The sequence below is a fragment of the Punica granatum genome, chromosome 7 (assembly GCF_007655135.1).
Source record: "Punica granatum isolate Tunisia-2019 chromosome 7, ASM765513v2, whole genome shotgun sequence".
In the NCBI taxonomy this organism is placed as follows: domain Eukaryota; kingdom Viridiplantae; phylum Streptophyta; class Magnoliopsida; order Myrtales; family Lythraceae; genus Punica; species Punica granatum.
Genome location: NC_045133.1, coordinates 28,296,050 through 28,407,498, shown reverse-complemented (window position 1 = coordinate 28,407,498; position 111,449 = coordinate 28,296,050). Strand labels below are relative to the sequence as shown.

The window sequence follows — 111,449 nt, the reverse complement described above, 5'->3', positions numbered from 1 at the left end:
TTTCAAAAATTCGAGATAATTCATATACATCTATAAAATTTTTTAAAAATTTAAAACTTTATTTTTAAAAGAAAAACTAAAAAATCCAAGAAAATTTCATTCAACAATCCAAGCGGTCTAAGACCATCTAATCAGGCCCACCACAATTCGTTTTATATTATATTATAATATATATATATATATATATATATGCATAAACATACATTTGTGACTTTCAGTATAACTAATAAGAAAATTTACGCCCTCGCTTGAACTACGTAGAACAAATTCATTAATTAATTCGGTGGTTATCTGCGCCAAATTGGGAGCACAACCTAGTGAATCTGAATATGTCGAAATATAAAACTACTTGAGCATATCTATTTAGAAGGAAAATCTTGCCCGACGTTCTTTTTTTTTTCTTTTTTTTCTTTTTTTTGGATGAATGATTCTCTTGTTTTTTCCTTTTGGTGTCCTTATTCTTAGTTCTCCTCCTAATGGACTTAATCGCCATTTGTCATGAGATATCTTGGAAGCCTTTACTCTCTGTCTTTGTATTCTTTAATTTGAAATTTTGGCTTCAGCCACTAGTTCACAGAAAAAAAAATACTTGAGCATTTTTTTTATTGAAATAAAATTGGGCAGTTATATGTAAGCGGTGTTGTTCATAGGAACTTTTCTTTATATATATATTATAAATTTATCGTTTCGGTGAACTTCTAAATTTATCATTACAATTGCATATTCACATCTTTACATATATATAATTGATTTCTTGAAATATTATTTGAGGTTATCCTTGATAATTCACAGGAGGAGTGCCTCTCTTTTTATTATAGTATTAGACAGCTATTTGAGATGGTATTAAACTATAATCATATGATGTTTACATTGGTGAACTAACGGTCTTAGTATTGTTTTAGTGAACAGGTGCATGATAAACAAAAACATTCACGTAAGTATTAATATATTCAGGCTAACAAGTAACAACTTGGGTTTGAAATGACCCAACATAATTGGCCTATAACTCTTGACTTGTTCAATAGTGTCCACTACTGTACATTTCGATGCTGAGTGTTTGTATAGTCGAGCCACACAATTTTGTACATTAGTTGATCATATCAAACCAATATATGTTGGAAACATTGAAAAGAAAATTAGTTCATTCATATTAATACGGAGAACGAGAAACAACAAACAACCGGGTTAAAACACACAACAAGCGTTCACAATCAAAAGTCATGAGAAATGAAAACACGACGTGATATATGATGATGATGTCCTTTGGGACGGCTTGAAGAGGAGCTTCAAAGGGAATCTTCAACTTCAAAGAGACAATTTGCATTTTACTGTAATTCATTCTTGTCACACTTTTTTTTCCTTTATAAGAAGGCCAAAGGCATGCGTAGGAGGCTTCGTCCCATTGGATCATAGTCGACTGCAGTAGAATTTCCAGTCAACTAAATAAAAATTCTAACTGATCTCAAACTGTTGTTCCTGCATCATCTTGCAGTTGACCGTAAGTATAAAATCTGCTTTCATTTGTAATGTCATACAAAAATGGATCATTCAACAACCACGAACTTTCAGCCAACAAAATTGTGAGACCCAACATTTTAATTTCGAATAGAACACATATACATGTACTTACATGCTTATATAGATTTATATGTATGTCATACACGTTGCTGGAGGAATTTAAAAAAAAAAAAAGAGTGAAGGCATGGGCTCCACGTGGCCTACAATTTACCCCCATTTGCCACCGCCTTCCATTTCATCTAATTTGTTCTTTCTTTATTTATTTTTTCTCATTCTCTGCTCAACTTTGGAGCTGTGGTAAACCGAAGAGAAACAGAGCAAAAGAGAGACAGAGACAGAGACAGAGAGTTCGAGAGCTCATGATGGAGCTCCCGGATGAGGGGGACAGAAAAGAACAAGACTTGATGAAGGGGGTGAATAGAATCGAGCTCAGAAGTGGTAAATAGAGTTGAAACAGTGGTGCCGACTGCAGAGGTGAAATTATGCAGAAACGGATAAATGAACGGGTGCTTCGGGAGTCGATCGGGAGGTAAGTTGTTTCCTGTTTTCTATGAAACTTCAGAGGGTGATTCCGAGTGGTATAAACTTCGTCTTGATACATTTAGCTCATCAACACATGTTGATTTGGCTGCCCATCCGACAACTCTTTGTTGATCCGTTTTTGGTGAGATTGTTTCTGTTATCCATCAATTGTCTTGGTGAAAAATCTTTCGGTTATCTAAGAATAATTGCTGAGTTCAGTGAAGTCTAGGATTTTCCTATTCGTTCAGATTGAATATGGTTGTATTAAGATGAAGTTGCTCAAGCTTATAGCGATTAATGGAGGATTTAGTTCGTGTGTTGATTTTATGTTTAATTATCCTATCTTGATGTGTTGATTTGGATGAAAGATAAATGTATCTATAGGTTTGGCTTTGTTTAATTTGTCTTGAGGAAGGAATTTGGATTAGATTTCTTGTATGTTTGATTCATTCTTTCAGAATTTATATTGACTGGGAGCTCATTATGTATCGAGCAAATTTTGGGTCCACAAGCTATTTGCATAGTTTCTTTTAATGTGAAAAGTGTGTTTTCCTTTTCTTTTAAGGTTACTAGAGGTTTAAGATGGTCTTGTCTTACAAATTTTTGTGAATTAGGATTTTGTTTAATTGTGATGGGATATACATGTTAAGTTGGACATTGAGAAATGTGTTAAGTTTATAAGGATTTACTTGTTTGATTGCTTGAGTAATTTGTGAGTTTAATGTTGCGTTTGGTTTCAATGTAGGATTTTAAAATCATATTTTGATTTTGAAAAAGAGTGGTATAAATGGTTATGTATGGGGCCCACCCTTTAACTTTGTATGAATTATTTTGTTTTGTTGTAGGTAGAATTAAGTTAAAATGTGATTTTAAAATCACACTTTGAAACGAAACAAGAGCTAGTTAAAGGCTTATTTGAGGAATAAGACAAATCGATATTGATTGGTTTTTAATGTTGATGGAAATTAAAGATGAAATTTTCTTAATTATTTATTTGTGATATATGGTTGTCTTCTTTTGCTTTTATACGGTTTTGGTGCTCGTATGTATTTGGTCTTTTATGAATCTCTCATTTTACCTTGAAATTAACATGAGCAATCAGGTTTGTGTAAATGATAATTATGGAGATTGTTTTAAGTAGTTTTTGACATAGATGAGAAATGAACATAATGAATATGATATATATATATGTATATATATATAAATTCGGACTTATTGGAAATAATAGGCTCTAAGTAAGATTGTGGGAGGTATCGGAAGTTCCTGTGACGGTGCTATATTTTTATTAATAGGGATCGTGGAGACTGAATCTTTGCACTCTGAAGGGTTGACTGAATTTACTATCTCTGGGAGGGTTTTCGGTGAGTACTTTATTTCATTGTGAAATGATATAATATATAGATAGATAGATATATATATATATATATATGTATATATACATATATATTACATTAAGTGGATGGTAATGATGGTGTGATTAATAGGATTGATTATAATAAGAGGATTTGAGGGACATTTTATGTTTGTGTTGTTATCTGTTTGAGGTTATGTGATTATTGTGATCATTGCAAGAGTTTTAGCTGGTAATAATTGTGTGGAGCGTATAAATTGATTTATGCGGATATAGGATAAGTGATGGATTCTGATGTCATTATATGAGACATGAATTGTCTAGATGTTATTATTAAAGGAAATATTGTGAGAATTTGGGAATAAAAAATTAGTATGGGTATATGCTATCAGATGGTATGTTGCAGTTGATTGTGCTTGTGATTGTTGTTTGACTATAGCCATGGGACCGCTGGACTCGACGGATTATAAAATGGGCTAGATCAGCCGCTAGACCCAGCGGAATATAAATATGGGCCAGATCGATCACTGGACCCGGCGGAATATAAATATGGGTCAGATCGGCTACTAGACCTGCCGAAATATAAATAGAGGCCCGATCGGCCGCTGGACCCGGCGAAATATAAATAAGGGTCAGATCGACCGCTGGACTCAAAGGAATATAAATAGGGGCTCGATCAGCCGTTGGACCTGGCAGAATATAAATAGGGGCTCGATCGGCCGCTGGACCCGGCGAAATATAAATATGGGCAAGATCGGTTGCTGGACCCAACGGAATAGAAAAAGGTATCGGCTGCTCGACCTGACAGAATATAAATTGAGGTAAACTCTTACAGCCAGAGGTTAATAGGCGACCCTCGCTTATGAGACATGGATATTAGGAGTTGATGATGATTATGAATGAGATGTGCGGGGTCACGGTACCGTCATAACTCTGTTGCAATGAAATGTAATCCTATGGCTATATTGATTGATTGTATTGTATATTGTTTGTCTGGTATAATTGTTGAAAATGTAATGATTGTTGAGATTGTTGTAAATGTGATGATTTTGAGATTGTTTAAAGTTGTTTTGTGAAAGTCGTATTGTTTGCTGAAGTTTGACTTAGTCAGTATGTGAGTGTTAGGTGGCGGTGAGTTGATAATTAATTCTAATATTATTATATGGTTATATAGATAATTGATTGTTTACGAATGAATTTAGTAATTATTGTATATATTGTATAATATGTCGTGTTGGTGAATTAAATGACGGACTTGGATATGCTAGTATTATTTTTGTTTATTTAAAAATATATTTTTAGTTAAAAATAGTTCATTTCATTTTTGAATTTTGTGTTCACTGAGATGCAGCTCAAATCCTGCATATATTTTTCTAGATAAGCTTCTAGCTACGCGGGAGAATCATTTTTGATATCGGGGATCAGCTCGGAGAACTAGGTAGGGACCGTAGTTATTTGATAGGTATTCTTTTTGTATAGAATGTAATTGAAAATGTTACGATTTGAAATTTTTGTCTAGTTGGTTTAGTGATGTAGCTCTGCTGGAATTATATTTATATAAATATTTATGTGAGAGCTTATTGGATTAGTTATATGTTTTTGAGAGTTAAGGAAAGCATGTTTTATATGAATAGTTATGGGATAAGAGATATCGAGAAAATATAGAAAAAAAATTTATTAAAATTTCAGGTCGTGACAAAAATGAACTCGAAATCCAAGGACATGAGAACCCCACCCGAGAATGGAAAACTACTCAGCTATATGATACGCAAGAAATTCCATGGCCGTGGACATTTTCGAAAGTGATAGCATTCACTTTCCTTCTTGCAGTGACTAGCACCTCCATCACCACATCCCACAATACGATACGCAAGAAATTCATTCACTTTCGAGAGAAGAGAAGCGTAGCTCGTGTTGTTGCTGTCGAAGCTTTGACAGACGGGGCGAGGAGAGCTTGATACCGAAATAGAGCAAGGAAGGAGGCAAAACTGCCACTTGAAGGTTGTTGCGACTGCCAAGGTATTCAGGCAGAGGACCAATAAGACTATTCCCATAAACATTCAGCACTTGTAAAGACACCAAATTTTCGAGTGAACTCGAAAGCTTCCCGGAAAATGCATTAGCCGAGAGATCCAAAGCTTCAATTTGACCGATAGACTCCGGAATCTCCCTTGAAAGAGAATTCTTGTGTAAATCAAGATTACGACATAGTGTAAAGCTGCAGCAGCGATCCAGGGGGGCAACCCGAGAAAGAGTCCTCGCTCAAATCGATTGACCGGAAGAGCAAACAGCTCCCAATCTCACCAGGAATAGATCTGGACATTCGATTCCCCTTCAAATTGAGGGCTTCAGATTCTTCATGCCGTTAATACTTTTACGGAATCTCTCCGTTTGATTTTACAATCACATTTTTAAAATTTTAATTTTAACTTTTAACTCTACTTACTATACAATAAAAATCAACAACACAATTATTATTATTATTTTTTTGTTCCTTCAATTTTTTAACTATTCAATTTAATTTTTAATATTAAATTCTTTCAACAATCAATTACGATTTACAATCATTATTTTTTTCAACTATTTATTACTTTTTTATATTTTTTTCTCATAATTCAACATTATAATCCAATTAAAATCAAAATGTAACTATACTTAAATTTAAAACTAAACACGCTATTACCTTCCAAAGAGTTCCCCGACAAATCGAGCATCCCATCCTAAGGAGGAAAAAAATATATAAAAAAATAATAATAAAACTGAGGCTTTCGGTGCAAAACTGAGGACCAATAATACTTTTTCGGAATCTCACCGCAAAGGAGGAGGCAAAACTGAAGCTTTCGTGGTGTCGTCGTGTGAAGCTCGCCTGAGCTGTAAGCCTGGTCGAAGAAGAGGGAGGCGGGCGGGCATCGATCACGTGTGCGGAGGAAGAACAACAGGTTGTCGTGTGAAGCGTCCGATCTTTTTCTTTTTTAACTCTTGTAAGATTTAACGGTGAAAATGAGTGACGGCTGGATGATGTTAAGACACTAGACTGAAGAATTTCCCCCCTCGACCCGACAAATCAAGCCCCTTGAAGCTTCCGTCGTCGATTCCCATAAACAAATGTAAATGTTGGTTCGTGTAATCTCCGCAGCCCCCAATGCTCCGAGCTGTTGGACTATTCAGCAGATCCTCCTTGGAAGCTCCGACCCTCTTCTCTTCCCTCCCTCATCAGATCCATTTGCCGAACCCCCGGCTGGCACTGGCGCTGGCGGTGCCCCCTCAGATCAGAACAACAATATTTGCAGGGTTCATGATCGGGAAGAGGACAATAATGGCTGCTACTTCCACCACTGCGTCGCCAAAGCTGCTATTCCGCCAGCTCTTTGAGAAGGATTCCTCCACCTACACTTATCTCCTCGCCGATGTTTCTCACCCCGATAAGCCCGCTCTCGTCAGTCCTCTCCTCTCCTCCACCTATTTATCTTTCCGGTTTCTGTAACCTGATGAAGACATCATAGCTTATTCTTTAGCTGGATCATTCATGAATTCAAAAAATCTGTCAGTGTCTCGGTAATTAGCAGTTTGCGATTGGGGGTGGACAATGGGGCCTGGTTATGGCTGTTACTACAGTAATACTCAGTTGAAACTTGAATCTCGACGGCGTACTTGGCGGGCAACAGAGGTTGCTTGTCTATTGATGTTATAGTTGGTTTCCAAAATTTATTTATGCAGTTTGTCTTGATAAGTTTTGCGAGGACAAGTTTGTCGGATCTTGTCTATTTTTGCAATCATCTTAGTGGGACCGTGGGTGGACGTTGAGATGTTCGTCTTTTCTTTGCAGTTGATTGACCCGGTGGACAAGACAGTGGAAAGGGATCTCAGTTTGATCAGGGATCTGGGGTTGAAACTCGTTTATGCTATGAACACTCACGTACATGCCGATCACGTAACTGGAACTGGCCTCATTAAGGTCTGTTCATTTAATTCCACATCCTCTGCACCTCGTACGCGTCACAACACTAATATTAGCAATTGGTCCTGCTTGATTATACATTTGAAAATGAATCTTTATTAGCACGTGCACTATATCCCAGACAAAGATGCCAGAGGTGAAATCCGTCGTCTCCAAAGCCAGCGGAGCTAGAGCTGACATTCTGATTGAACCCGGTGATAAAATCTCCATCGCTTCTCTCTTTCTTGAGGTATATATGTTAATTGTTTATAGAGGTCATTTAGTGCAGTAGCAGCAGCAGCAGCATTATTATTTTGATTACATTCTTTCTTGATTTTGCAGCTATCTCAGAGATACTTTGCTTGAGTTTTTCATTCTTTTTGTTTTTTATCCCCCTTCCTTTCTTGAGAAACAACCTCAAAAGACGTATTGCTCGATTAATTATTCTGTTCTGTACACGCATTTCTGAGCATGCCTTGCAATACTCATGCAAAATCAATTGGTGCAAAGATTTTTGGTTGTCTTGTTAGCTTTCTCAAGGAATGGTTACTAGACTAGAGAATACTATATGTGGTCTATATATGAATCCACCATTCATTTCTTCACTCCGGATCTTCGATGATATGACCCACAAAAGCTGCAGGTTCGTGCTACTCCTGGTCATACGTCCGGCTGTGTGACGTATGTAACTGGAGATGGTCCTTCTCAACCTCAACCAAGGATGGCATTCACAGGTGACGCTCTACTAATACGCGGATGTGGGAGAACAGATTTCCAGGTACAGATTCTAAGTTCCACTACTATTGTTGCTCCACCCATAATGTTACCTTTGCCTGTCCCTGAAATTCCTCATCTTTCTTGTTGTATAAGTTGCAAATAGTGTGCTGTAGTTAAAATGAAGATGTTTCACCTTTTAGTTCCTGATGAAAGCATTGCTTCATAGAAGCTCCTGTAGTAATCCATCTTCTCTTCACTTGCTGAAACGAGTCTTACGATATTTGTAATGAAAACGAGTGATTTTACAAGGACGTGCTTCCTAGAAGCTCCTTGTCTCTAGTTCTCTTCCCAAAGGCTGCTCTGTGATTTTCCTGCTCCAGATGCAATGAACTTTAATATAAAAATTCTTGCAGAGCGGGAGCCCACAACAACTCTACAAGTCAGTGCATTCACAGGCAAGGATTTATGGTTGTATTTATGTTGTCAATTTCAATGAGTTAGGGATAATCTCGTTCTTGTACTAAATGTGGGAAAGTATTTCCGAATTGATCCAGATATTCACTCTGCCAAAGCCCACGCTGCTCTATCCTGCTCATGATTACAAGGGTTTCACTGTGAGAAATACTTTTGGATTCCTCCTGATATCTTGCTTTGCCTACTTATCCTGATTTTGGTGAAAATTCAGGTGACTACTGTGGGGGAGGAAATTCAATACAATCCTCGCCTGACAAAGGACGAGGTAATTTCGTTGGTTATGCCACCAATTACTCTGTTAAATCAAAACTCCAGTTCAATTTGCATCCAAAGGCAAAGGTTTTACTTTTCAAGAAATGTTATCAAAGGGAAACCACTTATCCAGTCCTATGAAATCTATTGTTTCAGCATGTGTAATTATCTCACAGTGACATATTTTATACATACAATCTCGGTTCTTTTTCATTTAAAAAGAACTTTGTCATTTGTTCCTTCTGCCAATCGTGTTTACTTTGAGATGGTCTTGCTGCAGGAGACGTTCAAGCACATCATGGAGAGTATGTCCTTATACATCTTTGTTTTGCTCCTTGAAGCTTGATTACGGCAACTTATAATTGGTTGGTTTTACTCTCTGATGCAGATCTTAACCTCTCATACCCGAAGATGATGGACATAGCTGTGCCTGCAAATATGGTTTGTGGGCTCCAAGATCTGCCTTCAAAAGCCTCCTCATAATTTTTGCCCATCGATAGTGTTGTGTTGTATTGCAATGTCACATAAATAGGAAATAAAAGGGAAATTTGCGGGATAGAGACAATGATGAGACGACAAACATGATACAAAAGTGTGTAATGATATGGTACCATACGACCATACGAGTGAGCGCTGAGAGTAGGGACTCTCAATCCCAAACAGTATCGACTGCTGTGCAATGAAGATAGATGTGCTGTTGAACTTCGTATAAGTGCTGGTACTTTGCATGTTCATCAGTATTTTTGCTGAAGTTTGAGGAAGTTGCTGTTTCGAGTCTGCTCCGCAGGCTGCAGCAAGGATTGATTGGATCGGGACATTATAAATAATGGTGGGGGCAATGGTATTTTGCCTGTGTGGTGTTATTCATGTTAGTGGAGACATATCAAGAAACAACTATCAATCATACGATTCCCCTCGAGATGTATTTGGTCGGGAAAGGGATCCGTGCTTGCTTACAGTTGCCAGAATTGTTCAGTGGAGATATGAGAGTAGTACTACAACGGAGGAGGAGGAGGAGGAGGAGGAGGTAAAAGAATGGGGAATTTAAGATAAGGCTGGGGAAACTGCCCAGTGCCCGAAATTTCCCAAACAAAAAATGAAAATAACGAAAATGAAATGTTGTGCTCTCTCTGCTCGACTGCAGTTGCACGGCTACACACCTTCACGCAGCTTCATTTCCTGCCTTCGCCCCTAAGAAAATAAATAACAGAGGACCAAAGAAGACGCGGTCTGGTCGATTGACTTTCACCGTCTTCTTCTTCTTCTTCTTCTTCTTCTTCTTCTTCATCACCTCCGCCTCGCCAATCTCTCTCTCTCTCCCCCTGAAAGATCCAACCTTTGGATCCAGTCTGCTGGGAGCAGATCGTCAGAAAACAAAATTTTAAAAAAAGATGAGCAAAAAAGAAGAAGAAGAAGAGACGAGCAGAGGGGTCTCCAGCAACACCCAGTGGCAGTATCCCCCCCAACCCCAATACGGTACCTTTCAGGGCGTCGCCAACTACCCTCCCCCTCATCCGCCCCCGCCCCCGCCCCCGCCCCCGCCTGTTATTGGATTCCCCCAGCCTATTCCTCCACCGGGCGTCAATCCCTCCGCCCCTCCTCCTCCTCTTACCCCCGGTTACTTCCCTGACGGCTATCAGACTGTTCCAGGTTCGTGCAGTCTTTGCTTTGCTTTGTACCCATTTACTGATTTTCTCGACGATCTTAATTTATTATTCTTTTATTAGTTTGAGGTGGCTAGGGTTTGGAGAATTTGTGCTTTGAAGACGTTCGGCAAGATGGCTGTACTAATAATTGCAAAGCTCCATTCTTTATTTGCTTGTCCACTGCTGATCTGATAGATAGTTTGGTCAATCAAAGATCTTTGAGCACTTATATCCATCTAAATACTTTGAGACTCTTAAGCTAAATCTTTGTTTCACTTTGATAAAAATGATTGCTCAGCTCCTCAAATCCTTACACATTTCCAGCTCTACTGTCTGAGAAAGAAAGAAAGAAAGAAAGAAAGAAACCAATAGGTTCGTGAATGAATATGACAATAGGTTCTGCCAAGGAGGAGAACTAGTTAAAACTTTTCCGCAGATTGGTGGAATGAGGAATCGTGGGCATTGTGAGTAATTGAACTTGTATTAGTAACTTTTGTTCTCTATCATTGCTTTCCCAGGTTATGCTATTGCTGAAGGAAGGCCCGTTAGAGAACCGCGCCTCCCTTGCTGTGGAATTGGTGTTGGCTGGTTCCTGTGAGTTCTCTACTTCTTTCCTTTAGATATTCTTATAACGCATTTAGAAGTTATTATAATCACTTTTCCGTTTATATCTAAATTGAATAGATATCTCTCACATTCACAACAGTTTTTGTGGCTTGTGTTTTCTGACTTCTTTGATGTGTCGACTTGTTGAAGGTTTATCGTTGGCTTCTTTCTGGGCGCCATCCCCTGGTACATTGGGTTATTGATTCTACTTTGTGGCAGAATAGATTACCGCGAGAAACCCGGATATATTGCTTGTACAGTTGCTGTGAGTGAATCTGTTCATTTTTCTTTGCCCATTATTATTTTCCCCTGAAAGGAACAAATGGACCTGCCCTTTTGCATAAATTGGTCCCAAAACTGAAAATGCCTGCTCTGTCATGCTTTTAGGCCATCCTTGCCACCGTTGCCATTCTTCTTGGAGTGACGAAAGGGGATGATGATTGGTATGATTGGTAACTTTGCAATGAAGGGCGACTTCCTTTTGGTCCGACTGTAGAGCCAAAAGCATGCACATGCCCTAGTAGTTACTCCTGAATATGTTCAAATGAGTGTGAAAACAAGTGCAGGCTCCTCATATCTTCAAACATGTACTTTCTTTTCTCTGATTGCTGCGAACAAGAAAATCTATCTAGCTACTGTACTTAAAATTGCTGTAAAGATATTTATCTAAAAAATAAATAAATAAATTGATGTATAGATGTTTGTTTCTGTCGAATCGTGCGGCTTTATAGCTTGATGACTGAAGTCAAGATGTACATGCAGTTGTTATTGGCCCAATCCAGCAGTTGTTGAAGTATTTCGGTCAATAAAGAGCAAAGCTTACGGATCGGGAAAGAAAAAAAGAAGATGTACATGTATTTGATTTCTCCGTAGATTTTTTATTGTGATGAGATGTTCCCTGCTCCAACTTTACTGCTATCCAGACCCAGAAAACTATGCGAGAGCTCAAATAAGTCCCAGAAAATAATGATTACCTGCTGTTTCTCTCGTTAGTGATTTTCTAGTGATTTAATTGATGGACCTCACTGGTATGGACGTAAAAATCATCTCCTAACTTGACAAGAGCTGATAGCCATAAGTGCACGTTTCTATAATGCTATTCCTCGTCAAACCTGACAAGTGATTGGATTGGCTGCGGCTGAGGCCGAAGAAAGCTTGAGAAATGCCTCGTGGAGCAAGGTCTGATAGGCAATTCATAGACACTCTTGTTTGGGGAAATGTCCCAAAAGACGAAGCAAGCTCTCTCAGCTTCCATCACTCTTTCTGATGATATTATTTCTCAAGCTAGCTTTTCCTGTCTATCATTCAGTCAAAAACTATATTATATATGGTGATGTTAGGAAGCGGACTCAGTTTCTTGAAAGAATTCGTACATGGAAACAAAGGAAGAGGTACATCCGAAAACTGTGAGACCCTTTTGTTTCTTCTCCAGTATCAATCATTATTGCAGTCTGATGCTACGTTGTAAAATATTTCTAGGAAACTGCGCCTAGTCAATCAATGGCTAATTTTCCTCATTAAGTACGCCTGCAGTATGATTTCACATTGTCTATTTTCTATTCAGCTCATTCATGAAGTGGTCAGCCCTTTTCTTTTTTCTTTTTGGGGTAGAACCTTGAAGTAATTTTTTTTTTTTAAAGTAAGAAACGTTGTGATTTGGTCAGTATAAATGTATTGAGAGAAGGCTCCATCCTCCATGAAAATATCTAGGGGCGTTTGATTTTCAGAGTTAAACTAAGTTTGATTTTGATTGTGGAAAAAGATAAATGAGATGGTATTATAAATTTGATTTGTAAAACGTGTGTTTTTGTTGTATAGTGAGTAGAGTTAAAATCAAAATCATGATTTTAAAATCACATTATGAAACCAAACGGGCCCTAAGTTTCATCATGTACTGAACAATAAAGGAAGAAAAGTAAAAGGATGCCTTTAATCTAATCTGCTAACGGGGGTTGCTTGCAGGCAGGAATCTGTCACCTCAAAAAGTCAACTAATTTGCCGAGAGTGGCGCTAGCAGAAAACTCCCTTATAATTACATTATTATTATGACAGAAGTGGAACTCACAGTATGAGAAACATGATTTCAGGAGCTTCACGGCTGCAGATTCAAGCCCCAGTTGCTTCTTATCTCATGGAACTATCAGTTCAATCATTTGCAGTGGCTGTGATCTGTGTCCTAACAGTCACATTGACGTGGATGGTGTTGAATTGGTTGTGGCTTAGGCCAAAGAAGCTCGAGAAATGCCTGAGACAGCAAGGCCTAACGGGCAACTCATACAGGTTCTTATTCGGTGATACGAAGGAGATCTCTCGATCGATGAAACAAGCTCTCTCTGCTCCCATCACTCTCTCCGATGACATTTGCCCAACATCCATCACCGCCTATCATTCTGTCAAGAAACATGGTACGACCTGGTCTGTGAATCTCCATTAGCGCAGCTTGTTTTTTAGTCCTTAATTCTGATTCCCATTGATGTTATTTCTATTCTGCAGGTAAAGATTCTTTTGTTTGGATTGGTCCCAGGCCTAGAGTGACCATCATGAAGCCGGAGCAGTTAAGGGTCATCTTCAACAATCTGGAAGATTTCCAGAAGGAAGATCTTGTTCCACTTGTGAAGCTGTTGGCGAATGGTTTAGCGAGCCACAACGGGCAGAAATGGGCCAAACATCGAAAACTAGTCAACCCAGCATTTCACCTTGAGTGCTTGAAGGTCGTCAGTCATCTTCCCTGCAATTCAATTTTCATTCTTGTAGAAGCTTTTGATCTATACAACACCTGGGCATTTTTGAAATATGACGGCAACAAAGTCATAAAATAAAAGATGCAGGTACTACCAGATGATTCGACTTCCTTTTGCATCACACTTACCTAGGACTGTTTCTTCTTATTCTTACGGGGAGTGTCTCAGAACATGGTGCCTCTATTTTACGCGAGCTGCAGTGAGATGATAAACGAGTGGGAAAATATGGTCTCTGGAGAAGGATCCCCTGAATTTGATGTATGGTCTTATCTTGAGAATTTGACGGGTGATGTGATTTCAAGAACAGCATTTGGTAGCAGCTACAAGGAAGGGAGAAAAATATTCCAGCTCCAGAAAGAACAATGCAGCCTCGCCACAGAAGCTATGCGATCATTTTACATACCAGGATGGAGGTATTTTTCCATATCCCAATTTCCATCCATCAATATCCGGGAACTCACTGATATATGATCGGATCCGATAAAAGTTCAATTAGCTGTTGATTTTCAGGTTGCTACCGACTAAACTGAACAGGAGGATGAAGAAAATCGACATGGAAATGCGGTCCCTAATCAAAGGGATGATTAGCAAAAGAGAAGAGGCAATGAAAACCGGAGAGAGTATGAACAAGGACTTGTTAAGCTTACTTGTAGGCTCCAATATGAAAGAACTTACAGAAAACTGGGGCCACAACAACGTTGGGATGAGCACTACTGATGTAATTGAGGAGTGCAAACTGTTCTACTTAGCCGGGAAGGAGACAACGACATCTCTTGTTGTGTGGGCACTGATTTTTCTGAGCACACACCAACAATGGCAAGCCAGAGCAAGAGGAGAAGTGCAAGAAATCTTCGGGAACAAGAAACCCGACTTTGAAGGAATATCTCTCCTTAAAATTGTGAGTTATTGTTGTGAAAATACTATAAACACGAAACTGTTCCTGGTTGTTTGAACTTCACGCTGACATGTACCATTTTGATTTGTCAAAGCTTTCGATGATCTTGTACGAGGTTCTTCGATTGTACCCTCCGCAAGTTACTTTGGTCCGAACAGTTCAAAAGAAGACCGAGATTGGAGGGTTATCACTGCCTCCGGGGGTGCTGCTCTACCTACCCACAATCCTTATCCACCGAGACCAAGAATTGTGGGGCGATGATGCCGAGGAATTCAAACCGGAGAGATTTTCTGAAGGAATCTCCAAGGCTACAAAGGGACGAGTGTCGTATTTCCCATTCGGGTGGGGCCCTCGCCTCTGCGTAGGGGAAAAATTTGCGCTGCTGGAAGCGAAAATGGCTCTTGTTCTGATTCTGCAGCATTTCGAGTTTGAGCTGTCTCCGTTGTATATCCATGCTCCGGTCACTGTTATATCTCTTCAACCAGAGCATGGCGCGCATGTTGTTTTCCGTAAGGTGACAAACTGCTGTAGCAACTGAGTATTAATTAACTAGATACCATTGCAAAGGGGATGTACTATTCGGTGTGTTCTGTATCGTGCGAACTGCTTGGTCTTTTATGATAGCCATTTCAATATCTTCTATGTATGCAAAAAAAGATGAGCAGGCCGTGTTAAAGATCCTGGATCTCACGTAGAAAAAGTAGTTCAACTTAAACTGTTAGGTTGGATATGGGTTCAATCAGTTTCAGGCCAAATGGAACTTTGATAGGCCATTTTGCCTTGGATTGTGCATTGATTTTTCAAGGGACCAAACTTAGTTGAGACAAGAAGTTCGGTTTTAGGATCACGAGTTTAATAGGTCTGGTGGTTATTGGGAGGCATATTCCATGGCCTTGTGAATATAAAGAGATTGTCTCAGAGGACGAGGAGGCCCCAACATTGGTCGGGACTAATACCACAGTAGAGACCTTCCTGTAGAGATGATTGGGCCTGCCATTGCCGTACAAGAGAAAGCTTTGGATGGATGGAGTAAATATTGAGTGAGTATTACTCATTTAATTGAATATGTAGCACCCAATTAAAATGTCTGAAAGTGAAAAGTTGACCTCACAATGGATCCACAAATTCTCACTTATGAGTTTTTGATTGATTCTTACTCATTTAAAATGAATAAGTAATACTAATTGGATATTTAATCGGGTAAATGGCACACTTTTACTCAAAGCCTCTCTTTTTCTCGTGCACCAGTAAGAAACAAAAAAAACTAATCCTTATCCATATCCTCAATCAAATACCGCTATCTGTAAACTATATATAACGATCTTCTCTCTCAGTGATCATCCCTCTCTCTCAATAGTATCCCGGAATACCACACAAGAGCAAGTGGGGATGCTGTCATCATCATCAGTTCCCTCAATTGCCGGAATATTGCTCGGACTGATCCCACCTGCTCTGGCCATTGTAACATGGGCATGGAAGGTCATGAACTGGGTGTGGCTGAAGCCGATGAAGTTCGAGAGGCTTCTCCGGCAGCAGGGAATTTCTGGGAACCGGTACAGATTCCTGTTTGGAGACCTGAAAGTTAGCTCGCTGATGTTAAGAAATGCGAACTCGAGGCCCATAGGCCTCTCCGACGATATCGCACCACGCCTCCTCCCTTTCCTCCACCAGTCTCTCGGTACTCATGGTATAAGTACAGCCCCGAACTTCTATCTAGCTACCTGTTTAAGCAGAAACAAATATCAGTCAGTTTACACTCTACACACTTGCCTCCAGGAAAGAATTTTTTCATGTGGATTGGAACAACTCCCGCACTCAATATCATGCACCCCGAGCAACTCAAAGATGTTTTCTTGAGAATTGACGACTTCCAAAAGATACGTTTGAATCCACTAGCGAAGATGCTCACTACTGGACTAGCACACTACGATGGGGATAAATGGGAAATGCACCGGAGGATTATCAACCCTGCCTTCCAACTCGGAAAACTCAAGGTTCTCCCTATCATGAATTCGGAACATCGTCTGCTGAATTACATGCCAATGGATCTAACTCTATTCTGCCCGTTTATGTTCTTAAATGGAAGCTGATGTTACCAGCATTTTATTCGTCTTGCAATGAGATGGTGATGAGATGGGAGAAGCTCATGGGGGCAGAGGAATCGTGCGAGCTCGATGCGTGGACCGACATCCAAAATTTAACGCGGCAAGTGATTGCTCAAACAGCATTTGGCAGCAGCTACGAGGAAGGAAAGGTGATATTCCAGCTTCAGACTGAACAGGGCGAGCTTGCCGTAAAAAGTATGCACATGGTCTATATTCCAGGATGGAGGTTCAAAAAGAAATTGCAATCATCGAATTCGAAAATTCTGGACTGTTATTCTAAGAGAAGTGAGATGACAAGTGAAGATTATGACATATTCACCTTCTCGCTCTTTTGTAGGTTTCTTCCTACTAAAATGAACAGGAGGATGAAGAGCATCTATGAACAAGTGCAGTCGTTACTTCGGACAATGATCGACAAAAGAGAGAAAGCAATGGAGGCAGGGAAGGCAGCTACTGATGATCTGTTGGGACTGTTACTAGAATCAAATGCAAAGGAAATCCGAGAAAACAGAAGGAGAGGGGATAGAAAAGTTGGAATGAGTATGGGGGATGTGATCGAGGAGTGCAAGCTGTTTTATTTGGTGGGACAGGAGACAACCTCGTCTCTGCTTGCCTGGGCCATGGTGTTATTAAGCATTCATCCTCAATGGCAAGACTGCGCGAGACTGGAGGTTCTGCAAGTCCTCGGAAGGGATCGGTTACCCAGCTTTGATGAGCTGAACCACCTCAAGATTGTAAGTGAGAACTTCAATAATAATAATGATAATCTGAAAACTAGGATATGGTAACCGGGGGCAAAGCTGATACTTATGTTTACTTTCATGTCCCAGGTTACGATGATTTTGTATGAGGTTCTAAGGCTATATCCACCAGTTCCTCTGTTTGCTCGTGATGTTCCCAACGAAACGAAGCTCGGTGAACTGACCATACCAGCAGGAGTTAAACTGTTAATGCCCGCCTTACTCATCCACCATGATAGAGAGCTGTGGGGCGAAGATGCCAAGGAATTCAAGCCCGAAAGGTTCTGTGATGGAATCTCAAAGGCAACCAAAAATCAGCTCTTGTACTTCCCGTTTGGTTGGGGCCCTCGAATCTGCCTTGGGCAAAATCTTTCCCTGATCGAAGTGAAGATCGCAATGGCTATGATCCTGCAGCGCTTCTCCTTCGAGCTCTCTCCGTCTTATGCTCATGCTCCGATGTCAGCCTTTACTCTTCAGCCACAACACGGTGTTCAAGTTATTTTAAGGAGATCTTCAGTGTAAAAGGGCCAAAAATAAATATTCGGCGTGCCGAAGTCGGGAAGATTTATGTTTTAATTGCATAATCTAGCTAATTAAACGTACATAGCTTGAATAGGAGATAGCATGATGTTGAATGAATCCATCAAGTACAACAGTGTGATGAAGCATCGCAAAAATATGGAATTTCTGGACCAACTGAGAAGTGCTCACTTCTGATAGTTCCTGGAATTCATCTGTCATATACAAATCTTTGCTATTTTGTGGAGCTTAATGGAATATGCCATTTTGGTTTGGCCAAAAATAAATGATATTAGAACTCATCAAACTAAAACAGAGTTCGTGGAGGAACTAAGCTCGATAAGAGAAATATACTTGCAGACTGAAAATCCACATCAACCTGTTAATTCTTGTATCAGATGGAACCATAGTCCTCGCCTGCACAATAATGTTCCAATTAAGGATCGAAAAAAGATACAAGACACCTGCATGAATTCCATCAAGAGCTGATTTCATCTCGCCGTTTCTTTCGCGCTTTGCAGAATTTTCCACTCAGCTTCCTTGCCTCAGCAGGCCACCTTCTCTCTCGTTTTCTTTAGTTTATTATAACACCTTTCATTTGAATTTTGAAAGTGAAGGTGACACTTTTCTCGAGCAGATAAAGCCATTGACTATTAGAAACGACCCACAGCAGTTATGCATCCTATCTAATTAGACTGTACATGAAATTTTGAAATGATCAGGTCCAGTCCAGAGCACCACCGGGAGTAGCAAGATAAAATTTAGATGGACCCTTTCTTTCGGGATGCAGGATAATTCGACGATCATAGCACGAAGCAGACGTGCTGCAAACCGGGTCGCTCGACTTTTTTGTAGGCCACAGGCTGCTTCGATATGCATTTATTATTATAATTATCATCGCGAGGTTGCGTGTAGAATCATTATTGGAAACTGATGTGTCCTTGGAGAATGACAGCATTTTGATTCCTAGAGGAGGCGTCTTTACTTTTATCATAGCAAATGAAGACTTTTCCAACTAACGGACCCATTTCATAAGCATTCCACCGCCAACTCCTTGACTTCTAAACCATATAAGGTCTCCCTCCCGACCCTCTCATTCGTACAACCCAAAAAAGAGAGGAACAGAGAAGGAATAAAGAAAGAGAAATGGGGATATTACTAATCCTCCTAGTTCTAGCATTAGTCTGTACATCATGGAGAGTCCTGAACTGGGCGTGGCTGAGGCCAAAGAGGCTCGAGAGACTTTTACGGCAGCAAGGTCTTTCTGGAAGCTCATACAAGTCTCTGTCCGGAGACCTGAAAGAGAGTACGAAAATGATGATGGACATGGTATCGAGACCCATCGGCCTTCACAACGATATTTTGCCTCGAGTCTTTCCTTTCGAACACCAGCTTGTCAACACTAACGGTATTGTCTGTCACTTCTCTATTGAAGATATGCATCAAACGCCCATCTACTGGCCGCCGAAGTTGAAGTCAACATAAACCCCATATTCTTGCAGGCAAGGATTCTTTTTTGTGGCCAGGGACAAGTCCTAGAGTGTTTCTCATGCATCCCGAGCAGCTCAAGGAGGTTTTCTCCAAAATTGACGACTTCCAGAAGCTGTCCTCGTCCCCGCTGGTGAAGTTGCTGGTCACTGGAGTTGTAAACTATGATGGGGATAAGTGGGCAACACACAGGAAGATCATGAACCCAGCTTTCCACGTGGAGAAACTCAAGGTTCTGCTATATGAGTGTGAACCATAAAGACCACCTTCTCCTTTTGTTTTCAGAATACAAATCAATCAGCGGCAGGTAGCCCTAATCCAGTAATCAATTTCTCACTGTCTCCTTCTTCTATTGAAGCTTATGTTGCCAGCATTTCAGTCAACTTGCAAAGAGATGGTGACATGGTGGGAGAAGTTAATGGGCACACAGGAATGTCTCGAGCTCGATGTGTGGACTGACCTGCAGAGTTTGACCAGAGACGTGATTTCTCGAACTGCATTTGGAAGCAGCTACAAAGACGGGAGAAGGATATTCGATCTTCAAATCGAGCAGACCGACCTCGTAATAAAAAGTATCCAGAAGGTCTATATTCCTGGTTGGAGGTAAAAGTGCATAAACACAATGACCAAACCAAATAATCAATTGTCCATTCGAGTGCACAAATTCTGGTGCTAACGTGTCAGCAATGTATATAACTTCTGTGCTCTTTCTGTTTCTACGTGCCGTGGTCACATAAGCATGTTATGCCTTTCCCATGTAGGTTTCTTCCAACAAAAACGAATAGGAGAATGAAGACCATCTACAACGAAGTTCAATCATTGATTCGAGGGATGATTGATGAGAGGGAAAAAGCAATGAAGACCGGAAAGGCAGCTAGAGATGATCTACTGGGACTCATGCTGGAGTCTAACATGAGAGAAATCCAAGAAAACCAAGGGAACAACAACAGGAAGGCGGGAATGAGCATTCAAGACATAATTGAGGAATGCAGGCTGTTTTATCTAGCGGGCCAAGAGACAACCTCGTCTCTGCTTGCTTGGGTAATGGTGCTATTGAGCATCCATCCTCAGTGGCAAGACCGAGCCAGGGAGGAGGTTCTGCAAGTCTTTGGAAGGGAACAGTTGCCCGACTTCAATGGGTTGAACCACCTCAAGATTGTAAGTGATGAAATCTCCTCTCTGTTTGGGAATAAGTAATTAAAATAACTTGTCTAGAAGAGCAAATTATCTCTGATTGGAAATTGGATACAGAAAAATAGGATGAGAAAAGAGTCTGGTTTTAGAAAGCTGGAAAACTTCTCTCTGTAGCGAATTTGATATTTATTTTATTCCTGAATCCAGGTCACGATGATTCTTTACGAGGTTCTGAGGCTATATCCGCCAGTTCCAATGATTGGTCGTATGGTTCACAAGGCAATGAAACTCGGGACGTTAACCATACCAGCAGGGACAGAAGTGGCACTGCCCATCTTATTCATCCACCACGACAAAGAACTGTGGGGCGAAGACGCCAAGGAATTTAAGCCTGAGAGGTTCTCTGAAGGCATCTCAAAAGCAACCAGGAATCAAGTCTCATTCTTCCCATTTGGTTGGGGACCAAGGATCTGTCTTGGACAGAACTTTGCGCTGATAGAAGTGAAGATGGCGATGGCGATGATACTGCAACGGTTCATTTTCGAGCTCTCTCCATCTTATGCCCACTCTCCCATTTCGACCATCTCTCTTCAACCCCAACACGGCGTTCAAGTCACTTTACGCAGATATTGAATGTAAAACGTACCAAACCAGAATTAGAACCAATAAGTGACGGTTGCATACAGAATAATTGGTGGCTTTAGCATCAGTAGGAGAAACAATTATTATGATAGTAGACTTTTTTTGCCTGCAGATCTTCGTAAGTTCAATTTCGTGGACTTCATGTCCCTAATTTCCCAGGAAGCAAAATAAAGATGGGAACTGGGAAACCAATCAAAACAGCACGATATCTGATTGACCTGATACTCAGCAATTCGGGGTCGAACGCTGAGGAAAAATTTAACTTGAACATAATGTTTCACATCTACGATGAAACATTTCATCCGAGAGAATTTCCATGTCAGTGACTGTGGCACTGGCATTGTTGCAGTGAGCTCACTAGAAGTTTAGTCTGTTGGATTGAAATCTTGGAGTCGCCAAACAGAAAAAGGTTCAGCTGCCGTTAGGAGTTGATGTTATGCGAAAAAAAGCGACCCCATCCCCGTCAAACAAAAAAACGCAGTTCTGAATTGCAACTAATTTAACACCTGAGACATTCTACCTAAGGTTCAGCAGCCTCTTGAATATTCAGCATTCAGGAGCCATACCGGCTTTGACCACCTTTAAACTTCCTGATGAAGTTCATCGAAGACTTATTGCACAAGAAACCTCAAAGGGCATGAACTTTTATTCGGCCGCTAGGAAGGAGAGTGAAATTCCTCCCACATGGCGGGGAACTCTGTAGACAGCAATTGTAAGCCTGATACACTTAAATTTGATCCACAGAGTCTTCACGCTGCAGTTCTAGTCTCAAGGAAGAAGAAAGAAACGGATCTTTCTACCGGGGAAAAAAAAGAAAAAGAAACGGATGGTGGTGGCTTCTAGAAATATAGATGGCATGCGGTCCAAACAATGGACTGTTGTTCCAATCATCCATTCCTTTGTCCGACCAAACGCTTATTCGTTTACTTCTTTCTTTTTTCTTCTTCTTCTTCTTCCTCTTGTGCTCTTCTGAAAACGACAACAGCACCGGGTGAAAAGCGTCATTGCTGATCTCATTTGTTTGGAGCTTAGTGTTTAGATATTTTCTCACATAATCCAAGGTTTAAAGCTGTGCCGCACAACTTTTGCCTTTCCTTGTCCGATTTTTCAATAGCCGCCTCTAATCAGAGGTTAAACTTTTCATTGAAGTCTCGCTCATTAATTCAACAGTCGCGTCGAGACGGAAACCACTTCTATGAACATCCCGACTCCTGGTTGCAACCCTGCAGAATTCGCAAAAGTCGCAGAAAGGAAAAGAAAATTGCATGAACTGCAATTAGCACACAATTGTACTTAGTAGAAAAATGTCGTTCACCATGTGCTGTTAGCGGAGTGCGATGGACTCCACAAAAATTCTTGATGCGGATGATACGCAACCTGTTTTTATAGGACATAAATTCTAGTCACCGTGAAGATATTTCAGGTGTCATGAGAAGCTCATACATACACACACACACACACACACACACATATATATATATATATATATTTAATTGTGAGAATTACTGAGAAAAGGAGCAAAAAGAGAAAGTAGACGAGAAGAAGAGACACAGAGAGGATAGGTGTCAATTATTTCTTGCACCACAAGATGATAGACCTCGATCAAAACGTTTGGACATTTCTGAAGGAGCTGCCTATGCCAATCCTCAGCCCCACATCAATCCTTCCTGTCCCCATATATGTCTTCCACATTAATTCTGACTCCAACAAACACAAACACAAACACAGAGGAAAAGAAAAGGGAAAAAGGTGGTAGTCATGTCAGCCACGGCCATTGGAATAGGTCTAGCCATCTTCGCTCTAACATTGGCATGGGCATGGAGGGTCCTCGACTGGGTGTGGCTGAGGCCAAAGAAGCTAGAGAGGCTTCTCCGAGAACAAGGTTTCAACGGGAATCCGTACAGATTCCTCTTCGGAGACCTGAAAGAGAGCACAAAGATGCTCAAAGAGTCGAGGTCTAGACCCGTCGGACTCTCAGATGACCCCGTGCCTCGTATCTTCCCTTTCGTCTTTCAATCTGTCAACACCTATGGTAAGTCAGACATATTCCTAGAGTGCTCAGACGGCCTGTCGGAGACATTATTTTTGTTGTCATTACCATATCTAACCCTTGTTTGGCTCAGTTTTACTATGAATTAAGTTCGGCACACCTGACCCAAGTCAAATTCTGAAATCTTTTCCGGGCCTAATCTTTGTCCGCTTGTTCATCCTTCCTTGTCCCTTTCATTTCAAAAACCGCTGCCTCCTAACCGAACATAAGAACCGGTGTTACAGATAGACAACAAGTTGCATCAACTAGTGTAAAATGCATGTTCACATGAAAAAGCATTATATGGAATGTTTAATTCCTAGCTTGATGTAAAAATTTGCAGGTAAAGATTCTTTCACATGGCTGGGACCAACTCCGAGACTGAACATCATGAATCCAGACCATATCAAGGAAATTTTATCCAAGATGTACGACTTTCAGAAACCGTCCTCGAATCCCCTAGTTCGGTTGCTAGCCACTGGACTTGCAAACTACGAGGGCGAGAAATGGGCAACTCACAGGAAAATCATCAACCCTGCATTCCACCTAGAGAAACTCAAAGTAGTCTCCGCGAACCCCAAATATAACTTTCCTTCTGATTGAAACGGATACGGACTAATTTCTTTCGTGTCTTCCCATGGAAGCTCATGTTGCCTGCTTGTTATTCAAGCTGCAACGAGATGGTGACAAGATGGGAGAAGTTGATTTCGACAGAGGAATCGGTTGAGCTCGACGCATGGCCCGAACTGCAGAATCTGACACGTGACGTGATTTCTCGAACAGCATTTGGGAGTAGCTATGAAGAAGGGAAGCGTATCTTCGAGCTTCAAGAGGAACAAGCTGAGCTTGCCATCAAATTCCTTCAGACAGTCTATATCCCAGGATGGAGGTAACTGAGGACCTTACCATGATATTCATCAAAGTCACTTGAATGTTTCCTTCTGTTTATCTAGGAAAGATGCTGCTCAAGTATCTGTTTATGTTCTTCTCGTTCCTTGTGCTTGCAGGTTTGTCCCGACAAAAATGAACAAGAGGATGAAGTACGTGACTGAAGAAGTGCACTCTTTGCTTCGGGGGATCATCAGCAGAAGAGAAAAAGCGATGAGGGCAGAGGAGGCTGCTACAGGTGATCTGTTGGGACTGTTGCTGGAGTCGAATATGAAGGAATTACGTGAAAACAGAGGAAACAATTACACAGGGATGAGTATTCAAGATGTGATCGAGGAATGTAAGCTTTTCTATTTTGCCGGGCAAGAAACAACCTCGGTCCTCCTCGTTTGGACAGTGATATTACTGAGTCTTCATCCTCAGTGGCAAACCCAAGCAAGAGAGGAGGTACTGCAAGTATTTGGAAGAGATGGAAAACCGGACTTAGATGGGCTGAATCGCCTTAAGATCGTAAGTTGAAACTTCTCTTGATAAGGGAAGATAAATCGGAAGGATATCCGGCCTTAAAAGCTGATCTCTTATACATCTTTTTCACAGGTTACGATGATCTTGTACGAGGTTATGAGGCTATACCCACCAGTGATAGTGCTCGGTCGTTTCACTCGCAAGGAAGTGAAACTTGGGAAGCTGACTATACCGGCCGGGGTAGAATTGGCTATGCCCACATTACTTGTCCACTACGATAAAGAGCTTTGGGGAGAAGATGCAAAGGAATTCAAGCCTGAGAGGTTCTCGGAAGGAATCTCAAAGGCAACCAAGAATCAAGTCTCGTATTTCCCATTTGGTTGGGGGCCCCGAATCTGCATCGGGATGAACTTTGCATTGATCGAAGCGAAGATGGCGATGGCGATGATACTGCAACGGTTCTCATTCGAGCTTTCTCCTTCTTACGCCCACGCCCCAGCAACGGTCATTACTCTGCATCCCCAACATGGTGCTCAAGTCATTTTGCGTAGGGCTTAATCTAGCCAAAACCATAACATTGATGAGCCAGTCAATACCTGATGCTGTCAGCATAGTGACACACGGATATATGGTTTTATCGCATGATGGGAGTTGGTTTAGTAGAGCAAGAGAAGTGCCAGTAAAAATAAAATCCTCGTAATGGTTAATTATTGTGTCCAAGTAAATGGTCTCGGTTTCAGTTCTTTCTTGTGCTAGTAAATTCCTCTCCCAGTTTTGCCTGACGATGCATCCAGTAGAATTTTTTAGCACGTCTGCAACTGCTTCAACACCAATGATCTGTGATACGATAAAATGGAGACATTCGATTGCAGATGTGCATGTTCAAAGAAAGGAAAAGAAAAGGAGCGGAAAGAGAAAACCGAGAGAACGTGTCAATTTTATTGCACCATAACTAGCGGATACCGTGAAAATACAAGTGGACGAAATGAAAGTAAATGCAAATGCAGCAATACTCGTGCATTTCTTCTCACTGACTTTTTATCATTCACTACTAAATTCGGATGGCATCCTTAGTAGATTCGGTGCCTTGTCACACTTCGGTAGACAAATGAAGGATAATGCAGATAAGACTGATCCCATTATCTGAGCAGATCGCTCCCTTGAATATGGATAAAGCTATAGAAACAAAATGAATGGGGGCCCGCAAAGAAAAGCATGCAGAAACAGATAAATGGGCACCTGCAAATCAAATGACGTTTCATCAGATTATTACAAAAGAAAAAAAAAAAAAAAAAAAACTGAGGTGGTGTGTCTTTCCTAAGGCCACAGCCTTGCTTGAAGGCACTTCCTATGCCGATGCCTGCAGCCTCACTATAATATAAGTATATATATATCTATCTCCCTCGTTCTTCCCCACATAATTATTTTCCCCAACCCCACCAGAATTTCTCTTACCTATTCTCTTTTGAGACACGGAAACGGGGAGAAAAGAGGTAGATGGAAGCATCACTTCCGTCCTTCGGACTAGGACTCATGCTCCTCGTTCTAACACTGACATGGGCATGGAGGGTCCTGAACTGGGTGTGGCTTAGACCGAAGAAGCTCGAGAGGTTTCTGCGCCAACAAGGTCTCTCTGGGAATTCCTATAGGTTTTTGTTCGGGGACCTGAAAGAGACCTCGAGGATGTTCAAAGATGCGAGGTCAAGACCTATCGGCCCCTCCGATGACATCCTGCCTCGTGTTTTCCCTTTCGTCCTCCAATCAGTCAACACTCATGGTATGTTGATCATCTGTCAGTTCGGATGAATAGAGCAGTAGTCCAGTAGATTTGAACTTTTTGTGGATCCTTGAGGTATGCTTCAATGAATGTAGTTTGAACACTTCAAATGATGGATGCTTCCTGTGTTAACATCAAACTGTCCCGAATGAACTTTTGCTATATATCTCAGCACGGAACTGACACTAGAAACCGGAAGATCTTCAAATTTTCTCTGCCCATCATCAATTTTGAGAATTGAACTCATCAGAAATAACAGCAGTCATGAAAATTCTAGTCTCCTGAGGGGCCTGTTAAGAGTCATCTTTGCAGAATAATGAGCAAGGTTCGGATGGCTGTAGGCACTCCACTTTTGAATTTATACAAATCCAACCCTAGGGCCTCTCTCCGCCTCATTCTCTAAAAGTTCTGTAGTTTTGTTACATTAAAGAATGCATCAATGACTCTCGGCCTTGGGAGGCCATGTCGAGGCTAGTCTGTCCGCAATGATATTGATGGGTTTGTGCTTAGACTTGATTGAGGTGGTTGGTCAAGCCGTAGACGGTGAGCTGCATTTCGCAAGCCAAGTACCCTTGAATCTCCACACGGGCATAACGTTTCTTGTTTCATCTACCCTTTCTTATTTCTATCACTTCATTCACTTATTGGTACCTCCACACAAGATCAAACTATGCCACAAGCGAGAGAGGGGACATAATACATTTCAGTCCGTAATATGGAGAAGCTATATATAACCACTTCATGATATGTGCAGGGGTCATAATACTCTCAATTTCCAGAAAGTGCAGAAGCAAAGTATTCACTTTACAATTATGTACAGGCAAGGATTGCTTCACGTGGATTGGGCCAACTCCCAGAGTGATAATCATGAACCCTGAACACATCAAGGATGTTTTCGCCAAAATAGACGACTTTCAGAAACCCGCCTCGAACCCAGTGCTGAAGATGCTGGCCTATGGACTTGTAAGCTTCAACGGCGAGAAGTGGGCATTGCACAAGAAGATCATCAACCCCGCATTCCACCTAGAGAAACTCAAGGTCCACTTTAATGAAGCGATAAACATCTTCCTCTGTTGGATGAGTTGGGCCCCATTCCCAGAGGCATATTGATTTCCTCTCCATCTGTTTCATGGCAGCTCATGCTTCCCCTTTTCTATGCAAGCTGCACCGAAATGGTGAGAAGGTGGGAAAAGCTGGTGTCTGCTGGGGCATCACCCGAGCTCAATGTGTGGCCTGAGCTGCGATACTTGACCCGTGATGTGATTGCGCGAACAGCATTTGGGAGCAGCTATGAAGAAGGAAGAAGGATATTTGAACTTCAAGAGGAACAATCCGAGATCGTCATGAAACTTATCCTGACAGTCTACATCCCGGGTTGGAGGTAAAAAGAAACATTGCCTTCAGATTGAAATTGCAAGCATGTATTAGCTTTATTTATTATTAGATAGATGAGACATTACCATGCCACATATGCTTGTCCAAATTCCTGTAGGTTTGTTCCGACAAAAACGAATAGGAGAATGAAGCACATAACCAACGAAGTGAATTCTTTGCTCCTGGGGATGATCAGCAAACGTGAGAAAGCTATGCGGACAGGGGAGGCTAGGGCTGATGATTTATTAGGAATGATGCTTGAGTCAAACATGAAGGAGATCCAAGAACACAGAGGGAGTAAGAACAGGACAGGGATGAGCATAAAAGATGTGATCGAGGAGTGTAAGCTGTTTTATTTTGCAGGGCAAGAAACAACCTCAACCTTGCTCGTTTGGACAATGGTATTACTTAGCATTCACCCTGAGTGGCAAACCCGAGCAAGAGAGGAGGTTCTGCAGGTCTTTGGAAGGGAAAAACCAGAGTTTGATGGGCTGAGCCGCCTCAAGATTGTAAGCAGAGACAGAGCAACTACCCAAGTAAGTTGTTTCCCGGAAGAACTTTTAATTCACACGTTAAGAGGATCTTTTGCCTATCCACAGGTCACAATGATCTTGTACGAGGTACTGAGGCTATATCCACCAATAATCAGTCTCTCTCGTATAGTCCACGAGGAAACGAGACTTGGAAAACTAACCATCCCTGCCGGGGTGCAAGTGGGATTGCCCACCATACTCATCCACCAAGACAGAGAACTGTGGGGTGAAGATGCCAAGGAATTCAATCCAGAGAGGTTCGCGGAAGGACTCTCAAAGGCGACCAAGAACCAAGTCTCATTCTTCCCGTTCGGGTGGGGAGCAAGGATCTGCATCGGCCAAAATTTCGCGCTGATTGAAGCAAAGATGGCTATAGCAAAGATCCTGCAGCGATTCTCATTCGAGCTTTCGCCTACCTATGCTCATGCTCCTGCAACAATCGTCACTGTCCAACCTCAACATGGTGCTCAAGTCATTCTGAGACGAGCCTAGCTCAGTCGATCTATTCTTAAATACCGATGAAACAGAGATTTGCCCAAGTGCAGTCCCCTCCCATCCCACGTCCCGATTTCAATACTAAGGAATATGGTGAATTTATGTTATAGTTTTCTGGTTCTATATACTACACTTACCTTCCCTGTAATCTCTTACAATATTCTCTCTTTTCAAAAAATTGGCGCAACTTCTTCGGAGTTCTTTTGGTAGTGTTGAGCTGTATTCAACTTTTACTTTCTTTGTTTGTTCAGTTTGATATCTGTATTGAACCTGTTTTTTTTCTCTTTATGCCCAAAGAGAGTGTGCCTCATGCAACAAGGGCAAGCGCGCGCACATCTATATACGTAAGTGCTCAGCTGATGAGGAAGTTTCTGACAGTGATGAATTGAGACTTCAGTGATTACTTTTGCACTAAAGAATCTGCCAGTTCAAAAGTTTTGCAGCCAAAACCAAAAAGTTGTTCCTTCCAACCTGACCATACGACGAAAAAAAAAAAAAGAGAGACGGATTTAGTAGGCAATTTCCTAGCCCAAACCGAGAGAATATATATGTTCCATCGAATCAAAGACTCTTGCAACCAAAGAATGGACATAAATTTCGATGAGATTTAATTTGAAAAAATGAAAACTTTTTCAAGAGAGTACAAGCCCTCATCAGATTTCTAAGGGAAGAACTTGATTTGATGTGACAGGAATAGTTAAAAACATGGGAGTGGAGGTGGAACTGATAGATTTAGGGCAGTTCCCTGAGCTAAGGCATGATTGAAAACATGCGAGAAACCTTGAGGCTGCCCCTCTTAATAAATTTTAATCTCGGCCGGGTGAAATTGAGCTCTCACGCACGCACACTCGTTAAAGCGAGAACCCATTTGGAACGGCCATTAAAACCCAATACATCCATGCGGATCGAGACCCCCACGGGGCCATTGCGAGAGAAGAGAGACAGAGAGAGAAGAGAGAGAGAGTCAGAACTGTTTAGAACATCAGCTTTCTTGAGATAGATTTGTCTTGCGAAAGAAAAGACTGGATTTTTTAGATGTATAACACCGTTGCGATTGCAAGAGACGAGAAAGGTCTGCTTGCAGGGATGCATGCAACCAGGGCGTTACCTTGGTCTACGCCCGCAACGGAACGAGAACGCCAACGAATCGTGCGCCCTGTTCTCTCAAAGGCGATGACCAGAAACCCTAGCCGGAGCTTTCATTTTATAGAGAGAGACTAGAGGGAGAAAGAGCAGGGACCGATTTGAAACGGTGACGATGAGCTTTCCCGATTGAAATTAGCCCCAATATTTACGGTATTTATGTTTTCGTCCTTGTACTTCACAAAGTAATGGTTTTTCCCTTCATCACTTTCATCTTGTTCGTTTTAGCCATCCTCATCCGTGCACCATCATTCAGCAACGATGGATTTACATGGTGCATGTAGACTTCTACGCATACAAAAGCCTTTGGACTTTGGAGTTGGGCTCATTCAAGCTTTACGATCTATAGAATATGAGAATATGCTTTAGGTTGGAATTCTCGACTCATCGATTCCTTAAAGGAGGGGAGAACGTATGCTTGTTCGTGATGATGGAATGGAAGTCAACTACTTCTCCCTACGTACAAGGTCCATCTAAGCTACCAACATAAAGCAGAACTACTGCAAACTGCAATTACGGGAGTTAGTGGTGCCCAGAACACAATATAAAGCTTGTACAGAACGTGCAGGTCAATATGGTGAGTTAACTTTGTCCTCCTCCGGGTAAGACTGGCAGCACAGCATTATCTTCGCAATAACCGATACTAAGGACCGCCAGCTATGAGTAGATGCAGTTACCATAGCCTGCACTCCGTAGAAACATAGAGTTATAACCAGAAAAATGTTTAATTGGACTCGAAGTCAGCTTTTGCTAACTTGTGCATTTGGCCAAAACATCGGCAAATTTTTTAAGAGTACACAGTTGATCTTGTAGAAGCACAAGGACAGTGAGTTGCGTGACTTACTAGGATCAGTCATGACAGTAAGGCCTGAGCCCCTGAAATCGCAGTTCCAGTGGTTCCTTCCTTTGGACTGGTAGTAGAGGTTCATGGCAATGGAGGCATGGTTCACGAGATTGTCGGGATAGAAGCACGGGCAGCCCTTCTGAATAACTTTGCAGTCCACCTGAGAGCACGCATAGTTGATGTTTGCTAACAGTGTCGCTTGGTCAGATGACGGCTTTGCGACGCACCAAGTTTTCTGCAAGTTTGAGAATTGTTTTGTTGGCATCATCACTTCCACAGTCTAGTTAGTATTTCTTAATTGTGATCTACTGACTAATCAGCTCTCTTTCTTTCTTTCTTTCTTTTTTAAAGCCCTTGACAGGCTGATTATGATTACCTGCTTATTAGCAGAGGCCATAATTCCTCCTGAAAGTTTCAGATGGAGAAAAAAAGAGGTCAGAGGCTTTAAAGAACCAAGAAACGGGTAAATTTCTGCGACATGGACAAAGTAAAATGGGAACGAAAACATTACTAGGCTCCGGCCTCCTTGTCTACTGAAAAAGAAGAAAATTGGACAGAAAACTGCCCGCCCCACTTTGGGTTTACTCTTCTATCTCAAAGAAGGGCATGTGAAACATGTCATGTAATTCAACTGCATGGCTTGTTTCAGAGGCTAAAAATCTACAACTTGTGGCTCTATATATGGCTCAAGAGCTCATCTCTGCGGCGGAGTCCAATATCTTGCAATTGACAGAGAAGCGGTTAAAATCGGAGAACTGGGTAAAAATGAGAACTTTGCCTGGATCTGACATGCCAATTTGCATAAAAATTCAATGTAGTTAGGCTGCAATTTACGAGATCTAGCTAGTGAGTGCTGAAGCTAGACCACCTACATTCTCTTTGCATGCAGAATTAAGTAAAAAGCAAAAGGGGGACACTAAACTTAAGCTGGGATCATTTCGACCGGTAGCTGCTGAATTTCAAAGAGAAGAATGGTGTACCTAAAGCGAAGGGCATAATCAGGAGCAGAGAAAGAGGGACAGCAGCTGCTGCTCCTTTAGCCATTGATGGGACTTGATCTCAAGCTGGGCCTGCTTTTATGAAACGATAATGTTAATGATGAAGAAGATCAGATGATACAGAGGGGGAGAGAGAGATTGTGAACTGTGACTATGAGACTGTGAACTGCGAGGACTGAAAAGGTCTGGGCTTTCTATTAGTAGTAAAGGCAAAGGTTTGGTGTAAGGTAACGGCTACATTTGATTCAGAGTCCTCTTCTCTCCTCCTCTGGACATTCAATTCAATTCAACCGTTGAGAGGAGAGACAAGGGGACGGGGTAGATAAAGGCGCCTAATACTTACTATGCGACAGCAAACGTGTGATGTTTGGGCGGGCGGGCGGGCTTCTACAATTTTATTATCAGAATTTCTTGCTGTGCGGCCAGGCGGATTCGTTCTTGCAAAATCTATATTGTCATTTCATTCCCGCGATAAGGAGAAGTTTCATCGTACCAAACCAGAGTACCAAATCAAAATTGATTACTGGGTCTCGTGGAATGGTCAGCGCCATTGCAATTCAATGGTTACTTTTTATGAATTCAAAACAGTTTCATTCAACCAAACTGGGCCGATAAAAGGCCCAGTGCTAACGTAACGTACGTGATCGAGTTCAACTGTTGCTTTCGGCCTTTCTTTCGCATTTGCATCTTATCCGGCAATGAGCAAACGTGGCTGAATTCAATTGGTCGGGAGCGGTCTACTCGGCAGCTGGACGGTAGGGGGTGGGGGGGCAGCTGTGAATGCATGTTTTTTGTCTGTACGTATTCTGGGATCAGACAGGAACTTATTATGGAATTGAAGGTCTGAGTAATTTCTCGAAGTAATCGAAAGTTTTGAACTTTGGGATTTGGAAAGTGAAAAATCTCAAGCAAGAACAAAATGCAGGGAGTGGGAGTGGGAGCTGGAGCTTCTTCAGGGGCAGCATCACTGCATCTGTCATCACCCATTTCTTCTTCAAGAATCAACAATCTCAGCATTCGTTTCCAATTCCACAACGGACGGCAATTTTTTTTAAGCCGCCGCCGCTCCATTTCTCCTCTGTCCATTGTCCTGCCACTGCCAGCTCAGTTCACTGTGACTGTCAGGGCTGCTTCTTCAGGTAAGTTTCGGTTAACTTAATTTCCCACTGCATGCACACCTGACCTGACACAAATGCTAGTACTGTAGAAAGAAACAAAAACTTCAGCTTTGTAATTAAGGAACTTCCATTCTCGTCGTCCAAGATGTTATGTGCTCTAGACAGCAGACAGTGAAGATACATGAAGTTGAGGCCACACAAGTTGCAAGGTTAAACATGACAACTGTTGCATCAGTTTTTTCTTGTAATGTTCGAAGTAGAAGCAATTCTTAATCACCGAAGATTCTGCAATCATTTATGAGGTGGTATTGAACCGCTTGAGGTCGTTCTTGAATGAACCTTTTTAGTGGCACAATTATGTGGTTGAAAATATATTTCCATCTCATTTTGCGCCGAGAAGTTGGAAAAATCATAAACGCAGTAAGTCTATACGGTCTCTCGCATGATCACAGATATGTTGGCATGTTTAAGTACATGGGATGCAGAATCATTGGGGTAGCTCTTATCTTGGATAAAGATGTCTATCTCTTGATCAAACCGTTGAAATTTGCATCTTCTATCCTATGGTTTAGCCGTGAAACTTAACGATCTCAAGTCACATTTATCCTTATCATCCATGCAGTTGGAAGCCAACAGTATGCAGAGGAACCAGCAACTAAAGTGAAGTTCTCAACATCCTTAACATTAGCGGGTTGCTCGAGTCCATTATCATTGATTGGAACTGGTGCGTTTGCTTCTGCCTTGCATCGGATATGTGAAAAACTCTCGAAAGAACTTCACTTCTGCTAGATATGTGAGATATAAATATTCCTCAACTTCTGCTTAGATATGCGAGACATAATTTTGTTATCACTTATGACTATAAAATTGAAGTTTGTATTCATGTTCGTGAAATTAAATTTTACGCCTCGGAATATCCCAGGATACAGGGAGAAAGTTTTTGCAATCATCGGCGTGAAGGTCTACGCTGCAGGATTTTACATGAATCCATCATTATCTGCTAAGTTAGATTCTTGGAAAGGGAAATCAGCATCCAGTATTCACGGAGATGGATCCTTGTTTAGCTCCATTTTTCAAGGTAATAGGTGAAAATTCAACTGTTCGAGAGAGGGTAGAATATGTAGTTGACATTCAGAGCATAACACGGCCTAATAATGCGTTGCAGTTTCTCTAGAGAAATCGTTGCAGATCGTTCTTGTCAGAGATGTCGATGGTAAAACATTTTGGGATGCTTTAGATGAAGCCATCTCTCCGAGAATCAAAACACTCACTTTTGTTGATGAGTCTGCTCTCTCCACTTTCCGTGACATTTTTCAAGGACGGCCTCTTAACAAAGGAACCTCCATATTCTTGACTTGGTTGGACAAATCTAAAATGCTTGTAAGTACTTAACATAAAACACAGCCAATACCTTGCTTTTAGCTTCGCAAACTAAATCAGTGGCAATGATTTATGTGAGCAACTGAAAACTGTTTGCAGGTTTCTGTTTCATCTGATGGACTACCGTCTGAAGTGGATGCTGAAATTGAGTCAGAGAATGTGACCTCGGCTCTTTTTGATGTGTTCCTCGGAGATCCTCCGGTTTCTCCCTCCCTGAAAGCTTCTGTTGTTGTTGGTCTAGTAAAGATCCTAAACTAGTTCCCTATACTCAGATTTGTTCGTTATCGGTTTAATTATCAATTTGGCATGTTTTAGCTTCAGCTGTCTCGATAATATTTTGCTTTTTTGGCTTTAACCATCTCAAGTCTGTGGTTTGTCAAATAAAGAAAGAATTGAAGCATGGGGCTCGAAAAAGATGATAATGAAATAGAATTGATAAGTAGCTTTCCTCGAGTAAATAGACTATAGCACGACATTAATATCCATTTACAAACTTCTCCGGCTTTTTCTGCTCAAGCATCTTGACAACCTCAGCCATTGTGGGCCTTCTTGAGGGTTCAGGTTCGAGGCACATCAATGCGATACCAAACATATTGTTAATCTCATCGACTGGACAACATTCCAAGCTGCTGTCGAGTACATATTCTTCTCTTTTGTCTTCCACAACTGATTTCACCTATCTCACATCAAAACGAAGCCACTACTGCTTGTAAGTATCACCAGATAACAGTTAAGCTTCATAAAATGTATAGCGTATCGTTAAACCAAATATGCATCTGGAGAACAATATAAATAGATTACCCATGTAACAAGCTTGGTCCCCTCCTCCAAAAAAGTTTCATCCATTGGCTTTTTGCCTGTCAGAAGTTCGAGCAGAACAACTCCAAAGCTGTAAACATCTCCTTTTGCTGTCGCTCTCCCTGTATCAAAGTACTCTGCAAAAGCACCTATTTTACTATCTGCAGATTGACTAGCTCTTAGATTGCATATGTGCATTATTTGTTGGGTGGCCTTACCAGGTGCTAAGTAGCCAAAAGTTCCTGCTACGAAAGTTGAGACATGAGTCTTGTCCGGCTCCATCAGCGTGGCGAGTCCAAAATCAGAAACCCGGGCATTCATGTTCTGATCCAACAGTATGTTGCTCGACTTTATGTCCCTGTGAATTATGTGTGGGATGCAATCGTCGTGGAGATAGGATATTCCTCTCGCAGCTCCAACTGCTATCTTATACCTTGCAGGCCAGTCAAGGAGCTTCTTATTCATCGATTTGCCTGCGATGTGATAATGTTTGACTCTAAGGGAGAAAAACAAGAACGTGCTTAAATCACTTAACAGCAAAACATGTAGCGTTCATACGATGAAGAACTGCATCTAAGCTTCCATTAGGCATGAGGTCGTATATAAGGAGATTGTGACGCGGGGCTGTACAATATCCATGGAGGGTAACAATGTTCCGGTGCTTTATATCACCCATAGTCTCCAATTCTCTCTCGAATCCTCTGTCCCTGTCTGAAGACCCCTTGTTGAGCCTTTTAACAGCAAAAGCCATGGATTCATTTATCACCAGCTTATAAACTGTCCCATATCCTCCTGAGCCGATGACATCCTTGTTACTCAGCTTCAGCGTCTTCTTCATGAACGACTCCGATGTGAAGGACTGCATCATTGAGTTCCTGAACATCACCATCTTCCCTCCTACAGTGAACAACACAGCAGCTAGCTATATCAGTAACATCTGGCAGTAATTTGTGAGAACCTGAGGTATGTTTGTTTGAACCGGTCTCTGAAGAGATTACCCGACAAGCCGTCTTCGTAAACTAGCTGTTGCTTTTGCCTCCATCTTTTGTAGCAAAAAAATGAGATGACGACCTTTGATGTAACAAAAGCAATGCAGCATACCGTGATATAGAACGCCAACTTAACAGCACTCTCCATTGATTTACCTCTGCAGAATTAGATTCAAGGAGCAAACAAGTATAACAACATGATTGCAGCTGTCTTCTTTCAAAGGAGAAGTGTGGAAAGGAAGAGACGGAAAAATGGAGAACTGGTTGGTGAGATGTGGTGCGGCGGAAGGGATCAGTTGAAAATTGGACAACATAAACATGGCTACTGTAACCTGAGCTTTATTAAAGCCTCTCTCCTGTCCGTCCACTTTTTTGACATCTGATGATCATTTTCCTGACAAGGTCCTCGTGAGTACAGTCTGCCCTGCCATTTTCTTGATTCATGTGGGAACTCTCTTATCCATTTTTTTGTAGAAATATAAGAAAGCAAAAAAAAAAAAAAAAAAAAAAAGAAAGGGGACTGACAGTTCCCAGTTTTGTGGGGGTTGCATCCTCTTACCTGACTCATTTTCTGTCAAAAATCCGAGCTTGGGATGTATATAGACTTCCGATTGAAGCATAGTCAAATCGAGATTCACATTGAAAATTCACAGTTTAGAATAATATTACGGAATTCTTCATGTAATCGCGGGCAGCACCGATATCACAAAAGGCAGATAGGTAATGTATTTGGCACGACATGATCATCTGGAGTAACTGCAGGAGTTGGAATTTATGAGGCCAGCATACGGAAGTAAATTCTGACATTTTCCGCCATGTACTTAAACAGTACAGGATGCGAGAATTATGAGGAGCGTGTGGACCCAGCACAGCTGGGACGTGATTTGTGATCTCACCTACAAAGTTGGCCTATTGAATCACCACAAAAATGTCTACCATGGATTTTTGGAGCCATTCTTGTTGGTAAGGTTAGATGAAATACGTCAAGCGTCCCACCTGTCAGGAACAGAATTAAACAGAATTAAAGTCTTAGCTGAATCCCGCTTAACTCCACTCCACTTATGTTTAATTCATCAACACAATTATTACAATTTTTCTTTTCCTTCAATTTTTTCGTCTTAACTACCATTCAATTTGATTTTTTAACTACCATTCAATTTGATTTTTTAGACTAAATTCTCATGAATATTCATTACTCTCTTTTTTTTCACTTTTTCTCTTAATTTAACAATACAATCACTATACTTCCAATTAAATACATATATATATATATATATATATATATATACATGTTTGAATGGAGTGACTCCACTTTTTACCCTAAAACAAAGCCTAAAGTCTTAGCTGGCTATTCAAATTCTGATGTGTGTATTTTCGGGATTAGCTACGAGTCCATAAACCATTAAAGTTCAACAGGGCAAACGATGAAGGAACCTAACGAAAGCAGGATGATGAATGAATTCTTCATGGCTACAACAGCTCAATACATATTTCATAATCCCAGACAGATTCAGAATACATACGGATAGTCCATCCATGCGTACATGCTAAGAACTGCCTAGCTCTTCACTTTCTTCTGCTTGGGAATTCATGTCATCGAGATATTGCTGATAGATGTAAGAAGAGCATCCCATCGCAGCCAAAAACATTGCGACTATCTTCTCCCAGGTCATACTTTCACCGTAGAAGAGAACACCAGCAACAGGTGCAAGAGGCAGCGTCAACATACTGATCACGTTAGAGAAGAGAGAAGAAACTAAGAAGATGAGCCCCACGACTCCCACCGAGCTAACCTGCCAAGCTAAAGCCGAACCTACCAGACCCAGCACATAAACTGTCTTCCCTTCCTTGAACCCTTCCATTTCATTCTTCAGACCCCACGCTTCACCGCTTGCAAACAAACCTACCACGCAAACGCAGGAAGCAACGAGCGACGTGTAAATTTGCATGTCAAGAACCACCGAGAATGTCTCCCTCTTGATTAGTTTCTCAAATGAGATCTGCATCAGAGAGAGCAATAGTGCATAAGCTGCCGATGCAAGCACCGTGCAGATGAACCCGATAACGTGCTTTTCCTTCGAGTACTTCTTTGAGTCCGTAGAGCCGACAGGCTGCACTACCACTAAAGAGGCCGAGAGGGTGAGCAGAACTACTGAGTTGCATATTAGAAGGGTGAGTTTCTGTGCATTGATGAAGAACGAGAGTGTAGTGCTGAACACCAACTGAGTTGCAGTGAGAAGAGAGTAAGTCGACATCGGGAGGTATAGAAGGCCTAGAGAGTAGAGCATATTGTCCCCTGCCAGAAGAATACCGAGGACAATATACATCACAACGACAGCAAAGACCGAAGGGTCAGAGGAGTAAGTGGTGATGGCGGTCTTCAAAGATTTTGTAGAAGGAAAGAGCACGAGAGGGATTAAAAGGATTGGGAATCCAGCAGTTTGAACAAGAGCAGCCATCCAATTACTCTTCCCGCCTTTCTCATAGTAGAGCTTCCCCAAGGTGACTGCCGCTGCTTGCCCAATTAAGAGGAATGCGATGTTCAGAGCCACCAGGGACCACCATGTCCATCCCTTGACTGCAAGGAGTTGGGGAAGGTCATCTGAATCGTTCACCGGAATAAATTCTTCAGTCTCCATAGCTGCACCAGTATCACAAAAGCACATGTTGGTGAAGATGAATATTAAGAACAGATAGAGAAGACACACTGATATATATATATATATATATATAGAGAGAGAGAGAGAGAGACCTAACACAGAGTTCTGCAGAGGTCCAGTATCATGTTCCCCTTCACCCATCCCTCATTCACAGGTGAATCCAAGAAGAACTTTCATATGCTATCTTCTGATTGGGCTCTGATGTCTTTATATGCTCCATTTGCTCCCGATCAAGAGATACATCGAGGAAAACCCCCTGCTTTGTTTCTGTTCCAAAGAGAAATGGATACTTGTGCTTGGATTTCTTCGCCAGAACCGGCAAAGCAGTTTAATGCATATCTCAATCTTACAAGTATAGCACAGAGCTATACTTTCATTTGTCTGAAAGTCAACTGCACCAGTACGTAGATAGAGACAATAGGAGAATAATATAATACATCCACTAGACAATAATCAAATAACAGATGGAAACCTGACCAAGACATTTGATTGGAACCTATACAATGTAAAAAGAGCCACAAAAACCACAATATATTCACAGGACCTTTTTATTGTATGCGATTTTGCTTACACCCACATGGATTTGCGCATCACACACCCAGCAGAAAGATAACGTCCTAGTTCATCTTCACCAATTGATACAAGGTTCTACTGCCTTAACAAGGAATTAACACTGATCATCAGAACATCGCAACAGTCCTCACGGGGTGTTCTGTTCTATTTTGGTTTGAGCTTCAAGGAAGCACTGCAATATAGGAACAGTAAAGGCATAAGCAGCCAGCTAGTGAAGGAGGAGAAACCAGAGAAGAAGAAGAAGAAGAAGAAGGAAAAAGAGCACGGATATATACCTATTGATGCAATAACGTTTTCCAGTGGGGGGTGGACCATCATCAAAGACATGACCAAGATGAGCATCACAAGTTGCACAGAGAACTTCCTGACGGGGCATGAAGATAATAGAGAGGTCCAGCTTCGATTTCACATTGTCCCCAATGGGCTGATAGTAAGAGGGCCAACCCGTTCCACTGTCAAATTTGGTCGATGATCTGCATAAATGGGATTTCCACACCATTCTCAGTTACTGAAAAGTAAAACTCACTCGGATTATCAAAAGAAAAAATTGACAAAGAAGAAATACTCACTCGAACAATGGCGTGTCACAGCAAATGCAATGATATGTCCCCGGAGTTTTGGTGTTCCAGTACTCCCTGAAGAGGAAAGAAAAATCAGAGCAGAACATCTGTGCTGTATATTCAAAATATATCACAAACTTCCTGCCTAATAAGAACTTTACTTGTTGACTTCACAACCTCAAACAAGAAACCGTACCCGGTGAAAGCCCGTTCCGTGCCCTTTTGCCGAGTAACATAGTACTGCTCAGGTGTGAGCCGTTGCTTCAATTCCTCATCACTCACGGAAGAGTAGCCTGCGGTCCATGTGAACATGCATGTGCAGGGCGTGAACGAATTGAGCCTACTTGTCAGCTGCTTGGACTCGACTAGATAAATGCTCGAGACGAGCTTGGAAATACTCCTACTGAGCTTAAACGAGCTTACTTCAAATTGCAGATATGCCGCTCCTTCTTGAGCAAACCATATTTATATGTCTCATGAGCTAAAGTGAAACCATAGCTAGTGAACCAATTCTAACTTTTTATGCCGTATAAGTGAGATATATGTCATCAGAATTTATTACTAGACTAAGCTCACAAGCAACCTCGCGCTCAACATATATGCAGATAGATAGACGAGAGAGAGAGAGAGAGAGAGAGAGAGAGAGACCTTGAGAGCTGTCGGGTTTCTGGGAAGAAGCAGAAGAGCCCATTGCGCGGACGGAGACCGAGAGAGAAGATCTTCTGCGTCCCCTCAAAGGCAAAGCTTGAGAAGCTGAAGGAAGGATTTTGGATATGGGAAGTATCCCAAGACCACGGCCTTTCGAGGTAATGAATTGCGTCTGCAATGTCAGAGCATGAGAAGCCATGGCAGACCGACCTCTTCCTCTTCCTTGAGCTGGATGGACTTGGGGGAACAGTGATATGTCCGGTCCGGACGGACCGGAGCTCAGCTCGAAATTGTTTGTTAGAGAATAAAAAAGAAAAGGTTAGACTGCGGTCTTAACCATTGCAGAGGCGTGCATCGTAGATTTTGGAACCTCCGCAGTCCTTACTTTGACCAGCTGGACGCCAATGATGGGGATTTGGACGGTGGTGATTGGATGTTGACATTGCAGCTCTGATGGTGTAGGGAGCAGGAGAGGAGGATACGAGCCGTATTGGAGAGAGAGGTTCTGTCTTTGCCACGTTGCGGTTCGGTTCCTCTATCATCAAGCGGACGGGGCACGTCCCATTCCACCACTTCATTCTACAAGTTCGTGCCATTCTAACCAATAGGAGCTGCCTGTCACTGACTGATGCCTCACCGATATGTCATGATATATAACTGGAAAAGGAGATGCCTCCAGCGGTGGACCTGGAGCCAAGGCCCCGCCCAGCATTGGCCCAATTTTTGACTCCGCCTTTATTTTTTTCGGTTGATCAATTTTGACTTCTTTTAATTTTTGCAGTTATAAAAATTATAAAGGATATTGCTCTTACAATTCTAAAAGTCAAGTATTTTAATTTATTTTATCCCAAGGTGATGACTGCGTAAGTACTTTTTATGTCGATTCTTAAGCAAAAACAGTATTTAGTGATCAGTTCCCATTGAAACAGGATCCACACAAGGAAAAACACTTGCCATTCGTTGGTTATTGGGGCCATCCCAAAAACATCCGGGTGGAATTGTGGCTTTCAACAATTCCAAAATCATAGTTTGATTGATTTTAACGATTAAAAATGTGATTTTCTCCAACAAATTAATAAGTGCTTATAAAAACTGTCTTTATTTATTTTTTATTTTAAATATTGATTTTGATTTTATTAATATTTTTACTTATTCTAAAATCAAAATTTATTTTTCAACAATTATATCTTAGCACATCACTCTCAATTCAAGCCGTGTGTTGTCCGATATTTGAACTTGTATTATTCTCTTTTCGAAAGTTAAAATTGTTTATTATTCAACCAATACCTTATCACTGCTAATTTTATTTATCTTCATCCATGTTACGTCCTCCTATTATTATTATTTATTATTATACTCCTAAAAATGCTGTCTTCCTTCGGCACATTACTTTTCCCTTCCATTCCACTCCAACGGATAAGACAACGCCAATATGAGTTGGTCGATGGCGAATCTATGCCAAATTCCTAATGGGCTCTCGGAATTATTTGTGAAGGGAAAAAAAAAAAAAAAAGCCTGCCCGTGCACTGCTTCACGGCATCATTGGTTGTTGTGGCCTTTTTGCGACTTACAATATCTCACATCGAACTATGCTGTACCTGACCTGAACAAGCATGCTTTGATGGTGGCAAAATATTAGCTTGTTTGTGCGACGTTGGTAAATTTTATTTTATTTTTATTCTTTTTGAATATATATGACACGATCATTCATTGTAAGGAATAAAACAGAATGCATTAAATCATTATCGCTTATACTTTACCCGGTAAACCAATAAATCTAACATGAAGAAGTCATGTTTTCGGACAGATTGTTGTCAATAGTATTTTCGACTATAAAATGAATTCCAAAATATCAGGAAGAGATTATAATTGTTCTCTGAACTTTCCCCTCTCCTCTCTTTTTTTATTTTTTATTTTTTTTGCGTGGAAGAAAATGAATGAAAGTGATGATTCCACAAAAAAAAACAAAAAAGAAGAAGAAATTTCCCATCGGCCATTACCAAACAAAGAAAGTGTTCTTTATGTTGTCACGCACCACAATCTCAACCCCTCCCTCGATCACTTTCGTCGGCACTGTACGCAAACATTACATTATGCTCCCAAGTCCCAAATGGGACCAAAGTCTTTCTCCTCGCCACTCACAATCACAACCATCGCAAAGAATGCAATTATAATATTCTCTTATTTTGCCTTTTCCTGATAATCATGTGCATATATATGTGCGAGTGTGCGTGTATATATTATATGTGCATATTGTTACCACTGCTGCCGTCAAATGGAATGCTGTATGTCCCTCTCTCTCTCTCTCTCTCTATATATATATATATACACATGCTGACATGTAAGAAACCATATAAATCATGACACTTAAGAATGCAAGGGGATTCTTTGGGAGAGAGTCCTATTTCTTGATTTGTTAAAAGTAAATCTATATATATATATATATATATATATGATAATCGAGTGATATGATCCCCTAAACTGCATCCTTTATTTTAAAACTTTTAAAAGGTGGGGTACACTTTGAAAAATTTTAAAATTTTGAGTGGTTTTGTAATTTTAAAAAGTTAGAGTAGAGCTAAACGGAGTATAACTCTATTTCCAAATATAAATTTAGATTTGTTTTTATTTATTATTTGTCTTTATTTTTTAAATTTAAAAAAATTATTTTAAAATTTGAGCCACATTAGATAAATACTGACACATAATAAGTTACGTCAGCGTCGAACTAACGACGTCAAATACATAACGGAATGCACTATATCGAAATAATTTTAAAACTTAATATACGGATAAATTATCAACCTGTAACCTTTATGAAATTTTTTGGACAATCTGTGCAATTAACATTTCCGTCTTCGAATAATCCACCCATTTTATAATTCATGAGACCAAAATGACCCCGAGAACATTTATGTTAATGCCCCTAATTAATATCTCTAGACCCTCAACTCACTCTTTTAAATCTCATTTTCCTTCTTTATTTATTCGCTAAAACTTTCTTGTCCAAGATCCTCTCTCTACTCCATATTCCCGTTTAGATATATATATATATATATATATATATATAGATATTATTTCAAATAAAGTCTCAAATCTGTAACTAATAATAACAAGGAAAAAGGTGATCTTACTTAAAAAGTCTCAAATCCACATTGTCTAATTTTTAATTGCCTCCTAAAAATAGGGGGAAAAAGCAAAATTCTTATTTCAAAAAAATTATTTTACTATGCGCCCAAAAGAATTAGTTTATATAATATAATATCATGATAAATGTACAAACTAGAATTTTTTTTTAAAATAAGTACCAAAAAATTAGATTAAAAGGCCATAATACTTTTTTTTAATGATGACGAATCCTCCGACCCATCTCATTGGAGAAAAAAAAATGTACTACGAGATTCCAAATACCATTCCTTATTTATTTGATCATCTGCAAATAATCGTATAATATCCGAATGATATAAATAAATATATATATATATTGCTCCCAATTTATTAATGGTGCTTAGTTTTATGTATTGAATATATCTCTTACTCTTCACATCATGATAAGATTTGTGAAAGCAAAAATTCGCAAGTTATGTATAAGTTATGTATCAATAGTTCATGTATTTATCATCGGCTATTTTATTATGCTCAATTTACATGATTATAGTTCATTAACTATTTGGCTCACTTATTGCTTACTGGCACTGACATCTCTGATTATGAAACGGAACACTTCACGAAGGAGAATTTCTTGGGTATATTCATTGTCCTATATATCTTCTGCTAATTAGATCTCATGCCTTTTTTTTTCTAAATAATAATATCGGCGGTACCAATAATATGGGTTGTTTCAAATAATTCATCATACGTTCTTTTTAAATAAGATCTCAGATTTGAGTATTGTAAATCATTAACAGAACTTTACTAATTAGTGTGGACAGACTAAACTCGAAGCTAAATTAGTAAATAATCAGAACTCATTGCATTCTTGGATATGTGCTAGATGGTACACACAAAAGAAAATTTTAATGTTGCTATAAGACAATAGACACGCAAATGGAAGGTTTATCGTGGAATTATAGAAGTAACTGCATTCCAAAAAAAAAAAGCAAGAAGAAGAAGTAACCAGTGAGAGATGAGAGATGATGTTTGAGGAGAGACCTGTGGGTTAATTTGGTCAGACAAAGAGTGGAAGTACAAGTAACGTTAGGTGTAATAAATGAACTTGCAATAAAAGGAGTTCTCAAGATCAAGAAGCAACAGAATTTTAGCCAAAGAAAAAACAAGAAAGCGACAGGAACCTTCCCAAATCCCCCCCGGGATTGCAGCATTCGAACCTCCTCATATACGTAACAAAATAGAGTTTTAGGTGTATAGATCGATCAAATAAATTATTACACATATCGAATAGAATATATAAATATAACAAGCTAGATACATATAAATAAGCTCTTCCTTTTTTTCTCAAGCACTTAAATGGATCATTCATTAATCCAAAACAAAAACAGATATAGGGTAAAATGTTCGATCAGAGATTACAAGAACAGAACTAACGGTTTATCCAATGGACAAACTATAAAGGAAAATCATAAAAACATCAGAGATGATCAAATATAATTGTATTTTACTATCTTGAAACCGTGAGCTCTGATCACTATCTCCTAACAAAAATTTCATCGTGGACCCCGATAGTATCAGGAATGAGAACATCATAAATCCACGATGAAATTTCACTCCATAATGAAGTGGGGTAGTCAATGTGTCTCGGGCCAATATCCGAGCGCAAGATCCCGCCAACAATCGCAACCAATAAACATAATCAGTCTACCAAATCCCTAAGTAATCAAACCAACAAAGCTTAAGGCCCCTTGATCAGTTTAGACTAGTGATTACAACAACTCAATCCCTACGTAATGAAACCAAGGAAGCTCAAGGCCCCTTGATCAGTTCAAACCAACGATCACGACAAGGGAGCTGAGACCTGAAAGACCGACGGGTAAATTATAAAGGAAAATCATAAAAACATCAAAGATGATCAAATACAATTGCAGTTTACTATCTTGAAACCGTGAGCTCCGATCACTACCTACTAACGAAAATTTTATCGTGGACCTCAATAGTAATCTGGAATGAGAACATCTTAAATCCACAATGAAATTTCATTCCATAATGAAGTGGGGTAGCTAGGTGTCTCGGGCCAGTATCCAAACACAAAATCCCACAAACAATCGCTACCAATAGACATAATCATTCTACCAAATCCCTAATTAATCAAACCAAGGAAGCCTGACGCCCATTGATTAGTTCGGACTAGCAATTACAACAACCCAATCCCTAAGTAATGAAACCAAGGAAGCCTAAGGCCTCTTGATCGGTTCAAACCAACAAATCATGACAGGGAAGCTGAGACCTAAAAGACCAACGGGCAAATTATAAAGGCAAATCATAAAAATATCAAAGAGGATCAAATACAATTGCAGTTTACTATCTTGAAATCGTGAGCTCCGATCACTACCTACTAACAAAAATTTCATAGTGGATCCCGATAGTAATATGCAATGAGAACATTCTAAATCCACGATGAAATTGTTGGGAATTGGTGTATGCCCTAGAGGCAATCTATCATCAGTTCTGTAATATGACATGTATTTCATTATATTACGAGGCATATTTGTTATTGTGTAGATTGCGTTAAATATGATTTTATACAATAATGTCCTTGGAATAGTATGTTCAATAGGCATCAAGTGTGACTTGATTGTGAGATCCTATAATTACCGAACATTATTCCTAAATGTCCATAGTCAAAGTATTATCGTTAATTAGGACAACGATAATACGGTTAGACTAGTGTGGGTGTTGATTGATGACCAAGTCTCACAGGTCATGGATATGGAGATATCAAATCACATCACATGTATACATTAAGAGTAATGTGTATTGGACTGATCCACCATGAGATTGCTACATGGGTTGTTACGTGACTGTCATTAGCATATCTCAAAGTGACTATAATGTAATGGTCATTTGACTTGAGGTCACCATAGATTCCTACATGTAATGTCATATACTTTGATACTGTCAAACGCCACTGTAACAGGATGGTTATAAAGACAGTTATTGGGTATACCACAGAGTATGGAGAGGAATGTAAGTGATCAAGATAGGATTTGTCCCTCCTACGAAACGGGAGCGATATCTCACGGCCACTTGGTGGTTAAGTCTAAAAGTGTATGCATACCCAAATGAGTCGATATAATGATATCGAGCTCATTTGTTCTGATAGACTTACCCGGTAAACCAAAAAAAAGAGATATTGAGCCATACAAGGATGTTATCGACCATGCCTTGGGCTCAATAGAGATATAGAAGACAAAGGGATTATATTACACGGTAACGGAGGTCACAAGGTTCGTCGAGAAATTGACTTTCCGATTACTTGAGTAACAGTGATGCATTGCTAGATGCCACTCACTGTTTGTAATATTGAAATAGAGATTTTGATATTACTGTCAACGTAATTGGGAACCTACAGGGTCACACACTACGACTAAATTGAAGAGATATCTTGAAACAAATAAAATCGTCTAATAGAGATTAGATGATTTATGGTGCGACCGATTAATCGGATATTTAATGAAATTAAATTTATTGATTAATTAGACTCGATTTATTAGATTAAATGGACCTAATTGATGCACGATCAATATGGTGACACATGGCCTTTACGTGAATAGACATGTGTATGGACACATGTAATGTGGAAACCCAATTTGGGTTAGTCCCACATCGGCCAGGGACTTGAATTGTCCCCCCCATATTGCTTATAAAAAGGGGGGCAATGTGCATATATAGATATATCAGCAGAGACATATATATATGTGTGTGCTGCATATATATTTGCTAATATATATATATATACACGTAGTGTATGCATGTGTGTGCATATAAGTATATATATATATATATATAATTTGAGTTGAATTGTTCAACTCAAATAAGGTCCATTAGTCTAATAAATTTCGGGTGTCGCATCGGGGTGTTTCTTTCGAGTGTTGGTCGCTAGCACCGCCGATCTCGAAAACTCGTCGACAAAGTCAGTGTGGATACCAGTAGAGGCGTCACGCGTGGGACGCTCGGTCGACAACTTTAAATATTCCAGGTACGCTTTTATTTACTCTTACTCTTCTAGTAGGTCTTGGAATTAGTTTCACGGGTAGGAAATTTTGAATTTCTGTTCCTTTTTCGCTTCCGTTGCGCCCCGTGAAACTAGCAGAAATTTCATTTCATAATGAAATGGGGTAGTCAGGTGTCTCGAGCTGGTATCCGAGCGCAAGATCCTACCAACAATCGTAACCAATAGACATAATCAGTCTACCAAATCCCTAAGTAATCAAACCAAGGAAGCCTAAGGCCCCTTGATCAGTTTAAACCAGCGATTACAATAGCCTAGTCCCTAAGTGATGAAACCAAGGAAGCTCAAAGCCCCTTGATCGGTTCAAACCAACGATCACAACAGGGGAGCTGAGACTTGAAAGACCAACATAAAGAGGCAAGCCACAAAGTTGGTTTTGAAGTTGGGAAGTCAGAATAACGGACCGGTAGTGTGATCGAGTTTCGAGGTGGGCGAGAATACTATCGCAGGTGCAGAGAAGCCGTTAACGAGAAGTCGCCATCGGAGGGGAGGGAAGGGTCAATTAGACAAGCAGTGGCGTTGGGGAGGGATGATGACAGTAAGCGGTGGACGATCGGGTCAAGCCGGAATTACCAGAATCGGGTTGGGTCAGATCAGTTCAGGGTCAAATCAGATCAAACCGATCAGAGAAAAGGCAAGATGTCGACTCTACTCACCACCCTAGATTTGATCGAAGGAGGAAAAGATGCGATCACTGATAGGAAGTGGGAGGTCGCTACCACACACACCAACGTCGAAAACTGAGAGGAGGGGGAGGAGGCTCGCTACGACCACCGGGACACCATCAAACACCACTACTACCTTAGATAGTTGAGGAACGCACTATGGAGGAGCATGCCAATGTTAAGGAGCTCGCTGAGAGCGCATTGGAGAAGGAGACCCATGCGGCAAGCCACAGACGGGTCTAGAATTGGGTCTAAGGACGACCGACGAGTCCACCATCGAGATCTGTGACACATTTGAAGGTTGCCGGCGAGAGGAACTAGCCATCATGAGTGCCTTTGAGGCGACAAGATCGCTACACCTAAAAACCCCTAAAACACCATCACCGAATCTGAGGAAGGAGGGAGGAGAGAGGTAAAGAGAAAGGAACTATTGAGGAGTAAAATGGGATAAATCCCACATCGGAAAAGAAAAAGAATATCCATGGGTTTATATGAGACTTGGGTACCACCACTTATCAGTTTGAGCTTTTAAGTGGAAATGGACCCAGGCTCGTATAAGCCCAATGTAAATTTTAATATGGTATCAGAGCCCAGGTTACGCGTAGCGTGCCCACGCGCGTGTGCGCACTCACACCGCACCGGGCCCAATATGTCCGAGTGCAGCTAAGAGTGCGCCTCGTGTTAGTCCCCCTTCACCCAAGCAAGGAAGATGAGCCCGGCTCGAGGTCAATTGTTGAGGGCGGATGTTTAAGGGCACGTGACAACGTGTAAGCAGAAATAGACTACACGTTGCACGTGAGGGCGGGTGTTGAGGAGAATGCGCCCACGAAAAAATTGAGAGAGAGAGGACTGCCTTGACGGTGTTGCTGGATGCGCCCACTCGAAGGTAGACGCGCTAGTAAAGATTGCTGGAGTTAGAGTTTGCTAGATTGGCTATACAGAGGATGGAAAAGAAAGAGAGGAAACAGATACTACATCTAAATAAGCTTTTATATATGCGTGTATATATATATATATATATCATATTATTTAAGATCACCGAAAGCAATGTCTCTGCTAAATTTTAGATCAAGACAATTTAACCATCCATCTCCTAATTAATAGTTTCGAAATCGGTACGAAGCTGCTACCCCTAAAATTATTCAATCTCAACACTTTTTTTATTTTATGGAAATAACACATATTAAATTTTCTGCACAAAAGAATCTAGATGGGGCCATATCTCCACTTTGGGGATTCTGTAAGCTACGTATTGCATCTAACAATCCTAACATTTAAAAAGAAAAAAAAGAAAAAGAAGAAGGTGTTGATCGCATTGAATATAATTCTAAAATTTGTTCGCGTCTCTTCTTCTTTTATTCCATTTTGTGGGTGAAACTCCTTTTAGTGTGTTTATTATAATATGATATATAATTAAGAAAAGGTAAACTAAAACTGTCATACGAATAGTTTCCCACCAACAAATGCCCTCCGGCATGAGACAAGACACGGTTCCTAATAATTATGCACTTTTGCTTTTTATTATAATTAATTATTTAATTATCATATTCATCACATTAAATAATTTCTCATAAAACTGCGTGGGTTCTCGATCAGTTGCGTTGGTTTGCTTTTAACGAGAAGTTGAGTTATACATGAACATATAATATATAAAATTCTCGCAGAATTTTTTTTTTTCCGTGTTGCCAAATTTGATGACTTACTTGAAATTTATTATGTTTCAACAGTTATATTTCAGCGTCTTTCTAGTTATGGTAATACGAATGATGGTTTGAAGCTGTTGTGTTACGCATTTATTAGACAGATAAGAAACAGCGGGAGACGACCGGTCAAGTTTATCAAGTTCCTTTTTTTACCCATAAATTATTAAAAGTTTCTTTTTTCTGCCCAATAGTTAACTAAGTTCGTTTAAGTAATAAAAAATGACTGCCAGAGAGAGAGAGACTACTACTGGTCGGTGGCTGAAATTAGTATTTGCTGGTTGCTACCTTTCGTCTACAATGACTGCCATATTATATATATATATAACTTTTTTTTTATGAAGTATTTACACACACACATATATATATGTATAATATGTATATTAGTGGGAGCTTTCACTGCTCATTGATTGTTTAATCTATGGAAGCCCTAATGGAAGAATAGTCTGTCGTTTTAATTTGGTCGATGAGAATCGAACAAATGAATGGACTGAAGAATAAGATAAAATTCACACGAAGGTTCGATGCTTGCATAGTCGATTTCTATATATGGTGTCAAACCGACTGTCCGAGAACTTCCTGTATAAGTTGTTCAACAAATTTACACCGGGTGGATCAGGATAATGAAAATATATAGAAACTTCCCTCTTATTGCGATCTTCTTTCAGCAACTGATATTCGAATACATATAGATGGCAGTCAACGACCTAGCTAATGGCATGCAATGCATGGTTACAAGGCGTGGCAGTTTGAGGAAATTATATTTCACAACTAACAATTTTTTTCCCCTCTTTTAAATATTGTCGGATGAAACATGCATTCTCCTTTTAATTTCCAAAAACTGTGTTTGGAAATGGATTCGTTCGTGCAGAAAATTGTTTGGAAAATATTGTGCCCACCCCCATATTAAAATATATGTATATATATATATATATATGATGTACTCTTTACCGGTGCAGTTGATTCTTGACATATTAATACACAAGCAATGAATTCTAGATCGTCTCAAATGTTAAATTATATATAGAGAGAGAAACTTGCCCGATGTTGCAAGAACTCATGGCCACATGCTATACATTAATTCACAGATGGACATTCACACGTCATTGAATGATATATATCGATAATGATATTGATGTGTGCAAAAGCAGTATGAGAGTGCGTGTGGTCGAGATGCTCTTTCAGTTTTAGGGGGTACGCGTTACATTAATTGTAACTTGGTTCCCTCGAGAATGGGTCACTCGCCGGGCCAAATGTGAGCCCTCCTATAGTTTTAGCTACAAATGATTAATGTTTCTTCCAATCGAATCAATGACTCATATATAGTCTAGCTAAGCTAAGCTAGATGGAAATAAAGAGAGACATAATAACAAACTCAAAAGATGACGATTCATATATGGGATCTCATTATTATTCTACAATATACCCATCTTATCTTTTAAAAGAATATTATATCAATATAAATTATGGTGTAATGAGGCACACTCTCACTAATTGACTTAGAGGATATAAATTCGATACCTAATAGAACAATATGTACTCATTTATTATTTATTTATGATTTTTGTATTATATTAAATCATAAATTTCTTTTATAAAAGAATATTATAGCGTTAATAAGAAAAGATATATATATATATATATATATCAATGGTGATCATCCATTTGGAGATGTTCAAGCGAACCATGTCTAGAAGAACACTGTAAATTCATAAGTATTTGAATAACCTTAAATTGAAGAATGAACAGTCGAATTCTTCTGGAAAAAAAATACTCGTGTACAATAGATTATTTCATTTCAAATGAAGAGATCTTAAATTTAATTTTAGTTAATATTGCCCTTTATTTTTCCTTTGACCAGACCCATATACAATCATATCTCCTGGTATCCTCGAAATCGCAGAACTTCAAAAAAAAAAAGTCATTATCCTGAGACGCGTGCTGCCAAACAAATTAGTGACTCCTCAACGGGAAAATTGAAAAAGGAAAGAAAAGAGGAAAAAGAGAGAGAGAATTTTCAGAAATACGATGACGGCTCGTAGCTGACCGTTAAGTCACCGTACGCCGAGTACGACCAGTGTGTTGTGCAATGCAAGCATCGGTAGGTTCAGTTATATATATATATATATATATATGTGATTGTAAATAAATAAATAAATCAGCTCAGTTATTATATTTTTTAAAAGAGAAAAAAGGAAGATATATTTGACGACGACGATATATATATATATATATATATATGTAAATGCAGTGCTTGTCATTTCCTTTTGTTCCCCTTTCTCTTTCCTCTGGGTATTCCTCCCTGTTCCTTCTCTTCCCACCATCACCAATCTCTCTCCCCGTGTCTGTCTCTCTTTCCCCATCGCCTCCCTCGTCTACGAGGGTTCCGGATCCATCAATTACGGTCGGATTCTGCGTCTGGGGAGGTGGTGGTGGTCGAGATCGGGCCCTTAACTTAGGGTTGGAGGACACAAAGCGGATGTTTTTGGTTGTTCAGCGCTAAGAAGAGGTTTAGAAGAGCGTCGTGGAGGGATTTTGCGTGCTTGTGGTTCGAGGCAGGTCTTTCTGAGACAAATGCTGCTGATTTCTTCTGTTGTTCTTCGGATTCGCTGAGTCGGATCTTGTCGTCGACAAATCTCTGTTCTTTGGTTCGTTTATTCCATCCGTTGAAGTTAAGGAGCAATCGAAGTTGATTCTTTCCATAACCCTGAGAAGATGCAGCAAGAACACCCGAAAAAGGTTGGCTCTTTTCCTTCCCCCTCCTTCCCTCTCTACACCGTCGTGTTTGTACGCATCCTCTGATCTTATTTTTGTTTTTGGATCTTAAACGTTTGGTTTTTTTTTCTTCTTCTTCTTCTTCTCCTCTTTCTGTCTTTCTTCCTCCCTTTCTGCCCTTTTGTTATGAAGGGAAAATCATCTTCACAGTAAGTTTTTCGGGGCAGAAATTGGGTTGCCGACTTCTTGAATTGTTTTAACTATGAGATCCCGTGGTGATCCCTCTAGAATTTCCTTCTCTCAGCTTAAGAACGAGTTTCTTTGCGCGGATACGTGCCTTTGAAGGATCCAAATGCATCTTCTCTGTTATTTCTTTTAAGGCAAATTTCCTTATCTTCAAGTTACAGTTGTTTCATGTTCTTAACCTTTACATGCATTTTTATGAGCACCGTGGAAATCGTGAAAGTTCATCCGATCTTCGGAATTGGAACTTGATCTGGCAATCAATTACTCAGCTAAGTTGACTTCCAGAATGTCCTCGACCCCTCTTGCTGAATTATCAAGATTTCTAAGCTTGGCTGATACATGGGCATTTCTCTTGATACGTATATGTTAACCCAGTGAAGTTCTTGCTTTTTGGAGTTAAAATAAATAATTACCTGAATTCCCCCTTAAGTTATTCTTCTGTGTTAGTTTTCTGCAAATGATTTTACTCTTGAGCTCACCATTGTTCTTTTGGCAGTTGAAGGAGACGGACTTTTTCACTGAGTATGGGGAAGCCAACAGGTACAAGATTGTAGAGGTTATTGGGAAGGGGAGCTACGGTGTTGTTTGCGCGGCTATTGACACACATACTGGGGAAAAAGTGGCCATTAAGAAGATACATGATGTATTCGAGCACATTTCTGATGCTATTCGTATCCTCCGAGAAGTCAAATTGCTCAGGCTCTTGCGCCATCCTGATATCGTTGAAATAAAGCGTATTATGTTGCCACCTTCTAAAAGGGAGTTCAGAGATATTTATGTTGTCTTTGAGCTTATGGAGTCGGATCTTCACCAAGTCATCAAAGCCAATGATGATTTGACCAGGGAACACCATCAGTTCTTCCTTTACCAGATGCTGCGGGCTATGAAGTATATGCACACAGGTCACATCCAGCTTGTGTCTTTGAATTCATGCTCGTTGCATCATAAGTATTGTAGCCATGTTTTTATAATAAAATAAAGCCACCTTTAAGATTGACTCCTCATAATCTTATTGCATTCTTATTTTGCCTGTTCGGGTGTTCCCTCATCATCTGGTTTTGGCGTGAAGGACACCCTCAACTTTTTGTCTTGGTTCTGACTTTCAAGGTGGTTGTTGCAGCAAACGTGTATCATCGAGATCTGAAACCAAAAAATATACTGGCAAATGCGAATTGCAAACTTAAAGTTTGTGATTTTGGACTAGCCAGAGTAGCTTTTAGTGATACACCTACCACCATTTTTTGGACAGTAAGTGTCCTGCTCTCCTTCGCCATCATGATCAGCTTCCGACTTGGTAATGTGTGTTGTTGAGTCATTCTTTTACGGCTTTTATTGTTGCAGGACTATGTTGCCACTAGATGGTATAGGGCCCCAGAGCTTTGTGGATCGTTCTTTTCTAAGGTATGATTTGCTTACTACATGCGCCTTGTATATTCAAATAACATAGCAATATGACCAATGCCTAATCTTTGGTTTTGTTTGAACAAGATTGGTTCAGTTCTCTTTTGGCAATGTGATGTTTCTGTTTCAATAATTATATGGCCTATCACCTAAGACTTATACTTGCACACTAACCTTCTTTACAAGATTGGTTCAGTTCTCTTTTGGCAATGTGATGTTTCTGTTTCAATAATTATATGGCCTATCACCTAAGACTTAATACTTGCACACTAACCTTCTTTCAAGAGATGTTTCAGAATTTGGCTTTTTTTTACTGGCGTGATGCTTGTTTATGTACTAGACTTAGTTGGTGAACAAGAATATAGAGAGGGCTTAGGGAATTTTACCTTTTCGGCAATTGGATGAGTCATACTGAGTAGCAAAGCAACAATTTCATGAATGTAGAATGTCTTCTGAATACTTTATAGTAAGCAGTAATGCTAGATAAAATAATTGTGTTCAGGGAGGACTATGAACTCTCCTGGAAGTTGATATTTCTTTCATCAGGTAACTGTGTTGGGCTATGCCCATTCACTGGAGTGATTTGCTGTTTGAGTTCTTATTGTTCCAGTAACTTTATCTCATATATTGCCTTCTTAATTGCAGTACACACCAGCAATTGATATTTGGAGCATTGGCTGCATTTTTGCTGAGGTTTTGACTGGGAAGCCATTGTTTCCTGGTAAAAGCGTCGTTCACCAGTTAGATCTAATCACTGATCTTCTTGGAACTCCATCATCAGATACAATTTCTGGAGTATGATGCTACTTTCTTGCTTATATTCATTCATGTCATTTGTCTTTTGATTGGTCCAGTAGAATATCCTTTTTTGACGTCCTTTACTGAATGTTCACAGGTTCGAAATGAGAAGGCTAGGAAATATCTTATGGAAATGCGGAAGAAGCAGCCTGTGTCTTTCACGCAGAAATTTCCTAATGCTGATCCTGTGGCCCTCAAACTCTTGCAAAGATTATTAGCATTTGATCCTAAGGATCGACCAACTGCTGAGGAGGTCAGTCTCGTCTTTAATTTTGTTCTCTCAATCTCGCCAATTGTTTGCACTATCCTTACAAGAAGACACGTTCTTTGATTTCTTCAATGATGTAAATGAATCTTTTTGCCTTCTGTGTGAGTAGGCACTTGCTGATCCTTACTTTAAGGGCCTTTCGAAGGTTGAGAGAGAGCCTTCTTGTCAGCCAATTTCAAAGTTAGAGTTTGAGTTTGAGAGGCGAAGAGTCACAAAGGAAGACATCAGGGAACTCATATATCGTGAAATACTGGAATACCATCCACAGTTGCTCAAGGACTACATGAATGGGAACGAAGGCACAAATTTCCTCTATCCAAGGTTTCACCTGTAGATACTAATGAACTTTTGTCTGTGTTTAGCTTTTAAAAATGCTTGTGCTCTCATTTTGACTGCGTCTGCTTGATTGTCCAAACCAGTGCTATAGGTCAGTTCAGGAGGCAGTTTGCTCATCTCGAAGAACATGGTGGAAGAAGTGGTCCTGTAATTCCTTTGGAGAGAAAGCATGTTTCCCTCCCTCGGTACGATAAGATTTCTTCTCTTTTCCTATATTATATAGATATACATGATAGTTCAGGATGAGATATTCATTGCTGTCTCTCTTTTTTGTAGGTCAACGGTGCACTCACGTACAGTCCCTCCAAATCCACACAATAATGTAAGGTCAGTGGAAGAAAGACAATCTAATGAGGAAGGTTCCAAGAACCTGAGAGTTACCGACTCACTTGATGGAAATTCAGTGAGGGCTGCCCGCCCTCCTCCACGTGTGCCGAGTGGTATGTACTGTAATTCTCTTCATCATCTAGTTAGATGATCAGATCGGCCTCTGGTTTATACTAGCTTCAGAGGACTTAAAAAAAAAGTTTCCTATTTGCAGCCAAACCAGGCAGAGTTGTGGGACCAGTTTTGCCGTCTGAGAATGTCCGAAGCACCAAAGACAGCTACGATCCGAGGTTTTACAGAAACGCTGTGCTCCCTCCTCAGTCGATATCTCCACACTGCTTTTTCAGGCCACAGTCTGTGGGCAACGAAAAACCTGTAAGAGACTCGAACAGGAACACTACTTCACAGGAGAAATTAGTTAACACAGCCTCTCCACAAGTTAACCCGAATCCATATTTCCCTTCCCAAGCTTCTTCAATAGGGCAGAAGCTGAATGAGAGAATTGCAATGGAGGCTAAGATGTTTCAGGCACAGTCTCAGTTCGGGACAGTTGGGGCTGTAACAATGTCAGCTCATAGGAATGTTGGTTCTGTGCAGTATGGATAATGACCTCAGTAGTCTTTGTAATGGTTTCCTGTTTGAGCCTTGGGGAGATGGGGGCAACTGCGATAGAAGGGGCTGTCGATCTAGGCTTCGATGGGTCATACTAGGTTCGGTTTAATCATGGGGAGAGTCCTGTCCTTGTTCGCTATCACATGTAATGAGTTCGATTCATTGAATTTATTGTAATGTAAAAAATGATTGTTCGTCATTCTTCCTGAATTTCTCGGCCTGATCCCAATCGCCACCTTCCATTATTATCGCGGAAGTGAACCAGTAGTTGCACATTTGAAGAATGTGTCTTCTGGGAAGCAGATATCTGCAGAAAGTCATGTTTGGTATGATGAACATACCGAAGGATGGGATCATTTTCTGAGTATTTTCTTGGCATGTCCTTATGTACAAAAAACCTTCTGCTATAATTAAACGTGACGATAAAGCTTGTCCTGATGGTTTACAAGGTGAAGAACAAGATCGAAGCAGCGACTAGCAAAATCTGTAACTATAATATGGGCTTCGTCATGTAGGTATTTATTTGGAATGCTTCCAGAGAGGTTAGACTACTAACCTCACAAATAGCCCGTGAAGTGCTTCAATCGGTGGAAGAAAGAAACGTATTCCCTTCCCTTAACGGCTAGAAATTGAACAAATAAGGCAATAAGAAGCAAATGAAATCATTTACGCCATGAATTCAATGAAGAGCCCACGTTCTTGGCCCAATAAGCAGTCGGTGGACCTCCCCGTGAACATATCAAAATCACCCATTGCACGTTCTCTATAAGGTCATCATCATGTTCTTTCTTCTTCTTCTTCTTCTTCTTCTTCTTATATGAATGAGTCCAATACACCTAGTAGAACTACATTCTTGTCACTGTGCCAAAACATACACAGAATTGAGTTCCAAGTCCATATCCTAACAAGACATAACATGGAAGCTCTATGGAACATAGAAGACAAGTGGAAGCTCACGACTCAGGAAGCTCTCGTCCTTCTCGGCTGTGCTGCGCTTGCTGTGGTTGGGCTCGGAGTTGCCACATTCTTGAAGAGATCAAGGAGGAAGATAACCGTAGAGAAGCCACTGGAAGTTCGAGTTAACGAGTCCGAGGGGCAGAGCTGTGGGGGGCCCGTGGAAGCTATCTTGAAGAGGGCGCTGATGGGTTCTCTGAGGTGGAGTCAGGCCAGGAAGTGGGAGGACAGGCCGCTGCCACTCTTGTTGGTGGAGGGTGGCGGAGGACGGTGGCACAGCCACAACTCAGAGTCACCGGTGTGGCAGCGGCCGATACTCATGGGGGAGAAGTGTGAGCTCCCAAGGTTCAGTGGCCTTATTCTCTATGATGAGCGAGGTCAGCCTCTCCAAGAAACTCATCATCATCATCATCATCAGGTAATGAGAAACACAAACAACTGGTACTACAGTTGATCACAACTGACAGAAGTGATACTGACAAAACAATATCGATGCTGGTAAGTGCAATATATACTGTTTAAGAATGCCGGTGGTAACGTGTCTTCCTCGTGTGAAAAATTGCAGGAAAAAACAGCTGCTGCCGGGAGGACTACTCTGAAGGACCTGCTGTGACTGCTTCTGCAAGGATCTTCCAGGTTTTTTGTCCATTTTCAGAAAAGAGATGAGGTTTGAGGCTATTTTTAAGGTTTCCCTCTTGTACGTATTCTCTGTTTATCAGGTAGCACTATAACGATCATGTGAAAGGAACCTTAATCATTTGGTCGTTCCGTCTCTGGCTTTTTTTTTTGGAGGGAACATTTAAAGAGATCGATCAGACAGTGTGTTAAGCTCTAGCAACCTCCATTTTCGGAACGAATCATCTGAAAAGGAAACTATATCAGTAAAATTTTTTAGTGCAATAAAGACTGATTCTGCAATTTTCTCCAATGGTTCTTAGATGGCTGCCCCAATCATTCAAAACAAAATGCATACACCAGTCACATTTGATGTGAAATATAAACAATCCGATATCTATTTTAGGCACGTGTAATCAATACGAAGCAGAAAGTGAGGTTTCATCTACTATCTCAAAGAACATAAGCTTCGGGTATGAGGTAGTTAAATCAATTAACATAGCAAGACAACAACATGAATGCACATATACGTCATTAACAAAACTGATGGAAATGAGAGGGGAGGAGAGAGAGTTCTTCCACATTACTGTCATCTCAACAAAATGAGCGAGTGCCTAACATTTACTGAGAAAGACAAACCGAAATATATCTACATACGCTTCATGCTAATGTTGCTAAAAAACAATATCTATGTTGAGTTCATCATTTGTGCGCAATCCTTCTGATTCCATCTGCAACCAATCTCTCGTGCAAATTAAAGCCTGCCGAACATCATGGTTAAGCATACTATGGTTTTGATCGAGGATCCTTCCTCCAGTACAGAATGCTGATTCTGGTGACGAATTTGACATTGGAGTTCCTAAAACATCTCGTACCATCACAGACAGTATTGGGTACCGAGGAGTGTGAACCTTCCACCAATTCAAGATGTTAAAATCACAGATCCGAGGGAAGACAGGTTCCTCCAAGTACTTGTCCAAGTCCAACGATGCGCTCTGAATCTGAGATGTCTCAGTTAGGAACTTGTCAAACCCCTTGAGTCGATCTCTAGAATCATTGGCAGTATCAGGCAGGCTGCCCCCCGGCAAAGCCGAACCTTGGTCTATTATTGTGGAACAGATTGAGTAAGCATCGTACAATTCTTTAATCCCATCAGAAATTTCCTTGACATGATCCAAAGCTGTACTACCATAAATCTGTGAGTAGTAATATTCCACCAACTTCATCTTGAACCGAGGATCTAGGATAACTGCAACTGCCAAAGCCAGATTGCATTTACTCCAATACTTGTCAAATCTGGTTTTCATCTTCGATGCAACAGCACAGGCAAAATCATCAGAGCTCTTGCACCATTCGATCAATTGAATGTGAAGATGACATATCTCGGGAAAATATATGTTCGCGGTTGGATTTTTGTTGCTTGAAAGGACATTGTTGATCTCAACCAGTATTTTCAGATACCCAGCAATGGTATTGACCAAATCCCAGTCATTTTCGGTCAAAACTGATGCATACAAAGGGTCCTGCTCTTGCAAGAGAGAAAATGCACCTCTGTACTCCAAGGCAGCTTCAAGCATTAGATAGGTTGAGTTCCATCGATCTGGCCAATCAAGAACTAAGTTCTTTAGTCTGTTAACTCCAACCTGTTGAGCAAGCTCATTGAACTTCCCCTGAACCTTTTGTGAACTCTTTATATATCTAATACTTCCACGGATTTTCTGAATCACTTCATGAAGCTCCACAATGGCATCTTGAGCCATATCACTGAGAACATGGGTAACAGAGCGCACATCAAATAATTGACTGGTGCCCAAAAGAGATGTTTTCTCACAGATATGCTCTCTAATTTTCAAGATGATATCATCTTCAGCTGAACAATCATCAAAAGTCACAGCAAACAACTTAGAGTGAACGTCCCAGTCTACCAGACTATCAACAATCACTTCTGAAAGCATGTCCTCAGTATGAGAAGAGTCGAGAGTTATAAAATTCAGGACCTTTTTCTGCAATCTCCAATCCCCATCAATGTACCGCGCGGCTAAACACAAGTATTCAGCATTTTCTGCTGATGACCACCTTTCGACAGCAACATTAATCCTCCCCTGCAGTTTACTAAAAGTTTCGTTTATTTTCTGTTTTTCCTTCCCATATATTTCCATGCAGGAAAGCTCCACAGAATCAGTAGGCATAAAGTCAAAGAGCGGTTGAATGTTCTTCACAAATACTTTAAATCCTACGTGGTCCACCATGGACAGAGGGTATCCATGCAATATAATCATGCGAGCGAGGTCAAGCCGACTCCTATCATTGTCAAACCTACTGCTTCCAAGGGTAATGATCTCATCACGCTTTGGTTCGGAATCAACCTTGACAGACAGGGGCTTCGTATATTCTTCTTTTCTCTGTCCTTCATCACAACTGATGCTTGCAATGGCGACAGTTCCCTCCTTCTTCCTTCTCTTTGCTGATAGGAGTTGAGACACATCATAGTTCGATCTTTTCAAACATCTCATCAAGTGATTGCGAAGATGTGTGGTCCCACTGTTGCTTGATCCACTCAGTTTCTTGTTGCAATGAACGCATACAGCATAACAGATGTCAGCCTTCCGAACCCTTTCAAAGTGATTCCACACAACAGATGTTAACCTTTTTGGTTTCTTGATAGCAGCCTCCTTTGGTATTTCCATCGCATGAGATCAAAATAAACCAAAGCCTGCAGATTCATCTCAACTAAATTAAATCGTAAAGAGATATCTAGCAGGTGAATTGATGGACAGAAAGCTGTCAGATCCTCAATATCAACTGAAAAATGGTTAGCGGGCCACTCCAGAGATTCAGAAACATCACATAGTAATCTACAATTCTTCCGCACATGGACAGACAAAGCCGATAGAAACTCGGGTTTTGCCGAGTAATACCGGCACTCCATAAGCACATCTACATTCAATAAGCTATCAACAAGAAATGCAAAGTCGAGCAGATCAGAAAAGATCATTAATACAAAATGGATTATAATTGTAATGTGGCCTCGATTATAATTTACTAATAACGAAATCAGCTTATATACAGCTCGTAAAAACTTCAGCAAAATTGAAACTTTCATTAGAACACCGGCGAACGAGCTGGTCTCATGTCAAAATTCACAAATTTCAACCAAGCAACTGCAGGGATTCTTCCAATTATACGAAAAAGAAGCAGCAGAATTTCTTCTGGAATCGGGTCACCGCAGGATCCACGACACGAAGCAAGGCAAAGATCGGAAAGGACGGGACACTATGTGATCAAATCATGCTCAACTCCCCACAGAAGGTGAGGAGAGGAGTTTGTGCTGTAATTTTGAGTCGGAGACGGCGATCTTACCGAGAATATGCCGGAGGAGCTGAGAATCCGATCGCAGGACCCGATTCACGGAGGTAGGGTTTGGATAGTCCTCGTGAAACGGCAAGTGGATTGAACGGAAAAGTGAATTTGGGTTAGGTCCGAGAGAACCGGGAATGGAAAGAAACGCCCCGATCCGGTCAAAAGTTTGTTCGGGCATGATTGGGCCCTGATCCAGCTAAACTTATTGACCTTAGGTCCAAGTAGGAAACGGCTCAGGCTTAGCGGGCCAGAAGGCCCATAATCAGTCTCCGCTCGCCGGAAGCGAAGAACGGAAGGAAAGAGGGGACGATCGTCTCCGGAGCTGAACTTGCCGAAGGACGGAGAGAGAGAGTGAGAGCGAGCGAGCGAGAGAGCTGGTGGTAGAGAAGGAAGGGAGGAAGGAAGCAAGGAATCCTGAGGAGATCATGGCCAGGAGAAAGCTGCTGCTTCTGCTGAAACCACTCGACGCCTACTCGCTCGGCAGCTCCTCAAATGGCGTCTCTCGTCTCTCCAATCCTCAGGTTTTGTTCTCTCCCTTACGAAGGATTTCCTGCTCCTCAGGATCGCGACTATTTTCTCCTCCCAAGCATCGAGACTCCATTGACGAACTCCTCATCTATGCTTTCCCATTCCACCATTTTTTGTCCGGTCATTTCTATTTATAGTAAACCGTGCATTTTGTTTCCGTTCACAAAGTTGGATTTTCTGTCGCCTCCAAGCTGTTCGATGAATTGTCAAGGTCGCTAGCAGTAAGCTCTAGGTTTTACGAAGTTTTTCTTCATGGCATTCACGAGAGGTCCTCTTGCACGAAGCCATTCCATGACTAGCAAAGCATTCATACGGTGTCATTGATGAATTTCCACCATTTCGATATGGCGTTGAAATGGCAGTTGACTGGAGACATCCGCGGAAGACTGTGTAAGCATTCATATTTTTATTGGTTGTGCCATTATAATTCGGTGTGTCTTGATGACATTGCAGATTTTGCATCACCTGGACAGCAGGAATAAGGTGCACAAGGATGTCATAAGCTTCTGCAAGAATATCTTGCAAAAGAAATTTGTGGACTGGGAAGAGATTTTAAGGGACAATCTATGCTATCCTGTGCGAAACGTGGACGTGGTTGTTACTTTTGGTGGAGATGGCACTTTGTTGCATGCTAGTCATTTCGTTGATGACTCGATCCCAATTCTTGGCGTGAATTCTGATCCCACAAATGCGGAGGAGGTTGCTGTCAAGTGTTTCAGGTTCTGTTCATCATTGGGATTAGAATAGACTCCAAATATCATAATTTCTCGATGTTGTTTCTGCATAGGTTGAAGAGCACAACAATGAGTTTGACGCGACACGAAGCACGGGATACCTATGTGCAGCAACTGTCAACAATTTTGAGCAAGTATGAACCCTCTAATTGCCTGGAGAAAGTGAAAACAATTTCACATCTTAGTCTTTGTTACTGCTATTAATTGTCCTTATTTAGTATAATTTGCTCGAATAATAATGTGGACCCAAGCCGTAAAATCCTTGATCCCTAGAGGAATATTTTGGTGTAATGAAGTGCTTTCAGCCATTCTCCATAAACTTTTTTTGTGGGATTTGCACGTCCATGGATCTAGCTTCGTCAACAACTTTGTGCTATCGTAACCATGCTTGCCAAGTTTCTTTACTTTGTGTAGCATTCTAGAATAACACGTAGAACGATTATGAACCCAATGATCTCTTTGGCCTGTTCCTGGATGCATGCCCATAATCATGCAGCAGATAATTTGTACTTCACTGGAAAAAAAAAATGAGGAGAAGAAAAAACTGTGGCCTCAGCATCTACTAATCCTCTGCAGGTTTTAGATGACATTCTCGAGGGTCGATCAGTTCCTTCAGAATTAACGAGGCTATCGGTTCATGTAAACTCAGAGCTGCTGCCCATGTATGCTTTAAATGACATATTGATTGCCCATCCATGTCCTGCTGAAGTTTCCTGGTTCTCATTCAGGTTAAGGATTCAACAATTGTTGATTGTCTTAAAAACTTTACTGCCTGAGATTGCTGCTTAACCCTGTAAAAAATTTTCTTCTAATTGACAGAATTAAGAAAGAAGGCCAGCCTTATTCCCCGTTATTGAATTGCCGATCATGTGGTCTTAGGGTATCAACTGCTACCGGCTCGACAGCTGCAATGCTATCTGCAGGTGGGTTCCAGATGCCCATCTCGTCTCATGACCTTCAGTACATGGTTAGGGAACCGATCTCACCTGGAGCTGCCTCTAGCCGGATGTATGGACTCATTAATCCTAATCAGTCTCTGGACATTGCGTGGTATTGCAAAGAAGGTTATATATACGTCGATGGTTCTCAGGTGCGTTATTATATCAAACATGGCGATACCATCGAGGTATCTGCCAGGGCCCCCCTTCTGAGGGTCTATCTGCCTCCTCATTTACTGGGACAGGGGGGATCTTATTTCAGGCGTAACCCTGTTGGAGAGAAACGGGAATTGTCGAAAATGTAAATTAGAACAATCAGCAGGATCGGCGTAGAAGATTGTTTGTACAGGTTTGCATTTGCAGTTTAGATCAGGAGAAGCCTGGCCTTTTTGTCTCGAGAAGAGTTGCTCTTTCTATGTTGAGCCAACTTTGAGAAGCTGAAGATCACTAGTGCGGGGGCTTTGTTTGAACCGAGTAGTAATCTGGTGAAGATTAGGGCATAATTCCGAACTACTGTGCGAAAACGGTAAGATTGATGTTGTTGGAAGGAGGTGGTACTGGAAATTCTAGAACCCGTGCAGCCATATAAATTTTTTTTTTTTATGTTCGTTAGTCTGTCAAGGAAATGAAAGTAATGGCCATAGGAAAGTAACGTGTATAATAATACTGCCAGTGACAGTGAGTGTCATGTGGTGGGTTGAGTTGAACAAACTCTTATGTTGACAGGAAGAGAGATCAGGCTTCGACCCATGCCGTGTGTACCCATCTTCTAATCCTACCCAATGGTCTATCCATGGCAGCAAATTATTATATAGCATAAAAAAAAAAAATCAAAGGCTCTTCCCTGCCAATTGTAAGTTCATATCCACCAGCCTTGAGAGAGATATTCTTGACCCTTTTTTTATTTTTTTTTTATAAATATGGTCCTGTACTAATAGTAGTATGGCAAAACTATGAATTGCAAAAGGATAGGATAATAGCTGGTTTCGATCCCCTAATTCATCCAAAAAAAAAGATGAGAGAGAAGATAATAGGATAATTCGCCGAAGAACAAGATAGGATAATTGGATTTGATGGAATAATAATCTTATTGGTTTGATAAATATTTATTTATTAATATTCATGGACGATAATCTTCCGGACCGGATGGCCGAGCCCACTAATGTTTACCTTCCGGAAGAGCGTGGGCAACACGCCAGTCAGAAGAGGGGAGTGAGTGGGGGCCTTCGATCTGTTTTTTGGGGGGGGGGGCGGATATTTTTATTTGCCCTCGTGGTTTGACAGCAAGGCGGTCTCCTGTGGAAAGGACAGTAACGCTCAGAAGGCTCACGTGTACAAATCCGGCCTTCACAGCCTCAAAAAAATATCCTGCTCCCCTCCCCCCGCCACCCCTACCCAAAAATAAAATTAAATAAATCTTAATTTAATTAATTAATTATTTATTTATTTATTAACAAATAATGAAGGAAAAGAATCATCTTTCTCCCGTCCCACTTCCTCTCTCTTCTCCCATTCCCCTTAAACCCTTCTCTTACCGTCTTCTTCTTCTTCTTCTTCTTCTCATCATCCTCTGCGATTATCCCCGTTGGAGCTTCCGACAGCTTCTTTTCCTCGCCTCGCTCAATCAGCTCGGAAAAGTGGGAATTCTGTGGAGTGCCAATAACAGAATTTTGGACGAGCGAAGTGATTTGTGTCGTGGTTAGCAAGCCGAGGAGCTGGTGTAATTCGTTCCCGTGTTGTGTTGTGTTGTGTTGTGTTGTGTTGTGTTCAGGAGATGAAGATACAGTGCAACGTGTGCGAGGCGGTGGAGGCCAGCGTGCTTTGCTGCGCCGACGAGGCCGCCCTCTGCTGGGCCTGCGACGAGAAGGTCCATGCCGCCAACAAGCTCGCCAGCAAGCACCAGAGGGTTCCCCTCTACACCTCTTCTTCCCAGATTCCTAAGTGCGATATCTGTCAGGTATAGTATAGTATAGTATACGATACCTATAATTAGTGAAGTAGACTGGGGGCGGGCGCCTTTCTGCTCCATTTCTGTTACGTTGCTTATGGACAAGATCGGCGGGTCAAATGGATGAAATATCTTGTAAGGCTTTTGATTGAATTATGTATTCTAATAATCTAGAAACGCTTTGGTCAACCGCTGGAATGGATCAGGGGCCCAAAAGATTCCCATTTTCCAGTTGTGTTATATATACAGAGCCACGAGCACTCGCATATCTATACCTAAGCTTATATTGTTTAGCCAGAGATAACCTGTTGTTTTGTTTCCATATCTATATTTGTCAAGGAAGAGGAGATCTTGCTACTTCTGTATAACCATAATATATTGATGCCTTCTATCTTGCTTAAATTTTGCTCATTGTCATTGGTTCGGGAATAATAGTTGTTTAACCTATTGATGGCAGGAGGCGGCTGGGTTTTTCTTCTGTTTAGAAGATCGAGCTCTGCTCTGCAGGAAATGTGATGTTGCAATACACACAGCAAATGTCTATGTCTCTGCTCATCGGAGGTTTCTGCTTACTGGTGTCAAAGTGGGTCTTGATCCTGCTGAGCCTGGTCCATCCTCCTCTTCGGTTAATTCTCAGTCTGGTGGAAAGATATCCGAGACAAAATCAACTTCCGCATCAAAAGGAGTAGCCCAGTTACCTTTATCTGGTGACCATAATGGAGCTTTACCCATGCGTCAGGATGCTGCTAGAAATTTTGTGTCCGGTAAGGTGCCTCTTTCTGGAGGTTCTGTTGCTGGAAGCATCCAACAGTGGAATCTAGATGACCTGCTTGGGTTTACTGAGTACAACCATGCTTACAGTTACATGGATAACGGGTCGTCCAAGGTAAGTATCCCTACATTGTCATTTCTTTTATGAGTAAAAATTTTGCAGTTCTATGTTTACGGGAAAATGTTTGTTGTCATAGTTCATGGTGTCGTATCCATCCTATGATAGTTAAGTTCCTCTGTGCTTCCATTTTTCTCAATTCTCGTGTATATTAAGAAAATGACTGTAGGTAAACAAGTTGATCCACTGGTGGCTTCTTTCTGAGATGCCATTCTCTAAAGAAAAGGAAGCATTTCTGTCTTTCCCTACGAAGTTATATGTGGATTAGTGGAGGATCTTCTATTTGATATATCTTTAAGTTGCTAGGATTCAGAATGCTAAAAAGTGGCCTGTTCATGCTGCATGGGATAATTATCCCATTAATGAGGCATATTCGTAAGTTAGAAGAATATGGCCTACAAAGAGGTGTTCAGTTCAGGCACACCTACACAGTACGCCTGCACAGGCATGTGTATTAGGATTTACAGTCGTTCATCATGTGATCCTATGCATGCCAAAAAGCTAATCCTGAAAATGGATAACAAATCTTTGCCCTTTTTCATTATCGATTCTGCTTTTTCTTGTTATTTGTGGTGCGCCATGAGTTTTAACTTTGAAATCTACTGTTCTTGGTGTCCCAATCGTTCATTTAGGCTGACAGTGGGAAGCTTGGAGACTCCGACTGCTCCTCTATGCAAAGAACTTCCGAGGAAGGAGAGGATGAATGCCCAGGTCAGGTTCCGGAGAATTCCTGGGCAGTACCACAGATCCCTTCACCCCCAACCGCTTCGGGCCTTTACTGGCCAAAGACCCCTCGCCACATATCCAATGGAGCAGTTTCTGTACCGGACATTTGCTCGTTACCTGAACATGCCACGCCGTTTCAACGTGGTGGGAATGCATTAAAAAGGCGCCGACATTCCTAGACTGGTGGGCTTTGCAAGTGTTTTTGCTGTGGATAGAAGATCAAAGTTTGTGCTACATCTCTATGTTGACCTCTTTGGTAGCCGTTTATCCGTGCCATGGGTGGCAGGAAACGCGGAGAATGCTATTTATCAGTGCAGGAAAAAAGAAAAAGAAAAAATAATAATAATAATTCAGGCTATAGGCTATGTTGCTTTATTGCCTTGATCAAGTGGATTTTCTTGTTGGGTTACTTACTAGAAGAGCTGAGGAGTGTACATGGAAGGGTATTATATGCTGGTAGTTTTAGTTTCACTGTTGATACAAACATCCGGTGAAACTCTTGATTGAGAATTGGGCAGAGGAGAGTAGCTTTTTGCCTCGATAGTGAACCAATAGAAGAAAATCAAGAACACAATAAATGTACTGTGTTTATCTCTCGATTCTTCTTTTCTTTTATTTTGGTGAAATCCTCTTGATTTCTCGATTTACTGTCTTGGGAATAATGTGATGCCCCCTTCCATAACGGTTCTAAACTATACAGTTTCTAACAATGCATGAACCATGGCTCTCCGCAGGGAAACAAAGGGAACTGAAAAAGAAAACATTATGAGGTAGAATTGGATAGGATAAACAACAGGGATACTGAATGAGGGAATAGGTTCTGTAATCATCATTTGTCAAGTGAGAGAAATTCACACCCATGACCCACCAATTTGCTGAAAATGGAGAATATATTCACCTCCTGTCACGAATATGACAATGATAACCCATGGACATATCATCTGCAATTGATTATTTATCCACATTCACGGAATGAGCATCATGGCCACGAGGATGACAGTGGAATCGATAATCTGTGCTGCTGAATTTTTTACGTATCGCAAACAACTTGCTGAAGAGAAGCAGAGCGTCATCCATGCCATCTCGTGTCTATTGCATGCGCAATGGGTCCGTCCTCCCATTCAGCCCCCTCGACTAGTCCAGAAGTTTCACATCACAGATGCCAATTCTGGAGGATAGCTTGCTGCATTAAGACTGCCAAAATGCTGCCCATCGTGATGTTGATAACATTGACAGCATCATTGTTGAGCTGCAGAAACGGGGCACAGCAAATATTGACAAATCAGTCGGATTGCATTGACCAGTTTGTGAAGAACTTCAAACCAAAGAGAGGCTATGACTTCAAAATACATAGCTCACAATAACGCATGTGCAAAGTCTGCCACTTACAAGAGTCATGAACACAAAATCCCCAGCAATAAATTCCTCAAGTAAAGTTTATTTGATGGTCTTCTTGGATAAGTGTAACATGCATATTCCCTTTTTGGTTAATGAAAGCTCTAGACTCTGATAAAAGGAAAAAAAGGTTTATTTGATGGACTTTGAAAGGCATCAATTCCTTACCCATCGAAACCCTTCCTTATCTTGGAGTGCAGCACCAATGATACTCTCACCAAGGTTGGCTATCTGTGCAGCAACTACACATATAATTGCTTCAAGCGCATTTACCTGTTTCAGCCAAAAAGAACCGTGATAAAATGATCCACTTCGTAGCTCAAAATTCGAGACACAGACACATTTTGGGTGGGCCAGAAGTTCCGATTGATCAATAAACAAGAAAAACAAAGCACATGCAGAACAAAAGTAATTTGCATATGTTAGGGGCTGGACACCGAGTCTACGTTTTCTTTTGCAGGCTATGTTGAGAAGATGGCGTATGCTTATACCTCCCCCAATAAGTAACTGGCAATAGCCAAAAAAATGGATGCTAATAGTCCAGCAGCAGTTCCCTCGAGGCTGACTGCTCCCTCTGTTCCCCGTGGAACAACCTTAAACGTTGTTACCAAGTACCTGATCAAGAACATACAGCAACGGGAACTCAGAGGGACTAAAGACCCCATCACTCAGAATAACCAAACAGGCTGCAAGTTTAAGAGAATATCTTTATCCCCAATCTGGGACAGTTCTCATGCACAACCGTTTTTTTATATTGTCGAGATAAGGTTATCTCTTTTGCAGAGTTCGAGGCAGAGTTGAATTCCTTTGTTCTACTTCTTGCTTAAAACTGAAAGAAATGCTTTAATTTGAATTGGGATATTTTGTATTGTGTTGGGTTATGAGCAGTGTACATATTGTAGAACCTGTACTCATAGTGGAATGAAGTTACTTATCCAAAGACTAAAACCGGTCCCTTGGCAACCCCATCTTAAGTGACTTCAGGATCATCTGGAGGAGCAAGATCACATGGCGAAAAATCATGGGTCAATTCATAGTGCAAGGAGAGAAGTAACTCACGTTGTTTTGCCATAGGCCTTCCCGATCTCACTGGAGACCGTATCACTCAACTTGGTACAAAAGCTCGCGACAAATCCCAGTTGCCAAAGACGAGAGAAAGCCGCTCCTCCAACTCCAAATATAGAAAGAAAAGCGCATAAACAGCCAGCAGCACTGGAACCAATGACACTTCCGGGGCCTCTTCTACCTTTCCTCTTCTCAGCCACACCCTGAGCTTCCTTCTGTGCCATTTTCACTTTTGTCGCCACTGTTCCCTTCAAAGGTCTTGAATTTGTTAGATCCCGACCATATATATGAACATAAGGTTAGCAGGACAACATGCACGGTTCGATGAATTCCTACTACCAAGAGAAGATCCCGCAAAAAACCAATTGAGTGATATATTACACCCCTAGATGTCAGAAATCCATGGCTTGCTGAATCTACAGCGAAAGGAGCACGGAGTCGAATGACGGCCAATTCAACTAACAACAAACATGAAGGATCACCGAAGGAGCTGGTTATGGGACAGAAGATCCTAAGAATAAACGAAATCATGCAAAAAAAAAAACAAGGGGGGAAAAAAATGGAAAGGAAAAGAAAAGAAAAAACTTGATGCTATCCCCTTTCGCATCATATGCTTCGACATCCAATTGCCTGCAGAACTACTAGATCCTACAGATGACGTACTGAAACAATTTGGTCAATTGATCTTACCAAGACGAAGTAGGTGGCAACGAGGAGGAACCCAGAGGGCCCAAAAGCGCGCCAAGTGAGAGTGCCCAGCAAGAAGGCAGCCCCGATGCCGGAAGCGGAAAGCCCAGTGACTAGAATCGGAGACCCGGCGATGAAGATCAAGATGTTGCAGAAGAGGGCGGACTTCCAGGTGGCGGGTGACGATTTAAAGAGGCTAAGCGCCTCGGACACAGCCCCCTCCACAGAGAGGGAGCTGGAGACCGGCAGCATTCTGGAGAATCTGGGGACGGAACTGGAGTTCGGGAAGATGGGTTGCCAGAGGAGTGGAGAGCGATGGAACTGCGGAGGAGGGAGTTGTACTTGTGGAGCTGTGAACGTTGGAGGGGCTCTGATTTGAAGCAGAGTTGACAAAGCCATGGCTTTTGGTTTGGATGAGTGCCTGTGAAGTAAACTAAACTTTGGGCTTGGGGAAGGGTAGATGGAGATGCTCGTAGGGGATTGGAGTCGTTCGTTGACCCGGAAATTCAGCATCCGGTCCGGACGCTCTCGACCGGTTTATGGAAACCCGTTTGATCCCCGAAACCCAAACCCCCCCCCCCCCCCCCTCCCTCTCTTCCGCATCTCTTATCCTTCCATTTCATTTCATCCCCACTGAGGAGGTTTCAGTGCAGCTGCGTGAGCTCACCCTCAGCCTCACCCTCACCCTCACCCTCACCGACAGATAGAGAGAGAGAGAGAGCTTCAAAATTCATCAATGGCGATACTGTGCTCATCTTCTTCTGCTTCCTCTATGTTTGCTGCGCAGAGACCCTCTCTTGCCCCATCTCTTTCCAGTAAAGGCACCGCCCGGGCTCCATTTCTATTCGCGCTGACGAAGCCAATTGCCGCCCCTGTGAGCAGTAAGCGCGGCTGCTTCCAAGTTCGATGCCAGAAGGACCTCTCCGTCGTCCCCCTCGACCAGAGGTGGATGTTCGAGGAGTCCGAGATCAATGGCCCCGTAAATTAACACCCTCTCTCTCTCTCTCTCTCTCTCTCTCTCGCCCTAACTGTGTATCTCTCTCTCTGCGCGTTGCGTAACGAGATGTATGTGTTTGTTTTTTCGGTTAAGCATGTGAAGCTAAAATGAATCATCTGATTGTCGAAGAGAAATGTGACAAGTTCCATGAATATGAATCCCCTCCTTACGAGCTTGAATGTTGGAATTCTCCCAGTTCTGTAATTTGATACTGTAGTAATCGGAACGATTGTCAGGCTCGGCAATCTCGGTTGTTATTTTATATGACACATTTGATGAAAAGAAAAGCAGTGAATATCGATTACAAGCTACAGCTTTGGCTTTATTCAATCAATTATATAGTTAAATCATCCAGTGTTCGTAACTGTTGTATAATTGTTGTCTTACAGGACATTTGGAACAAGACGTGGTACCCTAAAGCTGCAGACCATGTGAATACCGATAAGCCCTGGTATATAGTTGATGCTTCCGACAAAATCCTCGGCAGACTTGCCTCAACCATCGCCATTCATATCCGTGGCAAGAATCTGGCTACATACACTCCTAGTGTGGACATGGGAGCTTTTGTGATTGTGGTAGGTGAATTGCAGCGGCAATCCTTTTATAATCTTTGGGTTGAAGCATGTCAATGCCCATTCTTCTTAATTGCTGCAAACACGTTGTTGATGCTGCACAATATCATACTATGTAATACTACTGGGTGATAATATGATGGTATGCCTTACTAAGGAACAAGTTTACCTTATTTTTGCATTTGTCTCTTGGAATTCTATAGGTGAACGCTGAAAAGGTCGCTGTATCTGGTAAGAAGAGGACCCAAAAACTTTACAGAAGGCATTCGGGTAGACCAGGTGGTATGAAGGTGGAAACGTTCAATCAACTCCAACAGAGAATCCCCGAAAGAATTATAGAACATGCTGTTCGTGGCATGCTGCCCAAAGGAAGGGTGAGTACGAATTTTACCATGTTTTGCACACATACCCAGTCCCTGTTCTTCATTAATTATTGATCATCATGGGCCTAGAGCCCTCTGGTTTTATGTTGGAATGACATCTCTTGTCTTATGTTGGATATGCTCTAGTCTGAGTTTTCCCTTTCCTCTAGTATATATGCCAGTGGTAAAAATTTGCATTAGGCTGCGCTGCTTGGCTTGTGTTATGATGCATTGTTTGAAATTAGTGTTTGATCCGATATTAAGGAGGGAAGGACAGCAGTACATTGCGCTGGTTTGCTTGTGTCATGATGCATCTTTAGAAATTAGTGTTTGATCAGATATTATGGAGAGGGATAAACAACAGTAAGTTCACACTTCAATGTTCCACTGCAGTGTGTGACTAGGTTAGAAACAAGTAAATATTCTGCTGCAAGAAGCTGATATCCATGCCCATTCTTTGGAAATGGTTGAGTTTGGGCCTGCAGACAATGTGTGTTGCCTGCGGAATATTTGCGTTAAAAGTTAGTTGTATGTAGCCGCTAACTACTTGAGGCCTTTCTCATGATATGCGTAGCTTGGATATAGCTTTTTAGCGGGGGGGTGATTCAAGTGAGCTTTTGTTTGCTTTAATTGCAGCTTGGAAGAGCATTATTCAACCACCTCAAAGTTTACAAGGGTTCAGACCATCCCCACGAAGCCCAGAAGCCAGTTGAGCTTCCCATCAGGGACAAGAGGATACAGAAGCAGAGATAAGTAGTGTTGTTAACACATATAATGCAAATACCATGAATAGTGTCATCAAACCTTCTCCAGAATTTGCGTTTCATGGTAGCAGTGTTGGCATTAAACCACCCCCCCCAACCACTCCCAACATTTGACATTCTTTAATTTTGTTATCAAATTTGGCATATTTTTGTTGTTAAAATGAGCTGTAGAGGTTACCTATTTTGAATGCAAACAGTTTCGGAAGTCGAAAGACAAAGCATTACTGCACTTCTGAATGTATTCTTTTACGACCAAAAGGAGCCAAGTAGTCAATTTACTAATAAAAATAAAACTAGCCAAAGATTAAGAAGGAAATTTCAATTAAAATTCTTAAACTACCCCCTTAACAGATGGAAGAATACGAATTAAGCAATCTTATACCCTACAACAAAAAACTACATAAATGTCCAGTCCTGCAGCAGCAAAAGAAAGAAAGAACGGGGTGGGGGGGGGGGGGGGGGGGGGGGAATAGAGACTACATATTTTCTCGTACTCCGTCCACGATCCTCCCTCTGAATGAATCCATCAATCAGCGTTGGATGAACTGTAAATAAACAGCAAGGAGCAGCATCACAAGGGCAAGGTTAGAACCAAAGGACAAAGGTCTGAGCCCCAGCCCATCTGACTTCTTGTGTGAAGGACTCGGCGCGTCTGAAGGTCCGGGCCAGTCTCCTGGGCTGGGAGCAAGTGGCTGTCCCGGCCTGTCCGAAGGGCCGGGCTCGCCAGGATGTCCAGGCCCAGCTGAAGGGCTTGGACTGCCGTTGTGCTCGGGCGCAGGTGATGATGGGCTGTGCCCAGCAGAGGGAGGGGTGGGCCAGCCTGCAGGGCTTGGGCTGCCTGGGTGCTCAGGCCCAGGAGATGATGGGCTCAGCCCACCCGAGGGAGGGATTGGCCATCCTGCAGGGCTTGGGCTGCCTGGGTGTTGAGGCCCATGTGAAGGGCTCGGGCCCCCTGAAGGATGAGGAGGAGGGACTGGCGAGACAGGAGGACCAGGCACAACTGAAGGGCTGGGCACCCCTGGCAGTGGTGGGGGTGCGCTGGGCTGAGAAGCATCAGGCGCCGGTGCTATGTCGGGATCAATACCTTCCCTGAGAAAATCAGTCATTCATTGCCATTGTTTAAGCCCCGTCAAAATCATTATTAGGAAAACAAAATAGGTAGTCCGAGAAGAAGATTATTATAATCATATATTTATATATTTATGATGAAGATATTATCTACATTCTCATAAGAGATGCATAGAGAAGCTGATTCCATGCGTCCGGGACACCTGCGAGGCACCAGTGGCTGCAATCTAGAAAACCGCTTCCCTTTCCCGCATAGATCGAAGGATGCCCGTCTTTTCTGAGCTGGGTCAGCAGTGTCACGTCAAGAAAATGTGGGGGGTTCACCATCAAATTCAGGACGCCTTCTATTATGGACTTCCCAGGGAGACCAGGCGAAGGGTAAGTCGATCCAAGCACAGGCTGTGTCTCCCCTTGGCATCCCTTCGTGCCATTGCCTTTCCAGTCCTCGGCACTGCATGGAAAAAGAGTTTATGTGATATTATATTCGGAGCCAACGGGAAATTCACAGTTCAGAATAATATTGGACACAACTAATTAATTAATGGGGTTGAATATATATATATATATATATATATATTGCTATCTCACTTGAAATGCAGAGCTGATATTCCATGGAAGAAGACTGTCGTGTTACGGGGATCGATGTTTGAGTCGACCCACTTAGCCCACGTAGTAAGTCCAATCTTCAGGGCTTCGAGTCGGTCCATGTCTTTGTACAACTTATTTCCAACTTGGAAATAGTCCCACCTGCAACATTAACATTAGAGTTTTGTTCTTTTATAGGGGTGATTGGTCCAGTACATACATACAACCCATAACTAGCCGAGTGATGCATTGGTTATACAAATAGATATATAGATAGAGATGCATACGTTTGGAGGCTGCCGGTGTGGAACCACCAGTGATAAGTGTTGAAGATTAAGTAGTCCATACCCTTCCACTGGTCACCAGTCGTGAGGCTGTCAAGCTTCAACACCCTGCCTTCTTTCGCACTGACTATGTCAACCAAGAACCTATTCGTCAAGCTAATGACTGACACCCCGTAATCCTATTGGAATCGAAAAAAATTTGATAATAAGACAGGTTGATGATCATAATAATACGTATCAGCCAATCCCAATTGAGGGAAGAGTAAGAGAGAATTTCAACATGTAGTTTTTTCGAAAACCAACTAAAACATAATTATTCGATATTTATCGAGGAATTATTTAATTTATTGACAAAACTTTGTATTGATGTAAATACCGGAAAAGAGAAAGTAACGGCAGGGGTAGAGGTGCCCGCATGGGATATGGTGTATTTGGCCGCTGGGACTGAGGAGTGAAGCATGCACGTGAACGATTGCCACATATTGTTAGTGAGAGAGTCCCCGACGAACATTATCTTCTTTCCCTTGTGCCTCTCCAAGAAATCCCGACCGTTGAAACTGTAAAAACCGATCCATCACACGACAATTAATTGCACCGTTGCCTCGCCGAAATTATGTAAACGTACGTGTACATACATAGGATAGGAGTATTTATAGCCAAAAGAGTCAAAGACGACATCATCGGTCAGTGAAAACTGAACTGGACTGGAAGGAACTGCACTGATGAAGAGGATTAATTCTGAACGGACTTAATTACCTGGGGATGTTACAGCCCTCAGGCTGCCACCTATACTTGAGGTAGTCATGGTCAGGTCGACCGTTCCTCTGGCAATCGAATCCCTGGTCGAGGAAGGGACAGACTGTAGAATTATATGTCGGAACGGAATCATCGTACACCCAACTCCCCTTGAAAAGATCACAGCCTTTCATGTATTTGTCATGGAAGACAGCGTTCCCATTGGCATTGGCATATGCCGCAGCCAACTGGGAGATGAATATTGGCACGAGCAAGACCAACACAGGAATTATTTTCTGATTCTTGCAATAAGACATGGTTTTCAAAAAGAGAGGAGAGGATCTTGCGAAGAAGCAAAGTAGAGGAGAGACGATGGATATTTATATTTATAATGAAGTTAAGGGTAATAAATACTGAATTATATTTTACTTAATTGGCACGAAAACCTTAATATGGTAAGAAAATCCTCAATTTTATCGACTTGCAAGAATTAAATATGTTATAATTATGTCGACAATCGAGCAAAATTTACTTGCCATATAAAAGAGAAAGAATGAGAGGATTTTTAGAAAGAATGAGAGGATTTTTTCCTTTTATTGTCAAATCTCTAAATTCTTTTTTTGCCATTTCTTTTATGGGCAACGAAATAGCTTTATAAACTGATACTCCGCGTAATTGGTCCTTGAGAATTATATTAGATGTCATCATTTTGTTTGTATAATATATAATAATAAAATTCTTACCAAAAAAGCGAAATATAAGTAAAATCGAATTTTGATTCCGGTAGGCAATTTCTTCTAGAAGTCATTATCGTATAGTAACGGGTGAAATATTTTCATGAATATCTTTATTACGCACAGAACAAATATATTTTCCCCAATAACAATAACAATGTCGACAATAATGATCAATTGGTCAAAGAATGAGATTGTAAAGAATTTCGTTCCAAGTATCCGGAACGCCCGCTAAGCACCAGTGGATGCAGTCCGTCCCCGTTCTCCCGCTGAGCCCGTAGATCGAAGGATGTCCGTCTTTCCTTAGAAGCGAGAGATTCGTTATGTCAAGCAACGTCACGGGCTTTGTGATGTTCTTCAGCACAGACTTCAGGACTCCCACCGCCGGTGGCAAACCCCCCGGATAAGTCGACCCGAGCAAGGGCTCCTTCTGTCCCACACATCTCTTCGCCTTTGGTTCGCCCCACAGAGTGCCACTATATATTATGAGCATCAATCATATAAGATCATCATCAGACATCCAAAGATTTTTAGAGAAATATTAATAAATAATTTCTCCGGCAATGCAAATTAAGAGATCAAGGAGGGATCAACAATGACGATTATTAATTAATATATAAGAAGGGCTGGCTTCATTAATTATTATCGTGAATTTACTTGTAATGAGAAGGAGAGATCCCTTGAAAGAAGACGGTTGACTTGGAAGGGTCAACGTTGGAGTCAACCCAGCCACCCCATGTCTTGAGTGCCATCTCAAAGGCAGCCATCCTGTCCATGTCTTTGTATAGCTTCTTCCCTACCTCAATATAATCCCACCTGCATGCGTAAACAAATCGAATTCGATCGATTGGTTATCCAATAATGTATACATTATGAACTTCTATGCATATATATATATATATATAGCTGGGGAAGGGATGCAGTACGGTTGAGTCGGTCCCTGGCGGTTCCACCAGTGCCAAGTGTTGAAGATGAGCATGTCTAAGTCCTTCCAGAGCTTGCCTCCGAGGATTGAATCCAATTTCAGGACCCTCCCAATGTCTTCTTTTACCACATCAACTAGGAACACGTTTCGGTCCAGCATAATCTTTACTCCATAATCCTGTTAATTAGTTATAACATTATAAATAATCACCGTCAATCGATTAATGGGAGGCCGGGTCGATATTGAGAGATTTGACATTGTATTTGTCGTCTAGGATCAAAACGCGTGAGTAAGAAGTATATAGGATGGATTTTCAGAAGTAGCTAGTCGATGTACAGCACTACAATCATGCAAGTGATTATATATATATATATATATAATTAAGTCGGGTTTTTTGATCGAAAAAAGTAGATTCCGGGAAGGGCAACCGAAAAGGAGGAAATGGAAATGAAAGAATTAATGGGGTGGGTTTAGTTACCGTGAAGGCAAACGTTGATACATCGTCTTGTCGGGTGACATTGTATTTGGCATTAGGGACGGAGGAGTGAATCATGCATGTCAGCGATTGCCACTGGTTTCGGCTCAGGGAATCTCCGACGAACATTACGGTCTTTCCCCGCAGCCTCTCCAGAAACGCCTGCCCGTCGAATCTGAAAATAATCGAAAACAAAAACAAGGGAAAAAAAAAGAAGAAGGAAAATTTTGCAAATTAAAACAGAACTGCATCACCAAATACGAATGGCAGGTGCAATACAACTCATCAGTTCGAATATATATATATATTCGATAGGTCTGATTCTGAAAAATTAAAATAAAAAGGTTTTGGGGGCCATGGGCTAATCTAATCAGGACGAGGCTACGAGTCAATTATGCGTAATTGTAATAATTACACTCAGTCAGTAGATGAAAATTAAAAAAAAAGAAAAAAAAAAGAAGAAGCAAAAAAGATAGACAGACAGACATCCATCACCGTCCGTGAGATTTGACGCCGGCATTAGTTAATTACTAAATAAATAAAGGAATCTCTTGTCCGAAAAAGGAAGTAATAGATAGGTAATTAATAAATAAATAAAGGCAAATCTGACTGACTGAATCAAGCACGCGCTGACGAGGCGTTTGATGGCGAAACAGCCAATCAAACGCTCGAGAGCCTTCCGGTAACGCAGCGCAAGACTCGATTGGCCGTGAAAGCCAAGCGCCTCCCTTCATATCGGGCATTCACCGACAGCGACACTACTAGCCAGATCGACTAGACGATTACCAAAACCAAGTACAGTAGTCGCTGTAATGTAAAGGAAACGGGACAGCTAGCAATGTCTTCGACGTATCCCGCCGAATCTGATAATATGGGTCAATTATACACTACTACTACTACGGACTACTTACTGATGATGGACATTATATTATATTGAAGGAATGAATGAATATAATATATATATATATATATATATATATATATATGAGGAGGAGAGAGAGGATGCTTGGAATGCAATGGAATGGATACCTGGCCAGGTTGCAATTGAGGGGTTGCCAGCGGTAGTGGGTGTAGAGGAGGTCAGGGCGGCCGTTGCGGAGGCAGCTGAACTCTCTCTCTATGAAGGGACAGCTCTCGGACGCGTTGTACAGCGGATACGACGGTTCCATCACCCACCTCCCCTCGAACACGTCGCACGTTGCCCCTATTGTCCTTCTGCTCCTCCTCCTGCTCGTGCTGCTTCGGACCTCGGCCGCCGCCTCAATCCCCCATTGGCTGCTCCCCTCAAGAGCCAATACAAGGACAACGATGGACAGCAGCAAAGCCCCATCCGGAGACAGTGTCCGGCGACCCATATCCATCCTGTGGCTGAACCTCGGATCCAATGCCGGACAACTAGCTAGCTGTGTAGAGCAGAGATATTATGGCTGGTTTATTGGTTGGTTGTCTGTCTCTTCTCTGTCTGTGTATGAGCGTGTGGATGTGTCTCGAGATTTGTGTGGCGAATTATTTAAAAGAAAAAGAGTAGAGATAAATGATTGAATTTTGCCATTCTTTTTTTCTTTTTAGGTCAGATTTCTCTTTCCCGCTCTCACGCCACGCGCGCCCAAAGAGTTAGAGAGAGAGAGAGAGAGAGAGAGAGAAATTACAGGTTCGGTTCAATATCAACACAGAGATTAGAAGCAGTTCGCCATTCACTAATTAATTAGGATTAATGATTCAGAAAAACATGACTTTCTCACTTTTTATTTAACATGATCTTTTCATTTGTTTTTCTAAATATAGCACGACCTTTTTAGAGTATTATAGAAATACATGACATTTATATTTTTTTAAAATATAGCGCGACTTTTCAAAAATAGCACAAAAAGGCAAGACCTTCAGTTTTAGTTGCGCATCTAATACGACGTCAATTATCCTGTCAAATTGTAACGATAGCGGCTAATGTGCAGTTAATGATGCTACGTGGCACAATATGATTGGACGAACAGATCCTGCATGTTTTTATTTAATTAAAAATAATTAAAATTAAAAGAAAAGAAATGGGGTTCAACTTAATAAGAGGAAAGGGGGAGGGGACCGACGGTTGTGACTATATCGGTGACTATTATAAAAAAAGTCATGTTATATTTAGGAGAAAATGCAAAGGTCGTGTATATCTGTGTTAATTTTTAAAGATTGAGATATATTTAGGAAAAAAAGTAAATGTCGTATCTTTTTGTGCTATTATAAAAAAGTTATGCTATATTTAGGAGAAAATGCAAAGGTCGTGCATTTCTGTGTTTTTTTCTAAAGGTCGTGCTATACTTATGAAAAAATGCAAATGCCGTGCTTTTCTGGGTAATTAATCCAATTAATTAATGATAATGTAGTATTTTTGTAGGTACGGTTTCGTTGACAAACGCATTACACACATTAACCACCTTTTATTAGCACAATTATTATTTAATTAATTATAATTACTTCCTTTATTAATTACATTTTTCTAGTTTCCCTTTTCTAATAGGTGAAATGCAAACATTAATTCTTTTTCTTTCTTTCTATTCTTTTTGGTGCACTTTCCGTCCGGGAGGTTATTATTATTAAAGAAGGGGAAAGGATATGGAAAGGAAAGTATGAATGATATCCGTCAGTCGGGGAACCATCACATTTCACCGTCACCTTCTCTCGACCTAAAAAATCACCATCACCTTCCGATTCCAATCCCTCAGGTTTATGTTGGGCCCCAATGTGTGGGCCTGTGCTTTTTCTCTTTCTGATGGTGGGAGGCGGACGTGCTGGAGGATCTGGGCCTGGGCCTCAGCTCAAATTTCTAAAGAGAATTTCCATTCAATTAGCACGCAAATCGCATTTACAACAATGATATGTGTCATATTGGTATTCCCAGACTAAGAATGTACATTTTAATCATGTACAAGTTCTTTGCCTTTTTAACTATATAAAATATATGATAATATGTTGTTCTAGGTAGGGGCTCTCATATATTTTCTTATGAAAAAAGTACGGAAAATCTATTCGATAAACGGAATCGCATGTAGTGCAGAGAATGGTGTAAACAACAAGCTTTCGGCTGATATCAAATCACTCCCGGTTCCGCCAATAATCTGAGTCCAGTAGCATTGGGTAGAGATCATTAGTAGACGTTGACGAACCGGTCCAGGGAGCATCGATAGACATGCTGTGATGATGCACTTGCTTCTTGCTCTCGTCCCTTTCCTCCTCCTCCTCTACAATGCCCCTGAAGTGCTTCCTCATGGCCTTATATTTCTTGTCGTCATCTGCAACCGTGTTCTCAGGAATCGAAGCCGGGACGTTCGCCTTTCCTTCCAGCATGCTTACCACCGCGGACATGGAAGGCCGGATTGCAGGGGACACATGAGTGCATAACAGAGCTACGTGGATCATCGCCATCACCTCGTCCTTGTTGAAGTCAGCCCCCAGCCTCGGGTCGATCAGCTCCATCAGATCCCCCCTCTCTCTTAGAACGTGCGCCTGTACAATTGAGAATGCAAACCTCGTCACACTGTTTAGAACTTAATTCCGACGACAAAAAACCGAATAAGTAACTGCAGCTGGATTCAAGATGCAAGAAATGCAGACATCTATCTAGCTAGCTTCTAACTGAATGTTAGCTGAAGGCTTAAGCATTGATCCCGAATGCTTTAAGATCACATTGATTACCCAATCGAGAAGATAGAAGGATTCCTGTTTTCCCCGATAACTCGTGTTGCACTGACCACTGACGATCTCCAAGGCAACGATGCCAAAACTATAAACATCTGCCTTGTCAGTTAGGTAACCCCGCATTGCGTATTCAGGTGCCATGTACCCACTGCAAAATCGTCATCCCTTTGAGTTAATCATCAGCAAGTACTTCTGCAGCATTATTCTCTTACAGATTATATAGACATTCAGGAATCACAAAACTCCAGCACTTTATTAGAAGAACATAAGATTAATGGAAATTTTTAAAACATAATCCTCAAGTTTTTTTTATTTTTTTATTTTTTGCATATGCTTCATATTTTATTAATGACAAACAAATTAAGTTGCACGAATATTTAGGAAAGCCGAGATATATTCTTCAATTCGCCCGCCCAGTCAAAGAATTATGGAAAATGGGAAAAAAAGAGAGAGACTCACAAAGTTCCTGCAATCCTTGTGCTGATGTGGGTGTTATCCTCCTCATCAAGTTTTGCAAGACCAAAATCTGAAATTTTAGGGTTAAGATGTTTATCGAGTAGCACGTTTGTCGCTTTTATGTCCCTGTGTACAATCTTCAGCCTCGACTCTTCATGAAGATAAGCCAAACCTCTTGCTATGCCCACACATATCTTTTGCCGTGTCTTCCAATCCAGGTGCAGTTGACATTCTTTAGGGCCTATAAGGAAAAAACATAATTCCAAATTTAGATTATCTTTATCCATCAATTAACCAAAGGGAAACATGACACTTTAATTATTAATAAAACAGAAGCATACCCAATAAAGCACGAGCAAGGCTGTTGTTTTCCATGTATTCATACACTAACAAGAGTTGATTTCCTTCGATGCAACATCCATAAAGCTTCACCAGATGAGGGTGCTGAAGACCAGATATCATTCCTATCTCATTCACAAACTCACGGTTCCCTTGCTTCGATTTGGCAGACAGCTGCTTCACCGCAATTATGGTGCCATCTGCCAATAGCCCCTGCAGCAGGGATCATGCTGTCAGATGTATTGCATTTCAAATTTGATTAACATCCAATAACTTGCCGCCATGCTACAGCCTCCAAGATTACCTTGTACACAGAACCGAAACCGCCTTCCCCGATCTTGTTATCAGGACTAAAATTACTCGTGGCAGCTTTAATCTGCCTTAAGGTGAAGGAGCCGGTTTGCAAATCTAGACCTTTTAGATCTGCATTAAAATTTTGTTGGAACCACATAACGAGACGTATTAGGGTATAGAAAACTACACATATCTATGATCACTTGGACAGAGACATGATGACTTGTGCATAATGAGTCTGTACAGAATGTTTAACCTGAATGAGTAACTAAGAAGCAAATATAGGTCAGAAATATTATCAGTGTTTCTGTTATTGGCCGTTGCCATTTGAGCAACCTCGCCAAGTGCAGGCAGATGAATTAGTTCTCTCGACAGGAGACATGAAATTCACATTTGTCAGAGTATACCTTGTTCGGTTGTATCTCTGCGCCTGAAACACCCTCTCCACCAAAGTATCCCCACGATCAGGATAACAACAAATGCTATCGAAACCACAATCCCAACTACTACCCCTGCGGATATCTTGCTGTCTTCTGGAGGTTCGAAGTCTGCATGTGAAAAAAGACAGCGCTACATATTACCGATCAATGCCATTAAATTGTTTGGACAGAGGCTAGCAATGGGAGTTTCGGCGTGGTAAATTTTTTGTAACAATCAATGCAGATGATAATGATGTCCCCTTTTTGCAGAACATGTCCATTGAACAAATTAATTTTGAGAGATGATAGTAAAAAGCTATCCTTCGGTGATCATAAGATGGTAGTTGTTCTTCGCTTATATTTTCATCTTCTTCTAGACTTCGTTGGCACTGTCTTTGTCAAGAGGAGAGAAGGCATAGAAGTATATAGCATCGTACCCAAGGGATCCACAGTGATTGCTGATATCAGTGGACCATAGACTCCTCTGTCAGGGATGGCATTGGTCCCCTTCCCAGCCCAGTAAAAGCGTATTTCAAGAGTGCCATTAGTCACGCTAGCAGTGAAATTCTGTTCAGTTGCCTTTCCTGCTCCACCTACTGCATCCTCGATATTGAAATCTTGCAGGGCCATTTTCCCCTGAAAACATTCAATTCAAGCGAGCTCAGCTTCTATTCCACTATAGCAAGGTGTATGATCCCTCCTAATTCCTTGAAAAATAGTCCATTTTCAATGTGCTTTGAGCAGGTAATTAATAACTTAAAATTGCACAAGAATGCAGAAGTACCTGTATGAAAACATTGAAAACACGCCTTCCAAGGCTGCGATAACTTTCATCGCCAGTGAAGATTATTTCCGCAAAATGAAGATGTACAGTGTAGTTTCCAGTCATCAGACAATATGCATAGTAAGTTAGAGAGGTGGGAGCAAGACGAGAATTCATGTAAAGTTGTGGATTCTCTATGGAGAGTTTAGATTGGTTGGATGCAATTAAAGAATCGCTGCTCCCATCATCCATGAATTCGCCAGTGCTGCTGTAACCCCAATAAGAATCATGATTTTCAAAGAACCTTGCCCTTGATCCCGGATCATTATCAACCATGTAAGTCCTGGAGCCAATGGTCACTTCTTGTCCGCCTCCACAATTTATGTAGAGATTGTAACGTCCTCCTGGAATAGAACAAAAGAAGTACTCTGGTAATTTCACAGTAGAATTTTAAAAAAGAAGTTATATATAACATTACTGAGAACAGAACAATCTTAATGAAGCATTTCGCTTACTTACTTTTTGGGCAATGAGAAACTTTCAAGCACGAAGCAACTCCTCTAAATGGACATGTACCAATCGAAACAAGTGCTCATGATCAGCACAGTTGACTACTTAAATATAGGCAAAAGCAGGTAGAACCGTTTATATTTCGGTCCAAGCAAGAATGCCCTGACCATAGAAACAGGACACTACTCTACTACAAATGTAGAAATAGAATTCTTCAGATTTAGCTCAAAAGGCAAGGTATGATTTATACATGTTCGTAAAGAGAAGGTTGTAATTCCCTTCATGTACTCCAAGTACGAGTTGTGATTGATGGAAAAAGAAAAAAGATATGAGGATTATCATGAATTCTGGAAGAGTGAAATCACCAGGGTCAATCTCAACTTACGAGTTATTGGTGACTGATGTGCTGGTAAACAAGTTACTGTAAAGAGATAAAAGAACGATGGAATCAGGCATCAGCTGGAAGATTAAAAAGATTCGTAAAAATTATTCAAGCCATCACGTTTAAGGAGGTTTTACACATCTTTGACATAAATGGTACATACAGCTCCGTCCTCGGTTGACAAGCTGGGATTCCAGTGAAGTTGTTGAAGGAGAGATCCCTATAAAATGAAAGTCATGGTGTAATTTCTGGAAAAGGGCGTCTAACATAAATATCAAAATAGTTTTTACATTTATACAGAAGGAAAAATAGAAGTTTTTTTCAAGCAAAGATGAAGATGGTAATGGATTGGTAAGAAGTATGTCCTGCAATGATTTCTTTATTGGATGCGATCGATGCAAAACTGTCAAGTTAACCCGAATTAGCACATTATTTAGGTAAATAGTGAACCGAGGATCGATTCCAGGATGACGATATAACGTGCAGGACATACAATGTAGAACACCTGAAAGAAAAGCTTACCCTTTCTTAATCCAGTTAGGCACAGGGCCAGTAAGCAGATTTCCAGTTAGATACCTAAAGAAAATGAATGTAGTTCATATTTACGGAATGGAACAATCTAAGTACTTCCCAATAAGTGTATATCTCAAAGCATCAAGCTACTTACAGCTCATCCAGATCTAGATTTCTATAACTGTCTGGAATTACCCCGCCGATTTTATTGAAGCTAACATCTCTGTACAAAATTTAAGAAACATATGAGAAGATGCCTTCCAGCCTGAAGTTAAAGTGGTACATACATACACCGCAGACAAGGATAATTACATCAGGACACAATAAATGAGCGTGTTCACCACTGAATTAGGCCATGAGGAAAAACAGAATGTTGACACAAGTAGATTGTACTCACAAGACTTTTAATGATGCTAATTCTCTGAGATATCTCGGCAGCTCTCCGACGAGGTTGCAGTTTCTTAGAATCCTATCAAATAGACAGTAGTGATTTTATCATACGTTTAGTCGGGAAAGTTGGCAGCTTTGTGGGATAAACATTTTCAAAGGATGACTTTTCTTCTTACAATGTCTCAATGACCGAAGTGGTAAGATTTGGAAAGAGCGCTTCGGTTCCATTCAAGTCAGTAATTCTCCTGCATATGGCAATTCATGCATTTATAGTATAAACATTCTAGGGATGGATTTTGCTAAGGAAAATAAAACCATACTGACAAGTCCGTTAATCTTTCCAAAACTCTAATGCTTGAAGGAATCGGTCCCTGCAAGCCACTTGCTTGAATCACCCTGTCACCACCAAGTTCTTTTGGTCAATGCAACGACCTGAACTAGATGTGTTTTTCACTAAACTGGGAAAGTAATGCTGGCGGGAAAAGCTCTCACAATTTGGTGAGATTTGTCCAGCTCCTGATAAAATCTGGAATCTTTCCGGTGAAATGGTTGTCGCCGAGACGTCTGCAAGGTATTAATGGATAATATCGCCATGAAGATATGCACAAGAAAGAAAGAAAGAAAGAAAGAAAGAAAGAAAGAGCAAGAAGTTTTGTTTGTGTAAAATTGAGCACTGGAATCTCACACGTCTTGTAGCGTCGACAAGTTTGCAAATGTGAAAGGCAGCTCTCCGGTGAAGTTGTTCGAGGTTAGAAGCCTACAAACCAACAAAGATCGCATATTTCAAGTGTCAAAGCATCACCACGACAATATGCCAAGTCCTAACGGATGAAATTCAATCGAGAAGTGGATGCAGAAATTCCGGCAAGAGGAGCTCACAGTCTTTGAATCTGGCGCAGTTTGCCAAGTTCTTGAGGAAGCTCTCCTGAGAGATGATTCATCTCCACGACCCTGAGCCAAAAAGAAAAGGTCTCGAAGCAGATTCTTCTATGAGTATAATTAAACAGAAAATAAAAATGAGTTAAAAGAGACATCACTCACAAACTCAAGAGCGTCGACATGTTTCCGAACTCTTTCGGGATAGGACCAGTCAATCTGTTTCCTAGTAACGAACTGCACACAGCAAGCACACAAACATATATACACATCTAAATCCAATCCCCCGGAAAGAAAGAGAAGGGAGGGAGAGGGGCAAGCGAAGAGAAGACTTAAAACACTGCATACATATTGACGATATTCTGCAAGGCGCCCCATTGGGGAGGGAGAGAGCCGCTAAGGTAGTTCCGACTGAGGTCTCTGCGAAAAAGAAATGACACGAGAAAAGGAGAGAGAGATCGAAGTTCGATGAGTTAACAGCTTGATTAGTAGTCATCGATGTCGATGTCGTAAACTAGAGAGTGAAATTAATGCATGGGATGGGAATGGGGATTTACATGTTTTGGATGTAAGGCAGCTTTACAAAATCTGGCGGGAGAGTCCCCTGGAGCGACTGACTCTTCAGAGAACTTGAAGAAGATACACGTACAAATATTTTCATTACATATATATTTAAAAAAACAAAAAGAAATTACAAAAACGTTAAATTATATAATTTTCGTGAGGTACTGGGCTTCCAGGCCAATGGGCTTCGGCTCAATGCGGTGTTGAAGTGAAACGAACGGCAACGAGGAGGTGTTGAACTCGACACTACGTACAAATAATTCTCTTCCTTTTTTTTTTTTTTTGGGGTTTTGGGTTAGGGGGGTGGTTGGCCCCACGACACAAAGGATCAAAAGTCGCCGCCTCCCGCCCCTAGCTAGCGAGTATATATAAGAATCTTACCACCAAAATATGGTCATAAAACGTGTGAATTGATGGACCAACACCCTCGGCTAATTAATAATCAAGATATGCTAATGCCATTGGCATTAAATGATGCTTTGACTTGTCGAACGAGAAAAGGAGTTGATGAAGGAGTTAGGTTGCTCGATTCTTTCAACATGACATTTTCAACGGCATGTAGTTTTCATTTCTTTGTCTTTGGATATACCAATAAATGACCAATCGGTACTTCAAAATGGCATAAAAATGCATATTATGTATGAACTTTCCCTTCCTTGGTAAGGTCAGTAGAATGAAAGCGAGCTTATAAAAATGTATTTCTAAAGGTGACATCAGAAAGCGTGTGGAATTAAAAAAAAAAATTCTAGAAAATGCCCACTTGGAATGGAATGCCTATCCATTCCAATTATTCATTCCATTTTGACGGGGGCCCTTAACCAATGCATCATTATTGCAAGGATATTCCACTACGCCGTAACAGACTAATAGCCTTGTTTTGTAGGCCGAACGGTGTTCGGTGAGAGACTGCAATGAAACTATTACAAAGACTGTCATACCAAACTGAAATCACACTAGTTTTAAAACTCAGGGGGAATAAGTAGCATCGATCTACTTCTAGCATTAAGCTGGAGATATATATATATATATATATATACACACAGAGAGAGAGAGAGAGAGAGAGAGAGAGGCATGCGATACGTACATGCTAGTGACGTGGCAGACAGTGCCGTTCGACATGAAGCAGTCGCATTCCACGCTGTCATCGTCGGAAGTGACCCAAGGGGGTTCGTTGCTGCACGGATTCACAGTAAAATCCCAGCTCATCTTGTTCAGCACCTTAGCTATAACCCTCAGTGCTTGCTCTGAGTATTTACCCCGAAATAGGAAAAAGAGAAAGGACCCAGAACTTGAGAGAGGTCATTGCCTTAAATTGATAATTCGTTATTATTATATATTTGAATAACAACTTCGACCGAGGAGAGGAGACCTTCATCGTCCGGCAGCTGTTGAGCGGCTCCAGTGACAGCAAAGGCCACGAGGCAGAGGAGGAGGAGGAGGAGGAGGAGAGTCGACGGAGGGATTAACCGAACTCGAAAACAAGACATTCTCAGCAGCTGATCAGCTGGAGGAAAGAGAGGGAGAGAGCTTCAGTTTGGACTTGAAAGGGAAAAACAAATATTGGAAAGACGAGAGGGGAAGGAAAGAGGAAGAGTACTTACTGTCAATGATTGAAGAGTATGAATGCGGTAGGCGGTAGGCTTCTGCACAAAATCAAATGACATGGGCCCTGCCCTGCCCTGCCCTGCCCTTTTATGTTACGGCAACTATTATTTGCAAGTGGAGAAAAAAATATCATCAGTCCATTTCTTTCTCTTTTCTTTACCAAAAAAAAAATAAAGAAATAAATAAAAAGTGAGATAAAGATTGGTTTCAATCGTGACACAACTTATTACTGCGGAGTAAACTATCAGACACGTGGTTGGATATGGAGCTTTCGGAATAAATCATTGTTCGTCTCGTCAATGCAGTAAAAGACAATCATAGGGATATAATTCCACATGGTGCAGGGTCTCATTCAATTGGTAGTGAATTGACATTAATTACAAAGACAAAAGAGGGGAGAGCAAGTTGATCAATATAATTGATTATATATATAGATTTATCTATTGTTATTAGCTGTTGGTTTTCAAAAGCCACACTCTATCTAGCAATTAATGTGGACTAGACTAGACTACACACAGTCGGAAGACATCTACTAAATTATCTACATGACACGAGTCAAGCAACTGTTCCTGCTGATTTTTCTATACCATCTCGAATCGTTTCCTGTTCACTCTATTCATTTCCTAGCCGACGTTCACTGTTCTTCCAAACTCCGGTTGGAAACCTCTTCTCCGGTAGGTTCTCTTTTTCGTGCGATTATGGCAACCGAGGGCTTTTGGGCTTTACAGGTTCGTGCTGTGCCGGAGTCGGCCTTCACTGCAACAAAACGTCAGGATTGTCTCCGCCTCAGGATTATCCGCATCAGGACAGATTGATCGCATCGCATAGCTCAATATATCTTGTAACATATAATATTTGTCACTAAGTGAAAACACACATTTTCAAGAAATTTTTTCATCTTGGCTACAGATGTCTTGCAGTCTTTACAAAGAATCATCATCCATTATCACTTCTTTTATACACGACAAAAAAAAAAAAAAAGACTTAAAACGGGAAACTAGTCCGAAAGAGATACTGCGGGATTCAAATCCGTTTCTGCCAATAATCAGAACCCCAAGTTACTGGATAAAGATCTTTAGAGGATGAAGAAGAGGCAGTCAATGGCACGTCGCTCGCAAAGCTCTCAATATTTCTCTCCTCCTCTCGCTCTCCGTGTCCCATAAAATGCCTCCTCATGGCTTCGAGTTTCGCATCGTCATTGCTCGCAGAACTATCTGGGACAACTACTGGGACAGCTTCATCGCCTTCGAGCATTCTCACTACCGAAGACATGGGGGGTCTAACTGATGGAGACGCGTTAGTGCAAAGTAAAGCAACATCGATCATCATCACCACCTCGTTCTTGTTGAAATCCGGACCCAGTCTTGGATCAATCAGGTCCGTCAAAGTCCCTCTCTCTTTCAGGGCTTGTGCCTAGAACGTAAAGGGCATAACACCAATCAAGATGCGGGATATGCCGACTCAAGATCCAATGCACATTACAAGAAAAATGTGAAGAGCTACATCGGATCAAAACAATGTCCTCTGAGGGTATATTAGCATTAAAATCATGGATACCGCTAGGTTCTTCATTTCTACATAATCTGATGCTTTAAAGGAAATCACTAGAGCAGTCTTTCTGGGATACTTTGCTAATTACAGCAATCACTTTCATATATAATGTCAATTTTCCTTTGAATATAGAGGCAAATAACACTTTAAAGAGAAATGTATGAAAGGAATATTCCATTACCCAACTAAGGAGATAGAGGCATTCCCCTTTGAGCTTATTAATTGTGTTGCTTCGACCACTGACAATTTCCAGCGCAACGATCCCGAAACTGTAGACGTCCGCTTTCTCAGTTAGATAACCATGCATTGCATATTCTGGTGCCATGTATCCGCTGCATATTCAAGAGCGTAATGTACCCTTATTATTGTCATTACAGCTAAATAGATAAAAAGAGTGATAACAAATCTTCCAACCAAAGTTCAGCATAACATAGAAGAAATCGACTCACTATGTTCCTGCAAATCTGGTGCTAATGTGAGTGTCCTCCTCCTCATCGAGTTTCGCCAGACCGAAATCTGAAATTTTAGGGTTGAGATTCTTGTCGAGCAGTACGTTGGTCGCTTTGATGTCTCTGTGCACAACCTTCAACCGTGACTCTTCGTGGAGAAATGCCAGTCCTCTTGCGATGCCCACACATAGTAGGTGCCTCGTCCTCCAGTCCAACTTCAACTGATGTTCCTCTGGGCCTAATTTAAGGACCAGATAAGAATTAGTTGTCCATTGTACAGGGAAAGCGCAGACGAGCTTCTCGTGGAGTAGAAGTTACCGAACAGAGCTCGGGCAAGACTGTTATTTTCCATGTATTCATACACCAGTAGCAATTGATTCCCTTCGATACAGCACCCATACAACTTCACCAGATGAGGGTGTTGAAGGGCAGAAATCATTCCAATCTCATTCAGGAATTCACGGTTTCCTTGCTTTGACTTGTTAGACAATTGTTTCACAGCGATTACTCTGCCATCCGGCAAAACTCCCTGCAATTAAATTGGCATGGAATCTGTTATATGACCTAAACTGCAATTTAAATGAAAGAAAAAGAAGAGCTGCGTCGCAGGCTCAAGAATAGCTGGTGCCATTCAGCAACACCTTATGCACTGGACCAAAACCGCCTTCTCCAATCTTATTGGCTTCACTGAAATTGTCTGTCGAAGCTTTAATTTAATTTGTCTCAAGGTAAACGAACCAGTCTGCAGCTGTAGACCCTCAAAATCTGGAATGAAAAACTGTCGTCAGAAGCATAAATAGGCAAAAAATGATGGAGATGCCTGAATGAGAGAAGTTACACATGCTACATATATTTTGCTGACAGTATGTCCTTTTCATTTCTATGCTGTTCCTAGGTAAGGAATCCGTGCAGCCTGCTTGTTATCTCAGTTCTTACGGTCAAAGGAATACATTTCCACAAAGATAATAGACTCATTTAGTAGCGATCTGTCGGGGCAGCAGACTATAATTACTTTATCTAAGATAAGGTGCACAAGTGAAGTAAGTAAGTACCTCTTGCCAATGTATTTTTTTGTCCAAGACATCCTTTCCACCAAAGAATAAACAGCGCCAGGATAAAAACAGCTGATACTCCAACCACAATTCCGAAAATTTCACCAGCTGATAATTTACTTCCACTTCCTCGACCTGCATATAAAGTATAGAGGTGCAGATATATAAAACGCTGATAGGGTTAAGTTAAAATGCTATGTTATGCCCTGTTCCTAACGGTCATACTTTTTAGAGCTCTGCACTTATCACCCAGATAAAAACACGATATCTCCATATTGTGTTCACTTCACCTTGATTCAACACGCTACTACCCGTGATCTCAGCAGTAATAGCAGATATCAGAGGACCATAGACTCCTTTGTAGGGAATTGCTGTAGTTCCTCTCCCGGCCCACTGGAAGCGTATCTCAAGAGTGCTGCCAGTTACTGTGGTGGTGAAATTTATTACTATTGGCTTTCCAACTCCACCTGCCGCGTCTTCAATATTAAAATCCTTCAGCTCCAATTTCCCCTGAAATATGCAATCAACTGAATTTCTTTTCGTACTAAGCGGAAAATTCCCAAGTTGACGAGGGAAGTAAGCCAACGATTTCCATGTTCACATGTCCAGATAAATGGCTTAATGAACTCTCAGGAACTTCATTGGACGTGGTGTGTCGAATTTACCTGTATGTAAACGTCAAAGTAACGCCTTCCGAGGCTGCTATAATTCTGGCCAGCGGTGAACACGATTTCAGCAAAATGAAGGTTTACAATGTAGGTTCCATTCACCAGACAGAAACCGTAATAAGTTAGAGAGATTGGAGAACCCCGTGCCGTCAAGTAAAGTCGAGGAGTTTCAGCGGGTAGTGTGGATGTATTTGATATTAAATAAATTTCTGCAGTTTCTCCGTTATCCATGAAGTGACCAGTGCTACTATAGGCCCAGTAATATCCATCACCCCTGTAGTAATAAGCGGCTTTTGCTTCCATTGTATCAGAATCGTAGTGGGTGGACCCAATAGTGTCTTCCTTTCCACCACAGTTTATGCTGAGACTGTGCTGGCCTAGAGATTGCACGAAACAAAAGATCAGCAAGCTTTGAAGAAGAAAATTAAGCTAGAACTTTTCATACACAGTGTCAATTAAAAAGAAAATTGCATTAATTAGAAGCCAGAAGTGAAACTAACTCGTGGCGCTGCAATTAAATGTACTCAAACACAATACGCTTTCCCTGCAAGAACGATTAAATATTCCATGTAAGACTGATTGATATCTGTCGCATCCAAACACAATATGCAATCTATCGGAATTGAAGTTATTGGAAAGTGCGACATCTTTAGGAAACAGTAAAACCAATACTTACGAGCTATTGACCTCGGTTGAGCTTGCAAATAAGTTCCTGTATAGAAGGCACTTAAATGAATGGCAATTCCATGTCTATTGATAAATCATCGTAAAATTTGCCTGTACAATAGAAACTTGTGCTTGAGTTCGATGAAAGTAATACATACACATTCTTGTTTGAGTTTTGACATTGAGCGTCTTCATTTGTGAAGTCATTGTATGAAAGATCCCTGTAGCATGAATCCACAGACAATCAGTCGCGTATCGTAAATCACACAATAAACACTAAAAGTTTAACGTAGGTTACAACATAGTGATCATTTATAACGTCGCAACTAAAATGAATCTGTTGTAATATGAACCAAGAAGTGGTTATAGTTGACATCAATAATATGCCCTGAGCTTTTTCCATCCCCGATCTTTTGACTTCTAGTACATGAGAATAAGGTCATTTGCTTTCACGTTACCCACTATCACGAAATTCACTTGTTTTATACGTTCATTGATGCAACAATCGGACTTCAAACCGTCAAATTTTCAGTTAGTCGTGGCAACAAATACACCAGAAAGTTCCAGGAGGATTATTTCTAACAGAAGAACTACACAACATAGAGCACTTGACAGAGAAGCTTACCTTTTTTTGCCTGTCCCAGTATTCAAAATCCAATCATGTACTGGGCCCGTAAGTTGGTTCCCAGTTAGATATCTGAACAAGATAAAATATCATCGACAACTATTACACAGGTAACTGCCAAGTTGATATGAAGCTTTAAGCGAGGCATTTTCAGTTGGACTGAAGGTAAGATTATCTAGCTATCAGCTTAGACGTATCGATGCAAAACTTCAGTGCCTGCTTTTTTCAGATGCCAAAAGACCAAACAAAATTTGCTTCGAAGCATCAAATTACTCACAGATACTTCACATTACTTAAACCGGTAGGATTGGTTGGGATTTTACCGCTGAGTTTGTTGAAGCTGACATCTCTGTACCAAATCCAATAGTTAATGATCACAGGAAGCCATTAGTAATATAATATATATATTTCATCTGCTAAGTGGGAACAGAGAAGAGATAACCTGCATACTTACAAGGTATCTAAATTTGTCATATTTTCCAGATAATCAGGTAGACCCCCGACCAGATTGCAGTTCCTCAGAACCCTATGTGATGCAGCAATTTGAAAAATAAAAGCGAGAAAGTAAACGTGATTATTTTAATTAAAGCTGCAGAGAGGATGATGATCTCACAGTGTCTCCATGTTGTTGCTGCTGAGCTGAGGAAAAAGTTGACTCGGTTCCGTTCAGGTCAGTGATTCGCCTGCTCATCAAAATCCATTGAGGTTACAAACACTGTGTGAAGCATCGACTTGAAGTGACAGAAAACATGGGTTAAGAGGCGACACTGACAAGTCGGTTAAGTTTCTTAAAGCTCCAATACCAGAAGGAATCGGCCCCTGAAAGCCACTTGCCGCAAACACTCTGTCAAACAGAAAAGGAAATTGAAATTAGCGGAATGAACTTTTTATCTTTTTCTAGTCACTTTTCATTCGTTCAATGGAAAGAGGATTCTGGGTGGGTAAAAAAGCTCTCACAATGTGTCGACGTTCGTCCAATACTGAATAAATTCAGGTATTGCTCCTGAGAATTGGTTATCGCCGAGCCATCTGCAATAAATTTTACGTGTATCATGCAAAGAATGTAGACGCAAATACGTTGGTGCACGTGGGTGAACTGCAGCAAGGAGGAATATTTTAGATCACGTAATCCCTGAAAGAAATGGAGACTGACACATCTGTTAGGTTCGTCAACTTTGCAAAAGTCGGGGGCAGCTCTCCGGTGAAGTAATTCGATGTCAAAAACCTGAATATGTACGTGAAAGAAAGAACACGAATTTCAACGGTCAGAGTGTTGCCTTTAACGTTACATCGTAAAAATACAGCTCCAACGCTTAGAAGTTTGATGAAGGAGCTCACAGCCTCTGTAGTCTGGACAAGTTTCCAAGTTCCTCTGGAAGCTCTCCAGAGAGCTGATTGAACTCCACAACACTGCACCCCGCAAATAAATCAGATTCTTTCGCAAGTAGAGATGGAAAACGGAAAACGATCGAGGGAGTGAACACTCACAAGCTCTCCAGGGTGGATATGTTCCCGATCTCTTTGGGGATCGAACCATTCAATCTGTTCCCAAGTAAGGAACTGCACGGAACACATTAGAGATTGAGAGATTATTATTATTTTTGGAGGGGGGGGGGGGAGTTGTTGTGGATATGGAGAATACATGTATCGTATATTCGCCATGGAGCCCCATTGACTAGGAATTGTACCGTCGAGATAGTTCAGGGTGAGGTCTCTGCACAGCAGAAAGAAAGAAAAAAAAAATCAAAGAGAAGTATGTGAATGGTACATTGGAGAAAGATAGAATATCAAAGACAAAGCTTGAATGAATGTCAGCAATGGCTGAGGAAAACTTACAGGTTTTGGAGGTAACGGAGCCTCACAAAATCTGGCGGGAGTGTTCCCTGGAGCGACTGTCTCTTCCAAGATCTGTTAACAAACAACGAACAAAGTCCTCTTAGCCGTTGACCAATGTCTTATGAAACCAATGAGGACCTCGGGACCATGGCCCAATGGGCCGTCCAATTGGATCACATAGGCTAGCCCAAAATCTATGAACTGGGCCTGTGCTGTGGAGCGATCCGGCAAATTTTCTCGGGCGGGCTGGGGATATGACTTTTACGGATTTATCCTACGTAACCATCCCATTATTGCATGTATACTAGGTGAGGCCAGCATTGTGGGCCCAGGCTGCCATGTGGTCGCTTTCGATTCGACATTTAAATTAAGGAGAGTGATGACAATTTGACATTGGCGCCAGCCGCCAGAGGTCGTGGTCAAGTTGTGTATTCCACTTTATGGAAAATAACTTAAGGAAATTTCAACATGACATTGCGTTAGGAGAGTACGCTTGATATTTTAGTTTAAATATTTAATATTTTAGTATAAATATTTAGTATTTTTGCTAGATAAATTATATAAAATATTAAATGTTTCAACAGTAATAGAAAATACTTAAATTAAAAGTAAAAGTAATAATTATTATAAGTATTAAAAATTTGAACTTAAACACTAAATACTTAAATCGAAAGTACTAAATGTGTTACGGTGATTCAATATCCTGTTAGAAAGCCTTAGGGTGTGTTTGGTTTTTAAAAATTTTTCAATTCTACTCAACTCAACTCCACTTATTTTTAATTCAATAATACAATTATTACTTTTTTCATTTTTAAAAATTTTTAATTTCTTTCAATTATTCATTATTTTTTCACACTTTTTCTAGTAATTCAACAATATAATCATTATAAATAAATTAAAATCAAAACTCAACTCAACTAAAAAACTAAACACATATAAAGCTCGAGGACAAGGGATACACACACAGATATATATATATATATATATATATATAAAATAAGGAGCATACTTACATGCTGGTGATGTGGCAAACGGAGTTATTTTCGTAAGTGCAATCACAGGTAACATTGTCATTGGTGGACACCGTCCCATTGCCCATCTCGTTGCATTGATCCACGTACAAATCCCAGCTCGTTTTTTTCAGTGCTGAAGCAATGTCCTTCAATGCTTGCACTGTATAATTAATGAAACCAAAAGAATTTGCAAAACTGTCATATATATGCAACTGACCATTGGAACTTAAATTTCGAGATTTTTTTTTTTTGGGGATAAGTGTCAGTACTTCACTCATATAATCAAAGATTTACAAACACCCATCCAGAGTTAAAACTGTAAATTTTGAGATATTAATGAATTAATGTACGTAAAATACTGAAGAGTGACAAAACTACAAATTTCGAGATTGAAAGGAATTAATGAAATACTGAAGTGTGAAGGTGTTAGTGATCGGATCACCTTCATCATCGGGAAGTTGAGCAGCTTCGACTGCAAAGGCAGCGAGGCAGATCATGAGAGTGGAAGCAATTAACAACTTCAGTCGATAGCAAGACATTGTTACCAGCGACAGGGAGCCAAACCACTTTCTGAGAATTTAACGATCGGGGAGACGCAGAGGGGCTGTTAATTTACATGGAAATGAACGTATGCTTCCTGCCTATCTATCATAAGAGAAGAGAAGAGAAGAGAAAATAGAAATGGTGTATCTATCTAACTAATAAGGAGGAGAGGAAGACTTGACTTGTCATCCCCGTGTGGTTCAACTTAACGAAAAGTATAAAAGCTGGAAAAAGGACACGCGAAGAAAAGTCAAAGAAAATAACTATTCTCTATTGACACATGCATGCATGCGTGAATGTCCTCGCCTGCCTCCGGCTTCGTCCCTGCTCCTACTCCATCTTATGGCCCTCCTCAGTCGAGCTCTCTCCGTGCTCGGGCCTGCAATCCCTCATCGAGCTCTTCACTGTCATTCACCAGGTCAGGTTCGGCCCTCCAGTTCCTCCTCGAGCTCTTCCCAGTTCACTTCACCAATTGCTATTTGCTATTTGTTGCTAATTGTAAGAAATAAATTAACAAATTCAAATAGCACGTTCGATAAATAGAATGCTATAAAATTAAATGAATTTCACTAGTATAAGAATTTGAAAATTCAAACCGCTATAAAAACGAAACCGGAAGATCAGAAGACACGAAAAATTCGAGTCTTGTGTTTCACACAAACCCCTTAAAATAGATTCGTCCCCTCAGGGCGTGCTCGAGGTCACGTGAGAGTCTGTTTCCCAGGATAAAATGGCTTCGAGTGCAGCTAGCAGCACGAGCTATTCGCACCCCAGAGAACCAGAAAGTGAAGTTGAACACTCTCAGTGAACTATGCAAGTCTCTTCCTTTCTAAGAAATGAGGGGAGTTTTTCAATTCTTGTCTCTTATCGATCAACGAATACATGATATTTATAGAATTGATGGTGTTCTTTCAATTCCTTACACCATTTCAATTCATAACAATTGATGGTGTCCTTTCAATTCCTTGCACCCGTTCAATTGATAACAATTGATGGTGTCCTTTCAATTCCACAAACCACCATTCAATACATTTATTTCATTAATGAAAAACAATTTCTCATTCACCAATGCCATTATTTCCCAACACTAATTGCTAAGGCCCAAGTGAAATCGTTTGTCGTTTGAGTTGCTGAACCTGAAACTGGTGTTGCAAATTAGTATTGATGCTTGCTATTTAAGGGAGGAAGATGATTTCTTTGAGTTGCTTGGTATTGAATCTGAAGTCCTAACCTGAAGTTGTGTTGAAATTATTCGGTTTACTGATGCGTGAGAAGAACTCGAACTTTGATTTGCTGAAAATTTGCTGATGCTTGAGTTGCTCAAAAATTGCTGTTTCTTTGATTGTTTGCGTTGCAGATTGTCACATCCTGAGATGGCAGATGATCCAATTAGTAGCCAAAGAGTTGAGATTTGTGAAGGCTATTTAGAAGTGTTTGGATGATTGGAAAATTGGTAAAGTCATGACTATCGCGTTTGATAATACTAGATCAAATGACACTGGTATGGCTATGAAGATGAAGGAGAAATGGGATAAGTATTGGGGAGATGAAAATGAATTGAATTTCAGGTTGTTTTTTGCCATTATCCTTGATCCTCGATATAAGTATGGTTTTGCAGAGTTCGCACTTTAAGAGATGTTTGGGGAAGAGAGGGCTTCAGCTATTGCGAGCAAGATTAAGAATAAGTTTTATGAACTCTTCAAAAAATATAGCGAGAGGGAATTACAGAAGACCAATGCTGGGGTTGCAACTGTGAGCTCTTCTCAGGCTTTTAGCATGTGTGGTCTGCCAGCACGACCACATACTGTGAGTGGCTCTTCAGGAAGAACCAAAACGAGTGAAAGATATAAGCAGAAGAAGCAAATAATTGGGGTCTAGTGCAAGACAGAGCTAGAAAAATATTGAGTTGAGAAGCTTGAACCTGAAGATGAAGATGTTCTCAAATGGTTGAGGATTAATAGTAGGAGATATCCTATTTTGTCTTAGATGGCACGGGAAATACTTGCAATCCCTGTTTCCACTGTGCCATCCTAATCAACTTTCAGTACTGGAGGTTGGATTCTCGATGAGTTTCGGAGTTCATTGACTCCTTCGATGGTGGAAGGACTTATTTGCCTTCAGAATTGGATTTGAGTAAGGAAGCGAGAGGTTGTGGAGGACTTAGAATTGAAAACTTACAAGTACATTTTGGATTTATAACTTGGTTTAATTATATTGGACTTGTTTATATCATATTTGTTAATTGCCTATCTATTGTCATATTGTAGAGCTTGCAAAGGTCCAATTTGCACCAAAAGTTATCGACATTCCTAATTGATCAAATTCTTTGGAAGGAGCAATGACCGCGGCTCGTGATCGTGGAACTTCATTATGGAAGACACGGATTTGTTTGGTAATAGAGTAATTTTTTTTACTCTACTCAATTTAACTCCATTTATCTTTAATTTAACAACATAATTATTACTTTTTTTTTTCTTATTTTTAAATTTTGTTTATCTTAACTATCATTCAATTTAATTTTTAATACTAAATCGTCTCAACTATTCATTATTTTTATCATAATTCAACAATACAATCATTACTTTCTCTCAACTATTTATTATTTTTTCTCGTAATTTAACAATACAATCATTATAACCTCAATTAAATATATATATATATATATATATATAATTAGAATGCATTTCCAAATAAAGCCGACTTCTTTGTTTTGTGGAACTTTATTAAGGAAGACTTCTTTGTTTTGATGTTTGGAAGACTTTGGTAATTTGATTTTTGTGTGTAATGGTGGGCGGCAGTGATGGCAACATTGTTACCCTCGCTACGTAATGTCCGGCTCTCGTGTTCAACTGCGAAATATCAGACGAACGGAACAACCAGTGCAAGCACTGGTTCCATCAGTCTAGTATAGTTCACAGAAATCGGAGATAATCTCATGCTCAAGCCAAAGAGTCCACCATGACATATGTTCCCGGAGAGATTTGTACTCGAGACGTGGGTCTCAAAATCATATGGAATTGAGCTTGAAACCACTAAACCATCACCTCTAATGGTTTATCTATGATTTTGATTTTAACTATACCCATAACAAAACAAATTACACTCATCAAAGTCAAAATAATGGACTCCACCCATAAATATTTACACCACTCCATTTAATACAACTCCATAATTACAATATTCTCAAATGAATGTGGGTCCGCAAGTTTGACCAAATACTCCATAAAATTACAATCAAAGTCAAGTTAAAATCAAATCTAAATTTCAAAAGTCACATTAATAATTTGAACAATTTGCAAAGCCTCGTCAGAGAGACTTTTCAATTATTCATGGAATATATGTACTGATAATAATAATTTTTTTAATGATGATGATTTCAACGTGAAATATGAGCACACAAGTAAAAATCAAGCATAGACCAATACTCTTGATCTAATTAAGCAGCATGATACAAAATTGATTGATCGCGCTGCCAGTAAGACTCGGACTAGTAATAGGCCTGCTAGCCCTGAGTGTGAACACATGACTATGGTACAGGGTTCTGGCCATGCATTTGAATCCTTCCTCGTCACGCTCCCTGACCGACCCGGTCCCAATTGAGTGAATAATACTCTCGGCATTATTAATGGTATATATCTTCACGATCATCGTGGATTATGGGATCTCTTCATCGTCTTCAATAATTTTCATGAAGGAAGACGTGCATGGCTGCAGGTATCAAGAGACATTTGGTATGGCCAGTGAAGCCACTTTAATATTCAGATCGTGACCAGCCCCGGGCCCCGTTCAAGTTCTACATGTAATTGGGGCTCACATCCCATTTGAACTTCGTTCGGTCAATATAAAAGATTCTTGGGCCAAGGCCCATAATCCCAATAGTTACCTTGAGCGCAGCGCCCAATCACCGATCGGTTGTTATATCGGCGTCAGCGCTGACGCCATGGGACCGTTGACTTCCCTCATCGGTCGGCTCTGCTTCTGATAGGCAATGAAAATCATGCAATGCAGTAGTTTTGGTGATTTAATGAAAATTTTCACCTCAGCTACAGAGTCTCACAGTCTTCGCACAGAATCATCATTCGTTGTACACAAGAAAAGAAATGACTTATAAAGAGATACTTCGGATTCAAATCCGTTTCTGCCAATAATCAGAACCCCAAATTACTGGATAAAGATCTTTAGAGGATGTAGAAGAGGCAGTCAATGGAGCGTTGCTCGCAAAGCTCTCGATATTCCTCTAATTCAGCTCCTCCTCTTGCTCTCCGTGTCCCATAAAATACCTCCTCATGGCTTCGAGTTTCGCCTCGTCATTGCTAGCATAACTATTTGGGACTACTGCTGGGACTGCTTCATCGCCTTCGAGCATTCTCACGACCAAAGACATGGAGGATCTAACTGATGGAGAGACGTTAGTGCACAGTAAAGCAACATCGATCATCACCATCTCCTCATCCCAACTCAAGTTTCGATGCACATTACAAGAAAAATGTGAAGAGCTACTACATCTAATAAGAACAATGTCTTGGCCGAGGGTATTAGCATTAAAATCATAGATACCACTAGGTTCTTTGTTTCTACATAATCTGATGCTTTAACAGAAATCATTAGCAGTCTCTCCAGAATACTTTGTTAATTACAGCAATCCCTTACATATATATTGTCAATTTTCCTTTGAATGTAGAGGCAAACAACACTTTAAAAAGAAATTTATGAAAAAACTCTACTCCATTACCCAACTAAGGAGATAGAGGCATTCCCCTTTGAGCTTATGACTTGTGTTGCTCCGACCACTGACAATTTCCAAGGCAACGATCCCGAAACTGTAAACCTCTGCTTTCTCAGTTAGATAACCATGCATTGCATATTCCGGTGCCATGTGTCCACTGCATATTTAAGAGCGTAAAGTACCCTTATTATTGTCATTTCAGCCAAATAGATATAAATAAAAAAATAAAAAATAAAAGAGTGATAACAAGGTTCATTTCACTAGCTTCCAAGAAAAGTTCATCCTAACATAGTAGAAATTGACTCACTGTGTTCCAGCAATTCTGGTGCTAATGTGAGTGCCATCCTCGTCATCAAGTTTCGCCAGACCAAAATCTGAAATTTTGGGGTTGAGATTCTTGTCGAGCAGTATGTTGGTCGCTTTGATGTCTTGATGCAAAACCTTCAACCGCGACTCTTTGTGGAGAAATGCCAGTCCTCTTGCAATGCCCACACATATTCGGTGCCTCGTCCGCCAGTCCAACTTCAACTGATGTTCCTCGGGGCCTAATATCAGAAGCACATAAGAATTAGTAGTCCATAGTACAGGAAAATAGGGGGCGAGCTTCTTGTGGACTAAAAGTTACTCAACAAAGCTCCAGCAACTGTTATTTTCCATGTATTCATACACCAGGAGCAGTTGATTCCCTTCAATACAGAACCCGTACAGCTTCACAAGATGAGGGTGCTGCAGGGCGGAAATCATTCCAATCTCGTTCAAGAATTCACGGTTTCCTGGCTTTGATTTGTTAGACAACTGTTTCACAGCAATTACTCTGCCATCTGGCAAAACTCCCTGCATTGTTATTGGCATGAAATCTGTTATATGAACTAAGCTGCAACTTAAATGAAAGCAAAGACGAGCTGTCCACCAGGCTCAAGAATAGCTGGGGCCATTCAGCAACACCTTACGCACTGGACCAAAACTGCCTTCTCCAATCTTATTGGCATCACTGAAATTGTTCGTCGAAGCTTTAATTTGTCTCAAGGTAAACGAACCAGTCTGCAACTGTAGACCCTCAAAATCTGAAATGAAAAACTGTCGTCAGAAGTAGAAATCGGCAAAAAAGAAAATGGAAATGTCTGAATGAGACAAGATACACATGCTAAATATCCATTTTCCTGCTCCTGACAGTATGTTTTGGACATTCTATGCTGTACCCATGTAAAGAATCCGTGTAGCCTACTCGTGATCTCGGTTCTTAAAGTCAAAGGAGCACATTCCACAAAGGTATAGACTTACAAACCAGATTTAGTAGCGATTATTGGAGCAGCAGATTGTAATTTATTTGTATCTAAGATAGATGCACAAGTCAGTAAGTACCTCTCGCCAATTTACTGTTTTGTCCAAGACATCCTTTCTTCCAAAGAATAAACAGGACCAGGATAACAACAGCTGATATTCCAGCCACGATTCTGGAAACGTGCTTCCTGGCTCTTCTCAATCTGCATATAAAGTACATATATTAAGCACTGATATGGCCAAGTTAAAACGCTATGTTATGCCCCGTTCGATGATGTAGTCTAACAGTCATATTTTTTAGAGCTCTGCACTCATCCCCTAGATAAAATACGATATGTTATTTTGTGTTCACCTTGACTAAGTAGGGACAACCTATATTAGCACGGCACATTGTCCAACAGTGGACAAAGAAATGGTCAGTTCAACAATGAATCAAGCGATTACCAGTGTTCTCAGCAGTGATAGCAGATATCAAAGGACCATAGACTCCTTTGTAGGGGATAGCTGTAGTTCCTCTCCCGGCCCACTGCAAGCGTATCTCAAGAGTGCTGCCAGTAACTGTGGTGGTGAAATTTTTTCCTATTGGCTTTCCAACTCCACCTACTGCATCTTCAATATTGAAATCCTTCAGCTCCAACTTCCCCTGAAATATGCAATCAACTGAATTTCTTTTTGTACTAGGCGGAAAATTCCCAGGTCGACGAGGAAAGTCGGCCAATGATTCCTATGTTCAGATGTCTGGATGAATAAGTTAATTAAATCTCAGGAACTTCAATGAACATGGTGTGTCGAATTTACCTGTATGAAAATGTCAAAGTAACGCCTTCTGAGGCTGCCATAATTTCGGTCTGCCGTGAACACGATTTCAGCAAAATGAAGGCTTACATTGTAGGTTCCATTCATCAGACAGAAACTGTAATAAGTTAGAGAGACTGGAGAACCCAGTGCAGCCATGTAAAGTTGAGGTGTTTCCGTGAGCAGTGTGGATGTATTTGTCACAGTATAAATTTCTGCAATCGTTCCGTTATCCATGAAGTGACCGGTGCTACTATAGGCCCAGTATCCCTCGCCAAGTTTGTAATAAGCTGGACCTCCATCCACCCCGTCATTATTGTAGCTGGTGGACCCTATACTCACTGCACTTCCACCGCAGTTTATGCCGAGATTGTACAGACCTCGATTGCCTGAAACAAAAGATCAGCAAGCTTTGAAGAAGAGAAAATTAAGTTAGGACAATTCATACACAGTGTCAGCTCAAAAAAAAAAAGAAGCATTGCATTTATGAGAAAGAAATGATGTTAGTAAGATTCTATAGCAGTGAAACTTACTTGCGGTCGGGCAATTAATAGCGCTCAAACACCATATGCTTTGAGCCTGCAAGAAGGATTAAATATTCCATGTAAGATTGTATTTGATATCTAAACCTATGCAATCTGTCACAATCCAAGTTAATCGAAAGTGCTATGTCCTGAGGAAACAGTAAAACCGATGTAGTTGCAACTATCGACCTTGGTTGATCTTGCAAATAGGTTCCTGTATAGAAGGACATCTAAAATAAATGGCAGTTCCACGTCTATTGATAAAATCATAGGATCAAAATAAACTTGCGCTTGAGTTCGACATGGAAGTAATGCATACACATTCCCGTTTGCGTTTTTACATATAGTGCCTTCATTTGTGAAGTTATTATATGAAAGATCCCTGTAACATGAAAGGACAGACGATCAGTCTTGTCATAACACGGACAATAAACACTAATGGGTAACAACATAGGAATCATTTATAACGTCACAACTAAATTGAATCTGTTGTAATATGAATCTAGAAGCGGTGATAGTCGACATCAATAATATGCCCTGAGCTTTTTCCAACCCCGATCTTGACTTCTAGAACATGACAATAAGGTCATCTGATTTGCTTTCACATAACCAACTATTACGAAATTCACATGTTATATATGTTTATTGAATGTGGCAATCAGACTTCAAAATGTCAAATTTTCAATTAATCATGGCAACGGTAGATAGGTAATGACCCCTGATATAGGTGTAAAATTGCTCTAGCTAGTAAGCAATGTACAAATTCACCAGAAAGTTCCAGGAGGAATATTTCTAACAGGAGAACTACACAACGGTGAACACTTGACTGAGAAGCTTACCTTTTCTTGTCCATCCCAGAATTCATAATCCAACAAGGTACTGGGCCCGTAAGTTGGTTTCCAGTTAGATATCTGAACAAGATAAATATCATTGATAAATATATATTACACTAGCAACAGCCAAATTAATATGAAGAGCTTTAAACGACGCATTGTCGGTTGGACTGATGGCATTAAATATATATATATAGGCTATAATCTTAGTCTCAGATCAGCCTTTCATTCTGGCAGTTGAATACAAGTGGTTCATTTGGTATAAGAACTTCAGTCTGCTTTTCTCAGATGCCAACAGATCAACCATAATTTGCTGAAGCGTCAAACTACTCACAGATAATTCACATTACTTAAACCGGCAGAGTCTTTCGAGATTTCGCCGCTGAGTTCATTGAAGCTGACATCTCTATACAAAATTTAATAGTAAATGACCAGAAGCTATTAGTCATGAGAATCAGGCGGCATCTTAATTTATTGCAATTGGGCGGAATATATAATATTTTATCTGTTAATTGGGAAGAGAGAACTCAGAGAAGAGATAACCTTCATACTTACAAGGTTTTTAAACTCATCATATTTGCCAGATAATCAGGTATACTTCACACGACATTGCATGAGAAAGTAGACACGGTTATTTTAATTAAAGATGTAGAGAGGATGATGTTCTCACAGTATCTCCATGCTCATGCTGCTGAACTGAGGCAAAGGGGATTCAGTTGCGTTTAGGTCAGTGATTCGCCTGCTCATCAATATCCAACGAGGTTACAAACATTGTACTTCAGATCTATCTGAAGTGACAGAAAACATGAGGTAAGATGCGGCACTGACAAGTCGGTTCAGTTTCCTAAAGCTCCAATACCAGAAGGAATCGGCCCCTGAAAGCCCCTTGCCTGAAACACTCTGTCAAACAGAACAAATTTTGAATTAGTGGAATGAACTTGTGTTTTGTTTTTCACTTTTCATTCGTCTGAAGGAAAGAGGATTCTGGGTAAAGCTCTCACAATGAGTCAACATTTGTCCAATGCTGAATAAATTTGGGAATTTCTCCTGAGAATTGGTTATTGCCGAGCCACCTACCATAATTGGTTATGCGTAGATGAACCACAGCAAGGACGAATATTTTAAATCACGCAATCCCTGAAAGAAATGGAGACTCATACTTCTTTTAGGTTCGTCAAATTTGCAAAAGTGGAGGGCAGCTCTCCGGTAAAATAATGCGACGTCAACAACCTAATTAAGGCAAAGAAAAAAGACGGATTTCAACTGTCAGAGAATCGCCTTTACATGACATCGTAAAATACAGTAACAATGCTTAGAAATTTGATGGAGGAGCTCACAGCCTCTGTAGTCTCTGGACAAGTTTCCAAGCTCCTCAGGAAGCTCTCCGGAGAGCTGATTGAGCTCCACAACACTGCACCCCTAGACGGAAAATGGAAAGCGATCGAGGGAGTGAACACTCACAAGCTCTGGAGGGTGGATATGTTCCCGATCTCTTTGGGGAACGAGCCATTCAATCTGTTCCCGAGTAAGGAACTGCACAAAACACACGGATAAACTTCACAATCCAAATGATACGATGAATGAGGGAGGACGGAAAATACATGTTTAGCACATTCGCCATGGAACTCCACTCACTAGGAATCGTGCCGTCGAGATAGTTCCGGGTGAGGTCTCTGCAAGGCACAGAGCGAAATCAAAGAGAAATCGGTGAATGGAACATCAGAGAGAGAGAGAGAGAGATATTGTAGACAAAGGTCGAAGGCATGTGAAGCAATGGCCGAGTAGAACAGCTTGTACTTACAGGTTTTGGAGGTAAGGGAGCCTCACAAAATCTGGCGGGAGTGTCCCCTGAAGCGACTGTCCCTTCAAAGATGTGTTAATAAATAACGAACAAAGTCACCCTTAGACGTTGACCAATGTCTTATGAACCCAACGAGGACCTCAGGACCGTAGCCCAATGGGCCGTCCAATAGGACAAAATAGGCCAGCCCAAAATCTATGAACTGGGCCTGTGCTGTGGAGTGATCCCTGATAATATTCTCGGGCGGGCCGGGGCTATGATTTTTTTATATTATTTACGATTTATCCTACGTAACCATCTCCTGATTGCATGCATGCAAGCTGAATGGGCCAGCAATGCGGGGACAAGTCTCATACTTATGTCCTGTCCATCTCTCTCTCTCTCTCTCTCTCTCTCTCTCTCTCTCTCTCTCTATATATATATATATATATATATATGTATAAGGAGCATGTTTACATGCTGGTGACGTGGCAGACGGTATTATTGCTGAAAGTGCAGTCGCAGGTAACAGCATCATCGGACGCGGACACGACCCAAGGGGCCGTCCTGTTGCATGGATCCAAACTTAAATCCCAGCTCCTTTTCTTCAGTGCTGTAGCTATGTCCTTCAGTGCTTGCACTGTATACTGAAACGAAAAGAATTTGCAAAACGATCATATATATACTACTGACCGGTCGGACTTAAACTTCGAGATATGTTAAGGAATAGATTAAGGTACGTAATATATATTGAAGTGTGGTGGTGTTAGTGATCGGACCTTCATCATCGGGAAGTTGAGCTGCTTCAACGGCAAAGGCAGCAAAGCAGATGAGAGCGGAAACAATTAACTTCAGTCGATTGCGAGGCATTGTTATCAGCGACGGGGCACCGAACCACTTCCCGAGAATATAATGATCGATCAGGGAGACGCAGAGAGAGAGAGAGAGAGAGAGAGAGAGAGAGATGACCGGGTAGAAGAGGGGCTGAAGAGAAGAGATAATGGCATCTATCTAATAATAACTAATAATTAAGGATCGGAGAGGAAGACTTGACTTATTATAACCGTGTTGTTGTTCAACTTTATGAAAAATATAGAGCGCGTTTAGTTTCAGAGTTTAATGGTGCGTTTAGTTTCAGAGTTAAAATAACTTTAATTTTGATTATGAAAAATGACAAATAATTATACAGTGTGTTGAGTTAAAGTTAAAACTAAAATTTTTGTGATTTTAACTGCGAAACTAAACGGAGCGTAAAGTAACTGTGATTTTAATTGTGGAAAAGGACAAACGATATAATATTATAAATTTGACTTGAGAAATGTGTGTTTTTGTTGTGTAGTGTATTGAGTTAAAATTAAAGTTAAAATTTTTAACTTGAAAAATGTGTGTTTTTATTGTGTAGTGTGTTAAGTTAAAGTTAAAGTTTTAAAATTTTAACTTTGAATTCAAACGGAGTCATAAAATTTGGAAAAAGGAGAGACGGATAAAAGGCACAAAATAAAATACTACCGACACATGCATGCAGGTCGTCTCGTCAATGAGCTAGCTTTTTAACTAGGGGTTGGTTGATAATTATTTGGTATCATTTGATGCCCATTGGTTACGTTACATATTCGTGATTAATAATTAAACCAACAACATGCATGGGCCATGGCGCGAGCATCTATATAATTTGGTGGCCTCCTCTCCTCCCCCTGCTCATGTACGTAGTTATTTGTATTAAAATTAATTATTACGGCCTTCCCTACTGGGTCTGATCAATAGGAAATACTTAATCATCCATACGCACGAAAGGTTATTAAAATCTGATCACCTTGAATTAGATCTTTTTATTAATACTGTGATTGTCATGAAGAACAACCTTCACCTTTTCCCTGGATAATTATATCAGATCGATCAGAGAAAGATAGTGTAGCGCAAATGCGCACACTTTCACCTGATAACTACCGTTTTCGGGTTCAATATTCTCGTGATTGGGACTATCCATACCTCTAATTTATTAACTACTAAGATTTCTATTTCATTATATTAAATTCATGAATCTCTTATTGTAACCAAAAAAATAAATAAGTATCGAATTTAGAAGCTCTATTAGTTATTACAGAGAGCATGCATTACTGCGTGATACTCTTTTTTATGCAAAAAGTTATAGCTTAACAAAAGTTATGCCGTGCTATCTGCTTGCTTAACGCCCCTTTCACGCACTCGATGCAATTTTCTGCACTGTCATCTATAAGGTACAGACCATCAAGTATGCACGATACGAATAGCATAAAAGAGAGCAAGCGTCATCATATCGTATCCTGCGATAGCTAAGAATGTTCTTCTTCTTCTTCTTCTTCTTCTTCTTCTTCTTCTTCTTCTTCTTCTTCTTCTTCTTATGTAGTTAACGCTCTGTTTATTTACGCAATCAAATTTAATTTAACTTAACTTAATTTTACTTTACTTTCTCTTAAATTCAACAACAAAATCATTACTTTTATATTTTTTTCTTCAAATTTTCTCTCATACTTTTTCTTATCTATTATTACAATTAATTTTTTAAGATAAAATTTTTTCAACCATTCAACATTTTTTCTCAAATTTAACACTTTTTTCTCAATTCAATGACACAATCATTACTTTTTTTTATTTTCTATTTGAAATTCTTTTATACATTTTTCCCAACTACTTTTATCTTTACCTTCTCAAATAAAATAAAATTGAACTTCATTACCAAACGTAACGTAAGAATGTTCTTAGTTTGAAGTTTCGTCATTCAAAGTGTTTTGCATCGGGAAAGAATGGTATAAACGATAAATCACCACATCATATATATATATATATAGCTTCTTTTTTTTTTGGTGTGCGCATATATGTAGCTTAATTTTTTGGCACATGTATTATATAAAAGTATTTAGTCTTGGCTTCTTCTCTTCTGTTGGCATTATATATCTATCCATTTCGCCTCCTCCATTGTATTAACTTATTCAAGCCAGCAATCCCGACCTTATTTTGAACTGTTAATAATTTAAACAATTTGCAAGCGCCTTGTAGAGACTTTATAATAATTCACGAATATATGTAAGAATAATTATAATGATGATCATATAATTTCAACGTGAAATATAAGCACACAAGTAAAATTGCATCGACCAATACTCTTGATCTATGCAGCATGATACAGAATTGATTGATCGCTTTGCCATTAAAACGTGGACTAGCAATGGACCTGCTAGCCCTGAGTGCGAACACATGATGACTACGGTACAGCTGGCCATGCATGCATTTGAATTAGTCCTCATCATGCTCCGTGACCGACCCAGTCTCATTTTGCGTGAATAATTTTCGCTGCATTATTAACAGTCTATATCTTCATGATCATCGGGGATTATGGGATCTCTTCATCGTCTTCGATAATCTTCATGAACGAAGACGTGCACGGCAGCAGGTCTAAAGATAACATTGCTACGGGTACGGCCAGGGAAGCCCCGTTAATGATTGTGACCAGCCCCGTTCAGGTTCTATATGTGATTGGGCTCGAAGGCCCATTTGAAGTTCGGTCCATATTAAAATTTGTTTGGGCTGAAACGCATAATCCCAAAAGAACTTTAAGGGTCCAATCCCTAATTGGTCATTAATTTGGCGTTAGCGCTGACGCCATGGGACCGTTAACTTCCCTCAGCAGTCGGCTCTTCTTCTGCTAGGCATTGAAATCATGCAGTGCAATTGCAGTAGTACGGAAGAGGGAACATAAACACCACCTCAGGAGGCATACACAAAATGTCGAAGAGCTTCAAAAGGCGAGTTCAATTAATCGAAACGCAGCTTCGAAGTGACCAGAGATAAGTCATTCTATCATGTTTTTCCTTTGATAAGTATTGTATGTCTTTTTTTCTTTTTCTTGTTTTAATTTTATAGATTAAAGAGCAACTTTCATTAGATGGGAATGGGATGAAACCTGACTGATAATGTCTCAGAAACAAAATGCCGAACTTACGGCAAAACCAAGCTCACATGCCGCAGACAAGAAAAGCCACTAAAAATAGCCCTGAGGAGTGGGAACATGCAATGTCCTATATGCTCTTGCAATCCGGATTTACACCGCTTCAACTATAATGTTGTAATGTAGTTTACAAATGGATTACTATGATTTTGGTCAATAGACTCGAGTGCTTTT

At 40.7% G+C, this 111,449-nt stretch overlaps 22 protein-coding genes and 2 pseudogenes across 35 annotated transcripts; 13 read left to right on the top strand and 11 right to left on the bottom strand.

Annotated features, from left to right (window-relative positions):
• Positions 1 to 6,157: 6,157 nt before the first annotated feature.
• Positions 6,158 to 9,622, top strand: LOC116215217 (persulfide dioxygenase ETHE1 homolog, mitochondrial). Of its 5 annotated transcripts, XM_031550846.1 has the most exons (10): positions 6,162 to 6,330; positions 6,528 to 6,827; positions 7,218 to 7,346; positions 7,471 to 7,578; positions 7,966 to 8,106; positions 8,459 to 8,500; positions 8,600 to 8,659; positions 8,731 to 8,784; positions 9,052 to 9,076; positions 9,160 to 9,622. In XM_031550846.1, the coding sequence occupies exons 2-10, from the start codon at positions 6,534 to 6,536 to the stop codon at positions 9,252 to 9,254; spliced, it is 948 nt and encodes a 315-aa protein (XP_031406706.1). In that variant the 5' UTR covers positions 6,162 to 6,330; positions 6,528 to 6,533; the 3' UTR covers positions 9,255 to 9,622. The 5 variants fall into 5 exon arrangements, with proteins under 5 accessions (XP_031406711.1, XP_031406709.1, XP_031406710.1 ...); XM_031550847.1 differs by having other exon boundaries at positions 6,163 to 6,827; positions 7,972 to 8,106; XM_031550849.1 differs by lacking the exon at positions 8,600 to 8,659 and having other exon boundaries at positions 6,160 to 6,827.
• A 337-nt stretch (positions 9,623 to 9,959) lies between these two features.
• LOC116215220 (60S ribosomal protein L18a-like protein) lies at positions 9,960 to 11,731 on the top strand. Its single transcript, XM_031550855.1, has 4 exons — positions 9,960 to 10,421; positions 10,936 to 11,011; positions 11,174 to 11,288; positions 11,411 to 11,731. The coding sequence occupies exons 1-4, from the start codon at positions 10,163 to 10,165 to the stop codon at positions 11,477 to 11,479; spliced, it is 519 nt and encodes a 172-aa protein (XP_031406715.1). The 5' UTR covers positions 9,960 to 10,162; the 3' UTR covers positions 11,480 to 11,731.
• A 1,277-nt stretch (positions 11,732 to 13,008) lies between these two features.
• On the top strand, positions 13,009 to 15,292 carry LOC116215210 (cytochrome P450 CYP72A219-like). The gene is made up of 5 exons (XM_031550834.1): positions 13,009 to 13,428; positions 13,517 to 13,734; positions 13,933 to 14,177; positions 14,275 to 14,662; positions 14,754 to 15,292. Exons 1-5 carry the CDS (start codon positions 13,092 to 13,094, stop codon positions 15,195 to 15,197), a joined length of 1,632 nt encoding a protein of 543 aa, XP_031406694.1. The 5' UTR covers positions 13,009 to 13,091; the 3' UTR covers positions 15,198 to 15,292.
• Positions 15,293 to 15,955: 663 nt separating this feature from the next.
• On the top strand, positions 15,956 to 18,244 carry LOC116215223 (cytochrome P450 CYP72A219-like). Its single transcript, XM_031550857.1, has 5 exons — positions 15,956 to 16,346; positions 16,436 to 16,653; positions 16,746 to 16,990; positions 17,102 to 17,498; positions 17,595 to 18,244. The coding sequence occupies exons 1-5, from the start codon at positions 16,049 to 16,051 to the stop codon at positions 18,024 to 18,026; spliced, it is 1,590 nt and encodes a 529-aa protein (XP_031406717.1). The 5' UTR covers positions 15,956 to 16,048; the 3' UTR covers positions 18,027 to 18,244.
• Positions 18,245 to 19,093: 849 nt separating this feature from the next.
• LOC116215213 (cytochrome P450 72A14-like) lies at positions 19,094 to 21,398 on the top strand. Of its 2 annotated transcripts, none has more exons than XM_031550839.1 (5): positions 19,094 to 19,431; positions 19,526 to 19,743; positions 19,870 to 20,114; positions 20,273 to 20,669; positions 20,853 to 21,398. In XM_031550839.1, exons 1-5 carry the CDS (start codon positions 19,170 to 19,172, stop codon positions 21,276 to 21,278), a joined length of 1,548 nt encoding a protein of 515 aa, XP_031406699.1. In that variant the 5' UTR covers positions 19,094 to 19,169; the 3' UTR covers positions 21,279 to 21,398. The 2 variants fall into 2 exon arrangements, with proteins under 2 accessions (XP_031406699.1, XP_031406700.1); XM_031550840.1 differs by having other exon boundaries at positions 19,213 to 19,352; positions 19,459 to 19,743.
• A 1,478-nt stretch (positions 21,399 to 22,876) lies between these two features.
• On the top strand, positions 22,877 to 25,451 carry LOC116215212 (cytochrome P450 CYP72A219-like). The gene is made up of 5 exons (XM_031550838.1): positions 22,877 to 23,319; positions 23,660 to 23,877; positions 23,961 to 24,205; positions 24,324 to 24,714; positions 24,802 to 25,451. The coding sequence occupies exons 1-5, from the start codon at positions 23,046 to 23,048 to the stop codon at positions 25,225 to 25,227; spliced, it is 1,554 nt and encodes a 517-aa protein (XP_031406698.1). The 5' UTR covers positions 22,877 to 23,045; the 3' UTR covers positions 25,228 to 25,451.
• Positions 25,452 to 25,963: 512 nt separating this feature from the next.
• LOC116215211 (cytochrome P450 CYP72A219-like) lies at positions 25,964 to 29,144 on the top strand. Of its 2 annotated transcripts, none has more exons than XM_031550836.1 (5): positions 25,964 to 26,446; positions 27,201 to 27,484; positions 27,583 to 27,827; positions 27,939 to 28,329; positions 28,420 to 29,144. In XM_031550836.1, the coding sequence occupies exons 1-5, from the start codon at positions 26,167 to 26,169 to the stop codon at positions 28,843 to 28,845; spliced, it is 1,626 nt and encodes a 541-aa protein (XP_031406696.1). In that variant the 5' UTR covers positions 25,964 to 26,166; the 3' UTR covers positions 28,846 to 29,144. The 2 variants fall into 2 exon arrangements, with proteins under 2 accessions (XP_031406696.1, XP_031406697.1); XM_031550837.1 differs by having other exon boundaries at positions 25,968 to 26,446; positions 27,267 to 27,484.
• A 1,193-nt stretch (positions 29,145 to 30,337) lies between these two features.
• On the bottom strand, positions 30,338 to 32,086 carry LOC116215221 (glucan endo-1,3-beta-glucosidase-like). The gene is made up of 4 exons (XM_031550856.1): positions 31,816 to 32,086; positions 31,212 to 31,240; positions 30,836 to 31,070; positions 30,338 to 30,674 (listed from the first exon to the last, which is right to left on the bottom strand). The coding sequence occupies exons 1-4, from the start codon at positions 31,877 to 31,879 to the stop codon at positions 30,649 to 30,651; spliced, it is 354 nt and encodes a 117-aa protein (XP_031406716.1). The 5' UTR covers positions 31,880 to 32,086; the 3' UTR covers positions 30,338 to 30,648.
• A 560-nt stretch (positions 32,087 to 32,646) lies between these two features.
• Positions 32,647 to 34,731, top strand: LOC116215218 (fatty-acid-binding protein 3, chloroplastic). Of its 2 annotated transcripts, none has more exons than XM_031550852.1 (5): positions 32,647 to 32,972; positions 33,574 to 33,675; positions 33,874 to 34,029; positions 34,117 to 34,331; positions 34,431 to 34,731. In XM_031550852.1, exons 1-5 carry the CDS (start codon positions 32,753 to 32,755, stop codon positions 34,587 to 34,589), a joined length of 852 nt encoding a protein of 283 aa, XP_031406712.1. In that variant the 5' UTR covers positions 32,647 to 32,752; the 3' UTR covers positions 34,590 to 34,731. The 2 variants fall into 2 exon arrangements, with proteins under 2 accessions (XP_031406712.1, XP_031406713.1); XM_031550853.1 differs by lacking the exon at positions 32,647 to 32,972 and adding an exon at positions 32,979 to 33,160.
• Positions 34,732 to 34,737: 6 nt separating this feature from the next.
• Positions 34,738 to 36,804, bottom strand: LOC116215215 (receptor-like serine/threonine-protein kinase At1g78530). Of its 3 annotated transcripts, none has more exons than XM_031550844.1 (6): positions 36,678 to 36,804; positions 36,128 to 36,276; positions 35,688 to 36,026; positions 35,348 to 35,602; positions 35,133 to 35,266; positions 34,738 to 35,007 (listed from the first exon to the last, which is right to left on the bottom strand). In XM_031550844.1, the coding sequence occupies exons 2-6, from the start codon at positions 36,264 to 36,266 to the stop codon at positions 34,807 to 34,809; spliced, it is 1,068 nt and encodes a 355-aa protein (XP_031406704.1). In that variant the 5' UTR covers positions 36,267 to 36,276; positions 36,678 to 36,804; the 3' UTR covers positions 34,738 to 34,806. The 3 variants fall into 3 exon arrangements, with proteins under 3 accessions (XP_031406704.1, XP_031406705.1, XP_031406703.1); XM_031550845.1 differs by lacking the exon at positions 36,678 to 36,804 and adding an exon at positions 36,451 to 36,585 and having other exon boundaries at positions 35,760 to 36,026; XM_031550843.1 differs by lacking the exon at positions 36,678 to 36,804 and adding an exon at positions 36,451 to 36,577.
• Positions 36,805 to 36,978: 174 nt separating this feature from the next.
• LOC116215214 (probable purine permease 11) lies at positions 36,979 to 39,238 on the bottom strand. Of its 2 annotated transcripts, XM_031550842.1 has the most exons (3): positions 38,871 to 39,238; positions 37,642 to 38,759; positions 36,979 to 37,114 (listed from the first exon to the last, which is right to left on the bottom strand). In XM_031550842.1, the coding sequence occupies exons 1-2, from the start codon at positions 38,917 to 38,919 to the stop codon at positions 37,666 to 37,668; spliced, it is 1,143 nt and encodes a 380-aa protein (XP_031406702.1). In that variant the 5' UTR covers positions 38,920 to 39,238; the 3' UTR covers positions 36,979 to 37,114; positions 37,642 to 37,665. The 2 variants fall into 2 exon arrangements, with proteins under 2 accessions (XP_031406702.1, XP_031406701.1); XM_031550841.1 differs by lacking the exon at positions 36,979 to 37,114 and having other exon boundaries at positions 37,551 to 38,759.
• A 7-nt stretch (positions 39,239 to 39,245) lies between these two features.
• On the bottom strand, positions 39,246 to 40,841 carry LOC116215219 (peptide methionine sulfoxide reductase B1, chloroplastic). Its single transcript, XM_031550854.1, has 5 exons — positions 40,560 to 40,841; positions 40,108 to 40,204; positions 39,921 to 39,986; positions 39,627 to 39,824; positions 39,246 to 39,523 (listed from the first exon to the last, which is right to left on the bottom strand). Exons 1-5 carry the CDS (start codon positions 40,756 to 40,758, stop codon positions 39,496 to 39,498), a joined length of 588 nt encoding a protein of 195 aa, XP_031406714.1. The 5' UTR covers positions 40,759 to 40,841; the 3' UTR covers positions 39,246 to 39,495.
• An 11,521-nt stretch (positions 40,842 to 52,362) lies between these two features.
• On the top strand, positions 52,363 to 57,023 carry LOC116213329 (mitogen-activated protein kinase 19-like). Its single transcript, XM_031548215.1, has 10 exons — positions 52,363 to 52,849; positions 53,568 to 53,973; positions 54,192 to 54,319; positions 54,413 to 54,472; positions 55,118 to 55,267; positions 55,368 to 55,523; positions 55,648 to 55,859; positions 55,958 to 56,059; positions 56,151 to 56,314; positions 56,416 to 57,023. Exons 1-10 carry the CDS (start codon positions 52,826 to 52,828, stop codon positions 56,805 to 56,807), a joined length of 1,794 nt encoding a protein of 597 aa, XP_031404075.1. The 5' UTR covers positions 52,363 to 52,825; the 3' UTR covers positions 56,808 to 57,023.
• A 580-nt stretch (positions 57,024 to 57,603) lies between these two features.
• Positions 57,604 to 58,601, top strand: LOC116213336. The gene is made up of 2 exons (XM_031548221.1): positions 57,604 to 58,185; positions 58,333 to 58,601. The coding sequence occupies exons 1-2, from the start codon at positions 57,631 to 57,633 to the stop codon at positions 58,378 to 58,380; spliced, it is 603 nt and encodes a 200-aa protein (XP_031404081.1). The 5' UTR covers positions 57,604 to 57,630; the 3' UTR covers positions 58,381 to 58,601.
• A 295-nt stretch (positions 58,602 to 58,896) lies between these two features.
• Positions 58,897 to 61,889, bottom strand: LOC116213328 (zinc finger BED domain-containing protein RICESLEEPER 1-like). Its single transcript, XM_031548214.1, has 2 exons — positions 61,743 to 61,889; positions 58,897 to 61,095 (listed from the first exon to the last, which is right to left on the bottom strand). The coding sequence occupies exon 2, from the start codon at positions 61,067 to 61,069 to the stop codon at positions 59,057 to 59,059; it is 2,013 nt and encodes a 670-aa protein (XP_031404074.1). The 5' UTR covers positions 61,070 to 61,095; positions 61,743 to 61,889; the 3' UTR covers positions 58,897 to 59,056.
• A 142-nt stretch (positions 61,890 to 62,031) lies between these two features.
• On the top strand, positions 62,032 to 64,754 carry LOC116213332 (NADH kinase-like). The gene is made up of 5 exons (XM_031548218.1): positions 62,032 to 62,263; positions 62,724 to 62,969; positions 63,058 to 63,138; positions 63,581 to 63,732; positions 63,824 to 64,754. The coding sequence occupies exons 1-5, from the start codon at positions 62,168 to 62,170 to the stop codon at positions 64,245 to 64,247; spliced, it is 999 nt and encodes a 332-aa protein (XP_031404078.1). The 5' UTR covers positions 62,032 to 62,167; the 3' UTR covers positions 64,248 to 64,754.
• A 494-nt stretch (positions 64,755 to 65,248) lies between these two features.
• LOC116213334 (B-box zinc finger protein 22) lies at positions 65,249 to 68,101 on the top strand. The gene is made up of 3 exons (XM_031548219.1): positions 65,249 to 65,899; positions 66,348 to 66,776; positions 67,412 to 68,101. Exons 1-3 carry the CDS (start codon positions 65,717 to 65,719, stop codon positions 67,682 to 67,684), a joined length of 885 nt encoding a protein of 294 aa, XP_031404079.1. The 5' UTR covers positions 65,249 to 65,716; the 3' UTR covers positions 67,685 to 68,101.
• A 187-nt stretch (positions 68,102 to 68,288) lies between these two features.
• LOC116213331 (protein VTE6, chloroplastic) lies at positions 68,289 to 71,093 on the bottom strand. The gene is made up of 5 exons (XM_031548217.1): positions 70,656 to 71,093; positions 69,960 to 70,213; positions 69,392 to 69,515; positions 69,069 to 69,173; positions 68,289 to 68,754 (listed from the first exon to the last, which is right to left on the bottom strand). The coding sequence occupies exons 1-5, from the start codon at positions 71,049 to 71,051 to the stop codon at positions 68,659 to 68,661; spliced, it is 975 nt and encodes a 324-aa protein (XP_031404077.1). The 5' UTR covers positions 71,052 to 71,093; the 3' UTR covers positions 68,289 to 68,658.
• A 157-nt stretch (positions 71,094 to 71,250) lies between these two features.
• Positions 71,251 to 73,576, top strand: LOC116213335 (50S ribosomal protein L13, chloroplastic). The gene is made up of 4 exons (XM_031548220.1): positions 71,251 to 71,631; positions 72,039 to 72,224; positions 72,425 to 72,595; positions 73,220 to 73,576. The coding sequence occupies exons 1-4, from the start codon at positions 71,389 to 71,391 to the stop codon at positions 73,334 to 73,336; spliced, it is 717 nt and encodes a 238-aa protein (XP_031404080.1). The 5' UTR covers positions 71,251 to 71,388; the 3' UTR covers positions 73,337 to 73,576.
• A 286-nt stretch (positions 73,577 to 73,862) lies between these two features.
• On the bottom strand, positions 73,863 to 76,359 carry LOC116213330 (protein trichome birefringence-like 42). Its single transcript, XM_031548216.1, has 6 exons — positions 76,041 to 76,359; positions 75,661 to 75,841; positions 75,288 to 75,463; positions 75,004 to 75,162; positions 74,570 to 74,866; positions 73,863 to 74,436 (listed from the first exon to the last, which is right to left on the bottom strand). Exons 1-6 carry the CDS (start codon positions 76,334 to 76,336, stop codon positions 73,878 to 73,880), a joined length of 1,668 nt encoding a protein of 555 aa, XP_031404076.1. The 5' UTR covers positions 76,337 to 76,359; the 3' UTR covers positions 73,863 to 73,877.
• Positions 76,360 to 76,832: 473 nt separating this feature from the next.
• On the bottom strand, positions 76,833 to 79,651 carry LOC116212779 (protein trichome birefringence-like 41). Its single transcript, XM_031547467.1, has 5 exons — positions 79,183 to 79,651; positions 78,157 to 78,328; positions 77,680 to 77,855; positions 77,411 to 77,569; positions 76,833 to 77,229 (listed from the first exon to the last, which is right to left on the bottom strand). The coding sequence occupies exons 1-5, from the start codon at positions 79,512 to 79,514 to the stop codon at positions 76,935 to 76,937; spliced, it is 1,134 nt and encodes a 377-aa protein (XP_031403327.1). The 5' UTR covers positions 79,515 to 79,651; the 3' UTR covers positions 76,833 to 76,934.
• A 1,352-nt stretch (positions 79,652 to 81,003) lies between these two features.
• Positions 81,004 to 89,065, bottom strand: LOC116213381 (probable leucine-rich repeat receptor-like serine/threonine-protein kinase At3g14840). Of its 4 annotated transcripts, XM_031548267.1 has the most exons (25): positions 88,945 to 89,065; positions 88,713 to 88,847; positions 88,428 to 88,587; positions 87,337 to 87,408; positions 87,128 to 87,199; positions 86,945 to 87,016; positions 86,783 to 86,854; positions 86,589 to 86,660; positions 86,396 to 86,467; positions 86,228 to 86,299; positions 86,080 to 86,148; positions 85,911 to 85,982; positions 85,668 to 85,736; positions 85,523 to 85,576; positions 85,164 to 85,220; positions 85,004 to 85,039; positions 84,628 to 84,668; positions 84,130 to 84,512; positions 83,783 to 83,981; positions 83,334 to 83,474; positions 82,937 to 83,055; positions 82,635 to 82,845; positions 82,297 to 82,534; positions 81,835 to 81,985; positions 81,004 to 81,645 (listed from the first exon to the last, which is right to left on the bottom strand). In XM_031548267.1, exons 2-25 carry the CDS (start codon positions 88,828 to 88,830, stop codon positions 81,235 to 81,237), a joined length of 3,033 nt encoding a protein of 1,010 aa, XP_031404127.1. In that variant the 5' UTR covers positions 88,831 to 88,847; positions 88,945 to 89,065; the 3' UTR covers positions 81,004 to 81,234. The 4 variants fall into 4 exon arrangements, with proteins under 4 accessions (XP_031404127.1, XP_031404130.1, XP_031404129.1 ...); XM_031548270.1 differs by lacking the exon at positions 88,945 to 89,065 and having other exon boundaries at positions 88,428 to 88,517; positions 88,713 to 88,854; XM_031548269.1 differs by lacking the exon at positions 88,945 to 89,065 and having other exon boundaries at positions 88,428 to 88,517; positions 88,650 to 88,758.
• Positions 89,066 to 89,783: 718 nt separating this feature from the next.
• Positions 89,784 to 97,474, bottom strand: LOC116213380 (annotated as a pseudogene).
• A 4,023-nt stretch (positions 97,475 to 101,497) lies between these two features.
• Positions 101,498 to 108,160, bottom strand: LOC116214602 (annotated as a pseudogene).
• Between the last annotated feature and the right edge of the window lie 3,289 nt (positions 108,161 to 111,449).

Excerpts from the sequence above, each read along its gene's own strand:
- LOC116215211 (XM_031550836.1), top strand. The coding sequence starts at position 26,167 with ATGGAAGCATCACTTCCGTCCTTCGGACTAGGACTCATGCTCCTCGTT. Across the intron at positions 27,485-27,582 it reads TCCACCTAGAGAAACTCAAG|CTCATGCTTCCCCTTTTCTA; the intron begins GTCCACTTTAAT and ends GTTTCATGGCAG. Across the intron at positions 28,330-28,419 it reads GGCTGAGCCGCCTCAAGATT|GTCACAATGATCTTGTACGA; the intron begins GTAAGCAGAGAC and ends GCCTATCCACAG.
- LOC116215213 (XM_031550839.1), top strand. The coding sequence starts at position 19,170 with ATGGGGATATTACTAATCCTCCTAGTTCTAGCATTAGTCTGTACATCA. Across the intron at positions 19,744-19,869 it reads TCCACGTGGAGAAACTCAAG|CTTATGTTGCCAGCATTTCA; the intron begins GTTCTGCTATAT and ends CTTCTATTGAAG. Across the intron at positions 20,115-20,272 it reads GTCTATATTCCTGGTTGGAG|GTTTCTTCCAACAAAAACGA; the intron begins GTAAAAGTGCAT and ends TTTCCCATGTAG.
- LOC116215215 (XM_031550843.1), bottom strand. The coding sequence starts at position 36,497 with ATGTCAAAAAAGTGGACGGACAGGAGAGAGGCTTTAATAAAGCTCAG. Across the intron at positions 36,027-36,127 it reads TTACGAAGACGGCTTGTCGG|GAGGGAAGATGGTGATGTTC; the intron begins GTAATCTCTTCA and ends TGTTCACTGTAG. Across the intron at positions 35,603-35,687 it reads CTTAGATGCAGTTCTTCATC|GCAAATCGATGAATAAGAAG; the intron begins GTATGAACGCTA and ends ATCACATCGCAG.
- LOC116212779 (XM_031547467.1), bottom strand. The coding sequence starts at position 79,514 with ATGGATATGGGTCGCCGGACACTGTCTCCGGATGGGGCTTTGCTGCTG. Across the intron at positions 78,329-79,182 it reads CTCAATTGCAACCTGGCCAG|ATTCGACGGGCAGGCGTTTC; the intron begins GTATCCATTCCA and ends GATTATTTTCAG. Across the intron at positions 77,570-77,679 it reads CGCCAGGGACCGACTCAACC|GTGGGATTATATTGAGGTAG; the intron begins GTACTGCATCCC and ends TTACGCATGCAG.
- LOC116213328 (XM_031548214.1), bottom strand. The coding sequence starts at position 61,069 with ATGGAAATACCAAAGGAGGCTGCTATCAAGAAACCAAAAAGGTTAACA.
- LOC116215217 (XM_031550846.1), top strand. The coding sequence starts at position 6,534 with ATGCTCCGAGCTGTTGGACTATTCAGCAGATCCTCCTTGGAAGCTCCG. Across the intron at positions 6,828-7,217 it reads ACCCCGATAAGCCCGCTCTC|TTGATTGACCCGGTGGACAA; the intron begins GTCAGTCCTCTC and ends TTTTCTTTGCAG. Across the intron at positions 7,579-7,965 it reads TCGCTTCTCTCTTTCTTGAG|CTGCAGGTTCGTGCTACTCC; the intron begins GTATATATGTTA and ends GACCCACAAAAG.
- LOC116215214 (XM_031550842.1), bottom strand. The coding sequence starts at position 38,919 with ATGGGTGAAGGGGAACATGATACTGGACCTCTGCAGAACTCTGTGTTA. Across the intron at positions 38,760-38,870 it reads TCTGCAGAACTCTGTGTTAG|CTATGGAGACTGAAGAATTT; the intron begins GTCTCTCTCTCT and ends ATACTGGTGCAG.
- LOC116215219 (XM_031550854.1), bottom strand. The coding sequence starts at position 40,758 with ATGGCTTCTCATGCTCTGACATTGCAGACGCAATTCATTACCTCGAAA. Across the intron at positions 39,987-40,107 it reads ACGGAACGGGCTTTCACCGG|GGAGTACTGGAACACCAAAA; the intron begins GTACGGTTTCTT and ends TTTCCTCTTCAG. Across the intron at positions 39,825-39,920 it reads TGTGACACGCCATTGTTCGA|ATCATCGACCAAATTTGACA; the intron begins GTGAGTATTTCT and ends CCATTTATGCAG.
- LOC116213330 (XM_031548216.1), bottom strand. The coding sequence starts at position 76,336 with ATGTCTTATTGCAAGAATCAGAAAATAATTCCTGTGTTGGTCTTGCTC. Across the intron at positions 74,867-75,003 it reads ATATCAGCTCTGCATTTCAA|TGCCGAGGACTGGAAAGGCA; the intron begins GTGAGATAGCAA and ends TTTTCCATGCAG. Across the intron at positions 74,437-74,569 it reads TATGCATCTCTTATGAGAAT|GGAAGGTATTGATCCCGACA; the intron begins GTAGATAATATC and ends TGATTTTCTCAG.
- LOC116215220 (XM_031550855.1), top strand. The coding sequence starts at position 10,163 with ATGAGCAAAAAAGAAGAAGAAGAAGAGACGAGCAGAGGGGTCTCCAGC. Across the intron at positions 10,422-10,935 it reads CGGCTATCAGACTGTTCCAG|GTTATGCTATTGCTGAAGGA; the intron begins GTTCGTGCAGTC and ends TTGCTTTCCCAG. Across the intron at positions 11,012-11,173 it reads ATTGGTGTTGGCTGGTTCCT|GTTTATCGTTGGCTTCTTTC; the intron begins GTGAGTTCTCTA and ends GACTTGTTGAAG.
- LOC116215210 (XM_031550834.1), top strand. The coding sequence starts at position 13,092 with ATGAGAAACATGATTTCAGGAGCTTCACGGCTGCAGATTCAAGCCCCA. Across the intron at positions 14,178-14,274 it reads TTTTACATACCAGGATGGAG|GTTGCTACCGACTAAACTGA; the intron begins GTATTTTTCCAT and ends GTTGATTTTCAG. Across the intron at positions 14,663-14,753 it reads GAATATCTCTCCTTAAAATT|CTTTCGATGATCTTGTACGA; the intron begins GTGAGTTATTGT and ends GATTTGTCAAAG.
- LOC116215221 (XM_031550856.1), bottom strand. The coding sequence starts at position 31,879 with ATGGCTAAAGGAGCAGCAGCTGCTGTCCCTCTTTCTCTGCTCCTGATT. Across the intron at positions 31,071-31,211 it reads TGGCCTCTGCTAATAAGCAG|AAAACTTGGTGCGTCGCAAA; the intron begins GTAATCATAATC and ends TCAAACTTGCAG. Across the intron at positions 30,675-30,835 it reads TACTGTCATGACTGATCCTA|GCTATGGTAACTGCATCTAC; the intron begins GTAAGTCACGCA and ends TACGGAGTGCAG.
- LOC116215218 (XM_031550852.1), top strand. The coding sequence starts at position 32,753 with ATGCAGGGAGTGGGAGTGGGAGCTGGAGCTTCTTCAGGGGCAGCATCA. Across the intron at positions 32,973-33,573 it reads TGTCAGGGCTGCTTCTTCAG|TTGGAAGCCAACAGTATGCA; the intron begins GTAAGTTTCGGT and ends TCATCCATGCAG. Across the intron at positions 34,030-34,116 it reads GTTTAGCTCCATTTTTCAAG|TTTCTCTAGAGAAATCGTTG; the intron begins GTAATAGGTGAA and ends AATGCGTTGCAG.
- LOC116213336 (XM_031548221.1), top strand. The coding sequence starts at position 57,631 with ATGAATGAGTCCAATACACCTAGTAGAACTACATTCTTGTCACTGTGC. Across the intron at positions 58,186-58,332 it reads ATCATCATCATCATCATCAG|GAAAAAACAGCTGCTGCCGG; the intron begins GTAATGAGAAAC and ends GAAAAATTGCAG.
- LOC116215223 (XM_031550857.1), top strand. The coding sequence starts at position 16,049 with ATGCTGTCATCATCATCAGTTCCCTCAATTGCCGGAATATTGCTCGGA. Across the intron at positions 16,654-16,745 it reads TCCAACTCGGAAAACTCAAG|CTGATGTTACCAGCATTTTA; the intron begins GTTCTCCCTATC and ends CTTAAATGGAAG. Across the intron at positions 16,991-17,101 it reads GTCTATATTCCAGGATGGAG|GTTTCTTCCTACTAAAATGA; the intron begins GTTCAAAAAGAA and ends GCTCTTTTGTAG.
- LOC116213334 (XM_031548219.1), top strand. The coding sequence starts at position 65,717 with ATGAAGATACAGTGCAACGTGTGCGAGGCGGTGGAGGCCAGCGTGCTT. Across the intron at positions 65,900-66,347 it reads CTAAGTGCGATATCTGTCAG|GAGGCGGCTGGGTTTTTCTT; the intron begins GTATAGTATAGT and ends TATTGATGGCAG. Across the intron at positions 66,777-67,411 it reads TGGATAACGGGTCGTCCAAG|GCTGACAGTGGGAAGCTTGG; the intron begins GTAAGTATCCCT and ends TCGTTCATTTAG.
- LOC116215212 (XM_031550838.1), top strand. The coding sequence starts at position 23,046 with ATGTCAGCCACGGCCATTGGAATAGGTCTAGCCATCTTCGCTCTAACA. Across the intron at positions 23,878-23,960 it reads TCCACCTAGAGAAACTCAAA|CTCATGTTGCCTGCTTGTTA; the intron begins GTAGTCTCCGCG and ends TTCCCATGGAAG. Across the intron at positions 24,715-24,801 it reads GGCTGAATCGCCTTAAGATC|GTTACGATGATCTTGTACGA; the intron begins GTAAGTTGAAAC and ends TCTTTTTCACAG.
- LOC116213381 (XM_031548267.1), bottom strand. The coding sequence starts at position 88,830 with ATGTCTTGTTTTCGAGTTCGGTTAATCCCTCCGTCGACTCTCCTCCTC. Across the intron at positions 87,409-88,427 it reads GTCTGCCACGTCACTAGCAT|TTCTCTGAAGAGTCAGTCGC; the intron begins GTACGTATCGCA and ends ATCTTCTTCAAG. Across the intron at positions 83,475-83,782 it reads AATCACTGTGGATCCCTTGG|ACTTCGAACCTCCAGAAGAC; the intron begins GTACGATGCTAT and ends TTTCACATGCAG.
- LOC116213331 (XM_031548217.1), bottom strand. The coding sequence starts at position 71,051 with ATGGCTTTGTCAACTCTGCTTCAAATCAGAGCCCCTCCAACGTTCACA. Across the intron at positions 70,214-70,655 it reads TTGCCACCTACTTCGTCTTG|GGAACAGTGGCGACAAAAGT; the intron begins GTAAGATCAATT and ends AGACCTTTGAAG. Across the intron at positions 69,174-69,391 it reads CCAGTTACTTATTGGGGGAG|GTAAATGCGCTTGAAGCAAT; the intron begins GTATAAGCATAC and ends TGGCTGAAACAG.
- LOC116213332 (XM_031548218.1), top strand. The coding sequence starts at position 62,168 with ATGGCCAGGAGAAAGCTGCTGCTTCTGCTGAAACCACTCGACGCCTAC. Across the intron at positions 62,970-63,057 it reads ATCCCACAAATGCGGAGGAG|GTTGAAGAGCACAACAATGA; the intron begins GTTGCTGTCAAG and ends GTTTCTGCATAG. Across the intron at positions 63,733-63,823 it reads GTTTCCTGGTTCTCATTCAG|AATTAAGAAAGAAGGCCAGC; the intron begins GTTAAGGATTCA and ends TCTAATTGACAG.
- LOC116213329 (XM_031548215.1), top strand. The coding sequence starts at position 52,826 with ATGCAGCAAGAACACCCGAAAAAG. Across the intron at positions 52,850-53,567 it reads AGCAAGAACACCCGAAAAAG|TTGAAGGAGACGGACTTTTT; the intron begins GTTGGCTCTTTT and ends TTCTTTTGGCAG. Across the intron at positions 55,268-55,367 it reads CATCAGATACAATTTCTGGA|GTTCGAAATGAGAAGGCTAG; the intron begins GTATGATGCTAC and ends GAATGTTCACAG.
- LOC116213335 (XM_031548220.1), top strand. The coding sequence starts at position 71,389 with ATGGCGATACTGTGCTCATCTTCTTCTGCTTCCTCTATGTTTGCTGCG. Across the intron at positions 72,225-72,424 it reads TGGGAGCTTTTGTGATTGTG|GTGAACGCTGAAAAGGTCGC; the intron begins GTAGGTGAATTG and ends GGAATTCTATAG. Across the intron at positions 72,596-73,219 it reads GCATGCTGCCCAAAGGAAGG|CTTGGAAGAGCATTATTCAA; the intron begins GTGAGTACGAAT and ends CTTTAATTGCAG.